Source organism: Dasypus novemcinctus, chromosome 11 (assembly GCF_030445035.2).
Source record: "Dasypus novemcinctus isolate mDasNov1 chromosome 11, mDasNov1.1.hap2, whole genome shotgun sequence".
Classification (NCBI taxonomy): Eukaryota; Metazoa; Chordata; class Mammalia; order Cingulata; family Dasypodidae; genus Dasypus; species Dasypus novemcinctus.
Window position 1 is genome coordinate 54,834,256 of NC_080683.1, and position 144,179 is coordinate 54,978,434.

Here is a 144,179-nt window from a genome sequence, read left to right on the forward strand (position 1 = left end):
TAGATAAGAATATAAAGATCAAGAGAAAATATCAAGGGAGAAAAGAAGTGTTATTTATTTCAAATGTTTGGTCCAGGGGATGGGGTGAATGGATGGTGCCAAGGGAATCAGAGGTCCCCACACAAGGAAAAGAACAGTAAATATGATTTCCAGACGTGCAGCAGAGGTATCTAGATAACACACACAAAATAAACACAATGCATATCAGTTAAAAACATGGACTCTGGAATTAGACTCCCCGGGTCCAAATTCTGACTGGATACTTAGAAGCTATACAACCTGGCATTACCTAAACACTGTATCTCAGTTCCCTCATCTATAAAATAGAAAACAAAACAAAACTGTACCACCACCTGCAGTAGATTATAAAAATGGACACAGGCCTTACTCTTCCTTGTGTCCACACCCATTACTGCTCCTCCCATCAAAAGGTGGCATCTATTTCCCCTCCTTGTGAATACAGGTTGGCCTTATGGCTCAGTTTTGCCAACTCAGCTCACTATAAGTGACAGCATGTCTGTACTAAGCCCATGCCACAAGAATCCTTGCACTCTTCCACTCTCTCTCCTGTGACCCCTACATCCACCACGTGAACATGGCATCTCCAAAATGTTAACAGACTGCTGGATGATGTGTGATTAACATGGACCAAAACCAGTCATCCCAGTTGTCCCAGACGAGGCCCCAGGGAGATAAGAAAGCCCAGCTGAGATTAGTAAAACTGCTTACCTGACCTACATCTGACAGAAGAAACATTAGTAAGCCCAGCCTAGCCTCGCTGAGAGCAGCAGGACTTCCCAGCTAACCTGCAGACTCACGAATAATATGAATTATTATTTTAAACCACTAAGCTTTTACACAGCAAAAGCTACCTGATATACACAGTACAGCAAAGATATGAGCTCAAACATATAGTACCACTATGTAACTGCTATTGTTATTAAAAGAAATGATCTTTAAACTTGAACCACTTTGCCTAATGGCCTCTAAATCAAAGCCTGCTGGACTTCTTGCTGGTTTTGCCTACTGGTGATGGGCAGTGGCACGTGGCTGTGTACATGACATCTAGCAGTCAGCCTCACATCTTTGGTATCTCCTAACTTTCTGTGCAAGTGATTTGCATCATAACAGAAAGTTTGTCTAAACAACTCTAAATTCATTCATTAATCGGCTAGGTAAAAGGAAATTAAAATTGTATAAATTAAAGGATCAGGAAAGCTAAATATTTGATTACCAGTTTTACTCATCATTCTTTCCTATAGTCTATTAATTATCCTGACTCCCCTATTGACTACATATAAACCACTTTCCAAACTGAGCAATTCAGGAAATCTGAGAACTAACCTTGTGAATGAACTTTCTAAAACTCAGTAGTCCCATTGTGTTTTATTAAACGACATCATATTTAATAGCTCCCTCAGCTCTGTCATAATTAGCTTGTGTCTTAATACCAACCTGTATGTTCTTTTCAATACATTGTGATGCAGGGAAACTGTCTTATGCATGTACATGAGATGAACTATGAATATCCTGCCAAAATCATTTTTATGAATTTTAATGTCATTCTTATCTTTCCTTTATTAAGCTTGGTTTGGGGGAAATTGGTGCCTTTTACAGAAGATTCAAATGCCCTAAGGTAATTGTCACCCACATCTTTTTTTTTTTTTATGACATTGGTTGTTTTGGTTAATGTTTACTTTTCTGAGTATAAAAATTTATTAGAGAGAATATTTCTCTCTCTTTCATTCTCTCTCTCTCTCAAAGAATGTAAGTGAATTTGGCTGTTGATTCTTTCTACTCAATTTGTACACAAACTAAATATAAAAATGTTGCATCCAAATAAGGAAGCTTCAATTTAATTACAATGTTAATAAAAACAGATAAAGTTATTTTACTCATTTGTTAATTAATGCAATCAGTCATCATTTGAATGTACAGAGTAACAGCTGTTTTCCCTTCATATAAGATTCTATCATCCTCTTAAAATTTTGATATACTGCAGGTACACATTGGATATAAATTAAACATTTATTACACATAAAATGTTTAATGCCCAAATAACAATGTTTGGGGGTTTATAGAGTTAGCATGTAAAAATGGCCTTTTAAAACTAGCATCCCAAATAATTTTAGTAGTGGAAGACAATTTCTGCTTTCAACATTTTTGAAGAGCTAGTATCATGTTCCCCATTATCAGTCTTACAGTATTAACTAACTAACATGTCCTCACTTTGGAACCACATGTGATTATACCACATTGCGATGAATTCTTTCACCTATTGGTAAGGGAGTAAACTCATGTGAACATTCAGAGGTCAGCCTTTCATGGGTTAGTGAACAATTGGAAGGACATGGGCAAGGGTCTCTCCATATGTTCATAAGAAAAGTTAGTTTGTACTGAGCTGCTTACTTGTACTGAGGTCAAAAGTACCTAGTCACTTACACACAGCATGGTCCTTCATATTTACAGGGAATGAGCAATTCCTGGCACTTCTGAAACACTGCCACCTTCTTTTAAATCATTTTTAGAAAGCCATGGGAAAGTGAAGCTTCAACTGGCTATACAGATCCCACATTCAAGCAGAACCAATTCTTATAGTCTTCAAACAACTGATTCTAGAAGTGAACCAAGAAAGGCTTGAAAAGGACTTTCTTCCTCCTTGAATATTGGTCAGAGAATTGGATAAAAAAACATCAAACTTCATATATCCTAGACTTACAGCTAGAAGAGATTTTAATGGATAAAGCCCCTGTGTTTTATATTCTCCATAAAACAGCCAAATGACCCTGTTAAAACCTAACCCAGGTCATGTCACTACTTTACACAAAATCCTTACGTGTCCCCTTTTCTGACTCAGAGTAAAGCCAAGGTCTTTAAATGGCACACAAGGCCCTATGCTATCTGCTTCCCCAACCTCTGACCCCATCTTCCATTGCTCTGCTGCACTGACTTGCCTCCAGCCACATTGGACTCCTTGCCAAGACACACTCCTGCCCCACGACATTTGCACTTGCTGATCTCTCTACCTGGAATCTTCTTCCCTTTCATTTCCACATGGCTTGTACCCTTACCTCTTTTACATCTTTCCTCAAAAGTTGCCTTCTTAGTCAGGCCTTCCCCTAAACTATTCTTATTACCCTAATTAAAACTGAAAATCAAAACCCCACCCCCAGCATTTTCTAAACTCTTTCCATTATATCTTTTTGAATACCACTTATTCCTTCTAATATATAACATATTTATTTTATTTGGTGCTTGCCTCCCCCTATCAGAACACAGGTTCCATGTCTGACTTGTTAATTGCTATATCCCCAGATCCTGCAGCACTGCATGGCATATTGTAGTCTCCTTGTACATATTTTATTGTTCCAAAGGGAACAGAGCCTGATTGAACAACGAGCTTCACCAAATCATGAAGATGACCTATGGTAAACTCAGGTAAAATGACTTCTCCCTTCAGGATCATTTGGTATCCTTATTGCTTGTGCTTCACATAGCTGAGGAATGGAGGGAAGAGAAGGCTCCAACAAAGACTTGTATGGGGTACTGACCAATGAGTGTCTCCTTGTTATGACTTGTTGTGCCAATTGTTTTATTTGGCATCCTACACTAGATTATTTTTCTCTACATTTTTTTAATGTTACATTAAAAAAATATAAGAGGTCTCCATACCCCTCATCCCCTCCACCCCTCTCCTCCCACATCAACAACCTCTTTCATCATCATGGTGCATTCATTACATTTGGTGAATACATTTTGGAGCACTGCTGCACCACATGGATAATGGTTTACATTGTAGTTTACACTCTCCCCCAGTCCACCCAATGGGACATGGCAGGACATACAATGTCCAGCATCTGTCCCTGCAGTACCACCCAGAACAACTCCAAGTCCCAAAAAAATGCTCCCACATCACATCTTTTCCTCCCTCTCCCTACCCTCAGCAGTTACCATGGCCACTTTCTCCACACCAATGCCACAATTTCTTCCATTACTAATCACAATAGTTAAATAGTAGAATATCAGCAAGTCCACTCTAATCCATACTCTATTCCTCCATCCTGTGAACCCTAGGATGGTTATGTTCACTCCACCTCTATATTGAGAGGGGGCTTAGATTACACATGGATGTTGGATGCAATTCTCATTATCCACTCCCCTTTTTTTTAACTAGGTGCTCCTAGCTTGTTTCTTCTTTGCTGTGTTCCCTCTTCCTCGATTTCCTCTTTTCTGTGTGTACTAATTTTGGCTACCAATAATATCTCTTTTCCTTCTGCATTTTTCTATCTTATACCTTCTCTTGTTGCTCTTAATTTCCACCTGTCTTTGTTTAGTGCCAAACTTTTCTTTTTGTTTCTAACACTCCTGTTTTCTAGCTTTTATTAAATCTTTCTCTTTTTGACCTATCTTTTCTCTTTCCCTCTCTCCTCATCCCACTGGTCTTTTAATTCATAATGTGTTCTTCTTGATATTGTTTCCCATTTCATTGTAGGTTCTTCACTTTTTTATTCCTATATCTCTACCCTGATTGCACGAGTTTAATAATCATTCTCCTTGGCCTTATATGGCTCTTCTGCTTACTTTTACTAGAAATCTTACTTTTATACTTTTTTTTGTTACCTCCTTTCCTTTCCCTGGCACTAATCTTTTTCCTTCAAGGGAACTTAGACAATAACAAAGAAACAGAATAAGAAGAACAAAGTGTCAAAGAGAAAATGTAACACACAATCAAAAACATCAACTAAATAAAAAATGAGACTAGAGGGAGAAGCTAATCAACTAAGCAAACCCATCAAGAAAAAAGGATGACCAGACAGCAACAAAAAATTACAAACCATACCAATAATCAGGAAGACATGGCCCAGTTCAATGAACAAGCTAAAAACCAGGAAGAGGAGCAGAATATCGAACAAATAATCAAAGCTGTACAAACAAAAGTCATGGACCAGCTTAATGAAGGGAAGGAATAGATTAAGGATATTAAGAAAACATTCAAAAAACATATTGAAAAAGTTGTGAACATATGCAAAAAGATAATGGATATGATGGTGAGGAATGACACAATCCAAGAAATCCAAAATAAACTCTCAGCAAACAACAGCAGATTTTAAAAGGCAAAGAAAAGAATTAGTGATGTGGAAGATAGTATGTCTGACATCAAACAGCTAGTAGAATTGATAGATAAAAAGATAGAAAAAATCCAACAGGGACTTAGGGATCTGAATGACAATAAAAAATGCACAAACATGTTCATTATAGGCATCACAGAAGGAGAAGACAAGAGAAAGGGGACAGAAGCGGTATTGGAAGAAATAATGGCTGAAACTTCCCAAACCTATTGAGGGAGATGGATGTACATGTCTGGGAAGCACAGCACACCTCACACAGTATAATCCCAACAGGCCTACTCCAAGACATATACTCGTCAAATTATCCAATGCTCAAGCCAGAGAGAAAATACTGAAGGCAGAAAGAGAAAAGAGAATGATCACATACAAGGGAAGCTGAATAAGATTAAGTGCTCACTTCTCTACAGATTTAATACTATCCCAATAAAAATCAACACAGCTTTCTTAATGAACTGGAAAAACTAACTATGAAATTTATTTGGAAGGGAAAGAGGCCCTGAATAGCCAAAGACATATTGAAAAAGAAAAATGAAGTTGGAGGAATCACACTACCTGACTTTAAAACATACTACAAAGCTATAGTGGTCAAAAAGGCATGGTATTGGCACAAAGCTAAACATACTGACCAATGAAACCAAATTTAGAGTTCTGATATAGATCCTCACATCTCTCATATTTGACAAGACCACCAAGCCCACTCAACTGGGAAAGAATGGCCTCTTCAACAAATGGTGCCTGGAGAACTGGATATCCATATGCACAAGAATGAGAGAGGAATACCATCTTACACCTAATACAAAAATCAACTCAAGATGGATCAAAGATTTAAATAGAAGAGCCAAGACCATAAAGACCTAGGAAGACAATGCAGGGAAGCATCTAAAGGATCTTGTAATAGGAAATGGCTTCATGAACTTCACAATGAAAGGAAAAATAAATAAATGAAACCTCCTCAAAATTAAAACCTTTTACACCTCAATGGAGTTTATCAAGAAAGTGAAAAGACAGCCTACACAATGGGAGAAAATATTTGGTAACCATATATCTTATAGGAGCCTAATATCCAGCATATATAAAGAAATCCTATATCTCAAAAATAAAAAGACAAACAGAGACCAGCAAGATGGCACTTGAGTAAGGAGCTCCTAGAGTCAGCTTGTGCTACAGGGCAGTTAGTAAACAACCAGATGTCTCTGGACCCAGCTGAAGCACATGTTTGTGGGCTACAGGAGGCCAGAAGAACATCCTGCCACATCTTTGAAGGAATGGAAGGAAGAGATTGCCCATCTGTAGAGAAGACTTATAAGTAGAGCACTCCACGCCATGGAGGCCAGTGCCCATCCTCCACTGGACACACAAGCCACCTAGGGAGCTGTTCTGTGGCTGGAATTGAAAGCTCCACTTCCCAAAAAGGGAAGGAAGAGACACTTGGGCACCAATTTCAGCTACTGATGAGTAAATTCAGTGGGATAAAGTACAATCCTGAAAACAGTTAAAATTTGAGCCTCTCCAAGCCAGAAAGAGGCTGGTAGCTGCCATCTTAACTCTGCACCTGGCACAACAGGAAGCAGGGTGGACTGAAAATCACAGTGCTGGTGGGGACCAGCTTCTTTCCATCCAGGTCAGATTGCAAATCCAACCCAGGCCCAGTACTACCTCCAGCAGGGAGGAAGCTGTGGAATCCACACCAGCCTCTCCAGGAAATTACCGGCCAAACCACAGAAGCCAGTGATTATCCTACTCTGGTCACACAAGCCACTCTGGGACCTGTTCTGTGACTGGAGTTGGAAACTCCATTTCCCAAAAACAGGTGAGGAGAAGATGGTTAGCTGCCAGTTTCAGCTACTGATTGGTAGACTTAGTTGGCTAAGATATAACCCTGGGAATGGCTAGAGTGTGAATTGGCCCAAGTCAGAAGGACCCTGGTGGCCACCATTTTCATTCTGCCCCAGCTTGAGGGGAAGCCAGGCTGACCAAAAATCTCAGTGATGGTAGGAACTAGTTTCTCTCACCCAGATCAGCCTGCAGTCCCAGCCTAGGCATCAGCCTCACATCTGGCAAGCAGGAGTTTGGCAGACCCTGCACTAGCCTAGCCAGGTACTGCAGGTAACTCTGACTAGCACAGACTGAAAATTGGAAGTCTACTGGGGCAACTGCAGTCATCTTGGACCCACACTGCATAGGTTGCTGCCCACACCTGCAGCTCTATCCCTGTCCCAGGTAGGGGAGAAAGGGGTGTGGACCTTCATCAGTCTCTCTGGGCAACTGCATTCTAGGCCTTCACTTGGATTATTCCACACAGCTGTGACTGTATCTCTACCTCTGGCAAAGGAGAAAGTTGGAAGAAGCTTCATTGGTCCCTGGCACAATGAGGGCAGCCTGAGCCTCCACAGCTTATAGCACCAACTAGATGCTTGGCTCCTACTGCACAACCAGCAAAGGAAAAATGGCAGGAAGCCCTAAACTAAAGAGAAAAAATTGCACCCAGAAAAAGACTCTAGTATGCCAGATGCCAAGACACCAACAAAACATTACAATCCACACCAAGAAACAGGAAGATATGGTCCAGTTAAAGGAAGAAGATAAGTCTCCAGATGACATAAAGGAGTTCAGACAACTAATCATAGATGTTCAAACAAATCTCCTTAATAAATTCACTGAAATGGCTAAAGCGATTAAGGATATTAAGAAGACACTGGATGAACACAAAGAAGAATTTGAAAGCATACATAGAAAAATAGCAGACATAGGAATGAAAGGGGCAATAAATGAAATTTTAAAAACATTGGAATCATAAAATAGCAGATTTGACGAGGCAGGAGAAAGGATTGGTGAGCTTGAAGAAATGGCCTCTGAGAGTGAACATACAAAAGAAAGATGAAGAAAAGAATGGAAAAAATTGAACAAGGTCTCACAGAACTAAATGACAGAAAAAGGCATACAAACATACATGTCATGGGTGTCCCAGAAGGACTGTTCGAAAAGATAATGGTAGAAAATTTCCCAACCCTATTGAAGGACATAGATATCCAGGCCCAAGAAGCATAACGTACTCCCATCCAAAAAAAATCCTAATAGACCAACTGCAAGACACATACTCATCAAAATGTCAAATGCCAAAGACAAAGAGAGAATTCTGATAGCAGAAAGAAAAAAGTAAAGCATAACATATAATAAGGGATACCAAATAAGGTTAAGTGCTGACTTCTCACCAGAAACCATGGAGGCAAGAAGACAGTGGTCTGATGTATTTAAGATACTACAAGAGAAAAACTTCCAGCCAAGAATCTTATATCCAGCAAGACTGTCTTTCAAAAATGAGGGTGAGATTAGAATATTCTCAGATAAACAGAAACTGAGAGAATTTCTAAACAAGAGACCAGATTTTTAGGAAATAATAAAGGGTGTGCTAGATCCTGAAAAGAAAAGACAGGAAAGAGGGGCCTGGAAGAGAGTCTAGAAATGAAGATTATATCATAAAAGTCACTAAAAGTGTCGAAAGAGTGGTAAGGATAAAATATGACAGATAAAACTCAAATAGGAATAAACTTAACCAACAATGTAAAGCACTTGTATTCAGAAAACTGCAACTCAACGTTAAAAGAAATTTAAAAAGTCCTAAATAACTGGAAGAACATTCCATGCTCATGGATTGGAAGACTAAATATAATTAAGATGCCAAATCTATCACATTAATACACAGATTCAATGCAATCCTGATAAAAATTCAACCAGCATTAAAGAAAAAATTGAAAACACAATTAGCAAATTTATTTGGAAGGATAAGGAGTCCTGAATAGCCAGAAACATCATAAAAAGGAAAAGCAAACCCTCATTTCCAGACTTTAAATCATATTTCCTAGCTATAATGGTAAAAACAGCATGGTACTGGCCTAAAGACAGACACAGTAAACCAATGGAGCCAATTGATGGTTCAGAAACAGACCCTCACATATATGGTGAAGTGATTTTTGACTAGCCTGTCAAACTCACACAGCTCAGGCAGAACAATCCATTCTGAAAGAATTGGATATCCATAGCCTAAAGAAGAAAAAGGACCCCCATCTCACACCTTATTCAAAATTTAACTCGAAATGGATCAAAAACCTAAAAATAAAAGAACCACGAAACTTCTAGAGGAAATTATAGGAAAATATCTTCAAGACCTGGTGCTAGGTGGTGAGTTCTTAAAGGAGATAAGAGGACTGAGATGGACTACTGATATTTAATGTATGTAGAAGTTTTAATTAGCTTTACTGTAAAATTGTGGAAATGTATAGAGTGAATGGTAACACACAGTGAGTAACAGCTAGTTTATAAATGGGGATGTGACTGAAAATGGTAGTCTAGGTATGTAAATGCCAAACTGACAAAATGCTAGAGAATAATCCAGAAACTGAATAGCACAGTAAACCAAGAGGTGAGTGAGAATTGTGGTTGATGGTACAGATACAAGAGTATCCTCTGTGAGCTAGAGCAAATGTATATCACTACTGCAGGGTGTTGGAAATGTGTGGAAGCATGGGAAAAATATAGCTGGAGTGAACTTTGGACTGTGGTTAGTAGTAATAATATAATATTCTTGCATCAATGCAAAAGATGTACTGTGGTGATAATGAGGCAATTTGGATGATGTGAGCCAAATGTACACTATAGACATGGTAGCAATCAGATTACATTATCTTATCTGTAGCAAATGTTCCACCACAGTGTGATGTGTTGATAGAGTGATGTTGTTTGGGAATCCTGCATATGTGCATGATTGTTTTAAGTTTACAACTTCTGTCATAAAAAATATATTAAAAAAATAATAAGGTGGGTTGGGAGAAAAACACAACAAATGTAAGATAAGGACTATGATTAGTAGTAAGATTTTGACAATATTCTTTCATAATTTGTAACAAATGTCTCACAACAATGCAAGATATTGGTGGAGGGTTGATGTATGGGACCCCTGTATGATGTTATTCATGTTTGCTTTGTAATTTCAAACTTTCCCAATACACTTATTGTTCATGTATGTATGTTCATATATAAATGATATAAAGATAATAATAGGATTGGTTGGGGGAAAAATACTTTGGTTAGTAGTAATATTTTGACAATACTCTTTAATTATTAGTGAAAAAGGTTTAACAACAATACAAATTATTGGTGGTAGGGTGAGTTATGAGAGTCCTGTATGATGTTATACATATTTGTTTTATAAGTTCACAACTATTATTATAGATTTATTGTTTATATATGTTTATGTATAAGTGCTATACTTCAATAAATTAATTTTAAAAAATAAAATAAAAAGACAAACAACCAATTTTAAAAATGGGCATGAGATTTGAACAGACACGTCTCCAAAGAAGAAATACAAATGATTAAAAGCACATGAAAAATGTTCAACATCATTGGCTATTAGTGACATGCAAATAAAAACCACAGTGAGATACCATCTTTCACCCATTAGACTGGTGGCTGTTAAAAAAACAGAGGACTACAAGTGTTGGAGAGGATATGAAGGAATGGCAACCCTCATGCACTGCTGGTGGGAATGTAGAAGGATTCAGCCATTGTGGAGGACAGTTTGACAGTTCCTCAAAAAACTAACTATAGATTTGCCATATGGTCCAGCAATTCCACTGCTGGGTATATACCCAGAAGAACTGAAAACATGGACACAAACTAATATATGCACACCAATGTTCATAGTGGCATTATTCACTATTGCCAAAAGTTGGAATCAACCTAAATGCCCTTCAACAGCTGAATGGATAAACAAAATGTGGCATATACATACAGTGGAACACTACTCAGCTATAAGAAGGAATACAGTACTAACACATGGGATACCATGTGTAAATCTTGAGGACCTTATGTTGAGTGAAGCAAGTCAGGCTTGAAAGACAAATACTACATGAACTCTCTGATATGAATTAAGGAAATCAAGCTATCTCAGGGAGCTGGAGACTGGAAGATAGACTTACAGGAAATTGGGGGGTAGAGAGGAAGGTTGTGAGCCAATGCCCACATGGGTGAAACCTATGATAAATTAGTTGTGCAGTGAAGGGATAGACAAGGGTATATAGATACTACTGGGTTGGGCTTTGCAGCCTTGAGGGGGCTAGGTTGGGAGGATGGGTCAGATGGTCCATGGAACTGGGGAAGGTTTGGGGGGGAGCAGTGGAACATGGGAGATTGTCAGGTATGTAGCTGAAACTATAATGTTGATAAACTCTTTAGAAAATATAATAAGGAAGGGTTACTGGTTTAAGGTGTTTGATGGGGGACATCTGGCACAAGGTGCACCTGGGGCAGGCTTCTAGGGAGTGTGTGAGTGATCATCTTGTCATAGTGTGTTATATCAGTGGGTGGAGACCCTACAGTGAATGGGATGGTGTTGTACTGCCATCCTGGGGAGACCTGATGTTCTCAAACAGAGGAGAGGTGTCTCTTGAGAGCATGGGTGGCTCCCAATGGGGAAGGAAAGACTAGTGTGTCAATTCCTCAGCATTGTTGCAGGTATCTATGAATCTTGTCCTTCAAGCAGTGAAACTTGTGTATCACTGTGGGTCCCGAGGGAAGGGGGAAGAATAGAATAGAATGAAGAGGAGGTTATCTGGGGGGCGATGGAAGTGTTCTGCATGATCATGCAACAATGGATACAGACCATGTTAAATTTCACCACAAACTTATAAAAGTGTACAGTCTACAATATAAACCATAATGTAAACCATAATGTAACCATGGTTAGTAACTATACTTCAATATTTGTACATCAGTTGTAGCAAATGTAACATCCACATGTTATAAGATCATTGCAGGGGCAGGGGGAAAACGGGGAGGATGTTGGATATATGGGAGCCCCCTACATTCTATATGTGACTTTACTGTGACCTAAAACTTTTTTGAAGACATAAAAAAAAAAAATGATGTAAGATCCTGAGGAAGAAATGGAAGAGATTGCCTTGCAACTGTTCATACAGGGCAAAACCTATTTCAGTGATGAAAGATAAAACATTGAAAAACATTTTATGGTATTTTTTATTTTTTTAATACCCCAATTTATTTTTTACTATATTTTAGTTTTTAAAAATTATTATGTATTTTATTTCTAATGTTTAAACCTATCATTACTATTTCGTTTTCCTATTAATTGAATTTGGCAATATATAAGGCTTCATTTTTTAAGAAGTTTTGAAACACAGAGGGGGCTAACTATGGCAGGGGAGGAGCATTGGTGTGGGGTGTCATTGATGGGTGATGCATGCATGGGAGGGAGTTCTCCAGAACATGCATATAAAGTATATATATGTTTGGATGTTCGTTGGGTATTGACATAGTGGGTAGAGTGTCACATGACAACTGAAGGACTGTTGAGATCTCATCCTGGGGAGATCTGTGGCATTCCCCAATGGAACAGCAACAATCCCCAAGTGTAAAGGCAAAGACTAGTGAAGAAAGATGATCTGATGATGAGCCCTTGATAATGATGACTATGCATATGAGCCTGTGTGCTTGAAATCTCAATTTGGCCTAAAGCTGCAGGGTGCCTAAGAATTACTTCCTGAGATCCCCTAAACATAGGGGATCAAATGTGGCCAATCTCTAAGCCAAACTCAGCATATAAATGCATTACCTTCCCCCCAGTGTGGGACATGACTCCCAGAGATAAGCCTTCCTGTTACTGAGGGATTACTACCAAGCACCAGCTGATGATGCAACTAGAAATAGACTTTGAATAAAAGGGGGAAATGGTAAAGACAAATGAGTTTATCTGGCTAAGAGACTTCAAAATGAGTTGGGAGGTCATCAGAGGGGTTGCGCTTATGATGTCTGAACAGAATCTCAGAGACAGCCAAAGTAGACACAATCCTAGGTAATGGTGCTCCTGAGGGCTATGAAGACACCCAGGGCCCACGGTCAGGGCAGATGGCTCTGAAGTTCAGTGCCTTGTCAGTGGGCCCTACATTGGAATTTGTGCTCCTGAGTTTGGTGAAGTTGGACTCAGATGTGATTTCTCTATACATGCCTCTTCCATCACTTTTACTGAACATGTGGTTGATGCTTGGGTGTATGTCCAAGAGACTTTGAACTGTCCATGTGCCAGCTGGGCCCTGAGCCTCAGCAGAGTTGCAACAGCTACTTTCCAGTTTGGTGGACTTACCCAGGTCAGCTAACAAGGAGGTGAGGATGGTCAACCACCACACCAAGGAACCAAGACTGTCTACAACTGCAAGTAGGAGAATCCCATCCATCAGTCATGTGGGATCTAAGTCCCCTCTCGATTTAGAGGTGGAGCGGACATCACCATCCCAGGGTCCTCAGGATGGAGGAATAAATTATTGATTAGAGTGGACTTAATGGTATTCTACTATAGAATTACTTTGATTCTAGCAATGAAAGAAATTATATCTTTGATGTGGAGACAGTGGCCATGGGAATTGCTAAAGGCAGGGAGAGGGAAAAAGAGGTGTGATATGGGGACATTTTCCTGAATGCCCTGAAATGGAGTTGTTCTGAATGATATTGCACGGACAGATGCAGGATATTATATATTCTGCCATAACACACTGAATGGACTGGGATAGAGTGTAAACTACAAAGTAAACTATAATTCATGCTATGTAGCTGTGCTCTAAAATGTATTTATCAAATGCAATAAATGTACCACACCAATGAAAGAAGTTGTTGATGTGGGAGCAGTGGGGGGTGAGGGGAGTGGAGTATATAGGAGCCTCATATTTTTTAATGTAACATTTTGTGTGATTTATGTATCTTTAAAAAAATAGTAATAATAAAAATACACTTAAGACACTTTAACTGAATGTCTTTCTACCTCAGCTAGATAGAATATTCTTTCAAAGTCAGACTAAACATCTCTCATTGCCAAATCAATAATAACAAGATCACAACTAGAAACTCTCAAAAGTGAAACATAAACATAACATATTAAACTGATCTACAGAAAGAAGCAAGGTCTAAGACCTTTCCCATGTGTAACAATTTTACCAAAGAGACATTTGGTTTTAAGGTAAAGAAAATATATCTGCAGCAACAATATATATTACACTACCTAACGTAAGCACTGAAGTAACAGCCATCTTTGTTAAAATAGGAAGGAAGCTAATCAGCTATTGGAGAAAGCCCCAAAGAGAATGTTTACTAATGTAGTAATTAGGAAACATAAGCATGCAACAAATTCACTATAAAAAAAATTGTCTTTTATGGACTTAACCATGCAAATTACTTACAGAATATTTATAGGTAATATAACCATGTAAATAAGAAGGATTTTTTTATCAGAACACTGAAAAGTCATTAGCACAACTGAAAAAAGATTTTTTTTTAAAAAAAGAAAGAAAATTCACAGTGTTTAGGCCAGAAAGAAACATGCAAATAACCTCTATCTTCAGTGTCTTAAGGTAGTATCACATTAAAGTCATTCTTGGCAGAAAAAAATCAACTAGTAACCATGATAGCCTTGAAACTCCTTTGTAATTTTCAATTACAAATTTTTATTTTTAAGCACTAGTTTTTTCCCAAAACTGACCAAAATTAAGGTTCTGACTCAGTTAGATGAAGGCGAACAATAAGGTATCGTCCTGTTTAAGAGTTTAAAATAGAGAAACTCCATGTCTTGGCTTGGTCTGATAACAAAGCTCCCATGAACTACCCATTTTCAAAGCATTAGAATGCACTAAAATTATATCTAATGAACTTTAAACCTAACAGCAGAGGAGAGGGATGGAATAAAAACCATTATAAAAATTTCCATTACTTCAGTGTTCTAATTGTGTACAGAGAGGGTGAGTTTTCCCCAGCAGTTGAAGAGGGAGGATGTTCCCACCTGATGTTCTGGGAGAGTTTTGCTGCCCCAGGGTACAGAGAGGGTGGAGCACATTCCCCAAGGATTAGGGCAGTTAAGATCAGCACCCCACTGGTCTTAGAAGGGTGGACCTATCCCCCAAAGGTTAAGGAAGGTCAAGTGGTCAACTTTTTGCTCTGACAGGGTTGAACCTGTATGCCAAAGGTTAGGGAAGTCTAGGTGGTCAACTTATTGCTCTGAGAGGGTTAAGCCTATATACCAAAGGTTAGGGGGAACGTTGTCTTCACATCACTTTACTAAGGGAATTAAGACTCTAACCCAAAGATTGGGTAAGTTGTGGCAATCACCCCAACACTCTTAGTGGGAGAGTTCTGGAGCTTAGTTGACACCCAGATGCTTGATGAGGGTGGAACCAAGAAAATGGCCATTGGGAAAGCTGGTGGAAAGGGTGGGTTCCCATAAGGAACCAAGGATAAGAAACCATTATCTCAAGAATGACTCTCAGGCTGAAATCAAATGGAGGATGCCCTGCAGGTTTACTGAACTGTAGAGGACTTGTAACTCATGTTTCCCTCCAGTTTCTCCTTATTGTAATAAAAACATTTATCCTTTGTGTGTTCATTTGTGTATTGAAAGTAAATGAATTGTTTTGTAAGTTTCAGAGGTCTATAACAGACAAGACTTTGTCCCAAGACAAACTGCATTTGTTTAAATTGACTGTGATATGATTTAGTACTTGCATTGTAACTGATTTAAGGTTTGTTTTTGAGGGTTTTTTTTTTAATATTGTAATGTCTTTTCGGAATTCAGAGGGTGGGATGTAGCAGTTTGATATTATTGATGAATTCCAAAAAGAAATATTGGGTTATGTTTGTAAACTGATCTTTTCCTCTGTGCATATTAGATTATATTGGATTCAGAGGTTTGCTTGATTAAGTAATCGTGTAAACCTCTTGTGCCAGTAGGATGGTGAGTCCCCATCCACCAAATAGTGGGCATGGCAAAGCACAGAGTTGGGGGCTTTAATGTTGGAGTTTTGATGTTGGAGTTTGTTGCTGAAGATGGAGCCCTGGGAAGAGAGGAACCCAGGAAGCGTGAACCCTGTCAGATATTGGCAGCCATCTTGCTCCAACACATGAAAATAAACTTTGGTGAGGGAAGTAACTTATGTTTTATTGCATGGTATCTGTAAGCTCCTACCCCAATTAAATACCCTTTAAAAACTGATTTCTGGTATTTTGCATCATCATCCCTTTGGCTGACTAATACACAAGCAGAACATAGTCCTTTACCTATAAGAAAATCAAGCTCCACATAGAAAACTAATTAAACCAATATCTCCAAACTTTTTTTTGATCACATACACATTCTAAGTGTTTTTTCACTTATTCATTGATTTAGTCTAAGTATGATTGCACTAATGTATTATGCACAATATATACTTTTAAAAGGATGAGCTAAAAATAGAAATTATAATGTTTTCTCCCTGCCAGGATAGGAATATCATGCCCACCTAACTTTAAAGACTACTGAAATAAGTGTATGAACTGTTTAGATAATAGCTCTGAATTTGCAAGGAATAGATTAAAAGTGGCAAGGTTTGAGGGAGCATGTTATTTATGTAATTTTTAAAATACTTTAACAAACAGCAGAAGCTTTTAGAGTAGAAGGAGGTCTTAGAAACTTTAGCTAAGCAGTTTTCAACTCTGATGTCAACTATGCAAGGAATTTTTTACAGTATCAGTTAAATACAGCAACTCATAAAACCTCTCTCTTTTGAATAAGTTATTAGGTCCCAGACAGTCCCCTCAGTATGATCTACCCCAGTCTCTCAAATTCAGTGTTGCTTCCTGGAGGCAGAGTGTACAGCCTGGCGGTCATGATCCCTGCATTGCAGAGGCTATGCAGCATGATGGTTAAATCCTGGGCAGGGTGTCCACTGCTCCTCAAATGGCAGGCTGTGTGTGTCCTTGGGCAACAATTAAACTTCTTTAAACAACAATTTCCATATTTGCAAAATGGGGATAAGAATGTTATCTAATTCACAAGGTGATTGTAGGGTTAAATTAAGGTATTTAAAGCACTAAGACCAATGCCTAAATGAAAAGGAGTGCTCAGTAAATGTTAATGTTAGTTGTTGAGTTTTGTTATTATTGTTGTTACAGAAAGAATATTAAATTTTTTATTTATTAGCCAAAAATACATATTCTGCCTGTAAATGTCATTCTTTCCAACAAAGCAGACAACTAGACCAATACCAATCTTTTTTTTTTTGACCCCTTTATTTGTTTTTTTCCCCTTTATTAGAGAAGTTGTAGATATACAGAACTCATGCATAAAAGACAGGATTCCCATGTACCACCCCACTGCCAGCATGTTGCATTGGTGTGGAACAGGTGTTAATATTGACGATAGAACATTATTATAATTATACTATTAGTTAAAGTCCATGGTTCAGCTAAGGGTTCACTGTCTGGGGAGTGCAGTTCCATGGATTTCTTTTGAAATTTTATTCTGTTACTATGTATACAACCTAACTTTTCCCCTTTAAATCATATTTAGATATATGTTTCAGTGTTAAAAATCTTGTGCTACCTTCACCAGAATTCATTTAAAAACATTTTCATCATTCCAAATGGAAACCCTGAACATTTGAAGCCTTAACTTCTCATTCCCTATCCCCATCCCATCCCTTGGTAACCTATATTCTAGATTCTAATTCTATGAGTTTGCTTAGTCTAATTGTTTCAAATCAGTGAGATCATACAGTATTTGTCCTTTTGTGACTAGCTTAGTTCACTCAACATGATGTCTTCAAGGTTCATCCATGTTGTCACATGCATCAAGACTTCATTCCTTTTCATAGCTGAATAATATGCTACCATAAGTATATACCACATTTTGCTTATCCATTCATCTGTTGATAGACACTTGGATAGCTTCTATCTTGTTTCAATTGTGAATAACACTGCTATGAATATTGGTATGCAAATATCTGTTTGAGTTCCGCTTTCAGTTCTTCTGGGTATATATACCTAAGGAGGACTGACGGATCATATGGCACTTCTATTCTTGGCATCCTAAGGAACTGCCAAACTGTTTTCCATAGCAGCTGCACCATTTTACATTCCCAACAGCAATGAATGAGTATTCCTACTCTTGGAGTTTGAGCACTCTAGTTCTTACATTTAGGTCTTTGATCTGTTTTGAGTTGATTTTTGTACATCGTGTAAGGTAAGGTTCCTACTTTTTTTTTTTTTTTTTGCAAATGAAGATCCAGTTTTCCCAGTACCATTTCTTGAAGAGCCTATTCTTTCCCAATTGAGAGGTCTTTGCCCCATGTCAAAAATTAGTTGCCATAAGTGTGAAGGTTAATTTCTGAGCTTTCAATTAGATTCCATTGGTCTATATGACTGTCCTTGTGCCAGTGCCATGCTGTTTTAACTAATGTGACATTGTAATAAATTTTAAAGTCAAGAAGTATGAGAGTCCTCCAACTTCACTCTTCTTTTAGAAGATAGCTTTAGCTAGTCAGGGCCCCTTACCCTTCCATATAGATTTGATGATTGGCTTTTCCATTTTTACAAAGAAGTTTTTGGAATTTTGATTGGGATTGCACTGGATCAATAAATTGCTTTGGGTAAAATTGACATCATAGTGATAGTTAGTCTTCCAATTCATGGACACAGAATGCCCTTCCATTTATTTATGTCTTCTTTGATTTCTTTCAGCAATATTTTGTAGTTTTCTGTGTACAAGTCCTTTACATCCTTGGTTAGAATCTTTACTAGATATTTTATTCTTTCAGTTGCGATTGTGAATAAAATATTCCTCTTGATTTCCTTTTCTAACTGTTCATTGCTTATGTATAAAAACACTGATGATTTTTGTGCATTGATCTTGTACCTCACCACTTTCTTGAACTTCATTTACTGGTTCTAGTAGATTTGTTGTTGACTTTTTGGAACTTTTTATATATAGGATCATGTCATCAGTAAGTAGTGAAAATTTTACTTCTTCCTGTTCAATTTGGGTGACTTTTATTTCTTTTTCTTACCTATCGTTCTGGCAAAACTTCCAGTTCGATGTTGATTAACAGTGGTGACAGTGGGCATTTTTTTATCTTGTTCTGGTCTCAGAGGGGAAGCTTTTAGTCTTTCACCAATGAAGTAGGATGTTAGCTGTGAGTTTTTCTTATGCCCTTTATTGTGTTGTATTCCATTCCTAGTGTTCTAAATGTTTTTTGCTGTTGTTGTTGCTGTTGTTTGTTTTTATCAAGAAGGGGTGCTGGATTTTGTCAAATGCCTTTTCTGCATTAACTGAGATGAGCATGTGATTTTCCTCCTTCCTTCTGTTAATGTGGTATATTACATTAATTGTTTTTCTTAGTTGAACCAGCCTTGAATACCAGGGATAAATCCCACTTGATCATGGTGTATTTTCCTTTAAATATGCTATTGGATTCAGTTTGCTAGCATTTATTTAGGATTTTTGCATCTATATTCATAGGAGATATTTGTTTGTAGTTTTCCTTTCTTCTAGTATCTTTATCTGACTTTGGTATGAGGGTGATGTTGGCCTCATAGAATGAACTAGGGAGTGTTTCCTACTCTTCAATTTTTTGGAAGAGTTTGAGCAAAATTGGAGTTAAGTCTTCTTGGAATGTTTCATAGAATTCCCCTTGTCCTGGGCTTTTCTTTATTAAGAGGTTTTTTATTGCTGACTCAATCTCTTTACTAGTAATTTGTTTGTTGAGATCTTCTATGGCTTCTTGAGTCAATGTAGGTAATTTGTGTGTTTCTAAGAATTTGTCCTTTTCATCTGAGTCATCTAATGTATCGGTATAAAGTTGTTCTCTTAGGCTTTTTTTATTTCAGTGGGATTGATATTAATGCTTTCTTTCCTTTTTTATTTTAGTTGTTTGTATTCTAGCCCTTTTTAAATTTGTCAGTCTACCTAAAGGTTTGTTCTTTTCAAAGAACCGAACTTTTGATTGTGCTGATTCTCTAACGTTTCTTTGTTTTCTATTTCAATTATCTCTACTCTAATCTTTGTCATTTCCTTCTTTCTGCTTGCTATGGATTTAGTTTGATCTATTTTTTTTTTTTTTTTTTTTTTACTTGTTCTTCCAATTTTGATGTTAGAGCTCTGATTTGAAGTTTTCTTTTTTTGGCTGCACTTGCTCTTAGCCAAAGGGCTGAGAAGCAGTCTTTCTTCCTATTTAAATGTAAGCATTAAGAGCTACAAATTTCCCTTTCAGCACTGCCTTTACTGCATCTCATAAGTTTTAGTATGTTTATTTTCATTTTCATTTGCCTCAAGATATTTCATAATTTTTCTTCTGATTTCCTCTTTAACTCATTGGTTGTTTAAGTGTATATTGTTTAATTTCCATATATTTGTGAATTTTCCATTTCTCCCTCTGTTACTGATTTCTAGCTTCATTCTATTGTGGTTGTAGGAGATATACTGTATGATTTCAATATTTTTTAATTTATTGAGACTTGCTTTGTGACCTAACTTGCAGTCTATCCTGGAAAATTATCCATGTGCTCCAAAAACAATGTGTATTCTGTATTTGTTGTATAAAGTGTTCTGTATATGTCTGTAGGTCTAGTAGGTTTAGGAATATTCTTCAAGTCTTGTACTTCTTTATCCATCTTCTAACCAGATACTCTATCCATTATTGAGAGTGATGTGTTAAAGTCTCCTACTATTCATGTAGAACCATCAATTTCTTCCTATAAATCTGTCAGTATTTGCTTCATATATGTTGGAGCTCTGCTGTTAGTTACATATATATTTATAATTGTTGTATCTTCCTGTTGAATTGCCACCTGTATCATTATATAATGACCTGCTTTGCCCTCATAACTGTACTTGTCTTAAAGTCTATTTTATCTGATATTAGTATAGGCACCCCAGGTCTCTTGTTTACTATTTGCATGATATATTTTTTTCCATCTTTTCACCCTCAACCTACTTGTATCTTTGAATTTAAGTTGAGTTTAATACTGAGAGCATTTGGTTAGGTCACACTTTTTTATCCATTTTGCCAATTTCTGTCTTTTGCCTGGAGAGTTTAGTGCATTTACATTTAAAGTCACTACTGATAAAACAGGACTTTCTTCTGTCATTTTGCTATTTAACCTTTGTAAGTCTTATACCTTTTTGCCCCTTATTTCTGTTGTGCCTATCTTTATATTTTTAAAATTTTTTAAAAAATTTAATTGATAACGAAGAATGTCATTCATAATATCAACAAATTAAGATGTACATAAAATCATCCAATAAACTTAAGAAATGCAAAGAACTTTTATGAAAAATATATAAAATTTACTGCAAATATAAGTTTTGAATAAATAGAAAGAGCATATTCTATATCAGACTACTAAGTATCAGTAAGATGTTGCTGCATAACAAGCCACCCAGAAACTTAGTGGTTTAAAATAACCAGGGCTCATGATTGAGTTTGGTTGACACTTCAGGAGGACTCAGTTGTATGGTTGTGGTCTTGGCTGAGTTCTCTCTTGTGTCTGTAGTCAGCTGTGTGTTAACTAGGTGGTTCTGTTCTGTGGTTGGCTGGCTGCTGGCTGGGGGGCATAAACTGCCTTGCATGTACTTGTCCGGGCCTTGGTTGACATTAATGCCTTCAAGCAACTTTGAAATATTTCGTCTACCTTTATAGTTTTTCTCAGCCCACAGTTTAGTTTGATAACAGCTATTTGATGTTGCTCAAAGTGGAAGTCATATTGTTTTCTAGTGTTTAGAGAAAGACATTGTTTCTTTTTTATAAAAGATTTATTTTTATTTGTTTAATCCCCTCCTCCTTGTTTGCACTCACTCTCTGCTCTCTGTGTCCATTCACTGTGTGCTCTCTGTGTCTCCCATTGCTAGAATAACAATAAGTCTATAGTAGAATAATGGTAAGTCTACTCTAGTACATCATTTATTCCCCAATCCTGGGATGGTGTTGCCCACTCCACCTCTAATTGAGAGGGGATTTAGATCCCATGGGGCAGATGGATGGGACTATCCTGCTAGAAGTTGTAGACTCTCTCTGTTCCTTGTCCATCATCATCTCCTTGTTAGTTGTCCTGGGTGAGTCCAGTGAACTGGAGAGTAGGTATTGCAAGTCTGTTGAGATTCAAGGCCCAACTGGCACATGGAAAGCCCAAATATTTAAGTCTCTTGGATATAAACCTATCAACTCTAGTACTAACTATAGGTTCAGATAAGAAGGGGTAGAAGAGCCATGTGTAGGGAAACCACAACTGAGACCAACTCTGTCACATTCAGGAGCATAAATTCCAAGGTAGGGCCCACTTGCAGGGTGCCAAACTCCTGAGCTGTCAGTCCTGACTATAGTGTCTCGATGCCCCCAGCGCTCCCAGGAGCCCTGCTATATGAGGCAATATTTACTGTGGCAGTCAATGACACTCTGCTGAGATATGCATAAGCATAACCTCTAGAGTGACCTCCCGACTCACTTTGAAGTCTCTTAGCCATATAAACTCATTTGTCTTTACCCTTTCCCCCTTTTGGTCAAGGTCTTTTTCCAGTTGCATTGCTAGCTGGTGTTTGGTAGTAATCTCTTTGTACCAGGGAGGCTCATACCTGGGAGTCATATTCCATGCTGGGGAGGAAGGCAATGCATTTATAGGCTGAGTTTGGCTTATAGAGAGGACACATTTGAGCAACAAGGAGGCTCTCAGGGGGGTACAGTTAGGCACCCTACAATACTAGGCTAAATTTCAATTTTTAAAAAAGTGTTCATAAGTACAGTCATCAGTATCAAGGGTCTGTCAACGGTCCATCCTCTGTCACTAGGCACTACCCTGTAGTTGGGAATTCTTGTTCCATTAGAGAATGTGGCAGAGCTCCCCAGGATGGGAATTTTATATTCTTTTGGTTATTGTGTGGATCTCCAGCCACCATGACAATACCCCATGACCACTTGAACTCATTCATATTTCTTATATGTATGCCCCAAGTGAACCTCCTCCCATGCATTCTCTATCACTGAAACCCCTCACCAATGATCCTCCCCGCCACAGTTGTAACCATCCTATGAACTGGAACTTCTTCAAAAATGTAGCCAACAAAATAACCAAATAAAATTAATAATTGGAAGCAGATATGGCTCAAGTGATTGGGCCATATAGGAGGTGCAGTGTTCTATTCCTGGGTCCTCCTGGTGAAGGTAAGCTGGCCTGCATGGCAAGCTGGCATGAGTGGAGAGCTGGCCCACATGGGGTGCTGGTCCACACATGAGTTGCTGGAGCAGTAAGATAACACAATAAAAAGAGACACAGAGGAGAGACAATAAAGAGATGCAGCAGACCAGGGACCTGAGGTGGCACAAGAGATTGAGCTTCTTTCTCCCACTCTGGAATATACTAGGACCAGTTCCTGGTGCTGCCTAATGAGAATACAAGCAGACACAGAAGAACACACAGCGAATGGAAACAGAGAGCAGACAGCGAGCATAAAAAGCAATGGGGGTGGGGAATAGATAGATAAATAAATTAAATAAATAAATCTTTTAAAAATAAAAAATAAAATAAAATTAATAAGAAAATAATGCTAGTTTTAAAAATAACAAAATACAAAAAATTAAAAATTTTGAAATGATAGAAACATTTTAAAAATAAAATAAATTTGCATTATGTCTTTCAGCACTGTAAGATCTATCGTCTTATTTGTACAGTGACATTTTCTTCCATTTATTCCCCCATCACCTTATTTTTCTCATTTTATCTTCAAAGAAGATTTAGATCACAGAAAAGTCAGATAAAGAATATGGGGATTCCCATATACCCAACATTCTCCCCCTTTTCCTCTTTCCCTATTAATAACATTTTATATGTGGATGGTACATGTGTGACAACTGATGTACAAATATTGAAGCATTGCTACTAACCATGGTCAATGATTTCCATCACAGGTTACAATCTGGACCATACATTTTTATAAATTTTGATGAAATTTACTTTTAATATAAAGTGCTGTTCAATGAAGGTCTACTTATTTTAGGGAAAATATTTTTGTGTTAGTATCAGAATACCTATCTGTTGACAAATATTTCAAATTCTATTCTATGGAAATGTCACAGAGAAGAAGATGTCACTGAGCCCCATCCTTTAGCTCATCCCTCAATATTAATGATAAGAACCCAATTGCTCATTCTTCTCCTTCTATTTATGCCTGAGTTCCTCCTAATGTGAGTGACAATGGTGGGAGAGAGGAAGGAAGCAGAGGAAAGCCTCCTTTTCCTCCTATAAAATGTGTCCATTAGGCTCCCAAAGAACTTACAGATCTTAACCAACTCTTAACTGGAAATGATTTCAAGCACAGTAACACCATGGAAAATGTCTTGAAGTTTTAAAAATTACTTTTTAAATCCAAGAACCAGGTTCAATTTTTCCCACTCAAATTCAACCTTGTCCTTTTCACCTCATTTGACAAGAATCTAGGATTCTTTGCTGTTTTCTGAATGGTATTTCAAACTTGATGAACTCCTTCCTTTCTTTTTCCCTTTTCAGGAAGACTTGAAACTGCTCTATAATAGTGCTATAATACAAGTTAACCAAGAAGATCCTTCATGCAGGCCTTAAAATGATGAAGAAAATAAGAAACCTTATAAGAAACAAAGAAAAAAACCCAGTAATTCTTCTATGTTTTTTTATGCCTAAACAGAAACCATCCATCATAGTGAATGACATGTTCCATTCCATCTGTCCTTGTTGTCACAGTGTTGATTACTCTGCTCTAGAGCAGATGTCCCAGCTGCCCTCTTCATGTGCTTGGCCACAAAGCACTCCTCTCTCTACACCTCTCATGATAAAGCGGTATCCTCTTCTTTGGGGTTGGTGAAGAGGTACAGATCTTTGATCTCAATCTGGATGTCAGTGTCTTTGGAGTGCAGTCAGTTGTCCTGCTACATCAGGGTGGTGCACCCCCATGCCTCTCACCTGTTTGAACTGAGAACCTTACTTTGCAGGGAGTCCGAGTTCTGCCTGCTGAAGGTTCAGCACATCCTTTTAGCTTCTCTTCGGTGACTGCAGCTGGAACTTCTCTCCACCACAGGCCCTGGGAGCCTTCTCTGCATTGACCCTGGTCTTACTGTGAGCATGCTTCCTTCACCTGGAACAGGATTCTTGTCACTTTTTCCACTGTAGCATTATATCACCTTGCTTCTCTAAAATTGGCTAAAATGTTTTAAGTGAGACATAAAAAATACAGAATGTTGACTTGGCTTACTCTTGCTCTTTATTTTAATAAAAGCATCTTTTTCATATGGTTGAAACTAAAATGGATACTTTGAGGAATAAAGGAGGTGAAGGAATCCTTTCTGCCCCTCTTGCTAATGCTCTTTGCACCTTCTAGATGGAGGGTTGATGTAGAAGGCAGAAGGAGGGTGGGGAGGGCGAGCCTGCACGTTACGGGGGATGGAGCCTGCTGGATTGCAGTGTTCTCAGCCTTGCAGCTGCATGTGTGAGCCTGCAGGAAAAGCCTGCATCCTGAAGGACAGACTTTAGAGAAGCACATGCTGGGGTGGTGGAGGATGCAGCCAGTGAGTCTCCAGACCAGATCCACGAGGAAAATGCCATTTCTCCCAAAGTGAAGTGGATATCAAATGAAATGTTATTCCTGGCAAGTGGGAAGTTTATTTAGGATTTTTAAAAATTAAAATAGTTTTATTCATACACCATAAAATCCATCCAGAGTATAAAATCAATGACTTTCAGTATAATCTCAGAGTTGTACAGAGTCAGTTTAAATAAAAATCAAACTTCAGAAAGGTTGCAGATACAGGAGAGGTATCTTTTCCCCTGAACATTTGAGAGTTAAGTTGGGGACCAATGCCCCAACAGCTACAAATACCTTAGTACATATTTCCTGAACACCAGGACATTTGCTGGCATAACCCCAGATCAGCCACCCAAATCAAGAGATTAACATTGATGTGTTACCACCATCCAATCTTTATACCCCCCTGAGCACTTGCCATTTGCCCCAGGATGACCTTCCTCATCGGGGAGTCCAGTTTAGAAGCATGTGTTGCTTTTGTTCTCCTTGAGGCAGGGTGAGTTCCTCTGGCTCACTTGGCCCCATTGAAGGTTAATTACTTGCCAGGTGCTATGGAGCCTGTCTGTCCCAGGCTGTCACTGTGTGTCTCTCTGGCAGGACCATTGTAGGTTGGTGCTAGGTCCTCCTCACTGTGTCCTGCATGTGGTCAGGACTGCTGTCTTGATGGGTTCTGTGGAAGGCGAGGCTATCATGGTCAGTGATCCAGCTTGTCTGCCCGGCAGGCTTCTCCATGGGGAGGTCCCTCCTCTGGCCTTAACCCGTGCCTCAGCAGATCCCTCTCTATTGGCATCTTTATGTACATCAGCATAGACTCCTGGGATGCAATTTAGCTCCAGGGGTCATAGATCATTACTTAGTTGCTGCCCCCAATTTGGCCAGTGGAGCCCAATCAGCTGGCTTCTCTCTCCTTGGGGTGAGACCCTGACATTTTGGGAGCATTTCCTTCTTTATGCCAAAGGAAGATGTTCTAGAGGAGTGCTGCAGCCATGAGTAGCTCTGATGATGCACAGTGTTGGTGGAACTCAGAATTAGCCTCCAAAAACAGGGTGATAACTCTTTGGACTTATCTCTGGTCCCTGGTCATTCCTATAATAGGACCAGAATTCATTCCATATTTCACAAGTTGTTCCAGATCTTCATTACTGTACTCTATTACATCTAGATCACCTTTATCTTCTAATCTGGGTTTATCAGTTTTCTTTGTGGTTTCCCTGCCAACAGCCCTGTGACTTTGGCCCACAGTGGCTGCCCCAGAGCCGAGGAACAGGGTAGGCTCATACTCTTCCTCATTGGAGAAGCCTGGGGGCCCCTTGCTGCTGACACTGGCAGTGAATGGTGGCCAGTTATATGCCATGAGGTGCTGCAGGTAGAGATGCACCTACACATGTTTGCACTGCTCCCTGGCAGTAGCGTCACATTGTTGGCCATCAACTCACTCTTCAATTTCTCTTTCAATACCACCAAGGAGTCTTCCAGGAACTCCGGCATCTCTGCAGTGAATATCCTTCATACCTACTGTTCACAAGGATCTTGCTCTGCATACTTGCCTACCTTTACATTTATTTGACTTTTTTATCTGAATATATTTTTCATCTGTTTCCTTTTGACTTAACATGTTAAATACATAACATTCATATTTGGTTTGATACCAACTTAACTTCAATAACATACACACAATTCTTTTCCTATACCCCTCTGTTCCCTACCGTTTTTAATGTATTTGTTACCACTTATATCTTTATTTATGGTATGTGCAAAAACATAGATTTATCAGTACTTTTTATTTGTTTTTGTTTGTTTGTTTCATGTGTGTGTGTGAATTTTTTTAGGAGGTATTGGGATTGAACTCAGGACCTTGCACATATGAAGCACATGCACAACCACTGAGCTGCATCCACTCATTGTTTATGTTTGTCTTGTTTTTCTTTAGTTTTCTTTTTTTAATTATTACTTTTTATGCATTTGTATTTTAGCAACCTGTGGGAAGTAAAAAGTGGCATTATATACTGAAAAAATACTACAAATAATACTGGAATTTATAATTACCCAAATGGTTATGTTTACTGCAGGTCTTTATTTCTTTGTGCCACTTTGAACCACTGTTTAGTGTCCTTTCCTTTCAGTCTGAAGAACAACCTGTAGTCTGTTTGTATGATAAATATAGTGGTGATGAACTCCTTCAGCTTTTGTTTATCTGAGAATGTCTTAAGCTCTCCCTCATTTTTTGATAGAAAGTCACACTACATATAAAATTTTGGGCAGGCAGTTGCTTTCTTACATTCTTTTAAGTATTTCAACCCACTGCTTTCTTGCTTTCATGATTTCTGATGGGATATCATTCAGTCTAATTGGGACTCCCTTGTATGTAACACATACTTTTCTCTTGAAGCTTTCAGAACACTCTCCTTATCCTTTGCATTCGATAGTGTGATCGATATATGACAGGGTGTACTTTCTTCATGTTTATCTTGTTTAGTGTTCTCTGAGTTTCTTGGATGTGCATGTTCATGTCTTTCATTAAGTTTGGAAAGTTCTCTATCATTATTGCTTTGACTGTTCCTTCTGCCCTTTTCTGTCTTTCTTCTCCTTCTGTAACTCCCATAATGCATATATTGGTGCATCTGATGGTGTCCCAGAGGAGTCTTAGGCTATTTTCCCTTTTTAAAATTACTTTTTTCTTTCTGCTTCTCAGCCTGACTCATTTCAATCATCCTGTCTTTGAGTTCACCAATTCTCTCTTCTACCAGCTCCAATCTGCTCTTGAAACCCTCCTCCCAGGCAATTTTCATTTCAATTGTTGTGGTCTTCAACTCCAGTGGTTCTGCGCAGGTCCTTTTAAAATTCCTATGTCTTTACTAATACTCTCTTATTGTTCATTCATTGTTTTCTTTATTTTTTTTTCCAATTTTAAGTCTTTATAATGATCAATAATCATTGTTTTCTGATATCATTTAGTTCTTTATCTGTGTTTTCCTTCCTCTCCTTAAGCATTTTTAAGATCATTTTTTAAAGGCTTTGTTCAGTATACTCACATTTTCTTCTTCTTTGGAGAAGTCTTTGAGATTTTTATACTCTTCCTTTAGATATGCCATCATTTCCTGTTTATTTTTGTTGTATTTTTTTTATTGTACACTGAACTTTTTTTTTGAGGTACTAGGGCCAGGTATTGAACCCAGGACCTTGTATGTGGGAAGCTGGTGCTCAACCACTGAGCCATATCATTTCCCTCTATTGGTTTTATCATTTGCTTTGCTTGTTGTTTGGATTTGTTTTTACAGGAGGCACTGGGAACCAAATTTAGGACCTCCCATGTGGGAGGCAGGTGCTCAACTGCTTGAACCACATCTGCTTCCCACACTGTACATTTTAGTATTTTAAAATATTAACTCCAGGAGTTATTCCCTGAGATTTTTTTTCTTGATTTTGTAACCAGCTTATGATGAGACAGAGATTTTCTTGAGCTTCAGCCCTCCTTTCAGGACGATCTGCTCAAGGTGAATGCAGTGTACAAGTCTTTCCCTGTCCTTTGGGACTGTCTTATCTTGGGTTTTTGCTTGTTAATTGTTTTGGATGTCCCATATTTACAGTTTTGTTGTCCACTCTGTTTCCCAAGATATAGATCATCCTTTCCTGGGTATTTGAAGCCAGCAGGCCTTTACCCCAGATTGTCTGCCTCTATAGTTTTTTATATTCCTTTCATTGTCTCAGGCTGCTTCTGCCTGGAGGGCAAATTCCGGAAGAGAAGAACACCAGAAAGAACTTTCCCAAGTCAGTTTTTCCCAGTCAAAACAGGGCAGGAATTTGTAAAGGCTGACATACGTGGAAACAGCCTGGTTGCTAGTCCTATCATAGTCATTGTGCTTGAATGAGTCACTAAAACTTTCTGAGACTTACTTTTCTCCTCTACCTACCATGAAATGTTGATGTGGGAGTTTTAAATAATATTTTATGCGTAAAACTAGTTGTAAATTATAGAAGCAAGTATATGTATGAATAAGCCCCAGCCTGGGAATCAGAAGCCCTGGATTCTAGTCCCTTTTGTGCCACTGTGTGTTTTTGAGTAAACTTCTCTTGTGAAATAAAAGTACTGGATTAAAAACAACAACAACAACAAAACAGGACCAAGCAGAACCTATGACAAGGCAAAAGAGGGTGGTTTGGCAGTGGATGGGGGTGATGGTGTTGCAGGGATGTGAGTGGGGTCAATGGTGCTGGAGTGTGAGGGTGAGCAGGGTTGGAGGGGTGGGTTGGGCTATACATGGCACTGAGGGTAAGGCTAGAGAAAGAACAGGGCTAGAGAAAGACTCCAGGGATGTGTAAGACTTTGGTTGAAAATACAATTGTGGGAATGTTCTTTTGGCAACTATAACAGGGGAGGGTCACTGTGCAGGGTGTCAGTGGTAGGGGGATGTGTGGGGAAGGGTACACCTGTGACATGCTTCTGTGGAAAATGAATGTCTTCATCGTGACAGGGTATTATCTCAGTGGGTGGACCCACACAATAAAACAGGAAAATATTAAACTCCTATCCTGGGGAGTCCTCCTATGTTCTCAAGTAGAGAGGCAAAAATCTCTCAAGTACACAAGCAGTGCCAAGTGAAAGAAAACAGACCAATATGCCAAGCCCTCAATATTAATGCATGTAACTATACACCCTTTCTTGTAAGATGGAAACTTAGCCTAATAATTATTGCCTAAGAGTTACTTCCTGGAAACCTCCTTGATATGCAAATGTGACCTCTCTCTAAGCAAAGCTCAGCAAATAAACACAATACCTTCCTCGCCCCTCCCCCCACTCTGGCATGGAACATGACTCCCAGGGATGAGTCTCCTTGGCATCAAGGGATTAATAACAAGCACCAAACAACGATGCATGGGGGTGGGGCGGGGCAGGGAACTTTGACCAAAAGAGGGAAACATTATATACAGGAGCCTTTATGGCCAAGAGATTTCAAAATGAATTAGGTCAATCCAGAGATCACACTTAGGCAGATCTCACTAACTGTCATTGTAAACAAAGTCTCAAAAAGGGGTGCTCCTGAAGCTCTAGAGCAATCCAGACACATAGGTAAGGCACACAACCTCTTGCAATCAGCACCCTGTTGGTGGGCCTTACTTGGAATATCTTGACAACCTATTTCCCCAATGTAACAGAGTTGGATTCATTTATATTTTCCCTACACACAGCTTTTCTACCTCTTTTATTTGAGCCTATAATTAGCACTATACCCATTAAATATATGTCTCAGTGACTTAAATCTTCAGTCTGTTCATATGATGGTTGAGCCCTAAATCTGAGAAGAGTCAAGGCCAGCACCTACTTTCCAATTCATCAGACTCACCCAGAACAACTAAAAAATGATGGACAACCCCCATCCCACCCCCCCCAAAAAAGGGAGTATCTATAACTGCAAGCAAGACAGTTCCATCCATCTGCTCCATAAGACCTAACCCTCCTCTCAATTTGAGGCAGAGCAGACATCACCATTCCAAAATCCTCAAGGTTGAGGAATGAATGAACATAAGAGAAGGGGAAGCAACCATGAACAAAGTAAACTTGTTAATATTGTAGTAACAGGAGAACATGTAACATTGATATAAAGATAGTGGTTACCAGAGATTCTGAGGGGGTAGAAGAGAATAATATGTCGAACACTGGGCATTTTTAGGACATTGGAATTAAGTGCAAACCACAAATATAAACTATAGATCTTGGTTTGTAGTGATGCTTCAAAATTTATGCATCAGGGAAGCAGATTGACTCAACAGATAAAGCATCCACCTACCACATGAGAGGTCCAGGGTTCAAACCCAGGGCCTCCTGACCCATGTGGTGAGCTGGCCCATGCTCAGTGCTGATGCACACAAGGAGTGCCATGCCACGCAGGGGTGTCCCCCGCATAGTGGAGCCCCATGTGAAAAAAAGTGCAGCCTGTTCAGGAGTGACACCACACACATGGAGAGCTGACGCATCAACATGACACAACAAAAAGAGATACAGATTCCTGGTGCCACTGACAAGAATAAAAGCAGACACAGAAGAATACACAGTGAATGGACACAGAGAACAGATAACGGGGCGGGGGGGGGGGGTGTGCAAAATTAAATAAATAAATCTTATTAATTATAACAAATGTACCACACTATTATAAGATGTTATTAATACAGGAAGATATGGGAGGGAGGGCAGACTATATGGGAATACTTTTGCTATAACTTTTCTGAATCTAAAACTTCTTTAAAAATAAAGTTCACCATATAAAAATAAAAATAAAACCAGGGCCAGAGACCCACAAACGGAGCACAGATGAGCTCCAAGTGTCCAGGGGAGCAGGCAGGGCGAAAGGAGATCAGGAAGGGTGCCAAAATCTTCTCTGAGGGTTTCCTAGAGCTGAGCTTTCCTGGCCTGACCAGCAAATGCAGTCTTTCAACTATTGTTCTCCACTGCCCTGAGGAATCTTTAAGTCTCTATAGATGCTGCCCCTATCTGGGGAGGCTTGAAGCAATGTTGCTGCTTCCTTTGTCTGGGCAGGTTGAAACAAGGGCTGCCCTCAGATCCAGGCCCCAGCAATCTGAATTGGTTAATCAAAAGCCATGATTTATCTGCCTCTTCCTCCCACTCTTACCTTGATGCTGCACAGTGTTCTTCCGAACTCTGGAGTTTCAGAACAGTTGCTTCAGACTCTTCCTGCCTGTTTATTAGTTGTTTTGGTGGAAGGACTGAGTCCTGGAGCTCCCTGTTTCATCCTCTTCCCACCACCAATCCCATACTTATGCTCATATATCCCCAACCCTTCACTCTTCCACACTAACCCATCCTTAAATGCTTAATAAATGGAGCGACTGAGGTGTAGAGATGCTAATGACACACCCCAAATAACAAGGCTTATAAATAAAAATTCTAAAACTACATAACCAGATGTATAACAGGAATAACTGTATTTTGGAGTAAGAGATGTGGTTTGGCTACTCAGTAGCTCTATGATCCCAAGCAAGCTCATTTTCTCTTATCCAAAATGGAAGTCATATAGTGTCTTGTGTAGTGCAAATAAAAAATTCATGATATATGTTGATACAGAAACACAAGATAATAACATTTCTAGAAGTTTTTTCTTAATTTTAGGTATAATATTTAACATAAGATATAATATTAAATATTTAATATTCAATTTGATAATCCTAAGTTTTATCATAGCAACAATATTTTTCAAACAATGAGTGATGACACTTAATTTGTGGCATCAATTTAGTGGGTCATAGTCAGCATTTTATAAAACATTACATACGCAATAGTGTAAAAGTGTTTTCTCACTGGACAAAACCTTTGAAAACCACATACCACTGGTTCCCAAACTATATGCTCCAAAATCACCCACAGAGCTTGTTAGAATATAGATGTTCATGGAAAGCAGCCTCTGTGACAAGCTCTGCAGATTTTAATGCACGGAAAACAGAGACCTTATGCACAGCATCACTTCATGAGATGGACAATTGAGAAAGAGAGATACACATTCTTCATGGGTTTCTAACAAAGTGATAAGATTTGGCCAAAAAACTACATATTGAGAAGTACTTCAAAGATCTATTTGAAGAAGATGCCCTGAAAATTCCCAAGTACATGATTAGTCAGAAACCAAAAGGGGGCAGTAGTTACAGAGTCCCCAAATGCTTTCTATCCACTCTATAGAGAGCAGCAGTGTTGTTCAGTCTTGAGTAAAACAGTGAAATGAATCATTGGCCTACTTTCATTTTCTCATCTGCAACTTTCAGCCTGGAGATAAGTCATCAGGTATCTGCCATTCATCCACTCATCCCCTAAATGTTTATTGAGCACTTGCTAAACGTCAAGCCCTGTAATAGGCACTAGAAAGACAAGAGTGAGCAACTCACTCTTGCCTCTGCAACTATTTAGGCAGGATTGATTGCATGCCTTGTGGTAATATGTACATGGATTACCTGTAGTACTGATGCTTTGTTAGTATAGTCTGCAGGTTTAAAAACCTATTAAGGTTTTTTATAAAGCTTTTATAGCATTATCTCATTAGGTCTGTATAGCAATGTTTTAAGTCATTTTGAGTAGTTATTAGTCCCATTTTACAAGCTGAGGAAACAAAAATCAAAGGGGTTAACTTCCTCATCCAAGAGTAAATGAGTAAAAAGTTATGGGACTAGAATTCAAACCAGAAATCAGACTTGGTGTTCTTTCTACCATGCAGCCTTGCTGTGGCTGACACTTCCCATTCCCAGGGCTGACTCATGATGAATGGACATGAAGAGAAGAACTTAAAGCTCAGTGCATCAGACTTACACCAGTTCTGGTTTGTTCTCTGTATTGTTAACTCTCTGATCTCATTACAGGAAGCAGAAACACTCCAAGTATTTTAATCACAAAGGGTTTGAATGCAAAAAGGAGGTACTTACAAAGTCTTTGGAAGGGATGAATGAGGAGAAGTCAGAAGGCTCTGTTATATTCTTGGCTTTAAAATACAGCATCATAGCTGAAGTTCAGGGATTAAAAAACAAAAATCTACTGGTATCACCAATACTCAGGTCTGCCAGGCCTTGCTTGGAAGCACCACAGGGACAAAAAGAAGACCTCTGCTCTTCTGCCACATTTCATGGAAGTGCATTTTACTGGCAGAAACTGAAATCCAGACAGAAATCTAGCTGCAAGAGAGTCTAGAAAATGTAGTTCCTTGCCTTCCAAATCCTGAGACACAGAGGGGAACAGGAAAAGGTAGGAATAGATGTCATGTGCCATTCAACAACATTCAGCACTGTAATTTTCTTTCCCCAACATATTCTGTTACTACTATCTTCCCTAAATCTTCTATGCCCTCTCTAGCTCCAGTTTTCTCTTCTTAATCCCTCAGTGATCTCTTCCTTACCTTCAGTGACAAAATGCATTGTATACTGCCAATCTTGACTTTCTTTCTCTCTTTTTTAGTCAGCATCCCATACGTGCCAGATTAGCTCCACCTCTGGACTTGAACAAACCATCACCCTGTAACCACTAAGGGGCCAAATGATAGAACTGGAAATGAGGGAGAGGTAATTCCCCCTAATGGTGAGAGGTGCGAAATGATAGAAAACTAATTAAAAAAAAAACAAAACAGCAGAGAGAGTCCCCTTCCTTTCTCCTTATTACTTCAAGGTACAGTGTTTCCTTGCAAACATTCTGGAAAATTCCCCTCTACTATTTAAACAAGTCTGCCAAATAACCAGCTCTGTTGCTTCGTGGCACCCAATGATACAGGGAAACATTATATTGTAATGAATTACATCTTTTCCTTGCTTCACCATTCTGCGATTGAACCTGGCAAATAAAACATTGGAATCAAAATCATTGCCTCAGGCTTTTCCTTCTCTAGGGCTTAGTTTAAAAGACATGGACATTGCACTATCAGAGCCTTCAAAGCAGGGATGTTGAGGAAGGCTATGCTTCAGAATCACTTTGTAAAAATGATTGATGTTCTTGTTTCACTCAAGGCTGACCAAATAGAAACTGTAGGGATGGGGTCTGGGCATGCATGCATTTTCTCCATCTCCCATTTTCAGAACTGCATCAGCTAATATACACACAGAACTCAAATTCATTTCTACAGATACGATCTACACCTTCCCTCCACGATTCTGACTGATCTACCACATAACAAAGAATCTTGTTGACTTTGGGTTATTGAGGAAGTCAAGCAGAAGTCATAAATTAGGAGAAAATACCTGGGACATGTTTGGGGTGACATAGCTAAACAGGTGTGATAAAGCATATACCACAAAAAGACTAATGAGTGTTCTAGGAGTTACAGAAATGTATTCAGAATTTTGGAAGAGGTTAGCATGTCTCATTACCCTCGTTACCTTTTCTTTCAGTCATATCCTTTAAAATATTTTTTTATGTTTCAAAAGCAGCCAGCTGGTAGTATATATTGTCAGTAAGATGTGCCATAAACCAAGCGAATTGATCACTTTTTTAAAGATTAAGTGGCCCATTCTCTGTATTACTGCATAAAGAAAACAGCTTTGACAACACTGAAGTAGTTTATTGAATTTTGACTGCCAACTGAAAATTTAAATCATGTTCATTTTTCATGAAGTAATCCACTCACAATAGGCAATTTACACGATCTCATCCTGTAAGAAAAGCTCGGATGTTCTTCCTGAACCTCTTACCTGCTGTGCAGTTGGAATGCACCTGCCTTTTTAATAGATGGTTGATAAGAAAAAGGTTACTGAAGGACCTGGAGACCAATTTGCTTTGTGGCTCTCAGACAGAAATAGACTTTGTCTCTGTGGAATCTCTGAATGAGTTCTAAAGTCTTTTGTGTCTTGTGTATAAGCTCAGGCTCTCTAGGTCTCATTTTCTTTGCCTTAAAAGTAGGATAATCACAATACCCATTTTACCTAATCCTCAGAATTACTGTGATTACTGAATGGAAAATGTTTCTTTTCAATGTTTGCATCACATTGCTTTGAGCATGTATTACTATTATAATATACAATCCATAGAAAGCCTGCGACCAGGAGCCCTTGACCATGTCCACTCTTTTTCTTAGGGTTCCCACTACCTCATCTGGGCTGCTATTGCTTATCCTTCCTCCTGTTCTAGAACAACAAGAGATACAATGGCATTGATAATCCATAGCCAAGAATGGGAAGTGGGGAATGGAGGCGGGGAATTGGCATATATAGGAAATGTAGGATTTAAAAAACTCCTTTTGGTGTGGAAATGGGCCTTTACCCCCTCATAAATGTACAAAAAGCAGAGAGGAATAAAGCAAAGGATATGAAGTTCAAGACTTGCCCTGTAATCTTTTTGCTTCCACTTTCCAGCTGCACAGTCTAATCTCTCTTAGGTTCCATTTCCTACTCAGAAAAGTGGAGAAAATAGTAACCACCACCATTAAAAAAGATGGTGTATGCAAAGCCCTAGGAATCCTGACCCAGGAGAACTCAACAAATGCCAGGTTCCTTCCCCTAGGAGGAAGGTGGTCTAAAAAGATTACAGAGCACAGGGGGCAAAAAAGGACTTCTCCTACAGTAAGAATTCTGGCATGCACTTACCCCAGTAAAAGTAATATAAAGAGTAGCCCCTTTTTGGAAATGAGGAAAAAGTATCTCTTTCCATCCCCCTTTTTTATTAATAAGATTTGCTCAGGAGGTCCCTGAAACCTTAAGGTTATTCAGGAGCCCCAAATCTACCTTCTTTAAAATGTGAACTTTATATGAAATGCTCAATACTTTTGATGAACTATGTCATACTATACTTTTCTTGATCAATCTCCCTGTCTCTCTCTTCTCATGAAAATTGTCATGGGTTAAGTGTGTTGGGAATTTGGACAAGATTCAAAGAATCCACACTGATTTTAATATGTATGATTAGCAATAATTAGAATTTGAAACTAATTTGAAATGATATTTCACAGATTCTGTTTATCTATGAAGTCCAGCACCCTTATTGTACCAGATATGTAATTTATTCAGTAATTATTAAACAGCATTTAAAATCAGAATGCTGATATGACAGGTCCAGGGCCTGACACAGGGCAGCATTCTGAAAGTGGGACATTCCTGAAAATTCAACAACAAATGGCACAACAGGTATAAAGCCCCAGGGCAAGACTGTTTGTTCTGGCAGGCTTGACCAGCTAAGGAGACCCAAGGGAATGTTGATTGTCTTTTTGCAGAAAGGGCTGATGGACAGATTGCTCTTTAAACATTTACCTTCCTCAAATAGCAGTATGCATTTCCTGCCTCACAGCCCCCTGCATTTATTCCAAATATGATAGATGGACCTCAGTCTTTGTGCTCTTTTTCCTGAAAATTTTTCTCAGGGATCCCCAAGTTCTGAGTGTAGCAGATGATTAAAAGGAGGATGCAGTCACTGCCCAGGTCAACTGCAGACCTCAATTTAACAACCTGCCAAGCTTGGTTTGGAACAAAGAGAACAAATATGTGGGCTCAAGAAGATGTGCCTGCTCAGTTATTCTTGTCCCCAAGCACATGCCACCACTGAAGCTGCCCACGCAAGCTGGCCCACCATCTCTCTACTCCTTACGCTCCAAAACCAAGAAAAGGCAACAGTTCTTTGGTTTAAATACTACTGTCATGAGTATCCCCCTGAGACAATCTCTCCCCTGTTGTTTGGTGCTAACTTGATTCAGGACTGAAAATTTTCCATCTGGATTCTGCTCTGTGGTCTTTCGATGAGCAGACAATCTCAGAGATTCTCCTATTTTAACAGTGTTCCTGATTACTCATCATCCTTTCTACATCTTCTTTAATACTTCCTGTATTAGTCAGGGTTCTCAGAGAAACAAACCCAACAGGAGAAATATATATAATAGTAAGGCATATGTTATAGGAATTGGATCACATAGCCTTAAGAATTGGCAAGTCTGAATTCCGTAGGGCAGGCCACAAGTTGGAAACTGATGTAGATGAAATTGAATGCCCCAGGAGAAGGAGGCTGGGTGAAGAAGAGATAGAAATATTTTTGACTGCTGGAATCCTCAATTCTCAAGGTAAGACCCACAATTGATTATATGAGGACAGTTCTCTCATTGCTGAAGGCAATCTTCTCTATTCATTGTAGATGTAATCAATCCTAGATGCAATCAACTGACAAAATACGCTCACAGTAACAAAAAAAACAATGCTTGTTTTACCAAACAACTGGACACCATAACCTAGCTAAGTTTACACAGGAAATAAACCATTACACTTCCCCAATTGGATACTTCACCACATTTCTCTTCACAAAATGCATCTTATACCAAATAGAATGGATTCATTCGTTCATATCCTCATTGACACATTCACTCACTGACACTTAGGCACTTCCTCTGCGGCAGGCACCATTTCATACACTAAGGATAAAAAGCAGTAAGTATGACAGACAAATTCCTTGCCTTTCTGGAATTTCATTCTATGGTGATAAATAAACCATAAACAAAGAAATAAATAAATTTTAAATACAGCATCAGATAGTGACAAATGTAATTGTAACATACATTTTTAAATCAGACTAAGGACTTAGAGCAGGGGTTCTTAACCTTTTTTATTCCATGGACCTCTTTGCCAGTCAGGTGGAATGAATACTACAGTAATTTATTTATTGTATGCATTCATAAGTGAAAGGAATGCTAGATTTCAGTTAGAAGTCAGAGAAAATAAAGATATATATTGATTTGTTTTCAGTTCAAGCTTACAGACCCCCTGAAATCTTTCCAGGAACCCCTTTTGGGTCCATGGATCTCTGGTTAAGAACCCCTGGCTTAGAGAGTTCCTTGGTTAAAATGTTGGGGGGACTCTATTTTTAAGTAGGGGATTAGGGAAGATCTCTCTGAGAAAGTAACATTTCAGCCAAAGAATAATAATAATAAAAGTGAAGGAACAAGAGATGCAAGGATCTGGAGGAATACCTTTCCAGGGAGATGGAACAAATGCTCCAAAGTGGCAATGAGCTTAACCATTCTTATACTGATGTGGTAAAGTTCTTAATTTCATGTTACTTTGTGTTTTGTTTGTGTCTGTGTCACTTTTCAATTAAGCCTGCTAATGAAAAAAGACCAGGCTTGTGTAACTCTTTGTAAATTTGCACAGATTAATAAGCCAACTGAATGAGAAATTAGGCATTTATTAAATGTTTTGTTGTTGCTGAAGGCTGTGGAATTCCCCTATCCCATGTAATACAGGTGAGCACATAATCAGACTGACAAATACAAATCCTCCTATCCTGACTAAATACCCAGACTGACAACACAGCTGGCTTTACACAAATTAGGAGGCGGGCAAGGTCTGAGGGTGCATGGTGCCGTCGAGGCACTTGAGAAGGATTTCACAACCATGGAAACAGTAGCAAAGGCTAAATGGTAGTAACTTCCAGTTGACCAGCTGTGGTTACATAAGGAGCATGGATGGGGATTTTAATGTGCTGCAGCAAACAGAATTAGAGGGTAATAAAATTGCAAGGTACAGTCTAGTTAAATCCTAAAGATTTGTTTTGTAGCAGTTTTAAAAAGAGAATGCAGGTGTCCCGTGGCTCCAGGAGAATATGCGCTTCCCTCAGCAAAAATTGCAAACCTTCTACCCTTATCCTTTGCGGCAAAACAAGCAAATAGCCAGAAGCTGTCGGTATAAGGACTACCAGTGGGGAGCTCTGCATCTGAAAAGCTACCAAGAAGGCACATTTCAAGGGCTATTACCCTTATCCTGACTCTCTCCATTAGTCCACATAGCTCCTTACAGGCCCCATGCAGAGCTAATTCTCATGAGTAATTAAACCCAAGGTAGCTGAAAAAATATTTTTCACCAAGTTCTACTTGAAGTCGAATCCTTCTAAAGGGCAATGGATCAGACCTCTCACTTCTTTAGGTCTCTTAGAGCCTAGCACAAGGCGAAACCAATAAAAGGCGTTCAGCAAATATCTAATGAATGAGGCATGTTTCAAAGGGTTTGTCGTTATGGGTACTCTCTGTCAATGCAGTGTTTAACGATATCTAAAAGTTAAGTATTAACATGTTATAAAGCATTCTTTATTCAGTAGTAGGAAACTTTTTCAGACTTGTTTTGTAATTCTATCCCTTCTAGCTTTGCCGGGTAAAATACAAGACTCCCAGTTAAATTTGAACCTCAGATAAATACAGATATAGGTAATTTTTTGTCATGGGTACATCCCCAAATATTGCTTGGGGCATACTTATACTAAAAAAATATGCTTTTCTGAAATTTGAATTTAAAATTTAATTGGTAATTTTTTTTCTTACTAAATCTGGAAAACCTATTTCAGCTATTTGGCTTCAAACCTAATTGAATCTGTTTGTCTTCTTTTCTCTGATGAATGAACTCTAAACTACAAATATTTAATAGTTTTTTTTTTTAGCCACTCCCTATTAAAATGAAGAAAAACATAGAAATCATCATCTTCTTTTGTGTCAGCAAGGGTAAAGTGTAAAGTGGTATTGGTAATGTATGTTAACAAAGCAAGAATATGAGATCTGGGAGGATGGAGGTTAGATTCATGTAGATTGTATAGAGTTATAGCTGTAGGTAGAGTATCTTTTATGAAGTAGATGACTGAATATAGGCGGAATATGGTATGAACTACAAAGCTATTGTTTTCATGAGAGAAGGAAAAAGAAAAGAAAGGTAATAGTTTCAAGAGTGGATAACAGACAGAAAACAGAACAAAGGTATTAGAAATTAAGAGTTAGACACTGTGGATCAACGAATGGGAGGTGGGGGGTGGAATATAGGAGAGACAGTAGATGATAGTGGTTATCAAGATGCAGGGGAAGAGGGATAGTGTAGGTAGCCTAAATCAGTTCACATAGAAATGAGGCAGTGGAGGAAGAAATCATCATCTTCTTGACCTTCTTTGAAGAGTTATAGAGGAAGAAACTTTAGAGCATATATAATTCAAGATTAATGCGTAGAGTGGTATTATCCATAGAGACTAGGGAACCCATTATGTTGATTTTTGCTAAAAGAAGAAGAAATAAAAGAATGGGATTTTAGCCATTTTCTAATGATGCCACAAAATCTTGGTATTCTGATGAGTACACACTGTTCTAGAAAATCAATAGTTGCTTAAAGGGATCCTGAAGGAAACTTTCCACTATTAAGATTAGAAAACAGCCCTAAACTCATAAATTCTTGCAGTTTCAGGGTCCTCTGTGTCCCTAAGCATTAAAGCATGACCCTTGTCCTAACTTCATAAACTGCTGAGCTGAAATTTTTGCTTTCAAAAATTACTTAGGGGAAAAATTTTTTAAAGCAAAAATAAAAATTACTATGGGACTCTACTTTGTAAAACTATATTGTTTTTTTAACCTATTTCAAATGTCACTATTTTGGTGAGAAAGTAAATATAAGTACAGGTGGTACTGCACTTTAGGGAAGCCTGATATGCTAAACCATAAGCTGACAAATTATGGAGTGGTTATTTACATTAAATAATTTAATGCAACACTCCATTAAATATTAGGCTCTTAGTATTAAAAAAAAAAAAAAAAAGAAATCACTACACCCTCATACACAAAAAAATTCCTAAACAACTTTTCAGGGTTTTCTTTATACTTGGACATGGAAGTTTAGCCTCTGGCTCATTTTAGCACTTCGTTTTTATAAATATCTATACAATAATTTGTGGTTACACTTAGGATTCCTCTTTCTTAAACCTGTGAAGTATTATTTATTAAACAAATCAATTTCATTGATACATAGTAACAAAGCATACAATTCATCCAGTATGCAATCAATAATATTTGGCATAATTACACAGTTGTGTATTCATCAGTTCAATCATTATTAGAACATTTTTATTATTTCAAAAAATAATAAACAACAAAACAAGACAATTCTTCATGTCTCAATCTTTCTCTGTTTCCCCAGCAGCTATATATAGCAGAAAAACAGAGAGAGACTGAGAGGTAAAGAACTGTCTTGTTTGTATGTCTGAAATATTATTAATTTCTCTTACTATTCTACAGGAAAGCACTGCCTATAGAATTCAATTCTCCTAAACCTCTTCCTTTTCCCTAAAACTTGTAGGTAAGAGTGTCTCTAAAACTTTTAAATGAAACATATAAATCATTTCATTTTCATTCCTTCATATGATCTCTTAAAACATTAGAGTGCAGAAGACATTTGGAAATCTAATGTTTTCATTATTATTTTTTTCCAAATGGAGTCATTTCCCTAGAAATAGCAGGGAAGAGTAACTGGGTCTTCATTTTTTAAATAAACTCATTCAAGAATAGCATTAGATTTTCAGAAAAACTGTGAAGATTGTCCCAAGTTCCCAAGTACCCCACCACCCAGTTTCCCCTATTGCTAACATCTTACATTGGTATGGTTCATTGGCCACAACTAATGAACTGATATTAAAACATTAATATTAAATAAAGTCTATACTTTAGTCAGATAGTCTTAGATTTTACCTAATGTCCTTTTCTGTTTCAGGATTCCATCCAGGATATCACATTATATTTAGTTGTCATGTTTCCTTAGGCTTCTCTGGGCTATGAATTTCTCAGATTTTCCTTGTTTCTGATGCCACTGACAGTTTTGAATACTGGGCAGGTATTTCATAGGAGCTCCCTCAGTTTGCATGTGCCTGATGTTTTCTCATGACTAGACTGTAGGGATTTTGGGGAAGGAGCCCACAGAGGTAAATGCCCTTCTCATCAATGCCATCAGGATGACTTACCACTATTGATGTTGCCCTTCATCACCTGACTGAGGTGGTGTTTGACAGGTTTCTCCACTGTAGTGTTATTCTTTATTCTCCTCTCCTTGCTGTCATCTTTGGAAGGAAGTCACTGTACAGCCCTCACTTAGGTTTCACCTCCTTGAGGGCAGAGAGTCTACAAAAATCATTTGGAATTCTTCTGCACAGGAAATGTCTCTTCACCTCCATTTATGTATGCATTCAATCATTTATTTATATCAGTATAGACTTGTGGATATTTGTTTTAATATGCTGGGTTATAATTCCATGCTACTTTGTTGTTCAAATTGTCCCAGTTTTGACCATCAGGAGCTCTTTCAGTTGGCTCCTGTGTGACTTTGACATACACACATCACTGTGGATGTGGTTTTTTTTGTGCACTTCCTTGCTTTCCTGAACTACAAGATGCTCCAAATTCATCTTGTATATTTCCTGCCCCACCCCCATGTTCAGCCATGTCTCCTACATGCTGTGGTTCCTGTTATTGGAAAATGGCATCAGAAGCCAAGGTCTGGGCCCTTGGTGAAAGCAACTATCATTTTTAAATTATTTCTCTTCCCCTCTCCCTGCTTGAATATATTTGCCATTAGTCTAAAAGATGGCTATGTAGTTTATTTCAAACTTACTTCTGAGGAAGACATTAGAGTTCAATTGCAGATGCACATGATTTTAATAGTTTTTATTCTGCTACACACTTAGACTGAGTTTAATTTCATTATTTTTGCTTTCTTGGATGGCAACACCTTGTCTTTTCTTTCTCTTGTGCTTAGGGAATGAGGTTCCTAAGGAAAGGAAGCATGGGTTACCTCTCCCCAGTCTTAGCTGGGTGTAGCGTGGTAATGTGACTAGAAATGGAAGGGTCTAGAGGAGCTTAATATATACTGTATAAGAAGAATTACGTGATCACCACAGACATGTAAAGGGCTGGTCATAAAAGGATGAAGAGGTTGCAACAAAGGAAGATAAGAATGACACACAAACACCATTATCAAACCAAATAACCACCTTGTATTTTTATGAATTGATGTTGAGGAAAGCTGGCTTTTAATACCAGAAATATCTCTTTCATAAGTACTTTCAAGCATGCATCAGGACTCTAAATTGCTATAAAAGGCACAAGTACATCCTAGGCTTCCCAAATTCTCATACCACTATTGAGACTCTCCAAATTTACACAAAGCAAAATTTTAATTAATTTTATGAGTAATTAATGTATGACCTCTGGCAACTTTAAATAGGTGAGATGACATTAAATGCTGGCCAAGGGCGATTTCTTAGCACCCAGGGCACACAGTTAAGATCTTAGATCCTACCATTGTCCTTCTTCTCATTTACCCTCCCAATATCTGGTGTCCCAAATTTATTTTCCTCACCCCAACTTAAACACTCTAACACCACAGATCCTCAGACACACAAATGCACACACACATACATACATAACCACTAATGACTGGAGCATATCACTTGGGTTACTACTGAAAACTGAGGTCCACTCAGAGCCACAGAGCAGTGGAGTCTAGAACCATGAGTCTCTACCAATACTTGAAAACAGCTCTGATATCTGGGTCATTTAACACAACTAAGTTAATAAGCAAACAAGATTTTTTGGCGTCTATCACCTATATTCTTTTGGAGCTAACTGAGCCCGTCAGAGATGGGGTGGCTGAAAGGTGAATGTTTTAATTTATTGTGCTCAACTGGAAAGCTGCAGAAGGTTGGTCTTCTCCAAATGCTACCTTGAACTTTTTCTAACAGACGTTGATTAGGATTCAGAGGAAGCAGTCCTTAGCAAGCACAGACATGAAAGACAGCAGGCACAAATCAATAGAAAAAAATAACTTCTTTTATTTACAAAAAAAAAATCCAAATATTGGATGCTGTAAACAAAAATTCACAATCTGTTCTCTCTAGCACTGATTCAAACATGTCAGTTTTTTAAGAGTCTGTTTTCCATCAACTCCTTTTCTGCCTGTGACACAGCCTATAGTCATAATATACCAAAAGAGTGACCCAAAGTGCAACTTGCTGCAACAGGATGCCTCAGAACAGGCAATGGTTGTAGAGAGGTTGGAGGGAAAGACAGCCAGCGGGCACAGCCTCCTCCAGTCTGCAATACTTCACAGCAAGTCTCGCCAAGTTACCTTAACATCTTCAGACTTTGTATTTTTACCATTTACTTTGTTAGCAAGCCATTAATACAATAAAATATTACATAGACTTTTTTCTAGCACTGAAAAGGCTATGCTAAAAGAAATCTTTAGGAAAGATTATATTCAAATAGGTGCTATATATGAAATTAATTTTTTTGGTTTCATCTAACATACTTCATCTTCAACAATAACAGAAAAGCTTATTTTTGAACTGCTGACAGCTTTCAACATAATACATTTCATTTACAAAACAGTTCACAATATTCATTTAACAAGCATTGCAATGAAAGCAACTTTATGCACAGTAAAGCAACCAACAATAAACAAACAGAAAGGGGTGATAAAAACAGTATATGTTCACTTTTCATTTCCTTCTTGTCTTGGATTACAGATATTCCTTCCATCCTTCCATTTTTTGGAGCCATGTAAAAATAGTTCACCCAGTACCAAACAAAGTGAGCAGATACTTCATCCCATTTCTAGAATTGAAAAGTCCTTCTTGATGTACGCAATTCTTGAGGCAGCTGGATATACTGCAAATGAAGTAAACTTTTTAAAAGGGCACTGTCACAGGTTAAGTGTACTCTGACATGACAGACTGGACAGGTGAGAAGAGCCTCCAGAAGATAAAATTTCTTCCCATTTTAAAGTAACAGCACAGTAGGCCAGATAAACACAAAAGCAAACAAATCACAGGCACTAACCAGGAGTTGAGAGTGTCCTCTCTGACCTCTACACATGGCTCTCTCACCAGACATTCAAATATTTAGGCCACATATCCACAAAAAAAAAAAAGACATATATATGCTCCACTGTTTGTTCAACTACATATGCACAAGACTATAGTACGTACAAAAGAGAAATAAATTATATAAGTCTTAAAGTAAATGCTGAAAGTTACTCTGGAGTACAGCCTGTTCAATCCAAATGCCAGGTGCTGGCACTTGGAACTATGCTACCAACCCTGGAATAAGCAAGAAAAGAACATAAATATTTGAGAAAATGAATGAAAAATATATTTTAAAGTAAGACTCCTCCAAACAAAAATCTGTGGCATAAATTAACAGCAGGTTGTTTGCTATGGCAGAGCTCTAGAGACCTCCAGCCTCTTTTTTAGTGGACAACTAATTTATTAAGGTTAGGATGAGAAGGAAGAAACCAGATCACCACCTGCTCCTGTGTTCCTGGGCCTTTCCTTAGTTTTCTTTTGAAAAACTTCTAAACAGCTAAGAAAGCATTGTTTCTGACAGGTGAGCGTCAGGCTTAATTTGCAAATTGAAAGTTTCCTGGGAATTCACAATTTTTCAAGCCCAGGGCTGGAGTGAGGGAGACTGAGCCACCTGGGAGTAGGGAGAGCTCCCTAGGAAACAGTGAGTGGCAGTGCCATAGCTTTTACAGCGCTGACAGAATTCACAGGGAAGCTGTTATACAGGAAACCCATCATGAAGCTCCAAATTGAAAGAGGCACAAAAGGTAGTCCAGAAAGATGAACCTAGCATGATGTGATGCCCAATTAACAAACAAATCATACTGCCAGTAGGATAATGCTACTCTCCTTCCCCATCTCTCTTTGATAGTAAGGGTCAGGTTGGGCCTTTAGAGAAATTCGAGTAAGCAGTCATCTACTAGGATTGGGGGAGAGTGTGTGATTGCTCCACCATACAAAAGGAAGGTTTTTATAGGTAACTTTTCTTTTTAACAAGTGCATTTTCAGGGACCAGTGTCAAAGGAATTAAGCACTGGGAGAAGGTATTGTTTTAGGATTAGCTGTCACTTCACAAATACACATTTGTGCCCAGTTAGTTTCACAAAGGTACAACTGATCTCTTGGGAAAAAGAAAATAAAGTTGGACTTGTTTTAATGCAAAGTGATTTAAGTACAGTACTAAATACTTAAATGCAGTGTGATAACCAGATCAAAAATATTTCATATTGACATGAATTTATAAAATTTTATATATAATATATATTTAATATATAAATTTTAAGCAATTGTGCAAATACTCTTGAAAAAGGGTAATTTCACATTTACTAAATTCTAGTGGTCCTGGAATGCAGAAAGCATTCAATAAAAAACTCATTTAAATATTAACAAGTAGTGTTCAGATCATCAGACAAAAACTTTTTTAGCACTCAGGGATAGCCCATTATTGACCCATGATCCACTGGATTATACACCATAGAGGTAAGTATTTAAAAAAAAAAAAAAAGGGTTCAAACTGTCAAAACTGCAGTTCACTATATATAAAACACCCAGTGCTCTGTCAAACAAATATTCTCCCATTTGTGGAATTCTATGGCTCACAAAAAGAGGAAATAAAATCACTAAAAATGTATAATCTCAGCTCTTCCTATCAAATATATTATTTGTTTCCCTCCTTCATTTGCTTTATTTTTTTTGGATGTGGGTTTTAATTCATCACTGCAATATGCCCACGTCTCATGTCATCCTGTTGAAAACAAAAGCACAGTATTTAAACATTTCCTATTTGCTACATTATTTTAGAATACGGTCAATGTATTGTGTGTATATATACATATCATAAATACATATATATACACACACAATATACACACACACACACGTGTACCTATATCACACCAGTAATGTTAACTTTATACAAGTATTTGCCAAGAAAAAATAGGGCATTTCTTCCACCATTCACGAGCTTATGTGTTGTTCTATTTTCTTCGAGTCCCTGATAAAATAAAAATCATTAAACCATAAAATAATTTTCCCACTTCAAATTCTCAGAAGGCAACAGGCACTTTGATGTACACTGGTGTATAACAAATATAGTAACTCTATATATCCTATTAAATCTCTTCTACTTGGGTATTTTTATCAAATCTTTGGTCCTTGAGCACACTTTCTTTGCTACAGCTGATTTTGCCTGCATTTTCCATTTTAAAAATGCGAGCTATGCACGCAGCTGGAAATAGTGGATTTTGTTATCATATGTTCTGCTGTTTGTTATGAGAACTGCACCAGCCTACTACACTGTTCATTCATAGCAAGCTGTTTCTGTTAGCGCAATAGGATCGTTCCACAGAAAGCACTTGCTACAAGCCCCAGTTAGTGATCCCAAATGTTGGAGATCCCCTTCTCCCTGTATTGTTATTCTCTGAACTCCTGAACTGATAAATTGGAGAACTTTTTTTTTTTCCTGTGTTTCCCTTTTGTAAATTCCATCTTAAAAGAAAACTCCCAATTTTCTTTTCCTATGGCAAAGCTATGGGAGCAAGTACTGCAAACCCATATTGTCATCAAGCACTTTTTTTCCTTGTTATCTTAAAGGAGAACTTGGTTGTTTTAAATGACAGTTCTCTTTTGTTCCAGGATAGAATCCAATTGGGTAGGAGGATGAAGTGGGAGGTTTGGGCAGGAGGGGTCATTGCTAGATCGTGCTCCCAGACTTATTAAAAGATCGACAATCTTTGCCAGGCTTAAAACCAGGAGCAGACCATCATTGCACAAAATACACCCTTAATCAGAGCTGGGTCACTCTTTTTTTTCCCCTATCTTGTCTGAAATAGCGTCCCCACAGGACATTTTTTAAATGATCCTTAATTGCAGGGTAGCCAAGTAGAGTATGTCTGTTGCTGGCATGTGAATACTGGCTGAACCTGTGCAATGTAGTAATTGCTAAAGTTGGCATCTGCTACATAGGGGGCCGGTTGGTAATAGCAAGTGACATTGGCCACGTTAGGGATGACATTTTGGTCAGCTAGCACCCGGATGGCCAGCATTGTGATAAGGTTTAAAGTCTGTCTTCTTTCATGTCCCATCAGGCACACCGTACTCTCATTCACCACTCCATGAAGGGTCATGAGATAGTCATACTTGCGGTCTTCCAAGCCCACGAAGTGGTTCTGCAAGTAGGACTCCAGTTTTCTCTGCTGCTCTCCAATGTCTGAGAAGTCGATGAAAAACCTGGAACACATATACCTCTGAAGGGTCTTGATCTCATCAGAGGCAGGCCTAAAGCCCCTCACTAAGAGGTTACAGTACTTAAGCAGGCCACCTCCTCTGATTTCCTCTGGGTTTCTGGTGGCAATGATCTTGTTACAAAGATGATCAAAGGCTTCATGGAAATCACCGTAGACACTCTCACCAATTATAGTAGGGTGAAATGTTTCAGTCATTGGGTTCTCTGAACATTCATAAAAGAGGAGAAGAGAGTCTAATTTGATTTGAAAAGAATCTACACTGAATTCAAACTGCCTCCGAAGGGAATCCACAAATTTCAGTTCCACATTTTTGCCACTGTTGTTTGACAGGGAGATAAGACTCCACCGGTCAGAGTCATTGCACACTTTAACCATTTTCTGCACATAAGCTTCCTACAATGTAAAAGATAAAACAAGAAGATGAGCATAACTGGAATAAATAAATACATCCTCCTCACAGCTGAGAATTATTTTGCTCTTTCCCTTTTGTTATGTCAAGTTTCAGCAAAGCTCTACCTACAGGCTTAAAATAGTCTTCTGAAAACAGAAAACAAACAAAATACATTTAACCAGTAGGTTTACTGTCTGGGAAAGAGTAGAAGTAATAAACAGTTTGAGGCTTTTGGCAGCTGGAGCACAGTACTAACAGGTTCTGTTGTCATGTCTGGTTTTTTAAAGGTTATTTTTTGAAAATGGTCTTTTAGGCACAATATTCACACACTGTTCAAAAGACATACGACATACGGTGAAAAGTTAGTCCCTAGCACCCAGTTTCTCAATCTCTGAGGCAACGACACTGTCAGCAGTATCTTGTGTGAGGTTTCAGGGATTCTCTGCAGTTACAAGCAAATACAAACTTAATTATGACATTCTGGGCAGCAATTTTTAGCAACTATACAAGACGCACCTTGAACCAAAGCAGGAAAATGCCATATCTTTCCTCCTTGAACCAAACCCAGGAACCACTAAATCGTAACCTACAGAGTCAGCTGAACGCAGCTGTGAAATGTATTCAAATTTTCCAATACAATAATAGACTCACTGGCTCAGGTCTGCTTCAGGCTATTTTCCCAAAGGCTAGATCATACAATGTCTCAAAATAATTATTTGCTTCACTTCATTCCTCTGCGTTATCAGAATCCACCCCAACAGGACACAAGCAAGGCAAGGCAAGCCAAGGGTTAAAACAGAACGAGGAGGAAGAGAAGGGAGGGCAGAGGAGGAAGCGGGAGAAGAGTTGCGGCGCTGAAACGTCAAGTCAACTAAAACACTCAACGTCGTCCACGCACCTCAATCTGCCCTTAAGAAATATATAAATAAAACAAACAAGCTCGCCCAAGCCCGTCACGGCCGTAGATGCTGGCGTCCAACGGAAGCCCCTCTAACCTCTGCCCACCGCTCTCCAGGCCCCGCCCGGCCCAGCTCACGACCCTCGCCCCTCTCCGGCTGCTTTACCTTAAGCGTGAGTGCTGTGATCTTCTCTTTATTCACCCCTTCGGGTAAGAAGTCCAACAGGCAGTCCAGCACGACGTCCTTCACAGTCTGAAACTCCTCTTCCCCACGCAGGTCGGCGCAGAAGATGAGGTCCAGGTCCTTGTAGCCCAGGCCGCTGTCCTGGTGCAGGACGTGGCTGGCGGCCGAGCCGTTGAGGCGCACGTCGCGGACGCCGATGCGCTTCTCGGCCAGGCGTCGCCGCACCACCTTCACGATCAGGCTCGGCTGTAGCTCGAGCGTGGGGAAGTTGCCGCGCCCGTGGATCGGGATGGTCTCGCTCAGGATGCCGTCCAGCCGCTGCACTTGCTCCCAGTTCAGCACGTTGCAGTGCGCCGTGGGGCTTTCGCAATAGTCCAAGCAGTGCTCCCCGAAGCCGCCGCCGCCGAAGTCGTCGCCCAGCGGGATGTAGGGGTCCCCGGCCAGCTCGTCCTCGGCCATGGCAAAATACCCTTCGCCCTCCGCCATGAAGTGCCCGTCGAACGCCACTTGGCCCTGCTCAGTCCTGAGAGAGAGAAGAGCTGTGAGCCCTCGCGGCGACAGAGAGCAGGGGTCAGCGAAGGAAAGAGCGCGCCCCCTCCCCAGATAGAACCCTGGCCCGGGGACTCTTCCCAGACCTTTCCCCTCGCAAGGTCCCCACCACCCCAGCGTCGCGCGCCACGCCCCGCAGAGCAGCCCCGCACCAAAAGTATCTCTGATGCATCTGGAAAGCGCAAGCGAGAGTCCCGTCTGTGTCACCTGAAGGCGGCCGCCCCTTCCAGGAGCGCAGCGCGCGGAACCGCGAGGCGGCAACACTTCCAGGAGCTGTGAGTGCGCTCCCGGCCGCGGCGAGCGACTCGGTCCCTTCCAGACCCCCGCCGGCTGCGCTAGCGACTCCCGCCCCCTTTACCCCGCCCTGCTCCCGCTGCTGCCGCCCAGCTGCGGTGATATTGGAGGTGCGGCTCCTACTGCCGCCGCCGGGGTATACGCTTCTGTCTCTGGAGCTTTAGCAGTTGTGCGGGGAAAATGTCTTCAGTACTTTTTTTATATCGGGTTTCTCCGAGCTTCCGGGGCCCAGACGCTGCGCGCTCGCCACACCCTCCTCATCTGCATAGGGCGCCGCCCCCGCCCGCCGGCCTCCCCGCGTAGCAAACCCGCGGGTGCCTCTGCGCGGTGCGCTCGATGACCCCCCCGCCCCGAGCGCCAGGTCCGTTCCGTTCTGTGCGTCTGCATATTTGATTAAGTATGGTCGCCTACGCCTACACCCCCCTCCCCCCTCCACGAGAAGACACACTTAAAGATGCCTCATGAGTAAGTAGCCATCAAAAACCAGATCACGACTAAAATCGCGCAAGTGCAGAAACTTCCGAAAACTAAAAATCTCGTCGATAAAGCGCCTTATTATATCCTAATGACGCGGTTCCGGAGGATTCCCCACGACCTCACTTTTACACAGTACGCCTATCTGTGGCTAGACCGTTTACTCCATTAATAAAGCTTCGGTGCGGGCTAATACCTCCGAAAACCCATTTCCGCGCAAGAGGGAACAGACGGGCTTCCGGATAACCGGGTTTCGATTTTCGAAATTCAGGAAGTGCGGAGGGGCGCGAAGGAGACGCGGGGGCGGTGCCGTGAGACCTGGGTGCGCCCGGCCCCTGCGCACGGGCTGCTCGGGGCCGCCGGGAGCGCGGCGCGAGCCAGTGCGCGTCACCGAGCGCAAGCCCCACCGAGTCGGACGGCCCGGCAGGCGGGCGGCCAATCGCTGAGAATGGGGCGGTCCCGGAGCGCGGCGCGGGGAGCGTGCCCCGGGCGAGCGCGCCACCGCAGTGCCTGGGAAAAGGCGGCTGCGCGAGACTGCTCGCGCTGTGGCGCGCGCGTCCTCTCGGAGAGAACCAAAGGCGGGGAAGGTTGTTTGTCGCAACTCGCGAAGGTTTTCGTTTTTCAAGTACTAGACTAATAAGCGTTTTCCCCGCAGCTTCGGCAGCTTCGGCAGAGGTAAAGGAGTGTCATAGTTATCCCCATGCGCACTCGCTCCACCTTCTTGGCTTGAAAGTACCACCCCCACATACTTTCTCCCGGACTTCCATTCTGGTTGCTCTGACTCCTTGCAAACTAACCCATACTTGCGGGAGACTGAGGTGAAGGCAAATGAGAAAGCGCCTCTTTCCCAAGGCCCGGAGGACCCTCAGACTCCTGGCCCGGGTGCAGGAACAGCCCGTCCAGTGCCCCCTGGGAGCCCCGACGCTGCGCGGCCCCTGGGGATGGGCGTTGAGGGCAGTCCCCCGCGGAGCATCCAGCGGCGTTGCGACGTCGCCCCCTGCCGGTACCCTGAGGAGCTCCGTCCCAAAGCCAGAGACCTGTGGCAGAGGCGATCCTTCTCGCTCACCACCAGGCCGAGCTCGGGCCGAAGTGAAGGAACCGCAGGACAGCAGCACAATTCTCACAGGCCGGTCGCCCTCCCCCACCCCCGACAGCACACGCGTGTATTCGTCCCCCTCTCCCATCCGTATTCGAATCCATCCACCCGCTGCAAGTGCTCAAACAAAAGATATTTTGATTGCCTATTATGTGCCAGGCAACAAGCTATGTGCTGAAGACTGTCAGGCATAAGTACATAATTATGGTTCAACTGTACTTTCGTTATGAGAGAAGCATGTTCCAGCACAGAGGGTGGTCGGCGAACTAGAATGGGGCCTGGGGGAGAAGATTATAAGAGGTGTCATCTGAACTGGAACTTGGAAGAATAGACTTCCTTTCAAAAGTTGGGGAAGGAAAGGGAGGGTATAATCATCAAAGGAAAGACATAGTAGAATTAAAGAATGTTTGAGAAAGTAGAATTAAAGAAATATATATATATATATATATATATATATATATATATATATATATATATATAAAAGTAGAATTAAAGAAAATGTTTGAGGGAAACACTCATGGTAAAAAAAAATGAGGTTGGTAGTGCATTTATGTAAAGTTTGTGGGGGGTTCAGGAACTTATCCAGCACCTCTGGGCAGCACTCTGCTTAGCTCTTACTTATAATATCCCATTAATCCTCAAGAAGAAGGTATTACTAGATATAGACATTTGGAAACACAGGAATGCAGATATTAAGAGACTTGCTCAAAAGTGGTGGGGTCAGGCCTTGAACACGCTCCATTTGGCTGTGAAAATCATTCAGTCATCATGGCGAGACATGGGATGTCTGCTTACCAATACTTTCTAACTAGAAGGGAAAACAAGTTCAAATGGCAAATATATATATAGATTTTTAATTTTGAAGAGAATTTCTGTTAAAAATGTTTCCTTCATCTAAAATTTGTTGTGATGGCAAATACACACCATTGTGATTATATCAAAAGCCATTGATTATACGTTTTTGATAGATCGTATGGTATATGAATGTATCTCAGTAAAACTGCTTAATGAATAAGTGCAAGAATAGCCAGAAATAGCATCTATGTACAGCAGGGGAGGCATAGATTGAGAGGTGAAGAATTTTCTTGTTTGTTTTTTGTTTTTTATTATAGAAATAATGTAAATGCTCTAATAATAACTGAAATGATGAATGCACAACTATGTGATTTTATCAAATACAATTGCTTGTACACTTTGGATGAGTTGTATGCTTTATGAATGTGTATCAATAAAACTGATTTGCTTAAAAAAATGTTTCATTCAAAAGCCAATATGAATTTTGTTCCTTCTGAAAACAAGCCCAGAGAGGTAAATCATATATTCGATATACTCCACTAAAGAAAATCAAGGGTTTAGCTCCACTGTCATACTCTCATTTAATGTCCAAAGATGGAGGACATTGAGAAGTGGAAGCAGAATGTGAGGCTGGACAAGCCTTCATAGAGGGTCTGTGCATCATATATCCTATGCGGGGTTAAAGAAGAGGAGTCTCAAAAACAGTAAGGCAAGATCCTTTCCTTGGAGCTCATAGTTTTTCATGGCTGATACTTCACTACCCTTTAACAAAGCATCACTCACTCCCTAACCAGGTTCTCTGCTTTCAGCAACCTTTCAAGTGTCCCATATCCAGACTCTACCACCTTCTGCACTGGGATATCTGGGATAATCCACTTTTTAGCATTGTCTTGGTAGGCAATTTAACCTTTGACTGGATTAATACATACATGATGCAACGTGACCACTAGTTATATATTGTTGAGTGAAAGTATTTTTCATTTTCCCTCTTCAAACCGAGCTAATATTTACTTTAAAGGGGAAAAATATTCAACCATACATGAAATTGCAAATTTTATAATAGCAAACATTAATTTATTTTCTCTCTAGGTAATCAAAACAATTATCAAATGAGAAAATCAATACTTTCCAAACCATTCACACCAAGACATTTTTCAATACAGTTACTCTTAGACTAAATTTATTTTCAGATTTGCTATAGGATAGGATAGGTTTTTTCTTTTTTAATTTTTTGCATTTAGATTCTGAAGCTATTGGGTAAGTAATTTCTTTTTCACCATGTAAAAGAAAAAAAACCTATGTCAATATCATGCTATGAGCCCATAAGACCATCAAAAAATTGGAATATGGAAAGTCTAAATCCATATTGTTTTCTGAGTGAACAAAAAGAATCATTAGCTGAAGGTTTTCAAGGAAGCATTTACATATGATTTTGAGAAAGAAACACAATTAGTTAATCTTGAGTGAAAAGTTTCAGTAATAATCTGGACCTAGCAAAATGAGAAATTTTGGCCTTCATAGTAGGAGCCATTAGTCAGGCAGCGTGCTCAATATTTTATATACATTACTTCTTTTAAGTTTTTTCCAAGATCCAGATGCAGAAAATAAAGTACAGAAAGGTTAAGTAATTTAAGAAGTGTCAGTGCCCTGGTTCATCTTCAATCTTGTGACTTCTTCCCTACTGTTCTTTACATGATATACTTCTCATTCTCCCTGTCTTCTTATATGTTCTTCAAGCTTACTGTAACTGGCCCTGCTCATTCCTTCTTTCCACATTCTGGAAGTTCAGGTTGGGCCAAATACTGGGGATTAAGGCTATCATCCTGATACCACCGTTGAGGGCCAGAAGACACAGAGATCTAACTGGGCTGATAGGAATTTCTTTCCCTATCCATGAATGATCTCCTTGGCTGTGGTAGCTGACCTGCTAGCAGCATTACCGATAGTTTTCAAGAAACATCACACACACTGAAACACGTTTTGATGTGTGAAGACTGTCCACGCTCACTTAGCAGTGGTGCTACCTTTCCCTTTTTGCTTTGTCTGCTTCCTTAATTCTCAAAAATGTTTTGAGAAGATGGGAAGCAAACGTGAAATTATTCCCCTGAATTATTTCGGGGAAGAGAGGGAAGAGGAGCTCTGAAAACTGTTGTGAGGCCTCCTACTTCCTTTCCCACATTTATCTGGCCTGTCCTCCCGTCACACTCTTGTCTCACTCTTGGCCTTTGCACAGCAGCTCTCTCCACTCTCTCAATTGATTTTCCATCTCTGCCACTTCTGTTCTTTGATCCTTTCTATAAAAAGAGACATTTGCTGTAGAAGTTCTATGCAGTGCTGAGCAATGAAAAGGTAAGGAATTTCTCTCTCACTCCACTCCCCCTCTTCACACTCCCATATTTATTTGCAGCCCTTGAAGGGCAAATCCCAGTAATTCCTGGAGCCAGTGGGACCCACAGCCCTGAGGAACCAAGAACCTTTTTGCAAACTCATATACTCAGGTTTCTACAGGGCAGAGTGAACCAGAGACCTGCCTGCTATATAATCAGTGCAGATAGAGCCACAACTAATCAAAGCGATTCATGTAAAAATTAAAAATCACTTGGGAAACTAAATTACCTATTTTCACAGGGAAATGGTGCTTATGAAATGACTTTTCTCATGTTTCTTCAGGGAAATATCAAATGTTTATTCAGGGCCTATCAAGGCCAAAAATATTCTAAGTCATTTAACTTCTAGGTAAATTTGGAAATAAATCCTAACTTCTCATTATTTGCATGATTGTTAATAATCAACTGAGGTTAACTTGTTATTATTGAAGTATATCACTGATATGTAAACATATATAAACAATAAGTATATAGGAATAGACGTGAACTTACAAAACAAACATGTAACATCATACAGGACTCTCATACGTCTCCCTACCACCAATACCTTGCATTGTTGTAAAATATTTTTAACTAATGATTATGGAGTATCCTCAAAATATTACCACTAACCAAAGTATTTCCCCCCAACCATCCCTATTATTATGGCATTTATACACTAACATATACTACACTAACATACACTAACATGGCATTTATAACAAACAATAAGTATATAGTAAAAGTTGTGAAATTACAAAGCAAACATGAATGACATCATACAGGGGTCCCATACATCAATGCACCACCAATGCCTTGCATTGTTGTAAGACATTTTTTACAAATTATGGAAGAATTTCATCAAACATCTTACTACTAACTATACTATAGTCCTTATCTTACATTTGGTGTGTTTTCCCCCCAACCCACCCTATTATTATTTTTTAAATATATTTTTATGACAGAAGCTGTAAACTTACAAAACAATCAGGCGCGTGTGCAGAATTCACATGCAAGAGCCGTCTAGCAACACATCACACTGTGGAACATTTGTTACAGATTACAAGATAATATCATCAGACTATTACCAGGTCCATAGCATACATTTGGCACTTTTTCCAGCACAATACACATTTGGCATAGATGCATGGCTGTTACATTATTACTCTAACCACAGTCAATAGGTCACTCCAGTTGTATTTTTCCCATTCTTCACATTCCCACTACCTGCAATACTGATGTACATCTGCTCTAGCTCATAAATGACACTCTTTCATCTGTACCATCAACCACAATTCGTATCTACCTCTGGGTTTACGGTGCTATTCAGTCCCTACATTATTCTCTAGCTTTCTTTCAATTGGCATTTACATCCCTAGACTACCCTTTTCAGCTACATTCCCATTTATAAACCAGCTATTAATCACTATGTGTTACTATCAACTCTATACATTTCCACACTTTTACAGTAAAGTTAATTAAAACTTCTACATTCATTAAACATCAGTAGTCCATCTCAGTCCTCGTTATTTCCTTTAAGAATCCACCACCTCCCAACAGGTCTTGAAGATATTTTCCTACATTTTCTTCTAGACGCTTTATGGTTCTTGCTTTTATATTTCGGTTTTTGGTCCATTTCGAGTTCATTTTTTTTTCTGGCTGCATCATCATCTTTTTGGTGCATCACTTCACCTTACAGGGGCCTTGCACCTCCCTGCTCTGCACGGGGGCTTGTGCCTCACCATGCAGGTCTGGGACACTGTTTTTCTTTTATTTTTTTTACCAGGAGGTCCCAGGGATTGAACCTGGGTCCTCCATATGGTAAACAGGAGCTCAATTGCATGAACCAAAGCTGCTTCCCTGAGTTAATTTTTGTATAAGGTGTAAGATAGGGGTCCTCTTTCCTTCTTTGGGCTATGGACATCCATTTCTCTCAGCACCAGTGGTTGAATGGACTGTTTATCCTCAGCTGAGTGAGTTTGACACGCTTGTCAAAAATTGCTTGACACTAGATGTGAGGGTCTGCTTCTGAACCATCAATTCAGTTACATTGTTCTATGTGTCTTTATGCCAGTACCATGCTGTTTTTACCACTGTAGCTAGGTAATATGATTTAAAGTCCAGAAGTGAGACTCCTCCAACTTTGCTTTTCCTTTTAAAGATGTTTCTGGCTATTCAGGACCCTTTACCCTTCCAAATAAATTTGATAATTATGTTTTCCATTTATTAAAAAAATGCTGGTAGAATTTTTGTCAGGATCGCATTGAATCTGTATATCAATCTGAGTAGAATTGACAACTTAATGACATTAAATCTTCCAATCCATGAGCATGGAATGTTCTTCCAATTACTTAGGTCTTTTAAAATTTCTTTTAAAAATGAGTTGTAGTTTTCTGAATAAAAGTTTACGTCATTAGTTAAGTTTATTCCTAAATATTGGGGTTTTATCTGTCATATTTTATTTTCACCACTCTTTTGACACTTTTGTTTACTTTTATTGATAACATCTTCATTTCTAGACTCTCTTCCAGGCCTCTCTCTCCTCTTTTCTTTTCAGGCTGTAGCACACCATTTAGTATTTCCTGTGAAACCAGTCTCTTGATTACAACTCTCTCAGGTTCTGTTTATCTGTGAAAACTTTAAACTCACCCTTATTTTTGAAAGACAATCTTGCAAGATATAAGATGCGTCTCTGGAAGTTTTCCTCTTGTAGTAGTATCTTAAATATATCATACCACTGTTCTTGCCTACATGGTTTCTGATGAGAAATCAGCCCTTAATCTTATTGGGTATCCTTTACATGTTATGTATTGCTTTTCTCTTGCTGCTCTCAGAATTCTCTTTGTCTTTAGCATTTGACATTCTGATTAATTTGTGTCTCAGAGTTGATTTATTTGGATTTATTGAAATGGAAGTACATCGTAATTCTTGGACACAGATATCTATGCCCTTCAGTAGGGTTGGGAAATTTTCTAGCATTATTTCTTCAAATATTACTTCTGCCTCTTTTCCCTTCTCTTCTCCTTCTGGGACACACATGACACATGTGTTTTCATGTTTCTTGCTATTGTTTAGTTCCCTGAGAACTTTCTCAATTTTTCCATTCTTCGTTTGTTCTTTTGTATGTTCACTTTCAGAGGCCATTTTTTCAAGTTCACCAATTCTTTCTTCTGTTTCCTCAAATCTGCTATTTTATGATTCCAGTGTATTTTTAATTTCATTTATTGTGCTTTTCATTCCCATAAGATCTGCTATTTTTCTATGTATGCTTTCAAATTTTTCTTTATGCTCATCCAATATCTTCTTAATCTTCTTAATCTTTTTAGCCATCTCATTGAATTTATTAAGGAGATTGTTTGAATATCTATGATTAGTTGTCTCAACTCTTTTATGTCATCTGGAGGCTTATCTTGTTCCTTTAACTGGGCCATATACTCTTGTTTTTTGGCGTGGATTGTAGTATTTTGTTGGTGCCTTGGCATCTAGATGTATTTATTCAGGTGCAATTTCTCTCTTTAGTTTAGGGATTTCTTGCCCTTTTTCCCTAGTTGATTGTGTAGTAGGAAACAAGGATATAGTTGTTGCTGTAAGCTGTGGAGGCTTAAGCTGCCCCCATTGCCCCAGGAACCAATGAAACTTCTCCCAACTTTCTCCTTTGCCAGGGATAGGGACAGAGCCACAGTTGTATGTAATAATCCAAGTCGTGCAGACCTAGACTATAGTTTCCCAGAGAAACTGATGAAGCTTCATACCCCTTTCTCCCCTACCTGGGACAGAGATGGAGCTGCAGGTGTGAGCTGCAATCTATGCCGTGTCGGTTCAAAATCACTGCAGATGCCCCGACGAACTTCTGACTATTCAGACTGTGCCAGCCAAATGTACCTGCAGGTACCTGGAGAGGCTGGTGTAGGGTCCGCCAGCTTTCTCCCTGCTAGAGGTGGGGCTGAAGCCTAAGCTAGGGCTGCAGGCTGAACTTGGTGAAAGAAGCTGGTCCCCACCAGCACTGTGATGTTCAGTCAGTTCAGCTTCCCATCTTGCTGGGGGAAGAGTTAAAATGGTGGCTACTGGCCTCTTTCTGACTTGGACAGGGTCAAACTTTAGCTGTTCCCCTGTTCATACTTTAGCCAGTCAAACTGACGAATCAGTAGTTGAAGTCTGTGGCCAACTATCCCTTTCCCGGTTTCTGGGAAATGGAGCTTACAATTCCAGCCACAGAAAAGCTCTTGAGATGGCTTGTGCCACCAGTGGAGGATAAACATCGGCCTCCAGACCATGGGTTGCTCTGCTTATAAGTCTTCTCTGCAGAAGGGCATTCTCTTCCTTCTATTCTTTCATGGATGTTGCAGGGTTCTCGTCTGGTCTCCTGGAGACCCCAAACAGGTGCTTTAGATAGCTCTGGGTGAATACTAACTTCCCTGTAATACAAACTGTCTCTAAGAGCTCTTTACCACCATCTTGGTGGTTGTCTCTTGAGGTTAACTTTCATAGTTTTAAAACTTTCAACCCTCTTTCTCCTATATGTTATCATTTTACCTTCACTTCTATCCTGACCTTTCCCCAAACTTATATAGCTAGTTAAGGAAGAGTTGAAGTTAGACTCAGTTCCCTCAATCACAGGCCAGCACCCCTTTCTTTTGACAAAACTATTTAATTCAGATCTTTGTGAATGGATTTAAGTGATCACTAACAAATAACTAAGCTTGAAGGAATCTTCTACCTCCACAAAACATCATTTGTGTGGACTACAGTAGCTCAGCTATGAGCACTAATAAAGCATGGCTACTCTACTGTTGACCATCTTGTAACGTGTAGTTTCTTAAGAAGTTTTTAAAAGATATTTATTTTAAGTAAACTCCATTTATAGTCACAGATCAATGAATGAAACAATTATTTAATGATCACTTAATCTGCATTAAATGATCACTTGATCACTTAATGCTCACTTAAGTGAGCTTGAGAAATTTAATATGCAAGCAATAAATATAATTGTACAGGCCTACATGTTCAGTTTTAAAACAAAACTCTATGTAGCTTCTCCTTTAATAAAGTTCTCCATTAGAAAGAGTAGTCAGTTTTTTCTTGTGCTATTATCAGTGCTGATTGTGCCAGAAGCTCTTCCTGTTTTGACATCTCAATGAAACGCTTGCTGTTTCATTCAGTGTTGCAAGTCCCATGTCTTCCTTACTCCAAGCAAAAGGGACATTAAAAGTTACATTCATTTGACAAATGTATACTAGAAATACATGTATTTCCACAACTTACTAAATATGTATAAGTAATAGACATATTTTCCCCAAAGTAATATTTTCACTAAGATAGTTTTCCCTCTTTAAGTTTGTACTAAAGTAGTTTTGCCTCTACACGTTTGTACTGGAAGGATGTTTAGCTTCTCAGAAAGTGCTGATGTTTGGTTGTGAAGTTTGTAAAATGTTGAGAAAGGTACAAAGGGGGAATATAATAAATGATTCCTCTTTCCTATTATTTGGCCAAAAATGTTCACGTACCCTATGGAAAAATAAGACAATCTTCTATGGGTTTACATTTCAGCCCCTTCTTAACCTTGAACACAGGTTGACACATTTGTTAGCCATTGATAACTGGTCTCTTTTATACGAACTTCGAACATTTCAAAGAGATATTAAAAATAGTAAATATCCATTATCACTCTATTTTTAGTTAACACCATTTTGATATACAAAATTCAAAAATTACATAGCTGTTATGTGAATTTGTGGCAGCTGCAGAAGGCATATTTGCTTGTATGCATAAACCATTCATTGGTTAAATAGTGCATATTTGTTTGAGGAAATTTTTTTAAGCTTTATTTCTACCATTACCTTGTTTTTAATGTCTTTTTCCATTTAATTATCTTCCCTTACCTCAAAATTATCTGCTGCCAAGGAAAGAAAGAAAGTATATTGTACAGTTAATATTATCTTGCTGTTTGGGAGAAATCACTATGGAATATAGTAGGCAATCAAAACACGTTATCTTGGAAAGTTTGAGAAACTGAACAGATTATATTCAATCAAAAGATTTTTTTCTTGAAGCTACGAGAATGATGAACCTTTTTAAAAGGCAATTAAAAAAAAAACTGTACAAGCAAAACTCTGGGAAGCAAGTCTGATCATGTTGAAAACCCTGGGATACTTACATTAAACATGGAAGGGAAAACTTGTTCTTGATTCTCTACAGGATGTGACATTAATTAGTTTGATTTTATTCTAGTAACGTTATGGGATAAAAGAGATTCAAGTTACACTTTCTAATAAAAGTAATGACTTTAAGATGCTAGTGAATTAGTATTAATTGAGAAGGTATAGGAGAGAAAAAAAGCTATAAAAATTACAGACATTTGAACCATAGATGCCACTGACTGGAGGAAATTTCTAATAAGCCACTACAGGGGTATCAGAGAGTGAAAAAGAACTTGAATTGACACGTGATTGAAAAGGCCGAGTATTCACAGTTTAGATATTTCTAACAGGCAATGGACTATCCTCCAGGTTTTTAAATTTGTAATCACTCAAGGAAGGAAGTAATTGTTTAGCATAAAAGGAATGGCACTTTTTTCTTAGCATCACACCAAGATATTAGAAGGGGGGAGAAATTATGGCACTTGGGATTCTTTGCTCCACAATCTCTGCCTGATTTCCATTAAAATTCTGAAGAAATTCAGTTTTTCTTTACTGGCATAAATTCAGCAACCTCCCACTCCATCTGCTTGGAGTTCTTTGTGAGAAGTATATGGGTGTCCACACATTGTCCAGGAAGGGATGATTTTGTTGTGTGTTCAAAAACTAAACATTGCTCCCAAGCATTTGTGACTCACCTAGTATCTTGCAGTCCTACCACTGGAATGTCTTAGAAAACTGTGTTCTTCTGCAGGTTGCAGTGTTTGCTAAAGTGTCTAAGTACTAACACATGGGGCAGACACTTTGTACACTCCAGAGTGTGGAAAGATGTGAAAAGTAATCTATTCTAAACTCAGAGTAAGTAGCAAGTCTATATTTTTAACTCATTATTTTAAAAAATAAAATCAGTAATCATAGAAAGAAACATTAAGATTGGTAATTATATTACTTTAAATTTTATTATAGCATATTATATTTCAATTATATTTATGTAATACATTACAATACATTTTATTTTATATATCATGGCCTTCAACCAAGTGCTGGAGATGAGTAAGAAATATTTCTGACATCAAGGTAATTACCCTTTGCATTTTGGGTAGGTCATTATTTTGAGTCACACTTTTCTTCATGAATCAGGGAAATCAAATCTTCATGACTAATTCTTCATCCACTTTGTGTCTAAAATAGCAAACATTTGGATTAAAAAAGTAGAAAACAAATTATTCAGATGTTTTATCTACATGATATTAAACAGCCAGATGTCTGGTTAAACTTCATTTTCTTTAGTAGAATGAAATGGAAATTTCAGTTGTTTTTAAATTTAAAGACCAATTTGATCAAATCATTTACTCTGGAACTTGTATTATATATTTTGAATGTCCGTATTGATCAAATTAATCAGAGGTTTTATAAACCTCCCCTGCACTAAAATGTGTGTAGTCTGAGCCTTCAGCTCCCCTCAACTCCTAATGTATATGCCCACCCTCCCACACACATGCCCACTAAGCTGCAATATCAAGGGTCTCAGATATGGCCACAGTGGAAAGTGAGAGTGTGTGTGTGTGCACAGATTGTGCTTATGTCTCCCCTCATTTTTTTCCCCCTGGATTATTTGTTCCTTTACACATACCCTTTTTTCATTCCCTAGTAGTTCATAGAGATAAAATGACTGTTGAATCAAAGTAGTGCCATTAGCCTCTCTCATAGTCACCTTTTGTAAATCCTTTGGTCTGGCCACTATGATTACCTGAAAATCACCTGGCAAAAAATCTAGTTAAAATAGCCTCAATATGTTCTGTGCATCTCTAGTGAAAAGTTTCTCTTAGGAAGATAACATTTTCACTTGAAATATAATCAACTTAAAACTTTTAGTAAATATCCTCAATGCTATTATGCAGTAAAGTTTTCAATTTTATAACCATTTAATGATTCATTTTTCTGAAGCCCCAGTTACATATGATTAATGGGATTTTATTGCAGGTTTCACTTTTCTCTCTTGTTTATCTTTCAATGTTTCTGGATATAATTCAGAATCTTCTGTCAGTTATGTTTTTTTTAATCAAGTGATATATGAAGATTAATCAACTTTAGATTTCAAAATATGTTCTAACCCATGGGATGTAAAATTTAAAATATGTACTATTTACTTTTATGAAGATGTACAGTAATAAGCATGTATACATTTTGATTAAAACTTGTGTAGTTTTTATATTCTAAGGACCTTCAAGTATAGAGATCGTGTATACAAAATCCTATATCATGGTATATAACCTGGAAATACTAATATGTTTAGGAGGACAAAGTGAGAGTGTATTTTAAATCTGTTAGTTTTCCAAAATCTAAGATGTGTGGTGTTTATCTATATACCATATAAAATTCTACTTCTTCCTTCAGTCCCTTTCACAAAAGCCTCCCTAATGATAACACTTCATATCATCTAGTGGCCATTGTCAAGTTATAGCAGAAATAACATATGGAGCATTCAGTTCAACACTTGCAAGCTGTGGCAGTTTGATATTGTTTATGAATTCCAAAAATAGACATTGGATTATGTTTATAAACTGGTCTGTCCCTCTGGGCATATTAGATTATATTGCATTCAGAGGTTGCACTTTTACCTGACTATATAATGATTAAGCCTTTGATTGGGCCACATCAGTAGGACTTTGAGTCCCCACTCCCTTGGTGGGTGGGGACTCAGAAAAACTGCATGGCAGAAAAGGGAGTTTGGGGTTTTGATCCTGGAGCCAAGGAAGTAAACATGCAGGAGAAGCAGATACGTGAAGAAAGAGTGAAGGTTCGGTTAGGCATGGCAGATGCCCAGGTAGAAAGATGAACCTAAGAGTTTACAGCTGACCTTGTAGAGAAAGGAGAGCAGCTGAGCCCAGAGAGAACTGAGCCCCAGGAGAGAGACGAGACTTATCCCAGCCTACAGCTGATATTGGAAGAAACTGGGACCATGATATTGGAAGAAGAGGAAGAGGAAGCCTGAACTCTTACAGATGTTGACAGCTATCTAGCCCCAACATGTGGCAACAGACTGGTGAGGGAAGTGACTTAGACTTTATGGCCTGGTAACTGTAAGCTTCTACCCCAAACAAATACCCTTTTTAAAAGCCAACAGATTTCTGGTATTTTGCATCAGCACCCCTTTGGCTGACTAATACATAAGCCCACAGAAATATCACCATAGTCTTTCACTTAAAATCAAAATGATTTAAGGGTTTTCCACACCTAGTTGAAAGCACTGACCATAAAGAGTGGTTTTATAAAATTGAAATATGTTATTCTTCCAAAGCCTGTGGACAAATTCAGTGTCTCCCTGAAGAGCCTTTTGGTCTTCTCAGATGCAAGAATCACCAGTTCTAAGTCTCTTGCTTTGAATTTTTATCCAGCCACAAATGTCTCCCTTCATCTTTGGCCCTAATCCAATTCTCTTTCATTTGGGGCCCATGCCACTTTGTCTTTCCTCATTGTTGGCCAATAAATGTTCACAATATATTTTACTATATTTAATTGCACTAGAAAATTGAAGTTTGATTACAATCAAGTAGAACATATCAAGTATAATATCATTATAGCATAGGTGAGTCCAGCATCTGTGTTTCTGTGTTAGATTACATTATCCAAGCATATGAAACAGTTAGGTTTCTGACTTGGCCATCCCTCAGGCAGTGACTTACTATTTCTTGCCAGTTGAAGTTTGTATCTGTATTGGTGTTTTATATTTTTTCATTTTGGTTTTTGGTTTTGGTTGTTATCATTATTGCTCTCGCTGTCAGTAGACCATCCTCACAATTTCATGAATACTGCTGAACTCCCATGGGTTTCTTATAGTTCTTATCTGTTCCACTGTTGCACAATAAGATAATTCTTTAAAAAATAAGAAGAAAGAAGAAAAAAAGGTGCTATTGCAGAACCTCACAAACTAAGATCAGTTAGAATTTATGTAATAGTTCAAACCCTAGCCCAAAACAGCCAATCTGTTTTGTGTTTAATTGTGTTTAATAAATTTAAATAGGAGCTCTTGACCCTAGGAAGAAACTGTGACATGCTACAGATCAGCTGTGCATTTTCCCTCAACCTATGGGAAACCACAGGTTAAGCCAAATCTTTCTCATGGTTAATTGCTTGGAAAAGTCTAGGTCTAACATGAAAACAGTAGAGTGCATTATTCTAAATTTAAGTCATGAGGTTAAAGGTTGGATGCAGGAACCCTGGGGATGAATATTTTTCCCTTGTTCTTGAAGATTTTTCCTGTAAGAACTTGTAATTTGTAGCAATTAGTCCCCTTAAAAGCCACAACACTTCATTTGATGTGACCGTAGTAAATTTCCTCTGAAGTTAAGATGATAAACATGTTTAAAAAATAAGAAAACCATATCTCCATCAAGGAATTAGAGGAGACAGGAAAGATAGGGGCTGCTGGAATTCAAGTCAGGGCCCCAGGGAAATTCTCCCTTGGTACCCAAATGAGAAGGGATAAATGCAAGATTGTAACAGAGGGTTGGTCTAGGAAAGAAGACTGGGAAGTATTGAATGAATAGATACATGTAAATATGCCTTAAAGCATACTTGGCTCTTTGTAAGCTCTCAATGTTTGCTAGCTGTCCTGTAGGACCTAGAGTGAAACCTAAGGGAGTGGAGGCTGGCAAAGGCAAAAGGAGAGGCCAGGAACTAGGTAGCACTTCTCCTAGCCATCAATTCCCTGGGGATTCAATTTATGATGACTCTCTCAGGGCACCATCCTTGAGGATTGAGCAATCCCACCTGAACTCCAAAGCAGAGACATATTGTGTTCCCATTCCCCATTTGGGTGTTGGCAAGGAGTGATACCATGTGAAAATATCTGCTTAAAGGTCTGGAACTCCTGGGGTTAGAAATAAGGAACTTTAGTCCCTATGACAAAGCAGTTTGTAGTGTCCCTTCCACTGGACTGCACAGGAAGCTGGCTTTTCAGCTGTGTGCAAAGCCAGGAAGATATCTGTGATCTCCAGGCAGTATCTCCAAAGCTAGAAGAAGGAATGGTTGAAGAATGGAAATGTCTTTCTTATTGAACCACCACATAAAATTCTCAAAGTAAATTTGGAGCCAAGACAAGATCTTTTAAAGAGAATCCCCAGCTGCTAGCAACTGGCCACACCAGCAGCTTCTGACTTTCCCCTGAGCACTGCCTTTCTGTAGGGTTCTGTCTCTTTGATTACCTCCATTCCACCTAATTTTTGGACCTGACCATGTGTGCTCTTTCTTTAAATTGTTGGCCTATGTGTGACCAAACACTTCCTTGCCTTGGTTCTTCTTAGCCAAGTAGAGGAGACAGGTAGAATTTTCAACATTAACTTTATGAAGTGCTAAAGGAAAATGAAAATGCAATAATTACACCCCAGACACATTGTATAAAGTCACATTTCCAAAGTTCATGTTCATGATGCTAGGACAAAACATGGTCCAGCCTCAAATAACAGCATGATTTCCGACGCATGCTGCCTCCTGTGGGTCTTCCTCCTACCACCCCACCTTGCCTATTACTTAGTCAAATTTTTCCAGTTGCTGTATTTTTTCCCTCATCTTTCTGAGTGTGACACGTATTCAGACAATGGGCCGAGAAGAGATAATAAGGCATGACCTATTTAAGTGAGGGTGGTCAAGAAAGGCTTCTCTGTGGAGAAAACAATTAAGCCAAGAACTAAAGATGGGCAGCAGTCAGCCATGAAAAGTTGGGGAAAGATGAACAACTTGTATCCAGGCAGGCAAGAATCTGTTGTCCTGGAGGAACTGAAGCAAGATCTGGGGCCAGGGCATATTGAGTAAGGGTAAGATAGCATAAGATTAGGCTAGAGGGTCAAAGGCTGGAACATGTTAAGTCATGGTGAGGAGTTTGGATTTTACAATAAGTACTGAAAGATTTGAGCAGAGGATGCTTTATTTTTTGAGATTCTATTTCAGCCATATGGAATAGAGAATAGAAGAATGAAGAAATAGAAGGGAGATCACTTAGTAGGTTGCTGCAGATATCTGGGCAAGAGATGACACTTATTTAGGGCACTGTTTTTCAAATTGTGGGTCACAACCCTTTAGGGTCATACAATCAATTTAATGGTGTTGACCAACAATATCAGGAAATACGTTAATGTGAAATAAGAAATAAGAGTCCACAGCATCATTTCATGGCATTTGTTTCCAGTATTATGCATATACGTACATATATGTAAGTACTGGTTTGTGCTGTGAAGTGGATTTCTTACTGTGCATAGTGGTCTAAAAGCCACTGGCCTAGACAAAGAGGATGGCAGTGAAGACAGAAAAGAGGGATCCATCAACATAAAGATGCCTTCAAATACATGGGAATTCAAGACATCACCTAAGATGTAAAGAGAGAAAAAACAGCTCTGTAAATACAGGAATGTATTTACACCCCACCTATCCTTTAAAAATTATTTAAAATGATGTATGCATAGCAAAAATAGAATAATACTACACCCTTAATATAGACAAATATTCAGATAGCCTCCTTTAAAAATTATTTAAAATGATGTATGCATAGCAAAAATAGAATAATACTACACCATTAATATAGACAAATATTCAGATAGCCAACCATTTATCTGAAGGGGCCACATAGAAAGAATTAACCTGATGGTCATCTCACCAGCTGAACATTCTCTCACCTCCTGGCTAGGCAATAGTTTTCTGGAGCACTGATAAATCTCTAGTAGAGTTTTTAAGCAAGTCCAGGATGTCTTCAAAGAAGTTGCATGCCCAAGAGAAAATATTAAAATCCTATGTCTAGTCAGTCTTCATTCCTTCTCAGAGATAATGTCCTTTGGTCTTCCAAGGTTCCAGTTCTAACATTGTTGAACTTCTTCACGGTGCAGTCTTATCTCTGCTCAGTTTAATAGCAGTTCAATCCCCTGGCATCAATCCCCTGGGGGTTCAAAGACACTACTATACAACTAACTGTTAAAAAGATTTGCATCAATGCCATAATGAGTACAATAAAAATGCATAGCGCACTGGACTGCTATGTTTATATTTTATTTTGTCTAATATAGGTTACAGTGACCTCTCTTAGAGAAGGTTGTCCTGTCATTGTTCAGGCCCCTAATGGGTCTTTCTAGTCACATGTCCTGGAGCAGATTGGATTTAAACTATTATTTTAGATAAATTTCTAACCTGATGAGAAAGTGAATTTATAGTAAATCAACACTGAAATCAGAAACTTGCCTTGTAGAGAAAGTGCATGTCATGGGCAATTAGCAGATGCAGAAATCCTTTAATTATAAAGCATGTCCTTACCTGAGGAACTTTATGCTGTGCTGAGGAGAGGCTGAATCTAATAATAAGCATTTTCACTTTACACACGCATACATACACACACCCACAATTTATGAACATGTTAAGACCTATGTGTTCAAACAACCCATTTACAAAATTGCTAGATGGGACCAGTATCAGCTCCTTATTCCCTCTGGCTTTTGAAGAAAGCTAGCTTGTTATTTCACCATCTTTCTTCTTCTTCCTGGGGTCCCTTGTATCAATTCTAACATGCTTTTGGCCCCTCCTCCTATTATCAGGCTTGGCTTTGTGGTAGGTGATGACCAAAGACTGTAGATGTATTTTAATAGTAGCCTCTTAAAGATCTCACAGCTGAAGGAATGAGTCTCTAATTGCAGAAAACTAAATTCCAGTGAAACCTATTCTGGTTTGCTACTTGAGATGCTATCCCCAGTTCTTCTCAAATCAGACCACCCAGGCAATTGCCTATGCTGCCTGTTCATACATTTTGATAAAGCAACCCAGAGAACCTCTTCTGACCCAAATAGCTATGCTGCCAACTCTACTGTAGAGTTATCCTTATGCCACATGAATCACAGAATTTCAGCAAGTAAGGAGCTGAAGACAAGGATCACATTACAATCGTCAATCTGTTTCATCATTCTCAAACTCACAATGTTGGACATTTCTGCAGAATTTCAGTTTGGTTTTTATTATTCACTGAGGAAGTCTGGTGCAAAGAATAGCTTCCTCCTAGCATAGATAAGACCAACAGACAACAACTTTTTGGGTAAAGTAGGATTAATTATCAGGAAGCTGTTGATAATTCATTGCTGATCTGTAAAAACCTAGGAAGAATGAGGTCAGCTAAACTAACAGAACTATTTAAAGTTTGGGTCATATAAGACGTCATTAAGGATCACGTTATTTCAGCAAAGAAAATATTGTACAGAGTGCACCTCTTAAAAGAAAACTTTTTTTTTTTTCCTCCTGGAAGGCTTCCAAACCACACCATTGCAAAACATAAACATTTCAAACCATTGAATACTGATACTTAACTGTCTCGTTCTAGTTGAATTGAAAGCCCTTTCCCTCTTGCTAATTGATTTTTGCTGAAATTCAAGTATCACCTGGTCTTTAATCTCAATTATGTTCCTTCTGCTGCGTGAACACACTATCATTGCCTGGGCTTAAGTTTTTACATTCTGTATAACATAGCATGCCCTCCACATTGCTCTGTATGATTAGAAAAAGTAATAATCAGCATTTTACTAGAGTTGGGGTAAACAATGAAGGGCAGGGCTGGCCCCAGGCATGTTTGTGAAACACTTGAAGTTTTTTAAGTCCTTGCCTCCTAATTTGTCATTTAGCTTTTTAGTGCTCTAATTTCTATGAATTCTTGTTCAGCCACTTGCCTGTGATCTGCGACTCCTCTAAGCTTCAGCTTCCTCCTCTGCAAGGAGAATTAACTGAGACCTATACATTCAAGTGCATACCATGTTGCCTGACATGCGATGTATGTTTGGAAATTGTTAGGTCATTGTTGTACTCATCGACATCCCGGAAGCCTCAGGGAAGAAGGGAGACCTGGTATTGATTTACTAGGAAATTGCTAGAGGGAACATTTGCTTTTAATAAGTTCATTCTTGAAGACTGAGAAACTTGCCAAACCCAAAGGAATGTACCTCTAATTCTGATATTTCAGGCCCCCATGAGGGTTGGGGAAGAGATTCCGTGGCTGGTTTGAAAGAAACTTCACTCCTTCACCTTGATGACAGCTACCTGTTCATTAGGCTGATCTTGCCAAGAAAAAATTAAAATAAAAAGATAGTGTGAGTCAGCCTTCGGGCAGCATGAGGCCCTGGCTGCTCACACTATAACTACATTGCCCAGCGCAGCAGCAAAACCACTCCTGAGGCAGCCCCATAAAGCCCACAGCTCAGAATTCTTTGACCTCTCTCCTGCCACCAACCATTCACTGAAGGGTCTGATTAGTTAGCTCAATCTTTTTTTTTTTTTTCCATATATGATTTTTTTTTATTGACTTTGTAATAATATTACATAAAAAATATATATATATGAGGTCCCATTCAATCCCATCCCCCCACCCCACCTCTCCCCCTGCCAGCAACACTCACTCCCATCATCATGACACATCCATTGCATTTGGTAAGTACATCTTTGGGCACCTCTGCACCTCATGGTCAGTGGTCCACATCATGGCCCATACTCTCCCCCATTCCATCCAGTGGGCCCTGTGAGGATTTACAATGTCCAGTGATTGCCCCTGAAGCACCATCCAGGGCAGCTCCATGTCCCAAAGACGCCTCCACCTCTCATCTCTTCCTGTATTTCCCCATACCCATCAGCCACCCTGTCGACTTTTCCCAATCCAATGCCACCTCTTCTATGTGGACATTGGATTGGTTGTGTCCATTGCACCTCTATGTCAAGAGGAGGCTCAGATTCCACATGGATGCTGGATGCAATCCTCCCACTTTCAGTTGTAATCACTCTAGGCTCCATGGTGTGGTGGTTGTCCTTCTTCAACTCCATCTTAGCTGAGTGTGGTAAGTCCAGTAAATCAGATTGTAGGTGCTAGAGTCTGTTGAGGCTCAGGACCTGGCTATCACATTGTCAGTCCAGAGATTCAAATCCCCTAAATATATCTTAAACTCCAACACTAACTGCACCTCCAGCACATTAGCATAAAAGTCTTATGGAGAGAGATCCCATCTGAGTCCAGATTCATCATACATAAACACCATTTCCAAAGAGGGGCCCTCTGACCTAGTAGTTAACCCCATCGGCCATGCCCATAACTCCCATGGGTCTCTTTAGCCCTCAAAGGAACCAATATCTGGGGGTTGTATCTGCTTTATCTGTCTCTCAGACTCTTCTCAGTTGTGCATAAGGGCAATCCTTCTGCCAGCCTCCAGACTCTTTTTTAGAGACTCGTAGCCATATAAACTCATTTCTCCTTTCCATTTCCCCCTTACATTAGGTCAAACAGCATTTTAAAGTCATGTTATTTTATGTAGACAGGGATATTCTGCTGATCCGCATTGAACCTTCCATATGAGGTCATTTTCCAGTTGCATCATCAGTTGGTAGTTGATAGTGGTCCCTCGGTGCCAGGGAGGCTCATCCCCGGGTGTCGTGTCCCACGCTGGGGGGAAGGCATTGCATTTACATGCTGAGTTTGGCTTCGAGACTGGCCACATTTGAGTAACATGAAGGCTGACAGGAGGAAATTCCCAGGCACAATGCTGCTCTAGGCCTTGTTCTTATTTTAGGCTTATCAGCTCACAAGCATAGTCATTAGCGTCAGGGGCTCCCTGTTGAACCCTCACTCCCTCCCGGTCCCCGCCGCTGCACCTGGGAGACTGTCGCTGCTCCCCTAGGGACCACAACAGGATTAGCTCAATCTTAAAAGCCATAGTGGCAAGGACAGACATAGGGTTTGTGGGGCCTGAAGTTTATACAATTATGGGGACCCTTTTAAAGAGAAAAAATGCAAAACAATAAATAATAGGTTCAAACATGAATATATATTTAGAATAAGAAACCATTAAAAACTATACACTTAAAAAGCTGACAAATACCACAAACATCCAAAATCCAGAAAAATAGTCATCTATGGTTATCCATTAGTTTTCCTAACACATACCTATAGTGCTTTTCCCCTGCTTTTTTGGTTGTATACTCATTGCTTCCTTATGCATTTCCTAGTAGGAGAGAACTTCTGAGTTAACAAGACATTGAAAACCAAAACGTTTGCTAACCGTTTTACATGCATTGTAATTTGAAGAACTTGTTGCAATTGAGCTTCTGGCTCTGAACAAGTCAAACCTTTTTTCTCCTCTACTACCCTGATACTTCTGGCATCCTAAGAGACGCTAATATTGCCTTACAACCTCTGGCTCTGCAACTTCATTTCATGACCCTAGGTAAGCAGGCAGCTGGAGTATTTCTGGAAGGATTTCTACACAAGGACAGGTAGCGATCACTTAGGTATACCTGGAAGTGACTGAAAACCACATATGTGTATCCCACTAAACCCAAACTAAACATATCCTTGATTCAGTTTCCCATCAGTCAAACACTGACATTGTCCACAGCCACTCCAAAGTCACTCCATATGAAGGGACATGGATGCAGAAGAAGTAGGAATGGAAAGAGACAGCAGTCTTAACTGACAGTGGTTTAAATGTTTTACTTTAGCAAATTTTACAAAAGCATATGCCCAAGCAAATTGGAATCCCTGTAGATTTAAACTTCATTAGTTACACAGAAAATCTGACTCTGTACAGAGGTGTGGCCCATGTAGGATGTTGAGGATGAGGGAGGAAGTCCTGTCTTACCACACTTAGGAAAGACTTCTTTTATGCAGAAGCATTTGGTAACCTATAAAGACTTACACTATAAAGATTTATTATATATGTAGTAAAAATGATGTCAATATGCTTACTAAACTCCCTTTTACCCAAGTATGAGACAATCTCAGAGAAAAAAATCATGATGCTTGCCTGCTTGAGGAAAGGAGAAGGAAACAGAGTTTGCCTGTTCCCTAGCTGTGAAGAACCTGTGTTCTCTCCTGATTCCTCCCTTAACCCTGCCCCAGGTCACCTGAAGAAGCAATTTAGATTTGTGATTAAGAAATTTTTTTTTCTAACTCAATTACTTTAATCCAAACTCAGCTCTGCCACTAACAAGCTGTATAAGTTTGGACAAATTACTTAGCCTCTCTAAGCCTCCATTTTCTCATCTGTAAATGGCAAAAATAAGACTTTCCTTGCAGAATTGTGAAGAGGAGTAAATGAGATAGTACATGTATACTGACACCAAGTAGACAATTAAGATACGGAAGATATTATCATTATCCACATTCTAAGCCATAACTATAAGGAAGGAACCAAAGTGTGGAATATCAAACAGTTCTGGGTCCGAGGTCTCCAGATGTACAAACACGACATGGGAAGTCAAACTCAGTAAATGCAGGGATACTTTTGGTTTCGGCTTTTCCATGTTGCCCTGGGGCCCAGTAGCAGCAATTCTGTGAAAGTGGCCATGGCAAGGTGAGACCTGCAGCACTCTATGAAGAGAGTTTGTCAATAAACAGGCATCTTCTAAAAGGCAACAATAATTCATATCTGGCTTGAATCTTTGCTTTGATGTACGTTCTGAATCTGAAATTGCACGAGCTTTAGGAAGTGTTCCAACCTCAGAGAATTCAATATTTGAACAAGAATAGCAAATCCCCATTGGTGTCTGCACAGAACTGGCACTGAGCACCCAGCATGTAGTGGGCCTTCTACCAAGGGTCTTTGAATTCAACTCAAGTGATGTGTCTTCAGGCATGACCTAGCCTCTGAGTAGCTGGAGGCATAAGGTGAGAGGCAGCACAGCCTTGTCTTCTGCTGGTTGAAGCCAGACTTCTCTAGGCCCAAATCCCACCTCCGGCACTTAACATCTTTACAACCCTGGGCAAACTACTTAAAATTCTCTGCCTTGTTTTCCTCATCTCTAAAGTGAGGATAATAAAGTATTTACCTTGCTTGTTTGGTTGTAGTGAGTATTAAAATGAGGATTAAATGAGTTAACATTTCTGGTGGGCTTTATTTATTTATTTATTTTTAATTAATAAATTTATTTTGTGTGTGTGTGTGTGTATATGTGTGAGATGGGCCTGGCACATTGTCACTGCTTGGTAATGGTTAGCTGTGATGTTAAATGGGAATTCCAGGTGGAGGCAATTGGTTAAGTGGATCTGGTACTCAGAAAAGGGATTTTAGATTTCCTAGTTTCATTATTTTCCTTTGTCCATTGTAGCAAATTGCCACAAAGTTGGCAGTTACAACAGCAGAAATTTTTTATTCTCTCATAGTTCTGGATGCCAGAAGTTTGAAATTGAGATTACTGAACCAAAATTATGGTGTAAGCAGGCCTGTATTCCTCCAGGCAATCTAGGAGAAAATCCATTCCTTGCCTCTTCCAGCTTCTAGCAGCTGCAGCATTCTTGACTTGTGGTGGCATCACTCTGATCTCTGCTTCCATCTTCAGGGTGCCTTCTCCTGTGTGTGTTTCTCTCTGGCTCCTGGCATGCTACATGCGATGGCACGTAGGGCCCACTCCACTCATGCAGGATAACCTTCCCATCTCAAGACCATTAACTTAATCACATCTGCAAAGACCCTTTTTCCAAGTAAGGTAATATTTATAGGGATTAGGACCTGATATCTTTGGGGCCATTATTCAGCCTACTACACTAGGGTTATACGATGCTACAAGACATGAGTGGAGTTACAAGAAGGAATGAGGACCAAATACAGAGCTCTAAAAATCATAAACATTTATCAGAAAAGCAAAGGAAAAGGGGACACCACAGAGAAATAAGGAGCAGCAACTAGAGAATTAGAAGGCAAACAGGAGAGGGGGTTTTCACAGACTCCAAGCACATGGTGAGTTTTACAAAGAACATGCCAAAAACACTTCAGAAAATCAAGGGGAGGGTTGGGAAGGAGTCATTTGTTCCCACAATTGAGAAGGATATTGGCAAATTTAGCCAAGGTGAATTTATTGGTGTGAAGGGAGCAAGCCAAAATGAGGTGGGTTAAGGATGAAGTCACTTTGCACTGTCATAAACTTTATGTAGGCAAAGATGAAGGGGGAACATGGTGCAAACACCTATCATGACAAGCCACTCCTCCTCCTCACCAGTACTTTTTTTGGGTTCCTAACAATGAAAGTTTATCAAAGGCCCCAGATTTGCCAGGGTGGACACCATCCCTGATTAGAAGGGGAAGGCATTGCCTCCTTCCCATGGAAATATATTTGCTCTCCAGCTCCCGACAGGAGTCATTAAAAAAGGTTTACTCATCCTTCTTATAATTACTCAACCCTCTCCATCGCATATTCTAAACATTTTTAAGAGGACTCTAAATTTTAAAGTAAATAGTTTAAACTATTATTTTTCTAATATGTAAACATTATTTAGTCATTCAACAAGTGAAGTGCTAGACATGATATTAGGGATAAAAAGATAATATTAGTACTTAACATTTTAGTGCCTCAAATATGCCAGCATCAATCTGTGTTTAATATAAGAACATATTTCAATTATTTTATGAGAGAGGAGGTACAATTTTATTGTCCCTATTTTATAGGAGAGGAAACTGAGGTATTAGGATAAGGAAATGTGACATGTTTAGGAAGTGGTGAAGAAGGATTAATAGCAATCAGACTCTGAGAATAGCCTGTGAACCACTATGACATTCATTTTTTCAGCATCTGCAAGACAAAATCTCTAACACAATTTTTTTAGGCAGAAGCCTACAAATAAGTGTTATTTATTTCATAGTGACTTAACAAAAACCAGGTTTTGACTTTAAGAAAATCTCATACTTCTACAAATCCTTATTCATTATTTAGAACATATTTACTAAGTATCTACTATGTACTAGATACTGTTCCAGAAAATAGACTTTCAAAAATTTAAAAAATGGAAAAAAGTCCTTGCCATGTTCAATGATCTGGTTCCATCTCTGAATTTCATGCAATAATCAACACTACTACCGGAGTCCTTGAGTCAGCTCTCCACTCAGTCTATAAGAGAACAGCAATGAATTATTGGAAGACTTACTTTTTATTATAGATACTACCACTACCGAGTAGTGAAATCATCCATCTGAGGGGAAATTATGGTATTCTGAAGCTTGGGTGAAAAATTGTAGAGGAAAAAAATGGGAAAGCTTGCATTGAATTTTTTTTTCCTGTAGCTCACTGATCTTTCGAGCCTCTAAATAATAATCCTGGTTCAGGAATGCACTATCTTCATGACATTGGACAACTCATTCAACATTTCTGGGTTTGTTTCATGAGGATTCTATCACATGACATCTAAGATGACTTCTAGTTGGGCTTTCTGTGATTCTAAATGACAAATACCAGGGGCATGAGAGAACCTTCTGAGGTGCTGGTAGTGTTCTATATCTTGATCCTGTTGGTGGTTCCGCATGTATACAATTTCATCCAGCTGTGCTCATAAGATTTGACATTTTACTATTTCTAAGTTCTTCCTTAATTTAAAAAAGTAAGAAATAAAAAATAAAATGTGAAAAAAAAGGGAACCGCGGAGCTCCCCCACACCCACAAACAGGAATCTAGAGAAACCTCCAAACCCCAAGGACTCAGAATTAGGGAGACCCAAAGTTCTGTGACCTTTTCTCTTTCATACTCTGTGACATCCCCAGCCATGGGAATGCATAATTGTAACTCATTTGCCCTTTATTCCTATTGTGTCAGTTCCAAAAGGAAACCCAGGACTACCTGGTTATCCCTTATCCCCAGGTACAGTTGCCAAACAAAATACAGGATGTCTGGTTAAATTTAACTGGACATCCTGTATTTTTATTTGCCATATCTGGCAACCTTAGCCCCATTCTCTCAATCCCATAGGGGAAAAGGCCACCATGTAAAAGAAGCCTTCCCTGAACATCCAGCCTATTTTAAATTGCAGTCCCTCCTCCCACAACACACCCTACCTCACTCCTGCATTAATTTCCCCAGAGGAACAATCATCTTCTGACATACATTTTATTTGATTATATTTTTTGTTTTTCTCTGCTCTCCCCTCTTCCTACCAGAATGAAAGCCCCAACCAGATCATAGATATTTATACACATTGTTCATGCTATATCCCTAATGACTACAACAATGCCTGGCCCCTGCTAAATGTTTAGTAAATATTTGTGAAAGAATTTGTTAAATTAAGGTTCTCTACATTGGATGGCAAAATAATATTGGCATTTTGATAAACATCAGGGGTAAATTGAATAATGACTAGCCCTACAAATAGCTGATATTTATTGAGCACGTAATATGTACCAGGCAATATGCTAAGCAGTTAATGTGAATTAATTCACTCAATGCTCACAGAAAACCCAATGAGGAAGGAACTATTATTGCTTCCATTTTACAGCTGATGAAAGTGATACTGAGAAAATAAAGTTACTTGCTCCAAATCAAACAGGATAGCATTAGGATTCAAACCCAATGGCCCAACTCTGGAGTTGGAATTATTTACCTGAGTTCTTTCCTTGAAAAGAATGCTTCTATCTAGTGACAGTGAAAATATTTTTTAAAAGGGGTTAAAATGCTAATATAAATTACTAACGATTTTGAATGAGTAAACGACTGACCCAGGCCAAAGAATGGTGTTTAATATATCCTTATATGTTAAATAGAACCTGGATGTGACCAAACTAAGAAATTTTATGGAACAGACAAATTAATACGTTACATTAATATAGCATTGAGGTGTGTGTGAGGGATGGATAACTGGTCACAGCTGCTCATCTGTTTTTGTTCACCCTGAAACTCAGAATGTTGATTTTGGTAGGCACCAACATATGGCTGGCTAAGATACCATAAACACACTTAGAATATATTTGTAAAATTTATTTTTTATTTATTTTTAGAAGATACATAGATCACATAAAATGTTATATTAAAAAAAATAGGGGATTCCCATATGCCCCACTTCCCACACCCCCTACTTTTCCTACATCAACAACTTCTTTCATTAGTGTGGTATGTTCATTGCAATTAATGAACACAATTTGGAGCACTGCTACACAGCATGGATTATAGTTTACATTGTAATTTACACTCCCTCCTAGTCCATTTGGTAGGTTATGGTAGGATATATAATGTCCACATCTGTCCTTTTAGAATATTTCTTAACTAAGGATTTATGAAGGTGGCAATGGGATTCTTAGGTAACAACTGAAGCTGTCTTCAACTCTGGAATGAGAACTATATTATTATTGACAATTCATTTGAATATAAACATATACAATTATGGGTGGGTTCTGATTTAAGTTTCTAGTTCTTCCTTCCTAAAGAACAGGCAATGCTCTTTACCACTAACAGGAAGGGAATCTCCTCCCTTCTCCCATGGAGAAAGCTCTTTTTTCTCTTCCATATTGGCTGTTCTTAGCTCACACTGCTGTACTGGGTGCCTTTTCTCATAGTAGGGTGCTTGACATCATTTGTATAGTGCTCTCAATCTCTGCTAAAACAATGGTTCCAAGTTTATTTTAAGGATGCCCTATTATTTGCTTTCTGCAGAGGTTTCACCTCTCTCCAGTATATTCAGCCAAATGCAGACAGCTTCATATCTGTTAGCCAGGTAGGATGATTTATTTGTTGCCTGGTTCTGCACCTCATTCTTAACCTGGCTTTGGTTCTCTCTGTTGGCTATTTCCTATAACCAGTTGCCTCCTCTTACATGGTTCTAAGTGATGCCTTTTAGCATAGTCGCTTACTGTTGTTCTCCAAGATGTAAATTTATGCACTGTACCAGTACCAGGACCCTAATAACAAACCATGGGCAGCAGTAACCAAAGGATGTTACTGGTTGACCATTACTCGCTCTTGGATAGACAATACTTTCATTAGTCATCTCCCATTCACCCAACTCAGGAATCAGCAAACTAAGGCGAGGAGCTAGGAATGGTTTTTACAGATGAACATTTGCAGTCAATTTGATGATGGGGAACACTAATGGTGAGCCTCAATTAAGTAGTGTCATAACAACCACAACAAAAGTCCATTCTTCTCATTAATTGACTTGTATCAACAAAAACTGTAGTCAATTCTAATATTTTATCTTGAATTTCATAAGTAAAACTTTGTGGAAATTAGTTTTCTCTTTTGTTACATAAGTGCATAGTACACTGATTTGACCTATTGGCAGAGGAAGTCTCCAATATTTACTATCTGGCCCTTAACAGAAAGCTTGCTGATCCTTATCTAATCTTTGATGTTGGGGCAAAATGACTTAGAAAGGTCAATTGGTAATTATTTTTAAAAAGGAGCAATTGTAGTTTCACCAACTTTAACTTTATTTATATGTAAGTTATGTATGCTATTTTGTGTTGTCCTTTAAAAACATTCATATTTATTTCCTATACAATTTGGGAGAGTGTGTTATTATTGTTTTTCATTTTTTAAAGATGCTCACGTTTTTTTTTCTTCTCAAGTCCTGTTGTCACAATTGACTGTTATTAAAGTACTCTATTTTGGAATCTTATTTTTGGTAAGTGCCAAATTACATGTACTGTCAGTATATAAAGATAATTCAGATTATCTAAAAATATGTCTCAATAAACACATAATCTAGAAAGTCTTTTTGTTCAGGATCATCTTTTCCCTGTTCATACGAAGAAGGATGTTAATAATTTTTTTTTAAATTGCCAATTGACTCCCATCTCATTTGTGGGAGGGAATATTTCAAACAAAAAAGAACCTGCTGTAGAAAACTAGTATGAATGTTTACTCATACACCGAAGGAACCCCTTTAGCTGAACCCCACCCCCCCCAAATGTGAGGCATCCTAATAGAACTGTAAAAATATGGTTGTGAATTGCTCCATATTAAACTTTATTTTTTTACCTCTTCCTGTTTTTTCCAGGTAAACCTTGAATCACAAGAGAGGAAGAGTGCAATTCGTAGGAGTGGTTACATCCCTGAAACTTTAAGACCATCGTTGGATTTAGCCAAGTTAAATTTATGGAGTAAATAAGTTCAGTCTGGACCTGAGGCTGTTTATTCATTATTCACTAATCCACTCGGCACACTTTCCTGAGCATGCTGTGGGGATGAAGACAACAGTTCCTGCTTCAAAGGAACTCATAGTTACTTATTCCTGTTTCACCAAGGTTAGCCCAAGGAGAAACTACAAGGGGGAAAATAGAGTCAGTTATCTCACTTTACCTATAATTGACTTCATCTTTTTAAAGTTACCAATATCACTGACCCCTTAGAAGCCAAAAATATGAAGCAGAGCCCTGCCATTCCAGCCTCAGCTTCTTTCCAGAACCTAGAACTTCTTCCTGGCCCTCCTTGTAGGTCAAATCTCCAGGCCATCCTCATAGCACCTGAAGCCAAGATTCCTCTTTTCCTCCCCTATTTTCACCTCTGGTCTATCTCATTCTTTCAGAAGTAGATTATTTTAAAAAGTCAACTAAAACTTTAGAAACTGGAGGAATTTCTTAGGCTTCCAGATGAAAATAATAGCTAACATTTATTGATTCTATACTTATTTGGGCCAGGTATGGTTCTACACATCTTAGAGGACTTAGTTAATTTCCCTCTCATAGTAACCGAATGAAGCAGGTACTCCTATTGTTTCACATTTTGAAGATGAGGAAATAGGCACAGAAAGTTTCAATATTGCCCAAGTACCTTCTGCTGAGAAGTGGAAGGGCCAGCATCGGAAGTCAGGCAGCGTGACTTCCTCTACTCTCTACTGTGATAGATTTTAGCAGTTGATCAGCCAGAGTCAGTCTTCCAAAGTTGGTCTAATCCCTAAACAAGGACTACTCTGAAGAGGAGAGTTTTGAGCTGACAGTGAGGGGAAGGGCAGACTTCTCTAGTAGAAAGAAATTTTTTTAGTAAAAGGAACATCCTACAATGGTCGATGATGAACTTTAAGGCTTTGAAGGAAAAGTTTCCATTCACAAGAGTGGAGTGTTTCTTGAAAAGTTACATGAAGAGTGTTTTAGGCTTTAGTGGTTCTCCTGGTTCACCTTGTTACTGTGGGAGGCTCTGATGACCCTCCCAATGGGGTCCTCCGGGGTGCTTTTTGCACAGCAGTAACAGGATGAACCCAAAGCTAGGCTGTGGCCAGGATAAGAGGTATCAAGTTCAGGCAGGACTTGTGACCCATCCATTCCAGTCAAAAGCCAAGCTCTTCAGAGGAATCCATTCTCTTGTCACATTAGGAAAAAGGCTGAGCCAGACAGCAGCACAAAAATTAAGGCCAATTATCAAGGGTTTTCTTTGCTGCAAAGTCCTTCAAATGTGGGGCATGTCACATCAGACCAGATCCTTGAGAATGAATATATGGATAAATTAAAACTGCCAAATGAGGTTTTTGGTCTCAGCTTTTGAATGTATGCCTTCTTCCAGAAGCTGTATAGAATGTGTCAAAAGATGCCTTCACTTGTGAGCTCATACTAGATAAATCAGGGCAGATGGGTTGTGAGAACATCCTATAGCTCTATTTTCTGGCATCCCCTTCTCACTCACTTTGACAAGGGGGGCTCTGGGGCCCATGGCTTAGATTCTGGATAAACAGATAACTTGGCCCTCCAGTAGGACTCAGAGAGTATTCAGGCCCCTGGAACAATAAAAATCCATAACACATTCCTCCCCACCCCACCCCACCCAACAATATAACAAGGACAGGAACAAGATGGATATGATTACTGCCACTGAATGTCAATCATTCTTATTTCACTAGAAGAGCCTTAACTTCAAGTCCAGGTAGCATAATCCTTAAGTGTTTTTCAGAAAGATTTGCTTCTGTGTGCATTTTGTTTTCCAGATTGCAGTCATTCTTCCTAAATTAAGCAACTAGGAGAATATTTAAAATAGATTTCCCAGAATATCAGATGAGGCAAGAACCTCCCCGAATTTCCGTATTTTTTTTTGGTGAAAATGTGTTCCATGTCCCAATGTATGGTATACAATAATCCACCAGGCTGCCCAAAGCCATTTCTTCTACATTCTCCTTTAGGATGGAGCTTGATCATCTAATGGTTGGACTAAGCTCCAGGTAGGGGGACCAGATGAAGGGTAATGAATACTGGCCAGACTTACAGAAATGGAAGGAGAGTTGTGAGGCCAAGATTTCAGAGACCCCTGGAAGTATTTTATTTCTTTTCCTTCCCTCTCATTTTTTTACTGTGGAAAGAGTAAAAGATTTGGAGTTTGGGTTGAAAATCTAAGCTTTGTCATTTTCCCCTTGCAGGAAACTTCTTCATATGTACAATGGAGTTGAAATTCAGAGTTTATTTGTAAGGATTACATGTGGGAATATTTGCAAAGTGCTGAGAATAATATCTTGATGCATTAAAAACAGTTAACAGAGCCATTTCTATCTCACCTGTTCAGATGATACTAGAAACCCCTTTGTGGAAAAAAGCCTTTCAGCCAGAGATAAAAGTGATTAAATTTCAAGTTGATGTATTAATAGAGTCTACAACAGATTTTGATGAGAATGGAGCTCAGGTCCAACAGAAAAGGCCGTAGGTGGTAAATTCATAACTTGATGCTTTAAATTTCACCAGCCTTCTTCATGTAACTCAGTGGAGGATATCAGAGGAGAATTCAGTTAGTTTAGTTAATTCTACCTGAAGAAATAAACACTCAAGTCAGGCTTTTCTTTCATTTTTCTTTCTGTATTTTATGAGATTGTAAGAATAACATATAAATGTAGTATTTTAAAATATATTAGTCCTCCTAAAGATTTACATTGTCTCGGTAAATAGTAAATGACCAAAAGGAAAATAAAAAAGGAAGAAAAAGTTAAGACAAATGAATAAAATTTCCAATATTTTTTCAGCTTATACCCTTGACAAGCACTGTTCTTAATTCAGCCCATCTGACAATACTATGATGTTAGATACTCTTACTGTCTTTATTATACAGGAAAGTAAATGGACTTGCCCAAAGTCACAAGGCATTCTGAATCCAAAGCATACACTCATTGCTATACTACACTAACCTTCTAGTCTTTAGTGCCAAGATATTGACTAATCAAATAAGTGCCCAAAGTCACAAAGCTAATGCATAATAGGCTGTGGATTGGAGCCAAGGCATTCTGATTCCAAAGCATACACTCATTGCTATACTACACTAATCAGGAGAGAACACAGGACTTTTTATTTAATTTAAAAGTTGTCCTTTCGTAATCAATTAATCTTAGATTTGGGTGGTTACTGCACAACCTGAAAGTGGAATTTGGCTATTGTCTAATCTACTCATAATCATGATTTTTGAGCTCAAAAATATAGGACTCATCTAATCAAGACCCTCATTTTACTAATAATGAAACTAAGACTAAGGTCATACAGTTAGTTAGTGGCAGTACTAGTACTAAAATTTGAGTTTCCAGTCTTCCAGTAAAGGGCTTTTCTCCTCTTTCTAGTTATTTTCAGTACACTAACAAGACTGACTATGTGCACAGCATTTTGTTAAACCATTGACCTATATAATCCTATTTGCTCTTCCCAATAATCCTATCGGGTATTTTCATACCCATTTTACACACGTGGAAACTGATATGGCCCAGGTCTGAGGTTTACCTCACCTAAACCACCTCCTACTTACCAGACATATTAGGTATTTTAAATAAATTGAGACTGTGGGACTTTTGTTTAGCTTGGATTATGGTTATTTCATTTAGCTCTCATTCAGTTCACTAGTTAGTAGCTTATCTCTCCGGAAGACTAAAAGGAGAGCTTTAGTTTTCTAATTGACCTGTTGGTTTTGCTCATTTACATAAGAGTAAGGAATGAAGCAAAAGGCTTCACAAGCCAAAGAGAGAGGCTCTTCTAGGTGAAAATCCTGTAGAAAGACACTGAAACTTATTTTTAATTTTACGATTTGGTTCAAAAGCCCTTATTATTCAGAAAGTAACGGTTAGGATCACATCTAAACATCCTCTCTCTGCGTAATAAAACCAAGCCCATATCTGTGTACTTTTTAAAACATGTAAATCCAGCCATTGTTCAAGTTGCTGTGTGAGGAGGAATAACATGCTAACCTGAATTTAGAGACACTACAGAAAGCTGTTAACAATGGCAAATAATACAGGTTTGTGATTTTCTGTTTTTGGATGTGTTCACATTCTCTCGACTCCCAATGCCTAGTAAAGTTAAGTGCCTGTGATAGTTTTATGTGTCAACTTGTCTATAGTACCCAGATATTTATTCTAATCTAGGTGTTGCTGTGAAGGTATTTTGTAAGTTAGCATCAATAATCAGTTAAACAACGCATAGATTAAGGTGATTGATAATGTGGATGAATTTAATCCAGTCCTTTGGAAGTTCCTTAAGGGCAAAAACTGAGATTTCCCAGAGCGGTAATTCTGCCTCATTACTGCAGCCTCAGTGCTTACCTGAGTTTCCAGTTTACTGGCCTGCCCTACAGATTTTACACTTGCCAGTCCTCACCATCACATGAGCCATATCAATCTCTTGATATTATATGGATATATATGCCATTGGTTCTGTTTCTCTGGAGAACCCTGACTGATACACTGCACACCAATCATCTATTGGTAAGGCATATCAAAAGATGTTGCAGCAAAGTGCTTCCTTTTATAATCTGGGGGAATTAATAAATTAATAGTAAAATAAAAATCAGGGGAAGTGGACTTGGTCCAGTGGTTAGGGCATCTGTCTACCACATGGGAGGTCCGCTCAATTCAGTCTAGACACATTGTATTCAACAGAATAGGTCTAGATGATTCCAGCCTCCAATGGTCAAGTCCCCCAGCTGTGGAATCTTACCAGCAGAAGGATCAGGCAACATGGGGCTTTCTTATAGATCAGATCCACAGGATCCATATTTCAAACTGCTATACTTTGGGCTAATATGATAAGCACCAATAGTAACACAAACACAAATACCATTCAAAATATAAGTTATGAGGACTGATGTGTTTTTGCCTTCTGTTCAAGCTGAATTGTTTTAGAGAAAGGTAAAACAATAGCAATTTAGAGGTACTTGGCAAAGGTCATCAAGAGCATTTATTCCAATCTTTTAACCAGCGCAGAAGCCATGACTACATCATCCACCATGAATGGTCTACTCTACTTTGCTTGATCATTTCCAAGTTAAACCTCACAAGAAAATATATTTTATTTTTGAACATTTATTAAGCATTTCTTCAGTGTCAGAATAGCATTATTAGTTTTCCTCAATGCCTTAGAAAGTCTGCCAAACTTTTAAAGTCTCTCCGTCATCCATCAACTGCCCACATGTATGTCTTTTAATCAAAAGGAGTGAACTGAATCAAGACTTTAGATACTATTCTTTGTACCTGCTGATCTGGAACCCTGGATCAGGCTGTTCAGGGTAAAGGCTGAAGCAGAAGCAACAGGTAGACCCAAATCCACTTTAGGGGTTGGTACAAAGAGGCCATCTGCACAGCTTCCTGCTCCTTTCCAAACCTCCACTACAGTCAGAGCAAGTCAAACAATCAGAACAGAGGAAGAAAAGCCTTCTTGATTAGTGTAGATAGTGGCTCTTGAGACTGGGACTCAGACCCATGTGGGACAGTATGCAGTTAAGGGTCAGGAATTAAATATGGAGACAGCTTCCCTGATGACACATTGCAGGACCTCTAGTGACATGAGACAAAGGAAGTGGACTTACCATGCCATTTACCCCTTCTGAAAGAAGCCCACAGAGAAGCATGCTTTTCATTCTCACAGGCATTTTTCAGATATGAACTGGCAAAGCTACATCACCAATTCCTCCTTGCCTATCGGTCATATCTGCTTAGGAGAGACCTTATGGCTCAGCTAGTAGGACACATTCATTTTACCAGAGAGGACTGAGCTTCAGCAGGTTGTTTAAGATTCATAATAAATTAGCAACAGCATACACTATAATTTCCTATCTAATGAATTTCATCTATGCCCTACTGATTAAACAATTAGGAACGTAAGCAGCTGAGCAGGTCACACACAAACACACACACGCACTTGCACTCATGCAGACACACGTTAAATTGGAGTGTGAGAGGAAATGGGATCAACATCACGTATAATCTGAGTCACTGCAGTTTCTCTTCACAAATGGAAACTGGATAGACCAGTTTCGTATTTCTGCTTAAAAAAAAAAAATTAAAACGGCAATGAACTGACTAAAATTATTTAATGGATCCACTGTTATTATGCAGACCTGTCTCAGTTTCTTATTGTGTCCTAAAATTCCATCAACATCTACAGAAATATGGGACTTTGCACATCACTCTACTAACTGAAGGGGTTGGAAGAAGAATTAACAAAGAAGAATGGGAGTCAATCAGGGAAGGTTTTTTAGAAGAGGTAGATTTTTAAGGCATTAAGAGAAATACATTGCCGTAGAGAAAAGAAACAAGCAATATCCAAAACTATAGAAGTAGCAACAATCAAGTGGAATTAAGGAAATGGCAGCAGATGGACTCAGCCCCCAAACGGGCATAGATGGTTGGAAAACAGGTGGAGTGGGTTGTTGAAGGGAGGCTGTTGTCGCAATGTCCTGACAACATCCAGGTACTCTACTGTGAACGGTGCCACCTCTGCTGCTTCTTATACAGGGCAATGATGCCGGTGGTGGTGAAAATAATGTGGGAGCACTTTATACTTGTCGCATCTTCTGGGGCAATCCAAAGTCAGATGTATACCTCCCAAACATGTTGTTGCTTAAGACTAATTAATATGTGCTCCATTGTACAAAATGAGAGCACAAGTGCTCACACTTCACTGAGTTTTTAATTTAAATCATCCTATAAAATCAAAGCAAGCTTTTTATTTGAATTACCCTGTCAGTACAGGTGATATATGCCCTGTACTGAGCAAAATCCCAGATAAATCTTTTTATTTGACTGCCTCAACAATCCTAGGAGCTATTAATTACTCACGTCTCACAGATGAAGAAGCCGAGCCTTGAGAAGTTCGACCAATTGCCTGAGGTCACTCCACTGGTAGGTGTCAGTGCCAAGCTTAAACCTAGGGACTGATTCCAAGTCAAGTTCCTGTTCCACTGAACCATAACAGAGAATAATGGTGGCTGCCTCCTCCTAGGGCTGAGTGCCTGTGGGGCAAAATCTTCCTTGCTGAAGAGATTTCTGTTAAGGTGATAAAGACATACCCTAGCTGCTAGAAAGGGTTAAGTTTAGGTCAGAACCTCATTCTCCAGAAGGATACTTTTTAATCTGTTTGAGGGATCACATCGGAAAGTCTGCCTCAAGCACCTCAGCAGTGGATCAGATAATCCCTAAGGCTATATGCATGTTAGAACTTGGAATTTCTATGATTCTCCAGGTGAATTGGAAATGGCAACTTGAAGCATTGGTTTAATAGGACTTTACAGAGATTTTTGATTTTCACATTCTCTAGGGAAGATGAGTTATAGACAACCAAATGCTTGGATTTATGTTTGACATGACTTTTCTAGAATAATTAATCCCATTTTTGCACTTACTTGAGAAATTGCCCTGTTGACTATCTTTCTGAGGTAGAGAAATCATTAAATAGCTACTGCTGTTGTCATTTTAGTGCCTTAGTGTCATTTTTACTTTTAGTAAAGTGAAGATATTTTTTATTTTTAAGTATAAACTAGAACCATTTTTCCCCACTACTATGGCAATGCAATTTCCTTTTAGGTTTTACTTTATTTATTTTATGTGAAATGCTTTTGTTTACTCAGACACACAACCTTGTTCACTTTCCGAGATCTCTGATACATTTTTTTCTTGCCTTGTGGTTACTGCTATTTTATCTCTTTCAAAATTCACTAATAGCCTTTTTTTTTAAAGGAAATTTAAATATTTACTTAGCCTCCTGGTATTTCACAGCATGAGACAAGTTCTATTACTTTTCTAACCTGCTCAGATACCAAGGCCACTTTGTCATATAGCTTCCCTAGAGCAGGTTTTCCCCAGAACTTCATTTTACTTCATAGAATCAAATATGATTGCACAAATCTTTAGCAAGAAAAGGAAGTGGTGATTATATAACTTGTTAAAACAGGAATAAGTTGCTTTATGGGCAGCTTAAGAAAAAGTTTGTTGATGATGTTAACAAATCTGGCATATTGCCATTTTGATGGACATTATTACTAGATAGGCATAAGTGTGTTTATTCAGTCTCAGAAACTGAGATTCTCGAGTTTGATTCTGGAAGTAAACTCTCAGCAGGTGTGTCAATTTTAATTTTCTTCATTCTCAAGTCAATATTTTAAAGAAATTGAGAGACAGAGTTGGCCGTTAGATAGCAGCACTAGAGTTCTAAATCACATCCTCCACTTGGAGAAATCTGATGCTCTAAAGTCAATACTTTGAAACAATGCAGAGCTTGGCTCTTTAAGGTCCATAATATCCTCAATTTGTAAAGCATATTTTCGTTTACAAATTTTCTTTATTTGATACTAGCCACAACCTTAAGAAGTATGCAGAGAACATACACTATTAATCCTATTTTTTTTTGTTTTTTTTGTTTGTTTGTTGTTTTTAAAGATTTATTTATTTATTTATTTCTCTCCCCTTCCCTCGCCCTGCCCCAGTTGTCTGTTCTCTGTGTCTATTTGCTGCGTCTTCTTTGTCAGCTTCTGTTGTCAGTGGCATGGGAATCTGTGTTTCTTTTTGTTGCGTCATCTTGCTGTGTCAGCTCTCTGTGTGTGCGACGCCATTCCTGGGCAGGCTGTACTTTCTTTCGCGCTGGGCGGCTCTCCTTACGGGGCGCAATCCTTGCACGTGGGGCCCCCGTAGGCAGGGGACACCCCTGCATGGCAGGGCACTCCTTGCGCACATCAGCGCTGCACATGGGCCAGCTCCACATGGGTCAAGGAGGCCCAGGGTTTGAACCGCGGACCTCCCATGTGGTAGGCAGACGCCCTAACCACTGGGCCAAGTCCACCGCCTATTAATCCTATTTTAGAGCTGAAAGGAGTGAATATCTGAGGGTCTAAATGACTCGCCAAAGTCCGGGCAACTAATTTGAGAGAAAACCAGGTCTCCTATTCCAAGTCCATGTTATTTCTACGATTTGGGATAAAACATTTTAAAATTGCTCATATTAGATAATTGTTAAACTACGAATGATGGCAATTTCTTATGGTTCAAACTAATACGACTCAAGTCCTCTCTCAAATGGCCATCCTTCCATGAAAATTAGTTGTTGTTTTGGAGGGCAGCTGAAAAAGAAGGAAAAGAGGAAATACACTTGAAATTTATATAGTTGCTAATTAATTTGAAAATTGTTGGCTACCTTAATTTACAGTGCTTTTTTTCCTCCAACATAGCAGGTGTTCAATTAATTCATGTTATAATTATTGAAATGGAGATGTTAATATTTCTGTAGGTAAGGTCTGGATGGATATGAGCACTGGGTTTTACCTACACAATAATGGAGAAGGAAAGATTTTAATGGAGGCCCAACCCTAAGTTAATTTGACAACAACTTTATGACACAGCCATCCCTAAACATGATCATTTATCCAACCTTCAGAGAATCAGTAGGTCATAGCCACTTTCGAAATTATATAGGATACCATTCATTCATCACTTGAAAATAGAGTCAGTCTTAAAAGTGAATATGAGGAAGCAAAAGCATCAACTTCATGATCAAAATTCATTTTCAAAGCAGTCATGATATCCTAGAAAATTCCATAACTTAAGTACATATAGGACTTAAAAATGGGAGTGAGGAAGATATATCATCAACCTACATTACCAAATGAAATATTTGAACTAAATCTCCACTTTGCACCATGATCTTACTGAAGGTAATCACACCCCTCCCCGGGGAGATGGCTCCCTCATCTATTTGCTTGTTGTTCTTGCTCATTGTTGTTGTTTCCCCTGTCTTTCCCAATGGCTCCCTTATCTGTTTGCTTGTTGTCTGCTTGTCTTCTTTAGGAGGCACTGGGAACCGAACCTGGGACCGCCCATGTGGGAGGTGAGTGCCCAACTGTTTAAGTCACTTTTATTCTTTGCTTGGTTGTGTCATCTGCTCTTTGCATCTCCTGCTCATTGGAGCCATTGTGGCATCTGCTAGTTGCAGCATCTGCTGTTTTCAGTTACTGCTTGTTGAGGTGTCTGCTTGTTGCCATGTCTACAACTTCTGCTGGTTGCAGTGTCTGCTCATTGCAGTACCTTGCTGGCTAAGGCATCTACTCATTGCAGCATCTGCTCATTGCAGCATCTGCTCGCCTTCTTTAGGAGGCACCAGGAACTGAATCTGGGATTTCCCATGTGGGAGACAGGAGCCCAACTTCTCGAGCTGCAACTGTTCCTTACTCATTGTTTTTGCTCATTGTCTTTTTGTTGTTTGTTTGTTTCTTTTCATTAGGAGATACTGGGAATCTAACCTGGGACCTCCCATGTAGGAGGTGGGTGCTCAAATGCTCGAGCCACATCCACTCCCTGCTCTTTTTTTTAATTTGCTTTTGTTTTTGCTCATTGTCTACTCATTGTCTTGATCATTGTTTTTGCTCATCTGCTCATTGTTTTTTTTTGCTTGATGTCTGCTTGTTGTTTTTTCTCATTGTCTGCTCATTGTTTTTGCTCAGTCTGCTTGTTGTTTCCTCATTGTTTGTCTTCTTTAGGAGGAACTAGGAACTGAACCCAGGACCTCCCGTATGGGAGGCAGGCACTCAACTGCTTGGGCCACATCTGCTCCCCTTTTTATATTTGAGATTTTTGCATTCTTCTGTGCTCTATTTCTGATTGATTTTAAAAGAAATATCTGTAGTAATAAGAATTAAAAGTTATTAACTTAAAATTATTTGAAGAGAGAAGGTGTGATGATTTGAAGTTATATGGGCCCCAGAAAATCATGTTCTTAAAGCTAATCCATTCCTGTGTGTGCTGTAAATTGGGCCTTTTGATTAAGTTACTTCACAAAGGCATGGCCCAGGGTGGGTCTTAATCCTTTTATTGGAGTCCTTTATAAAAGAATGAAATTCAGATGAAGAGAGAGAGAAAGCCAGGGAAGCAAGAAGCTGAAGCAAGGAATCCCAGAAGAGAAGTGATAGACCAGCAGATGCTGCCTTCCCCTTTGCCATGTGACAGAGGAGTCCAGGATCACCAGCAGCCGGTCTTTGGGGAGAAAGCATCACCTGATGAGGCCTTGATTTAGACTTTTTTTCCTCAGCCTTGGACCTGTAAGCTTGTAAGCTAATAAATCCCCCTTGTAAAAGCCAACCTATTTTTGGCACATTGCTTTTTGCAGCCTAGCAGACTAAAACAGAAGGGGAACATGGGAAGAATCCTCATTCACTCAAGAAGTAGAGAACTCTTTACTGCTCAAGGCTGCTCCTTCCCAATAAGGTGGGAAAGATCTCATTACTTTCTGTTGCTTGAGACTCTCCTCAGCCAAATACCTTTTCCCTGGCCCAAATGTAATCTCCAACTTCAGAGAAAAGCTTTAATACAACTCTCCAGCCTGCATGGAGGAGCAGCAAAGCCATTCCTCTGTAATCAATTATTTAGTGTGTCATGCTCCCAGAACAGCAGGAGCCTGGCACCCTTCATTCTCTGTCAGAAAGATGCCTTTATTCGTCAACATGTTCCAGGAAGCTCCATACACCTGTCATCAATAAAGCACAGCTCAGTACGGCGGAAGCTGGTGATTCAATGATGTTTGTTCTGCTTCTTTCATTGCTATTTACAGAGGACCATTGTGCAATGAAAATGAAAGCCTAAAAACCTAGTTCTGCCAATACTGCATTGATGAAAACCATATCATTGATTCTTGTTGATTTACAATTCACCCAAAATTCTTACGTGTATCATCTCAATGGAAACTGTGTGATTTGGTGTTTTGGGGGACAAATTGTACCTTAAGGTCAGAATAGGCAGAACAGCACTATAGTTAAAAACTTTGGAGCAGATGGCCTGGGTTTCTATCCTGGCTTCCCAGCACACTAACTATGTGACCTTGGGCAAGTTCCTTAACAGCTGTGCCTCGAACTCCCCATCTATAAATGGAGATGAAAATAGTATCTATTTAATAGGGATTGTTTGAGAATTATCTGGGCCAATACATGATAAGCTCTTAAAACAGTCCATAGTATATGGAAAGTGCTCAAAATGTACCTGTCACTATAAACAGTCCCAGAGCCCAACCATCCCAGTAATATATTTGTCTTCGGAGAGGAAACACCTCCACTTAGCCACGCTACCTCTCCTGTGTGGTGGCCACACAAGTCACCTTGGGGAGCGGGTGTGGCTGCTTCCCACATGGGAGGTCCTGGGTTTGGTTCCCAGTGTCTCCTAAAAACAAAACAGAAAACCAAACACACAAGCAAACAGGTGAAAAAGTCAACTCAGGGGAGCCAGTGTGGCTCGGTGGTTGAAAGCCGGTTTCTCACATATGAGGTCCTGGGTTCCATCACAGCGCATTGTACTGAAAAAGCTCTGTTCTAGGAGCAAAAAGACTCCAATTTTAGTCCATCTTTGCTATTAACTTGCTGAGGACCTTGGGGAGGTTCCTCTACCTTTCTGACCCAGTTTTCAGAACTATAAAATTAAGGGAGTCTTCCAAAGGTCTCTTCCGCCTCACTATCCTACAAGCACTTGGGTTTTGAGGGATTAAAGGGAAAATGTGCATGATTGCATTACTGATTAATTCATTCAGTGAACATTTCTGTGTCAAAGATACAGCTGTGTGTACTGGCTGTGAATAGGGGCCTGGGCAGGACAGACAAGAAACTTACCCACCTGGAATTCAGATTCCAGAGAAGTAAATCCAACCTCAATAAGAGACTAACAAATAAACAAGAAAAGTGCTCTGAAAAAATTAACACAAGGAAAAGGATACGGAGGCAGGGATATGTATTTTTGGGTGCTCAGGAAAGGTCTCTTCAAGGAGATGTCATTTAGTTTGAAAGCTGAATGGGAAGAAGAAGCCAGCCACGTGATGACTCAGAGGAAGAGTATTTGTAGCAGAGTGCAAGAACTAATTCAGAGTATTTGGGAATAAGAGGAAGAAAAAGAACATGGGAGAGAGTGGACAGATGAGGCCCGAGAGGTAGAGCAGAGTTCTATAAACCTCATAGCCATGGTGAGGAGTTAAGGCTTTATTCTCAGTGTGATGCGAGCCATTGGGTGTCTTTAAACTGGGATGGATGGTGTGGCTTATTCTGCTTTGTGGTTTACAATGTGCATTTTAAAATGAGCAATGGTTCCAGAAACCTACACTGAGGGAGGCATATACAAAGTCTCCTGAATGAGAGCTGATTCAGTTTCTTTAGAAATTCAATGATTTTGAGTCTTTGTCTCAATTTAGCTCTTAACTGAGAAGGCATTTGTATAAAGTCATATAATTCACAATCACCTCCTTCTACTATCAGAAAATAAAAACTGGAAGTATTTTCTTACCCTAAGTTTGGAGACATGACAAGTAGCTGTGGGTTGCTTTAAGGATAATGTGTCATTTCATATTCAATTTTTAAAATGTTCTATATTCATATAGGAAATAGGGAGAAAACAAAAGAAATGTACCCTCATAGGCAAGGAGGGGACATAGAGTGGGCATCTGCAGTAGCATGTTGTTAAGAATATAAACTTGGGTGCCAAACTACCAAAGTTTTATATCCTGGCTATACCAGTTACTGGTTCAGCACTCCCTGAAGTTACTTAACCTCATCTGCAAAATGGAAATTATAATAATAATAACAACTCCTAACTCATAGGGTTATCATGAATATTGAATAAAATGATGCCCATATAAAATGCCTAGAATAGTACTTCATACTTATTACATACCCAGCCAATAATAACCACCACTCCCTTTTGGCTCTCCATCACCCAACTTGTCCACTCCATGCCCATTTTGAGGGATTCCATGGTGTTGTGTTTCCAAACACCCTGCCTTCCACTGTGGAAGCTGAGGGCCCTTTCTCCTTTCTCTTCTTACCCTCCAATGATAGTGAAATGCATTGGACCTAGTCTGGGCCAATCAGAGCTAAAAATGACAAAGATCATGGGGATACAGTTTATTTACAACCAAACTGTTTCTGCTAAATGAGAGATTTTGTCCTCTCCTCCATCACCACCAGCACTCCTCCTGCCTCAAGGCACTTAGGTACTTACAATATTTTCCAAGTTCAGTCCTCTAGCCTTTTGTTAATACTGTGAACACCCTAATACCCCCAAAAAACCATTGGCTTTAGAGAGTCAGAGGCAGGTTTGTTGACTCTTAAATAAGACATTCCTAATGGATACAGACTAGGACCTTCCTTCTGGCTCTTCCCAGCACCACCCTCTCCTCTGTTCTCCATTATATCTTCTAAGGTGGTTGAGTTGATGGATTGTAGCTAATAATTCCACCACAGATGCTCAGTCACGCTCAGTATGTAGTCCAGAATGCTGTGCAATAGAAGAACTTCCTTTTACCGAGGACACATTCACTTAATCCCTTCTCCTCCAAGAAGACATCTCAAAGATTGGCCCCGCCTAACTTTACACTCCCATTGCACATGATTAGGGCATTCTGGATTAAACTAACCATACTTTGTTTTGTATCAGAATTATTTGAGTATATACCTGTTTTCCTCTGCTTGCTACCACCTGGAAAACAGGAACTATAAATCACTCTTTTTTTTCTTGTTTGTTTGTTTTGTTTTAGGAGGTATGTTAGTTGCCAAAGGGGTACTGATGCAAAGTACCAGAAATTTGTTGCTTTTATAAAGCTTTTTTATTTGGGTTAAAAGCTTATAGTTACAAGGCCTTAAAAAGTCCAACTCAAGGTTGCTTTCTCACCAAAGTCAGTTGCCACGTGGTGAACCAAGATAGTCACTGATTTCTGCCTGGTCTCTCCTTCCTGGGCATCCTTTTCCTCTTGATGCTCCATGGACCCAGCTTCTACCCAGTCTAAGCTGTAAGCTGGCATAGCGCTTGCTCTAAGGCTTCCTATATCAGTCTCAGCTGCAAACTATCAGGCAAATGGCTCATCTCTTTCTGGGCCCCCAGGATCAAAAATGACAGTTCTCTTTTCCATGCATCTTCTTGAGCAAGTGTCCATTTATATAGTACCACGAAGGGGCTATCTTAACAGGTAATTTAATCAAAGACATCTCAGCTGGATCATATACAATCAAAAGGTATCACACCCAGAGGAATAGATTAGTTTACAAACATAATCTTTCTCTTTTTGGGATTCATAAATAATCTCAAACTGTCACAGGATATACCGGGGATTGAATCCAGGACCTCAAACATGGGAAGCAGGTACTCAACCACTGAGCTATGCCCACTCCCCTCACTTTAAAATTAATTTTTAATATACATCATTCCATTAATATGCTCTCTTTGAAAATTAAAACATAGTAGATAAGAGGTAAAACTCCTTTGATCATGATCTTCAGTCCTGGTCCTCTCCATTACCATCTCCATTCCCTAAAGTCAACTAGAGGGAAGCGGTTGTGGTTCAACTGATAGAGCATCCACCTACCATATGGAGGGTCCAGGGTTTGATACCCAGGGCCCCCTGGCCTGTGTGGTGAGCTGGCCCACACGCAGTGCTGTCACGCGCAAGGAGTACCATGCCACACAGGGGTGTTGTCCCCCCTGTAGGGGTACCCCATGTGCAAGGAGTGCACCCCACAAGGAGAGCCACCCCACACAAAAAAAGTGCAGCCTGCCCAGGAGTGGTGCCACACACAAGGGTAACTGACGCAGCAAGATGATGCAACAAAAAAAGAGACACAGTTTCCCAGTATTGCATGACAAGAATGCAAGCAGACACAGAAGAACACACAGTGAATGGACACAGACAGTAGACAAAGGAGGGGGGAGGGGGGAGGGGGAAGGGAGAGATAAATGAAATAAATCTTTAACAAATAAATAAATAAAGTTAACTAGAGTTATCAGATTGGTGCAGGGTCAGGAGGTATGGCTTGCCGGACTATCCACCACACAACCCAGCTCCAATGTGAACAGCACTTCCTGCAATTGGGCAGTGGGAGGCCCTAGTTTGGGAGGGGAGAGTATTCTTTCAGGGTTTTTTCTTTGCATTTGATGATTATGGAGAAAATATGCAGTGTGCGTTGTATGTTTTTACATAAAGTGACATAACAGATTTATTATTTTGCATAGTTTTACCTAACATTTTGTCTTGGAGATTGTAGCACTTTGATATTATTAATGAATTCCAAAGAGAAATATTGGATTATGTTTGTAAACTGATCTCCTCTGGGCATATTAGATTATATTGGATTCATAGGTTTACTTGATTAATTAATTATGTAAACCTCTTGTGCCAGTAGGGCATTGAGTTCCCACCCTTTGGTGAGTGGGAACTCACAGATAAAAGGGATGGCAAAGGACAGATTTGAGGGTTTTTGATGTTGGAGTTTTGATGTTGGTTGCAGTTTGATGCTGAAGGCTTAAGCTAGAGCCCTGGGAAGAGAGGAACCCTAAGCCTGGAAAGAAGCAAGCCCTGGGAAGAGAGGAATCCAGGAAGACTGAACCCTTGCAGACATTAGCAGCCATCTTGTTTATGAACTTATGCTTTATGGTCTGGTATCAGTAAGCTCCTACCTCAAATAATTACCTTTTATAAAAACCAACCAATTTCTGGTATTTTGCATCAGCACCCCTTTGGCTGACTAATACAGAGATATTTCTCCATATGAATCTATCTTATTCTTTATAAATGATAGATGATTTTCATTGTGCTATCCCCCAATTTGTTCTGCCAAACTCATATTGATAGGCATGTAAGTCATTTCTGAATTTTCACTATAATAAATAGCGTATCAGTGAACATTTTGGAACATGTCTCCTTGGGTTCAAGTAAACTTTTTAAGGTGGATAAGGTAAGAATTATGGGTATCTTATTAGTTTCGTGGTCCTCGGGCATTGCCTACCTCTTTAGCTAGCTGATTAGGGCTTTTTAGACTGATTTCTCAACAGCTAAAATGATTCCAATTCGCCCCACCTCTACTAGCTCCTGTTCTCCAAATGGAAATCCAGCTCAGAAACAAAGTGAGTTGAGAGCCACACTTCCTGTGCTGAGATCAGAGGCAGTTCCTTGGTTCTAGAGAAAGCTGAGATAGCTGCTTTTGATCTTCCCACCAGGAGACAAATCAGGTCCAATATTAGTCATGATTTTTAAAAGACCCTATTAAAACAGATAGAAACAAAATTTAAATTAGTCCCAAAGAGGTATGATTTCCATAGAAGCAATTAGAGCTGTTTTTTTTTAGCAGTAGCCAAACTTATCAGTGTCCCTTTTTCTGCAGCCCAAATGCCTTCCATTTGCAGATGAGAAAATTATTGTTGTTCCTATCATGAACCCTAAATGATATTTACATAATTCCCTTCAGCTGCTCAGCTTCTGCACACTTCATGCGACTTCATTCACTCACAGCAGAGGCACATTAATAGCAAATGCTGAGTGATAAATTATTTCTCACGGGAATGAAGTTAAGTTAACTGACCTCTATATGTCACGATCCAATGCATCACTCTGAATGAGGAAGCCGACCTGTGGAGGGGAAACCACAAAAAAAGACAAATCAATGCAAAGGTCTGTGATCCAAGCCCAAGGTCATTTTTAATGGAATACAAAGGCACTCAAGGATTTTAATTATTATACTGCAATCACATGTCACTGTGCCCTCAACTGTAATTAGAGCACAATAATATATATCCTAAGATGTTCACTTCGAGTAATATCTAAGACTGGGGGAAGAAGAGAAAAGGAATGATTTGTCAAATAAGTACTAAAATTAAAATTTTTAAAAATCACTGAAATGCAACATTGATGAAAGGAAACCATCCATTTTGTTTTTTCCATTATATTCTCTAATTTTACTTTGCTTGTCCCTCCTTCAGCTACCAATCACCAGACACAAAGCACCCTTTCCCTAAACAATGTTGGTATTACTGAGCTCATCACTGTGGAGTTTCAGACAGTTAGCAATTACAAGGCCACTCCTGCTTTCAAGGTTCTATAATTTGAGTGCAAGCTCCTTGATGGCAGGGATCATGACCTCATTGCTTGGGAGAGGCAGCAAGGGTGGTGTTGATGAGAGCTGGGTCCATCCATTAGGGTGTAGTCCTATGGGAGCAGGTGAGAAAGATGTAAGTGAAAAGGCCTCTTCATACTCTAGGCCCTGGTGGGTTTTTGGTCCTAACACTATGTGCATCCTTCAATAAACATCTTTTCTTAAAGTGACTTCAGTTAGTTTTTTCCCTTGAATTCCAAATTTCCCAAATTGAAAAATAGTGTCAAGATTTCTATTACAAGGAATAATCAAATATTCCTATTATAAGGAATAATCAAGTGAGTTTCTTTGACTGTGAGTTCCTCTCGTGAATATAGATTCTGTACACTAGCATGGAGCACATTTTCATCATTTTCACTTCAGGTTACTTATTTCTGTCCATATTTCTTAGGTTATACGTAACTGAGATTATAAAGGCAGAGTAGCACCCACAGTCAGATATTAGTCATACAGAATCTTCTTCCACTCGGCCTCTGTCTAGCAGGTAAGGCTACTCCTGACATACGTGACTTTCATCAAGGTTCTCATTGAACAGACGACAGAGTTCTCAGAAATCACATACACTGTTTCCTCATGGTATTTATGATTCTGCTCAAACTTGGAGAAATATGGATTAACTGGAACATTTTGGGAATATGGTTTTCTGAATCCTTTCTAAATTATACTTGTTTGTTGAAGGGGGAGAGGGAGGAAAAAAGGGTGGACACAATTCAGATTAAAGGAGCCCAGAGAAGAGAGGATATAAAACAGCTCACAATTAAGAGAGAAAGAAAATGTATGGAAACAGATGTGAGTTAAATGTTTCCTCTTAGGGGGAAAAATGAGGAAATAGGGCAAGAAAAAAAAAACAGGAAAATTTTCACTAAGTTTAAGGAGAAGCTATTGTAATTTTTACTTCTCTTTGCATAGCACTCAGCCAGAAAGCATTCAATAAGTAACTAATATTTTTCACTAAAAAGATAAATTACAAAATCAAAAATAGATTTTGTGTGATCTATGTATTTTTAAAAAAAAGGATAATAAAAAATAAAAATAAAATAAAAAAGATAATTTAATATGAAAAAGGAAATATTCCATAACATGGTACAGTATATGTGAAGCTGCAAAGCCTTGTATAAATGTTTTTTTAATAATTATGATTATTTTTAAAAATCATAAATAGAATGTTTCATATGGTTTTATCATATTAAATTTGGCAATCTTAAGAAAAATGGATTATTTCCTAAGAAAACATACCTGTCCAAAATGGTAAAATGAGCTCAAGAAGGGATAGGAAGTTCCAAGAAACAAATAACTATATAGGAAATGAAGAGACCTATCAAAGAAGTACTCTCCCCTGGTCCCAGGTACCCGGCCCAGTTGAATTTGTGAGTGAAGTCCCACTCCAATCCCCTACTATTCCCTAAACAAATAATCCCCATGCTACTTAAATGCTTTCAAAGAATAGAAAGTGAAGGAGAGCTTTAAGCATGTTTATATACAGTTAGCAAAACCCACTGTAGGGCAATCTCACATATGAATATAAATGCAAGAATAATTTTAAAAATATTAGCACAGTATGGTAAAATAAAACAGTAATATCTCATTATATATTTATTCTCTAAAAGTCAGGATGATTTGATAATATGGCATTCATTAATATAAATATGATTAATACATAATTTAATTATGCTATGCCTGGTACTTAACATTATTCTACATGTAATTGTCAGTGCATTTAAAGGAGAATATTTAAATAGAAAGTGTAAATATTGGAAAGTTGGATATAAAATTATCATCATTTGCATATAGGATGATTATTTTATGGTCCTAAAAAACCCGATAAAACAACTTAAATTATATATTAGAACTAATAAGAGTTATAAATTTAACACATTTTCCCACACTCTAATGATAATAAGATTGGAAAGAGTATGAAAAATTATCAGTTGATAATAACACCCAAAAAATGAAATAATCTTGGAATGAACTTAGCATGTAATATTATAATAGTTCTTTATTGAATGAGTCAAATACTTCCATATTGAAAAGAGGTTAATCATTTCCAAATAAATCTAAACATTTTGCTGATTGCAATGAGGTTCCCTATATCCCAATGTGACTTTTTGATACTTGATGAAGTAATGATGGTGGACTTAAAAAATATATTATAAAATGTATCATGAAACCAATATTTAATAGAATATAATGACATAAGTGCAAGAAAGAAAAAAGGAGAACAATGAAACAGAAGAATAAACTCAGAAACATGCTCAAATAAATATAAGAATTTGGCATATGATAAAGTACTGTTTCAAATCAGTGGAAAAGGCAAAATATTATATTAATAGTTTTAGGACCACTGGCTAAACTTTGAAAACAATAAAGTTAGTTTTTACCCCACCTATTTTCTTTCTTTGAACTAAATTCCATATGGCATAAAGATGCATTTAAAAAAAAAATTTTAAAACACACAAAAAACACTGGTGAATCATTACATAATCTTCACATGAGGAAAGTCTTTCTAAGTATAATAATCGGTGTAATAAACATAAAGGAAAGAAAAGTGTTAGATTTGTCTAACATATCTAACAGAAATGTGTGTAAGTCAAAAAGGACTTTTTAAAAGGTTAAAAGGCAAACCACATATTTCAAAAATTTTGCAATATATGTGACTATATTACTTTCTTTAATATGCATGAATATATGTATATACACAAAGCTATTTCAAATTAATACATAAAAAACAAAAAAATCCCAGTAGAAAAGTAGAAAAAAGACATAAAGAGAAAACTGACAAAGAAATACAAATATTCAGTAGAAAAGAAATCCTTATAAAAAATCAAAATGCAAGTTAAAACAAGATACCAGGGAAGCAGATGTTGCTAAAGTGATAGGGCTTCCACCTACCATATGGGGAGACTCAGGTTTGATCCCTGGGGCCTCCTGGTAAAAAAGAAGAGAAAGCATACCAGAGCAGCAAGCCAGTCCTGTGCGGTGAGCCAGTGCCCGCATGGCAAGCCAGTGCCCACGTGGTAAGAGGGCCCTCACAAGTGAGTCACGCAGTATGATGATGACCCAACAGAGAGACGATGGGGAGAGTCAAGGTGAAGTGCAATAGAAATCAGAAACTGAGATGGTGCAGCTAACAGGGAAACCTCGACATCAGAGGTCCCCAGGATTGAACCCTGGTGAATCCTAGAGGAGGAAAAATGAGAAGCAGGGCGTGGGGGAGGGATAGAGGTAGGGAGGGAAATAAATAAATAAATAAATAAATAAATAAATAAATAAATAAATAAATAAATAAATAAATAAATAAATCTTTAAAAAAAAAAACCCAGCAAGATACCAATTTTGGAATTCCAGATTGGCAAACTCAAAAAGAGTAAGATTCATGCCATTGAGAGATTAGAGAAATAGGCCTGCTCATGAAATTATTCTGGGAATGATTGGAAACTAGAATGACTTTTCTTGAGAATAAAATATGTACTTGAAGCATGTAAAAACTACATTTGTTCTGACCCGCCCATTCTAATTCTAGCAATTTAACTAAAATATATAATTCACAAACATGCTCAAACAAAGATGTTTATAATGGTTGAGAATTATCTATTTATTAAAATCTCACCTTTAAATATGCACTTACCACAGAACACAGCAATCATACTCTTGGGGGTTTGTCCTGGAGAAATAAATATTTACATTTACATTAAAACTTATACACAAATATTTATAGCACCTTTTTATTTGTAACAGACAAGAACTGAAAACAATTCCAATTCCTTCAACTGGAGAAGAAATGAATACATTATTGAATTGTGGCACATCAATTCAATAATTTACTACTCAAAAATTAAAAGGAATGAATTGTTGATACATGGAACAACTTGGATGGAATCTTAAGGGAATTATGCTGAGTGAAAAAAAAGCCAATAGCAAAGGTTATACACTATTTGTTTGATTCTATTTATGTAACATTCTTATTTTGTTTTGTTTTGTTTTTTGTTTTTTTTAATTTTTTTAAATATATCACTCATACATAAACATACACGAACAGTAAGTGTATAATAGCTGTGAACTTACAGAACAAACATATATAATATCAAACTTATATAACATCTCACCCTACCACCAATAACTTGCATTGCTTTTAAAATTTTTTAACTAATTAAAGAGCATTGTCAAAATATTACTACTAAACAAAGTATTTTTCCCCTAAACAATTCTATTATTATCTTTATCTTTATATCATTTATATATGAACATACATAAATAATTAAGTATATAGTACAAGTTGTGAACTTACAAAGCAAACATGCATAACATCATACAGGGGTCCCATACATCAACTCTCCACCAACACTTTGCATTGTCATGAGACATTTGTTAAAAATTATGAAAAAATATTGTCAAAATCTTACTACTAATCACAGTCCTTATCTCACATTTGGTATGTTTTCCCCCAACCCACCCTATTATTATTTTTTAAATACATATATTTTTTACGACAGAAGTTGTAAACTTATAAAATGACAGAAGAGTTGAGATGGAGAACAGATCGGTGATGCCAGGAGTTACAGTTGGGGAGAAGAGTATGACTTGTTAAGGGGTAACAGAGGGAGTTTCTTTGTGGTGATGGAACAATTCTATGTCATGATTATTATGATGGTTATTCAAATCTATATATGTAATAACATTTCATAGAACTACACACACACATAAATTAGTGTATGTAAAAACTGGTGAAATCCTAACAAGGTCTGCAGTTTAGTTGATGGTATTGAATCAGTGTCAATTTCCTGGTTTTGATAAAAATGTTCTATGGTTATATAAGATGTTATTGGGGAAAGCTCTGCATGAATACTACACAATAATTCTCTGTACTATTTTTGCAAACTCTTGTGAATCTAAAATAATTTTAAAGTAAAGGTCAAAAGAAAATCCTAGTTCACCATCAAGACCCTTTTCAAATGTTTTCACTTACTTGAAGCTTCTTTTCCTGCCACTAAGCCAATTTTCCCATTCTGATTCTGATTTGACTGTTCTCTCTTCTGCACTCCCTACATTCCTTTGAAGCACTTCAATCCTCTTGTAAGATACTTTTCATATTTTGTAGTTAGTGTGCTTTTGTTTTGTTATCTTACTAGAATTTAAGATTTTTGAGATCAGGGACTATACAATTTGCATATTAGTATATTTGCATATTTAACATTTGTAGTCAATATTAAAAACTCCAGCAGATTTTATATTCAATAGTTTGTTTAATTAACTCTATTTAATTAAAATTCCTCAAATACACCCCTTTTTAGAAGAGTAAAAGGTGTTAAAATATGCGCTCCACCACTCCTAATTTGTTTGATGTTGATGAATGTCTTTAACTACTCTGAGAGCATAAAGTGAAGATAAAAGTATTGAAATATACATAAAACATTTAGCATGCTATAAAATTCTCAATAACAGTATTTATTGTTTGAAACTGAAAATACTAAGATTCATTTTTGGTATGGAAAAAAACAAGAAGTGAGATTTTCCATGTGCAGTCCACACAAAATCTCTCTGGATTCTTTAACTATTGATATCAAAAAAAGTTTTGCTATGTAGGTTGAATTTTAATTATGAATACTAGTGTGTTTTTGCTATAACAGTTGCAAATATCAAAAGAAGAGAATCAAATTGCAAAGTTTCTAAATGCTGTGCTGTAATTTATTGATTTTTTTTCAGGCATGAGATTAAAAAAACATCCAGTTAGAAACATTCTGTTATATACAGCCTATTTAAGAGTTTCTTTTGAGGAAGTCAAGTAAGTAAAGTTCCCCAATGCTTCCTCAACCTATTAGTATATTGGGGAAGGTGTGAAAGTTTCAGGCAGCCATCTTCTCACATACTTAATTAAGAAATTGTCCCTCAGACTTTGTTAGTTTGATGACTAAAAGGAGAGACAATAACAGTTTCTTCTTTACAGTTAAAATTGAAGAAGTCATTTTTTCTCTCAGAAGGAAAAACAAAGGCAATTTTATATAACATTTCATATATCCATATATAAAGTTTATTAAGATTGGTGCTTTGAAATGTTTTTTTTAGCAAATTTTTATTGTCTTTTTTCTAAAGATACATAGATCACACAAAATGTTACATCAAAAAATATAAGAGGTTCCCATATATTCCACTCCTCACCCCCTTACTCTTCCCACATCAACAACCTCTTCCATCAATTCTCATCTGAAGCCCAGCCCAGAATTTCACAATTTCTTGACTTTCTGTAAACATTCAAAGCAATGAATACAAATCCTTTGCCTTTTTTCTGCTTGAAATTGAGTATAGAAAGCCGTATGAGTAGTTTTACTAGCACCAATAAAAGCCAAATGTCAAGTCTCTTATTTTTATCAAAACATTCTGTTCTCATCTTTCCTTTTATTTTGTTTTCCCCAGGAATTGCTGTATCTCAACATCATGTCTCCTTCAAGCATAATATATTCCTTGATTTTCTTTTCATATCTAAGTATATGGGGGAAATTTTGCTTCCTAATCTGGAAAATACACATATAAATAAAAATGTCCCAAGGTAAGACAGCCATAATGATGGTTTTAAACTATGCCTGAATTGTTCTGGCCCTTAAAAAGATGCTTTGAAGCTATAATAGTCAAAGCTTGGAGAGAATAAGCAATTAGAGTTTTCATTTTATCTGCTAGCAAAAGCAATGATGATAAAATTAGAAAAATTATATCTTGCCATTACAAATCACTTGTCAGATCAAATTTAGTACAAATCTTGTACTAAATACAAGAGTTCAGTAATAACATCGTGAGTGAGAAGACTAGACCTTCTAAAACAATAAAATGCACTTTCAAATCCTGTTTTACAGATGTTTTTCACCAAAGCACCTATTTCAGATTGTTAAGCATATTTGTGGTCAAATCTGTCAGAAGGCTTTTCAGCAGAGTTCATGTAAATTCATATAAGGAGCATCCCAAATAATTTGTTTCTCATTATATTCAACATTTTATGAGTGTGAATGGCAAAGAGTCATAATTTTATTTTGTTCCTTTCTTAAAGTTTGCATGGATGAAGCTGAGTTACTGTTTGTAACTTACTGGCAGGGCCAAATTCAGCCATGCTTTAAAGACTAGACCAGGACTATAAAGTTTAAGCAGTTTTCCTACAATCTATCTTCCTTTCATGCAGCATTCTGAGTTCCTTTTAAAGAAAATCACAAAATGAGTTGTGGACATTAATATCTGGATTCTTCCATTTGTCATTCTGGAGGTCTTGTTTCTTGATTCTGTTTTCTGTTGGACAGCAGAAACAGAGAGTTCTGAAACAACTGCCTTAGGGTCAGTGACCCATGAATTTGCCTTGGTTTTGCTAACTAATATTAAACACCGCTTGGGTGCTGAGAATGGGTTGAGTGCGTAGATAGGAAATCGAAAACCTTACCTTATGCGTCATATTATATACAGCCGTGGAGCAAAATAAGGACAATTGATTCTTACTTGATGACATGCATTTAATCATGCATGGATTGCTCAGAGCAGGTTTACTTTTCCATTATCCCATCATTGGCAGGGCAGGATGATTGTTCATTCAAGATACTTACATAATATGGTTGAAGAATTAGATATCAAGTTTTACGTGCAAAAGGATTTCTCACAACCTTTTTAATATAATAGTAAAAATGTAGGCGGAAGAAAACCACTGAAAACAATATATGCACTAGATATTCCCCAGTCCAGATATACTCTCCACCTACTTTCTTGCCAGGGTAGCTTATGTCTTTGGTCTGTATATCAATAGATTTTCTTGCATTGACATCTGATTGGGTTTGGCCAATGGCACGCAGCCACAGGAAATTTACAGGTAGGAGTAGCTGTGCCCTCTACTTATAACCAAATCTCCTATCTGGAGACCCTCTCTGACAGCTGTGGTTCTCTCCAGATTCTTGTAACCACTTTCTCCCCCTTGCCCCTTCAGTCAGGGTGCCGATGGCTCCCAGGTCCTTTAGCATCCCTTATCGGTGTACCTATCCCTGCCCACATACTTGTAAATCCTTCTTTCATTAACTTCTGTCAGTTTTGCCAGTTGGTATGTCACCTGTTCCTATCAGGACCATGACTGATACAGGAATGGTATGGGAATGATTCTAAATATTCTAATACACTTATATTATGGAATATTATGTAATCATTTAACATAAATTTTATAAATAACACCTAATCTCATAAGAAAATGCTCAGATGAGGAGAAAAAGGATTCACAATAATAGCAAGACAATGACCTCAAGGTAGAAAAAAAAATGTGGGAGTGTTTGTGTGTATAAGCAAAAAATTTCTTTTAAATTGGAAGGAAATATACTGAACTATTAAGAACTTATTTAATTGGTGATGTTTAGAAGAGTTTCAAACTTTTTATTTATACTTATTTTCCAAATTTATGATCTTATATTACTTTATGGTAAAATTTGAAAATAATTTCTTCTTTACATAAATATACATCTATCTGTATTTATATACACTTTTTTCTGACACTAGCATTATAGGTAAAGGATAAACCATGCCATTTTGTTTAAAGAAAGCTTCCTTAAGAAAATGGTTTCTTTTGGTTTCCAAGCACAAAACTTAGAAGATGAGTAAAAGGATATTAAATAACAATTTTACAGAAGAGATAGTATAGAATCCCATATAATTGGAATCTTTCAAAAGTTTAAATAGCAACTCTTACCAGAGTAGAATAATAATGATTACAACAATAACAATGAATCCTGTTATTTCTACATTCCTTGTAATGCAATGCTCCAATTTCATTTCCTAATAACCCAGGGAGGCTTTGTGTCCCTTCCAGGAAAAATTTTAGCACCATGAAACATCTAAATTATTGTCCTTTGAGACTCAGAATCTACTTGCATATGTCAGTTTTCAGGGTTGACTAAATGTGATTAATAAAATTACAGACTATGGATAACTGAGAATTGTTCAGAAAAGTCTTGAGCATATAAAGAGGAGCACTGTGAGAGCAATGGTTCTACTGTTTCATAGTCTAACCCATTATCAGTAAGAGGGATTACATTTATTATACACATTAAAAGAGTTAGTTATCAAATAATTAACCAGGAAGAAGTAGGGATCTGAAAAGAAATGAGAAAGTGAGAGAACAAATGATAAAATAAAAGCTAGTTATGGTGACCTAATTAATATCATGCTGATTCCTGCAATGGTTTTAACTATTGCATAATCAATGATCTATATGCCAACAGGTAGAATAGATGTTGTCTCCCAGTTTTTGTTTTGCTTTGATTTTTAAAAAAGATTCATTTTATTTATTTATTTCTCCCTAGCCCCTCATTATTTGCACTTGCTGTGTCTATTCATCTTCCTTGTTTATTTAGGAGGCACCAGGAACCAAACTAGGACCTCCACTGTGGGAGGAAAGTGCCTAATCTCTTGAGCCATTTCTGTTCCCTGCATTGTTGTGCCTCTCCTTATGTTTTTCTTCTTCTTTCTCTTGTTGTGTCAGCTTGCTGCACCTGTCCATCATGCCAGCTTGCTGTCTTCTTTAGGAAGCACCGGGAACTGAACCAGGGACCTCTCAATGGGAAGCAGGAGCCCAATCGTTTGATCCACATCCTCTTCCCAATGATATTTATTGTAATGTTTTATTTCAAGGTAAGTTTACTTCTGTTTTTTTAAGATTTAGTTTATTAATTTATTTCTCCCCACCCTACTGTTGCTTACATTTGTTGTGTGTGTTTGTTGTGTTCTGGTCTTCTCTTTTTAGGAGACACCGGGAACTGAACCAGGGTCCTCCCATGTGAGAGGGAGGTGTCTAATTGCCTGATCCACCTCTGCTCCCTGCTTATTTGCATCTCATTGTGTTTTCTTGCAGTCTCTTGGTTGCATCATCTCACTGAGCCAGCCCATCATGTCAGCTCACTCTCTTGCTCATTTTCTTTAGGAAGCACCTAGAACCTAACCCTGACCTCCTGTGTGTAGGCGGGAGCTCAGTTTCCTGAGCCACATCCTCTTCCCAGTTTATTGTAAGATACAATGAAACAGAATACTATACCTAAGGTAGCTAATAAGGGCAATATTGGAACAGAATAACTGACAGTTTCTCCAACTCATCAGTCACATGCACTTGTTCTATCTCTGGTTCAGATCTTTAAATTTTGTTTCAATAAAATAAATAGATATTCTTTGTAAAAAGTATAAAAGGGAAAAATTCGGATTAAAAAATAAAAGTTTCCCATTTCCCCACACCACTTCTCTGGAGTAACCAAATTAATAAATAGTTTGATGGGCATTGCTTCACATGTTTTATTTATGTAGGCATCTGTGTGTGTTTGTATGTGTGAGAGAGAGTGAGCTCCTTTAATTTAATAATGATAGACATCTTTGCTTATCAGAACGTATGAATCTATCTCAATTTCCTTGCCCCAGTAAACTTATTTACAGGCATACCTCAGAGATATGACAGATTCAGTTCCAGATCATTACAGTAAAGCCAATATCTCAATAAAGTGAGTCAGATAAATTTTTGGTTTCCAAGTGCATTAAAAAATTATGTCTACACTATACTGTAGTCTATATATGTGCAATAGCATTATGTCTTAAAAAGCAGTGCACATACCTTAAATAAAGTGTGACCTAGTACAAGGTCCTAGGTTCAATCTCTGGCACCACCTAAAAAAAAAAAGTGTGACCCAGAGGCAGGAAGTGAGCACATGCTGTTGGAAAAAGACTTGCTCAACACAGTGCTTCAAAATTTGTAAAAATGCATCATCTGCAAAGCGCAATAAAGTGAAGCATAATAAAATTACATTTGCTTATATCTATTTAATTGAGGTTGGGCCATAATCCCATTGCTGGAGGCTTTATGAAGAGGAAGAGAAGCCACATGGATGAGTAGAAACTGGAAGGCAATGGAACCCAGAAGAGAAAGGTGAGAACTTCATCATGTGATGGCAAAGCCAAGGACCCCCAGGGATTGAAGGCCAGCCAGAATGTGATCAATTCTAGGAGGAAGCAAGCCTGCTAGTCTCCGAAACCAGGATCCAATGAGTTCCTATTGTTAAACCAATCCATTTTATGGTACTTGTCTTAGCAGCTGGGAAATTTTACCCTCACAAATATAAAGCATTCTGGGGGTGACCCCACTTCCTAATATTGTCTCCTCATTGACTTTTCTCCTCATAATTATATCTCATCAAAATCACATCCAGGAGGAGTGGTGTAGCTCAAGTGGTTGATCACCAACTTCCCATGTACAAGGTCCAGGATTCAATCCCCAGGACTTCCTTAAAAAAAATCACATCCAGGGCTAGAGCAAACTCTTTGGTTAGAACTCCTAACCATCAAAAAGGTTATGAGACTCTGCATCTCTATCCCATTATACAAATAAAAATAGAAGCAAAAATTAACTACCAAATAAATACTATATTATTTTTTCTGTATTTGGTAAAATTTGTGATACTTTTCTGCTTATTAAAAGTTTTTACTTTATTGTGATTTGTTTTCTAATTTTAAATAAATGTCTACTTTTATATGGATATTATATATTTGTAATTTTGTGTTCTTTTCTTTAAAGAGGGCCCTGTTCGTTGTATAAACTTTAAGCTCCAATAAAACCTGGATATGTCTCTGATGAGATTTTTCCCCTAGCTAAATAATCAAAAGGATTATGTAGTATCATAATTCATCAAAATAATTAATAATAGCTAATTCCTTCTTAAAGATTGACTTATAAATTTTGCTTAATGAAGTAAAAAAAGTAACAGATTCAATAAATCTTGTTTATTTTATTTTATTTTCATTATTAAATTTTTTAGGAGTTATGAGGGATTGAACCCTCATACATGTGAAGCAGACACTCAACCACTGAGCTACACCCCCTACCCTCTATAAGTCTTTTTGAATTATCTATTTTGGGACATATTAAACCAATGATAATAGAAGTAAAAAAAATCCTATGTCCTTTGAAGTCTTCTAAAAAAAGGAAATCATGACAATTTTCCTGATCCTGTAAATGCCATTCAATCATTAAAAGGGATTAAAAATAAACATAAATACAATTTCCTACATTTTGTTCTTTATACAAAACCAAGTCTTTGACTTGAAATTACATTCTGAATTCCCTCTGTAAGCAAGAAATGCCTTAACAGTAGCTCAGAAACAACATTAATATCTTGGTGAAACATACTTCATCATCTACTGAGGGTCACATGGTACTTCAGTCTCTATATTTGCTGTCTCACCTCTGCTAATCTTCCCAAGCATCTCCACAGGACAAGAAAACGCTCATCTTTTCAAATACAGTTCTATCCAAATAGGAAATCAGTTCAGGATTTTTCTTGAAACATCAATATTCTTTGCAAAGCACCACATCTCACAGAGGATGCAAAGCCTAGTGAATCACACCATTCCAGCCTGAGGTATTCACCGTAACCTTCCAAATGCCGCTGCTGTGAGGAGGAGCCGTCACTAATTGTCATAGCAACAAATGTTTTCTGACCCGGTGGGGCAACAGCTTTCAGGCACTGTCTGACTGATACCTGGTAGATCCAATTATTTTTCCCAAAGGTCCATTGTTGAGATTCTCCTGACCCATGGCACTTCATGGGACTCTGACACTTTTTAAAATATCTTAAACAAGTTTTATAAATATTTCTGCATTTAATGAATATTTAATAAAAATAACAAACTTTCAGAAAAAGAAAAAAATGAGAAGCCCGTTGTCCACTTACAACTCTTGATCCTGCTCTGCTGTTCTATTCCAGTTCCAGTTTGAGTTCATGTTTTCTTCCTTGTGACTCAGTTCCTTTTTTAACACTTAATCCCACCATGGTAGGTTGAATTATGTACCCTATACCCTATGTTCTTTTTATTTATTTTTTTAGTAGGTACCAGAGATTGAACCTAGGATCTCGTACATGGGAAGCAGGTACTCAACCATTTGTGCCATATCCAGTCCTATGTTCTTAATCTTAATTCACATTGCTCTGGGTGTGAACGCATGTGTAATTAGCAACTTTTGAAGATGTTATGTTTACTTAAGGTGTGGTCCAAATGAATTAAGGTGGGCCTTAATCCATATAATGGGGGTCCTTTATGAGCAAAAGAAATTCAAATACACAAGAGAAGCCAGAAGCCAGAAGAGGAAACTGGAAGACCAGACACAAGGAGAAAGAGATCACCATGTGACAGAAGGCAGAATATAAACCAAGGCACTCCAAGGATTGTAGGAAGCCAGCACCAGAAATTTACAGACTCTGGGGATAAAACATGGTCCTGCTGAAGTCTTGATTTTGGATGTCTAGCCTCCATAACTGTGAGTTAATAATGCATATTGTTTAATCCAACCCACTGCATTTTATTTGTCATAGCAGCCTGGCAAACTATGACATCCAGTATCTGTTCTTCTATCTTATTTCTCCTTCTCATTCCTCACCTTTCATTCAACCACACTCTCCAAAGTACACATTTTCCTTCATCGTATTCCCTGTGAGTTCTCATTTCCTAGTTCTGAAAAACACCTTTCATTAACTTATAACTAAAATTTTACTACTACTTGACTTCCCTGAAACTATTTGCAGACTGTATCCTTATATGACTTCCCTACTCAAGCTCTCTACCATATTGCAAACCACTGAGAACTACCCCTCACCACCAGCCTCACTTAAATCTAGTCTCCAAGATTATTAGGTGACCTTGCCTGCATTCTGACCTGGCCTTGGGAAGAGCAGCAGGCCCTGCTAGAAACAGGGAGTACACAGGAAAGATCATTAGCTTCTCTCCTGCCTGACTTATTTCCATGAATATTAATGCTATCATCTGCTTTCTCAGACTCTTAACTCAGAGTCCAATTTGATGTTCCTTCTCTCTTGCTTCCCATATCCCATGCCAATTCTTTGTTTTTTCATTCAATTTCATATTCATTTCCATCACTTGGTTCAAACCTTTATTGCCAACAATGTAATAATGATCACAATTACTTTTATAATTTTCTCTTGTCTGGTTACTGTGCTATTTTGCCTTTATATTTCATATAATTGTCACCTAAAAAATTGATGAAAAATTATCATTTTTTTTTTAGGTTGAGAATTGAGAATTTGAGAGGTGAATAACTTGCCAAAGGTTATTCAACAAGTAAATGGGAGAGCCAGGTATCAAATTCTTGATACTCTGAAAAAGTATCCTAACTGCAACTCTTTAAGTCATTCTAATACTAAATTTATTGCTTAAATCAATTTTATATTTCTATGTATTAACTTCTTGATGACTTTCCTTTCCATTGCTTGCAGGATAAAGTTGAAACATTTTTACATTGATCCAAGAGCCAAATTCCTTGTGTACTTTGCTTAACTTTCACCTGTGGACTTTTTTTTTTTTTTTAATGTATTTAACCAGAATGCCAGTTTATTGTTTGGTTATGAAAATATAACACAATAATGATGATGATGATAATAATAATAATACTCTCTCAATACACAAATCTCCATTTGAGGCCAAGTTTGAATCCACAAGAGGAGTTAATATGATGATATTAATAGCTAGTGTTATCAATCTATAATACCTTTATATTCACAGATCCATTCTAGGGTTTTAGCTCCTATATTGCTGAACAACAGTTTTGATCAAAATATGCCTTTAAATTTTTTTTTTTTTTTTTTTTTTTACTTCAAGGACAATGTGGACCATCGAAGGGTTTAAGCAGGAGGCGGCAAGGTGGCAAGGTCAGATGTACATTTTGAATAGCTCACTGTGCCTGTTAAGTGAAGAGCAAACTGAGGGGCTGGGGGAGATGTTGATGAAACAATTAGGGACATCGGCAGCAATTTCAGTGGGACAATATGAGCTGCTTGAAGCCAGTGGCCATGGAAAACATGTTGATGGTTTCTATTAGCTCCTCCTCTACATGTTTGTTTGCTTTTTAACAAAACATTCTTATTGATATATAAATGATATATATTGATACTTGGTAATGTATCTTTTTTTTTAATTTTCAAAACAGTTTTATTTAGGTATGATTCACATGCCATTCATTTCATCCACTTATAGTGTCCAGTTGAATGGTTTTTAGTATGTTCACAGAATTTGTACATGTTATTTTTTTAAACTTTTTAAAAAGCAAATCAATTTTATTGGTAAATATTAATAAGGCATACAATTCATCCAAAGTGTACAATCAATGGCATTTGGTATAATCACATAGTTGTGCATTCATCACTTCAATCATTATTAGAGCATTTTCATTATTTCAATAATAATAATAAACAAAAAACAGATAAACAAGTAAACAAGAAAATTCTTCACCTCTCAGTCTCTCTCTGTTTCTCTTGTTGTACATACCTGCTATTTCTGGCTATTCTTGCATATTTATTTATTTATATGAATAGAATAAATATTTATAACTATTTATTGAGATATATTCACAGACCATATACATTATCAAAAGTGTACAGTCAATGGCTTTTAGTATAATCACAATGTTGTATAGTCATTACCACAAAAAACTTTAGAACAATTTCATTATTCCAAAAAGATAAACTCCATACCCCTTAACCATGCCTTTTTATTAGCTTTTCAATTATCATCTGGAAAGAAAACATCCTAGAATAATGTCATTAAAAATACTTCTGTTATATCATGGCCATTACTACATATCATAAAGCAGGTACAAAATATTTTACATTCACAGAGGAATGGTACAATATTGTCCTACATCTATAATACTAGAGGATGCACATAAAAAGCATTATTTAAGACTTGATTCTACTTTTCCAGCAGAAGGCCTAAGGACGGTGTGACACAGCTCTGGTGAAGAAATCCACGTTCTTAGATTCTCTTACTTCTTAGAAGTTCCCTTCTATGACCCTAGTTTACTGACTTGTCATGTCTCCCACCCATATACTCCATACCAAGCCCTGCTCTTTGAATCCACCAAGTCTTCTGCTCTCCTGAGAGCTCGTGGTGACCAGTTCCTTTCTGGCATCACTTCTTTCTCTTTCTAGGCTGCACACTGTGCCTTTCTAGGGTACTTTGTGAACACTCTCAAGGCCCTTACCACAGATTTTCTGTCTTCTCTGTCTCAAACTCTCCAACTTCACTGCCATCAATTGCCCATGCTCACCTTCAGTCCAACCTTACCAAACTCACCTTCATCCTTCCAAGCTTACACTATGAACTTCACACCACTCTTTGCCTAAAATGCCCTTTTGCCATTACCCACTCTCATTCAGCTGCTAGATCTCAGCAGAGACTTCCCCAAAACTTCATCTTCCTCCTCAGGCACCATCTCTGCCTCCATCTCTCTCCTAAACAATGTTAACCCTTCATTCACATTGCCAGTGAAGCCTTTCTTCTCCTTGCTAGATTTTGAGCCTCCTCAGGACATTGATTTCATTCTTACATGCACAATAGATTTGTGTTAAAACATAACCATCATTGAGAGAGGCAGTTATACTTTGGGAATTTAGACAAGCAAAATAATCTCTTTGTGTTTCAATTTCTTCACCTGTAAAGTAGGGATAAAAATAACTTAATACATATTTTCCAGAGCTAGTGCTAGGAATAAGTGAGACTGTAAATCTCAAGTGCTTAGAACAGTAGCTGGGATCTTGTGAGCACTAAATGGATGGGAGCTATTATTATCATGACTAGTCTGTCAGGTGTTTGGGGTTCTAGAGCCAGCTCATCTGATTATTAATGTTTTTAGAATTAACAAGCTAATTGTTAAAAATGCCCACCATGAAAAATTACATTTGTATAAACTAATAATAAAAATTATGTCTAGGGGAGTGGATGTAGCTCAGTGGTTAAGTGCCTGCTTCCCATGTACAAGGTCCTAGGTTCAATTCCTGGTACCTCCTTTAAAAGAAAAATTACATCTAAATTAAAGTTCATAAATACTCAAAGTTCATCATCTCCCAAATATTTTAATATATCATACTATTAATATGTGCCCTTGATTATTTACGTCTACTGTCAGCATGGTAGAAAATATATATAATGACTTGCCACTGCACATTTCTGCCCAAATCTGCATTCAGATATCTTGCACTGGCAGCTTGAAATTGATCATGGTGGGAGAGTTTTTACCATATATATTAGCTAACACTTACAAATCTGGGCTTGATTTATTGTTTTGATGACTGTCTAGACTAAAGAAGTGGTGGAGAAAAATGTTAAAAATGTAAATTAAACAACACTGTATTGTGCCTAATGCTGAAGGTGAAAGATGTTTTAGTTTAATGAGTAAAACTTTTGTGTAAAGTAACATATATTAGATATAACATATCAGATTTAATGACAACTTTATTGGGAAAATAGTTAGCAGATTACAATGTAGCATCATTTGTCAAATTCTGGTTGAATTGCAATATGGATTGACTATACATAAAGGAGGTCTGCAAAAATCAACAAAAGCATTTTGTGAGAACCAATTGAATTATATAGCATTTACAATGGAGTATTATATATTTTACTATTTATCAATCATGTGCTGTGCATCCTTTATATCTGTAAAAATTATAATGAACTTATGTATATATATGTTTATATATATATACACCCTTTTTTGTCTCTGAGAGCTTATTGTGAAACATTTACAGGACACAACCACCTTCAGATTTTCTTACTAACTAAAGAATAAAAGAGAGAAGAATTCTTTTACTAATGCTGGGATTCACATTCAAAAGAGAAGGTGGGAAGGAAAAATGGGTACCACCTTAGGTAAATCATGGAATCATTCAGATGAGAAAATATTTATAGTCTGTTAGTTGTTGCTTCATAGCAAACTACCCCAAACTCAGAAGCTTAAAGCAATGGGCACTTTTTGAAAAATAGCTCATGAGTCTATGGGTCAGCTAGGTAGTTTTACTCATTTGATCCAGGCTCTACTGGGCTGGTGAATGCATCTTCAGTCAGCTGTGTCCACTGAGGCCTGGCTTATCTAGAATGGCTTCATTCACATGCTCGCAATTGGCTGGCTATTGGCTGAGGTGATAAGAGTCTTCACCCATGAGCAGGCTAGCCCCATCTTATTCTCATGTATTTGGGCAGGATTAACATGAGGCCTCTTGAAGCCTAGGCTCAGAAATGGCCCAAGCTCACTTTCTTTTCATTCTGTTGGTAAATCACAAGTTCAGCACAGATTCAGGAGGTAGGGAAATACATTCCACCTCTCAGTGGGAGGAACTGTGATGTTACCTTGCAAAGGGCATGCATACAGAGAAGCATGAACATTGGGCTTATCAATCCACCACAAGTTCTTCTGCCATCTACCTAAAACACTCTCAGAATAGAACTGAAATTTTGTTTAGTTTGGTTATGAATGGAGTCAGACCAGCAGTAAAAAAATGAAAATTCAGGAAGTGGATGTGGCTCAACAGATAGAGCATCTGCCTACCATATAGGAGGTCCAAGGGTTTGATACCCAGGGCCTCCTGGATTGTGCGGTGAGCTGGCCCACACACAGTGCTGCTGCATGCAAGGAGTGCTGGCCCACGCAGGGATGCCCCCATGTAATGGTGCCCCCGTGCAAGGAGTAGCCCCTGCAAAAGGAGAGCCGCCTGTGTGAAACCACAGCCTGGCCAGGAGTGCTGCCACAGACACACAGAGCTGACACTGGAGGTTGACAAAACAAAAAGAAACACAGATCCCCAGTGCCACCTGATGAGAATACAAGTGGACACAGAAGAACACACAGTGAATGGACACAGATTGCAGATAACCAGAGGGGGATAAATAAATAAATAAATCTTAAAAAAAAAAAAAAGAAAATTCTCTTGGGGAACAGATATAGCTCAAGTAGTTGAGTCTCTGCTTCCCATATATGAGGTCTTGGGTTCAATTCCCAGTACCTCCTAAAAAAACAACAACTCCTCTTTGTCCTTGAATTATGGCCCTGCTCTTCAACCCTATTTTTTGAATATTAAATAGAGCTATCGTCTGTTGAATATTAAATAGACCTATAAGATAAAATAACTAGAATTTATAGCCATGGTTCCTCTTTTTTTTTTCCATTAAAAAAATTCCAGAAAATGCAAATAAGCAAGTAGAATCAGGTTATGGAGGTAAAATTAAAAAGAGATTTAGTAGAATTGAAGAATCAGAATAAAATTTAACATCTTAAACACCAAGAAAAGTATGTCTGAAAAGCTATGAATTTACAAAATGCTAATAGACTGATAGATACACATAATGAATTTGTGTAAAGGGTAAAAAGGGTAAAATAAGTAAGAAAAAAATAGACTGCTCTACTTCCAAAAAGAAAGCCTAAGTATCGAAAGAACTACATTATAACACTTTTTCTCTTTCCTGGATGTACTGACCAAAATTTATAATTTTATAAATTTACAAAAATACATATATACAGATTTTAATTTATAATTAAAATGTGCATAATTAATATGTGTGTATATGTGTATATATATGTGCACATTTTTTTGCCTGTCTGCTTCACTGACTCCTATATCTCTAGCACCCAACATAGTAAATAGTATCTGGCACAGTAAGTACTAAAATATGAATGCCCCAAAGAGTGAAATGACAATAATAGTCATAGAAAAATAAAAATCATATATGCATTTCACTAACATTTTTCTTTTCAGAATTGCTCCCTGCATGTTCCTTAAAGGGATGATAGTGGCAAGGAAGGCTCACTCTTAGATATTGAAAAATATTTGAGGATGGCCATGGTCCTTTGCTTTTGGAGATTATGAAGGAATTCCAGTGCATAAGATCCTTAATATTTATTCAAATGAATCAGCTTTGTCCCCTCAGCACCACTGTATTATCTGCATGAAGAATACCCATGATTCTGTTTATAACACTGCCATGTGCAGATGACATTTGCCAATTTGACTTCCAATCTCAGCAGCAATTAGGTTATTTACCCAATCATATAAAATAACCCTGCTCACTGACCATAAATACTTGATCTCATCTCACTCTCTAAAACAATTCTACAATGTAGCTATTATAGTCCCAATTTTACAAATGAGAAGTCTGAGACTCAGAGAGGTCAAATAAGTTGGTCCAGTTTACACAGATTACAAGTGGCAGAGGTGGAATTTGAACTCTGCTATGCCCGACTCTAAAGTTTTTGTTCTTTCCATCCAATAACAATATTATTTCATCTCATCTATCTTCCTTAATCAAAATGTGTCCATATTTTTATTTTTATTTTAATTGGGAAGACTCTATAATTTATTGGTGGCAATGCAGTAGAAAAGAACATTTTTTCCTAAGCATCTGTCTCCACTGATTGTGCTTCTCGTACTACCAGCCGAGTAGACCATATTTCAGCCCTCAAAATCAATGAAAATGAGCATTGCATTCTCACCATCCATGGTTCATGCTGCAGCAGAATTCAGCTTTATCATGATGAACGTGTGCTCCTTCCTCTGCTAGTGAAAATCCCGAGTCTCACTTTACCCCTGGTATCATTCACTGGATTCTGCTTGGCATTGATCCATGCTACACCCCCAGAGTCAAGTCATTTTCAAACTAAACCATTCTTTTATTTTATATTTCAAAGAAAACCATTCTTTTATTTATGCTTTCATGGAGGAAGGAGACTCAGTGAAAAGGAAACAGATACAGCCTGTAAATAAAGCATATTGTAGGATTGAGAGTGAAATACTTTTAGAGGAAGCTTGAAATTTTCCAAAGTAACAGTCATTTCAAAGTTTAAGCATGAGTACAGGTAGCCATCATACATCATATAAAAGAGAAAAATGCAACGATAAACAGATAAGGGAAAACCTTCAGAAACAGTGTGCAAACAGGGATGAGAAAAATAGCTCTCAGAGGATTAATATAATATCTCTTTTTGGAGGCAAGCACATGACATTTTAATTCCTCTTACTACTCCATTGGACTAACTTGTTTTCAAGATCTATTCTATCGCTAGCAATGTGTTCTCTAATTCAGTGCTTCTCAAACATGAATATAAATGAAAATCACCTGGGGATTTGTTATAATATGGATTCTGATCCAAGAGCTCTGAAATAGGGCCTGAAAATCAGCATTTTACATAAGCTTTCAGGGATATCCATGCTGCTGGTTTGGAAACTCACTTTTGTGTATGGTTCAGAAATACTATATTGTGGGGTTGGGGGTGGGAGTGGGGAGATGAGGAATAAGAAGACCTGGTAACCATAGAAAATGAAGTTAAAAAGATTATTCACTCTGCATTTTAAAAAATTCTCCCTACTTTGGTCTATGTGCAAAAACATTCTATCACAGCCTGATTTCCGAAAACTTTTAGGCTTGCCTTTTTAAAAAATAAACAATATCTATTCATTTTGCTGAGTTCTGGGATTTAAGACTGGTTAGTTCCTCAAATGTTAGTTGTTCGTATTAGAGTAAATGAAAATGAATCTAGATTTCTACTTGCAAGAGTTCAGTAAGATTCTTTTTTCTTTTATGGATGAATTTGTGAAGCTACAACAATAAAGATCAGTTTCATTCAGATTGCATGAATGCACATGTCATCTACATCAACATTATGGATTTTAAGGCAAAAATACACTCAACACAAGTTTGGAGTTTCTTTTTGACAAAGCAATAAGTTTTAGTCCAGCAATGGGCAATCCAGTCTAAGCAAATGCACAGATTTGCTCCTGCTCTTTTAGGAGCTTCAGACTAGGAAAAAAAAAAAAAATCACAGAATAAGAATGCCATTTGTAAAATAAAGCAATATCACCTTTATCTGTAAGAGAAAGATTTGGTTCTGGTCATTTCTCAGTTTAGAAAGCCAATGCACAAATAGGTTAGTCAACTTGTTCAAGATGTCTAGTCAGGGAAGTGGATGTGGCTCAAGTGATTGGCTTCTTTCTACCGTACACACACACACACACACACACACACCCCTACATGTTGACTCAAAAATTCCACTTTGGGAAATTGCTCATATAAAAATAAAAACACCAGTGTATAAGTATATATTTGCTAGTGTTTGTAGTGATCCAAAACTAGAACAACCATCAAGAATGGAATCACTGACTCAGTTTTGGTTCATCTATGGAACACTATGTTGCTGTTAGTTGAATAAGTTAAATCTGTATTGTTGGACATATACTCTTAACCACTGTCCTATAATGCATCTTGACAAAGCTTGTATTACAAAGAGTATTTTTATTTTTCAATAAACAACTAATAAAGTTAGTGTTAAAAGAGAAAAAAAAAAGATCTGGGTCTCCATGAAAGCTACTTTACCCTATTTTTTGTCAGCGTTTATGTCCTGATTCACTGGCATTCATAGTGAAGTTCATTTGGTTCTTCTACAGCTCTGTCATCCCGTTCGATGTTTGAGAAAACTGGTCTTCAGCCTCTCATCTCCATTCCCAACCTAACCCACTCCCACTTCCTTTCCTATCGCCATTCCCAGTCCCAACATCATTCAGTAACTCAGTCCAGAAGGAAAGAATAAGGAGAAAAAGAGAACTGTTCTATTCTGAAGGTCCTTGACCCACTTATAACCTAAGCAATTGTTCTGTCCTTTACAGCTAGGATGATTAAATAATTCATAGTCTAAAATAGACACATTTGAAAACAATCAGATTAACAATTAAACTGAGTTTATAGGCATACATTGGGACTGTCCTGGACACACTATAACATGGTCACCTCATTCAGTTACCTTTTATTCTTCACTCCCATGCTTTCATTTAAGAGTCAAGCTTACATTTAATTTAAAAAGGAAAGCAAGACCTAGAAATGATTAAATTATGCTATTCAAGAAGCTGTTAAAATGCTTTTATTTTACAACACATTGTTAAAATTCTGGGTATGTTAAATATCGAGAATAACCTAACGCATTTAACATCTCCCATGGACAAGTTTAACAACACAGAGGAATCGGTTGTTGTGTCGTCTTAAGCTATTTTATGGATTACACTTCTAAGATACCTTTCCATCTATTTCTCCACAACCTCAATCTTGGATCTTTTCAATAGTCTCCTAACTCCTAGTCTCTTACAATTCAACTGCAGCCCTAGTTATCTTCTGCAAATGTTGTCGTGATCCTGTAACTCCCCAGTTCAGAGCTTTTTAAGGGTAGCCCATAAAGAAAGTCCAAAATCTTTAACACAATTTACAAATCCCTGTGTCCTCTATAACCCCAGCTTATCACTGATTAAGCAATTCACTCTGTGAAATGATTATACCAAAAGAGAGAAGACAGACATGCTTAGGCCTTTCCATCAAGAGGTTTACAATCTTTGAATAGTTAAATACTGGAGTTATGATGAACTGTGGCTCTCCAAGAAGCTGCTTTGAGAATATAATTTTTTTGTTTTTTGTTTTGCTTAGCTTAGTGGTAATTGGGGAAGCAAATAGGAGGAACTGAGAGGGGACCGAAAGTGTTTTACTCTTAAAAAGTAGGGAGAGGAACTGAATCCTAGACTGTGGGAAGAGCTGAAAACTGGAGGGGAGTGGGAAACTGGTAAGTGAAGGAAGAAGGAAGACCATGGAGGAGAACTTTTCACACTGTTTAAAAATCTCTTTAAGGTTGTAACAACTCATTCGATTAGAGAAGGCTTATTATGTTTTGTGCCATTGATAAGGCCCCTCTGACTCAGTGTTACTCAATCCTGGCTGCTCATAAAGTCAGTAGCAGACCTTTTAAAACACTAACTTCCAGGACTCACCTCTAGATGTTCTGATTTAACTGGTCTCAGGTGGGGCTGAAAATTGTGTGGCTTAAAAGTCCTCAGGTGACTGCATTTGAATGCACTTGGCATGGGCTTTGTAAAGGTTGGAGGTTGGCTGTTGTTGATAGGATTACTCAATTAATAGATACCAAATTGTAAAGCAAGCCTGCTGCAAAGAGGAGAAAGGGCACAGTTGTGGATTCTGCTCTGGAGTGAGCTCAGTTCAGAGTATCTGAACTGAATCTGTATTTTTTTTTTTTTTAGGTATGGGGGCAGGAAGGGGTTTGGACCCAGGATCTCATATGTGGGAATCCGGACCTCAACCACTGAGCCTATTGGCTCCCCTGAGCTGAATCTTTTTTTTCAAAGATTTATTTTTTATTTATTTCTCCCCCTCTCCCCATTTCCCCATTCACCACCACCCCCACCCTGTTTTCTGCCCTCTATGTCCATTTGCTCTGTGTTCTTCTGTGTCTGCTTGTATTCTCATTAGGTGACTCCAGAAACCAATCCTGGGATCTTGTGGAGTGGGAGAGACATGATTACTCTCTTGCACCACCTCATCTCCCTGTTCTGCTATGACTTATTTTCTGTCCTCTGTGTCTCTTATTGCATCATCTTGCTGCACCAGCTCTCCATGTCAGCTGGCACTCCTGCATAGGGCAACTTTCCCATGCTGGGTGGCATTCCCATGCAGGGTGACACTCCTGCATGGGCCGACACTCTGCGTGGGCCAGCTCACCACATGGGCCAGCTTGCCCTCACCAGGAAGCCCTGGGCATCAAACCCTGGACCTCCTATATGGTAGATGGAAGCCCAGTTAGTTGAACCACATCCATTCCCCTAAACTGAATTTTGAAGTCCATGTCAAGCAAAGTAGGGGGATGGACAGCCCAGGAAGAGGAAAAACATACACAATGGCAAAAATGCAAGAAATAACATTCTGTGCAAGATATGTTTCATTTTTTTTATTGATTCAACAACCACATATTGCATATTTAATCTGCCTCACACTGTCCCAGTCATTGGGATCCTAAAGGTGACTGACAATGCATGGATGGCCCTGCTCTCAAGAAACTCACAGACCAAGGTAAAGTTTGGAGGATTGTTGGATTGGACAAAGTAGGGTTGTCTTCCCCACTAGGGTGCTTAAAAGAGTAGGTTGGTCAAGTGAAAATTTAAAGGCACCTTTAGGAGCAACCAGGGGAAAGGAATAGCTTCCTACAGTGAGGTTTTAGAGCATTAGGTAATCCAATCAAAGAGATAGGATGTCAGGAAAAAAAATTTTGAAAGTTCTAATATTATTAGGCCACAGAGGAGTAAAGAGAGCAATACATGTAGGGGTGTCATGTACTTCCTCTTAATCCATTGCAAAATATTCTTCAAAGTGAAATAGTTTTGTTATTATTGACTCTTCAAGGTGAATATTAGTGTATTGAGAGAAAAAATATTTTAATATCTGATAAATATGAATCCCCCAGAAACCTGTGGAATGTGTTTAATATTTAATGTACTGATTTATTCTGGTCTTCAGATGTGAAGTGACCCAGTTCCCTCAAGTTTTAGGAGTTGTCTCAAATCCTTTGTGGCAATACATATACAATCTTATCAATCTTGCAACTCTTCCCCAATAATTTTTCCCAGAATTTCCATTTTCCAAAGGAGATACGTGTATAAATCAAAAGCAGCTGACCTCCTTACAAAATAGCCATTATTTAAAAAAAAACATAAAACTACAGGTGCTAGAGGAGATGTGGAGAAATAGGAATACTCCTTCACTGTTGGTGGGAATGTAGAATGGTGCAGTTCTGTGGAAGACAGTTTGGTGGTTCTGCAGGAAGCTAAATATAGTACTGCCTTATGATCCAGCAATCCCACTACTAGGAATATATTCAGAAGAACTGAAAGCAAGGATGCAGACAGATATTTGCACACCAATTTTCATTGCAGTATTATTAACAATTGCTAAAAGACAGAAACAACCAAAGTGCCTGTCAATGGATAAATGAATAAACAAAATGTGGTATAAACATATGATGGAATACTACATAGCTATAAGAAGAAATGAACTGGAGAAGCACATAACAACATAGATGAACCTCATGGATATTATGTTGAGTGAAATAAGCCAGACACAAAAGGAAGAATATTGTATGATCTCACTGATACGAACTAAATATGATGAGTAAATTTGTGAAGTTACACTATAGAGTATGGGTCAGTAGGAGACAGAATGTGGGTTAAGAAGGGGCAGCTGATACTGAACGTATGCACAATGTTTAATGAGGTTGATTTTAAGTATATGGAAATGGGTAAAGTTGATGGCCGCACATTATAATGAGTATAACTAACATTGCTGATTTATAAATGTGATTGTGGCTGAAAGGGGTAGTCTAGGGAGATTAATGTTAACTGAAAGACAGCTAGAATATAATCTAGGGGCTGTATAGCATAATGATTTCAGTGGTAGGTGAGGATTGTGGTTAATCATAAAAATGCAAGAATATTCCTTTATTACAAGATGTTAAGAATATGGTGATACATGGGAAAAATACTACTAATGTAACTTGAAGATGATAATTAATGGTAATATTGTAATATTTTTGTAGCAAAGGCAAAGAAGGTCCTCTATCAATGCTACAGGTAAAAGAAGAATATGGGATTTAGTTTTATGAGATATGAATATGATCAAGCATTTTTGTTTTCATTTTCTTCATTAACAAGGAAACCTTGGTCATGCCAGTTAACCAATCTGTGCTCATTTATGTATCTTTCTGAACAAAGAGAAACAATTGAGTTTCTTTTAAAGATTAAATAAGATCAATGTACCTGGACAGAATTTTTTTAAAGTAATGTTTCCATAATTTTTTAAGCTGTCTTTTGCCTGTTATTTTATTTTTTGAAGTTGAAATAAATTTTACTTTAAATAAATAAGTAAGTAAATAAATAAATAGCTGACCTCTTTTAGGAAGAACCAGCACCAAGGACAAAGGACACCTTAGGCATTGAACCTGTCTCATAATGTAGTCAGAAAAGGGAAGGGAAATCAGAGACTCAAGAAAGTCCAAACACAACTGCAACACAAAATATGGTAGTACAGTTGTTCTTAAAATGGGGTCCCAGGACCAGATGTATCCGCATCACAGGGAACTTGATAAAAATGCAAATATTTAAGTCCTACACTCAGACCTACTGAATCAGAAGCTCTGAGGGTGGGACCCAGCAACCTGTGTTTTAATGAGAACTCCAGGTGATTTTGACACATGGATTATTGCTTTCCAATTTTTGCTGCTTATTGAATCCACCTAAGAACCTTAACAACAACAACAAAAAAATCTTTGTCTCACTCGTGGCAGAATAAATTGAGTACCTAGAATTCCTAAGAGTCAAGGCATGTGATTTTTAAAAGCTCCCTAGTGATTCAAATGTGTAGAAGTTGGCTGTTACAGGTGAAAGGACAAATAGGTGGGCATACGTCAGGGAGTCTGACCTCATGTTGCCATCAGGTAGGCAGCCACCAGCAACGAAGGAGAGTGTTATGATGTAGCAGGCACTCAGCCATGGGAGTGTGGCATAGGGTGGCATATTCAGCCAAGCCCTTCAACAAGAGTGGATGGGTTAAGGGGAATGGATTTAGTTTAAGTGGTTGAGCACCTCCTTCTCATGTATTGAGGTCCCAGGTTCAATCCCTAGGGCCTCCTAAAAACAAAACAAAAAGGGAAGTGGATTTGGCTCTACTGATAGAGCATCCACCTACCATATGGGAGGTCCAGGGTTCAAACCCAGGGCCTCCTGACCCATGTGGTGAGCTGGCCCACATGCAGTGCTGATGTGCACAAGGAGTGCCATGCCATGCAGGGGTCTCCCCAGTGTAGGGGAGCCCCATGCACAGGGAGTACAGCCCCACAAGGAGAGCCTCTCTGCATGAAAAAAAAAAAAAAAAAAAAGCACAGCCTGCCCAGGAATGACACTGCACACACAAGAGCTCACACAGCCAGATGACACAACAAAAAGAGCCACAGATTCCCAGTGCTGCTGACAAGAATACAAGCGCACAAAGAAGAACACACAGTGAATGAACACAGAGCACAGAGAGCAGACACGGGGGGGTGGGGGTGGGAGAGAAATAAATCGAAAAATTTTTTAAAAAAAGAACAAAACAAATAAACGAAAGAACCAACTCTCATTGGGGAGTGGATGTACCTCAGTGGTTGAGCACCTGCTTCCCACATATGAGGTCCTGGGTTCATTCCCTGTTACCTCCTTTAAAAAAAAAGAAAAAAAAATAGTGAATGGGTTGAAAATTCAGTTAATAGAATTGAGGTATGGCGAGGGCCAGTTCAAAAGAAAAATATCAGCCCCCTCCTCCCCATCAGAGTGGGTGGAAAAGACTAGAACCCAGCTGTGGTCCATGCACACAACACTTGACTCTGGGAGCATGGCTCCTGACCAGAGGCTCCTGTTCAGGAAGTTTCACCAGAGCCAGATAAGGAGCCCGGGAGCCAGCAGTGGAGGAAGTCAGAAGACTTTTGAGGTTTTTACAAGCCATTATACCTTTTAAAACCTCCCATACATCTCTTTATAGGATTCATGGAGCAAGAAGAGAAAATAAAGCAAATGGGCCTCCTCTGAATTAGAGCTGGAGTGGGCATCACCATCCCAGAATCCTCCAGATTGGGGAATGAACAATGGACTAGACTAGACTTACTGTTATTCTACTACAGACGTATTGTATAGACAGTGGTTACCGGAGGTTCTGAGGGGAGGAACAGGGGAAAATAGGTGTAATATGGGGGCATTGTGGGGACTTTGCAATTGTCCTGAATGGTTTTGCAATGACAGATACAGTTATATCTTGTCCTAACTTACAAACTTGTGTGGGAGGGAGTTTATACTATAATGTAACCTATAATCCACACGTAGCGGCAATGCTCCAAAATGTGCTCATCATTTGTAATAATTGTACCACATTAATGAAGAATGTTCCTAATGTGGGAAAGTGTGGGAGGGATTGGGAGTGGGGCATATGGGAATCCCCTACATTTTTAATGTATCATTTATGTACTCTAAGTATCTTTTTTTAAAAATGACAACAATAACAAAATCCACTGACCTGAAGATGTAGTGTGTGCATGGACTTCTAACGCTGCATGAAAAGCTATCCAATCCCTAGCGAGCTCCTAGACTTTATTTCAAGTGGACAATAGGGAATATCACAGGGTAAGTGATTAAACTTCTAACCCCCTTTGTCAAAGCAGATAATCTCTGCTTTGTTCTCCCTCACAGAGAGGAAGCCAGTCACGTTCAAATTATCACTATTAGCTGCATTTCCAACACCACAATTAAAGGACGGCTGCAAAGAAATAAGTGGGACCCAGGAAGAACACATTTTCTCTGAAAGAGCTTGTCTCCTTTCCCCCATCCACCCACCTGGCCCAGAGAAGGAAGAATTACAGGGTACCCAGCTGAGTGATGTTGTTATTGATTCTCTGCTAATCGGATTTTTCTTGAATCCAGCAACAGTCAAGTGTTTACAAGTCTTCTCTTTTCAAAACAATTCAAAAGTCATTCCCAGCAGAGAAGCTGGAAGCCAGAAAATCAATAATGCAGAATTGCAGCTAAGGATTGTCATCTACCCAGTAAGGAGGATAGTTATTTATAGAAAAACTGGCCACTCCAGTTTAGTGTGGTAATAACATAGTACAGCTAGTTCAAAGAGTGGCATGGTCCAACACAGCCTTGTATTATGCCCACTGTAAATGGTCTCTAAGAGGAAAAGCCTGTAATTTACAAAGCTTTGCCATGAATGGCAAAGCCCAGGTCATTGTAACAGATACTTTTTACCAGCTCTATTTGTGGAAAGGGCACGTAAAAAGGAAGGAAAAAGGTTAGTTTCAGGAAACCTAGAAGAGGAAAAAGAACCTAGTTTGGTTTTTCCTACATGAGACCAAAATTTTGCCCAAACTGAACCCTTGTTGGTTGGAGATTTTTTCATTACCAAGGCACAGAATTTTTAAAAAATAGAATATATTTGCTTTGTTCCCTAAAAAGTTATTTCCCCAAAGTTCTGCTTACGTTTTTTCTCTCTCTTCATGCTCCTTGAACTCTGGGGAAAGCTGTACTCTTTTCAATTGCATTTTTATAATAGCGTTTATCATTGGGTGGAAGTCTGGAAACAATGACTTAAAATGTTAAGCTATTTTCCAGGAAACTCCCTGGAGCCTGGATCTATTGGCCTTCTGTGATATACTCCATCTGTCTTTGTAGTAGCTACTGGAAGTAGAAGGTGCCGACTGTAGGTGTGGCTTCTCCAAAGCTGGTCTCTAAAGATACATACAGCAATCTCTTAGATTTATTTAAAAAGTAATCATCAAGTAAATAGCCTTTTAGGAATTAGGGAATAGTGGGTCTAAACTTTCATCTCTAAGTGTCTGAGCCACCATTGTCACTGTTAATTTCTACCAGCCAGCTGTGATACAGTATCAAGGACAACATTTGAACAGAGGTCTGCTGGTAAAGGTTTAAAACTGGCTACAAAAAATAGCCCAGTATGTAGTGTTTGCCAATTTCCATGGTATAAACACTCCCACTGTGGCTCATTTCAAGCTACCAATGTGAAGTATTGGAAACAGAGTTAGGAAAAGAAAGACCATTTTGTAATATTTCCAGAATATATATATAAATGAGGCAAATAACCTTCAGAGCATAGTTAAATGTAGTAACATAATTGGAAAGTGATGAGTTTTTAGTATTCATGACCTTTATTTTAAATATACTTTACGTAATGTAATTTTAAATAATTTAATTTTCATATGGCATGCTTATCATCCAGCTTGCAAAACTTCTGAAAATTTGACAATTGGTTTTCACAAGGCAGTAGAAGTCAGCTCCAGAACACCACTGGTCCACAGGGCAGAAGGCGAAGCCTGGGCTTATGAACTAAAGGAGAATGCTGGCCCACATCATCAAGCACTGGTTACTGGGAAGATCTGAGCTAGTAAGCAGGAAGGAGACTGACTGACGAGCACTTGCAGGGAACAAATTTTGAACCAAATCTATAGCTTCCTGCCTGTAGGGCAGAAGTCAACAAATAGTGGGATGAAGATAAGTTTTATTGGGGAGTTCTGGTGCCATGGGACCAGCCTGTGCATTTTGCATAGCAGAAATCTACTTGATCTGAGAGGAGCTGCTACCTTTGGGCAAGATTTATCACTGTACAAACCACTCCTCCATCATCTCTTTCCCATGACTTGCTTCATTCACACGCATTATCTCTGAAAGTCAGAGTGCTCCAGAACCAGCACTTCTCTAAATATGCCCTCCCAAGAAGGCTCATGAATTTAAGTAACATGTACATGCTGATGACTCCCACAGTTGTATCTCCAGTCTGAATTCCTTCCCAAAATGCCACATTCCCATATCTAGTTGCCTACTCAACATCTCTCTTAGGTGTTTAATAGGTATCCCAAACCTCACAGGTTCAGATCTGAACTGATTTCTTTTCCCCATCATGAACCTGTTCCTCCCACAATCTTCACCACCTCAGAAAATGACTGCTCCATCCTTCCAGCCTCCTGGCCAAAAATCATGGCCTCATCTTTGACTCATCTCTTTCCCTCTCTCCCACATCCTATCCATCATCAAATCTTGTCAGTTTTACCTTCAAAGCATATCCAGAATCTGACCTTTTTTACCACATCCTACAGAATTTCCCTAATTTCTTCCCCATGTATTGCAGTAGCCTCTTAACTGTTCTCCCACTTCAGTCCTCACCCGCATACAGACCATTCCCACTGCAGCCCATGTGATCCTTTTACAACTTAATTTGTCACATATTTTCTCTGCTAAAAAACATCAATGTCTTCCCATTTCATTTAGCGTAAAAGACAACATCCTCCAGCCTTTGCTTCTGCTGCATGCTTTTTCCCCAGATATACCCACAGCCCTTTCTCCAAACCCCTAGGCCTTTCTCACATGTCATCTCCTGACCTCCCTATTTAAAATTACAACCTCCATCAAAATTCCCTCTTTTTACTTTTGTCTCCACAGCACTTATCATCAGCTGAAATACTTTAAATTTTATATTTGTTTTCTCCCCATAAGAATTTAAACTTCTTGAGGACAGACATGTTTGTCTTTTGTTCACTGCCGTATCCCCAACACCTAGTAACCATGCCTAGCATAGAATAGGAACTCAATAAAATCTGTTGAAGGAATGAATATCCTGCCTGTAGGCACTGAAGCTACTGAAAACACAATTAGGCAGAGTGGTGCCATCAGAGAAGAGAAGGTAAAGAGAAGGGAGTTGAGGAGTGGTAAGAAAATAGAACCTTTCACTGGGGTAACCCAGAACCCATCTATTTACAAGGGCATGGTCAGGGTGATGGCAAGGGAAGGGCATGGAATTCTAGAAACTTACTAGTTCACTGAGTAGAATAGGTGAATATATGAAGAAAGGCTTTGGGCTGTCATAGAAAGAGCATTCCTTTTGAAGTTAAATAAATACTGTTTCTAACTGTTGTGATTTTCTTGCCTAACTGATTTAACCCCGCCAAACCTCTCCTGATTGTCTTTCCTCCAAATTTTCTTCTTCCTTTTATGCTGTCAGATTCTCTGGCATCTTTTACTCCCCCCAGACTCTTAAAGGCTATGTCTAGAAGCCTCTCTGTTACCCTTTTCTATTCTGACTCTAGCCTGACTGGACTACACTTTCCACCTCCATGTCCTTACTCCTGCTACTTCGTTTGCAAACAGATGATGCAAACCCAACTCTGCATCTTTTCGGATTGAATTGCCTTTGTGTTCTCATGGTCCTTTCTCATCTATTTCCCTCTAACTGCAAGATGTCATGAGAAAAGTGTAAGACTTATGGAGAGAGCTGAGTTCATGTAGAAACATGATTTCATTGCCAGGTTGACTTGAATACATCCTGTAACCTTTCTAAGCTTCAGATTCCTCATGTGAAAAATGAGCAGGCAGAAGGACATAGTGGTTCTAGAGGTAGACCTCTTATGGTCATATGCAGCTCTGCTCCTTATGTCTGGGTCAAATAGCAAATTAATCTCTCCAAGCCTAGATTTCTTTCTCTATAAAAGTAGTGATAAAAGGGAAGTAGAGGGAAACAGACTTGGCCCAGTGGTTAGGGCATCCACCTACCACATGAAAGGTCCGTGGTTCAAACTCGGGGCTTCCTTGACCTGTGTGGAGCTGGCCCATGCACAGTGCTGATGCGCACAAGGAGTGCCCTGCCATGCAGTGGTGTCCCCCGCATAGGAGAGCCCCATGTGCAAAGAGTGCACCCCGTAAGGAGAGCCGCCCAGCGCGAAAGAAAGTGCAGCCTGCCCAGGAATGGCACTGCACACATGGAGAGCTGACACAACAAGATGACGCAATCAAAAGAAACACAGATTCCCGTGGCACTGACAACAACAGAAGCAGACAAAGAAAACGCAGCAAATAGACACAGAGAACAGACAACTGGGGTGGGGGGGGGAGAAGGGGAGAGAAATAAATAAATAAATCTTTAAAAAAAAAAAGGGAAGTAGATGTGGCTCAAGCAGTTGGGTGCCCAGCTACCCCATGGAAGGTCCTGGGTTCAGTTCCCGGTGCCAAGTAAAGAAGATGAGCAAGACAGCAAGCTGACGCAGCGAGCTGATGCAACGAAATGATGCAATGAGATGACACAATGAAGAGACACCGCAAGGAAACACAATGAGACATAACAAGTGGGAGTGGTGATGGCTCAAGCCATTGGGTGCCTCCCTCCCACATGGGAGGTCCCGGGTTTGGTTTCCAGTACATCCTAAAAAGAAGACAAACATACAACAAACAGACAGAAAACAGACAGTGAGCTCAAACAATGAAGGGTGGTAGGGGAGATAAATAAATAAATACAAATAAATCTTTTTAAAAAAATGGGGATAAAAGTACCCATTCATAGAGTTGTTGTGAGGGTTGGTTAAGTTGTAATGCACTAAGTACACTATCTGGCACATGGTAAGCACTCAATCGAGGTTAGTTATTACCATTATTATTATGAGCCTATTGTAAAGATCCATAAGCTAAAGCACATGTGCTGGGCGTCTTCTGTTTACTCTTCCAGATACACTCCCCAACTTTCTACACCCTCCTCTGTGCTCCACCAGGCTGCCCTGGGTGCTTTCATCAAAGAACTCCTTTGTCCTCTGGTTTCTGGTTATGCCAGTGTAGTCACTTGCAGGAGATGGGCTCCCTTTCTAGGAAGGCTCCATGGGTCATCTTCTCTCTACTAAAGGCCATGGCTCCTATCAGATGGTCCTGTCCACCTGGCTCTCCACTCCCTAACTGGGGACCAGTAGCCACTCTCACCCCTTATTAATGACTTCTTCTATTATTAGCTCTGGGGTACTGCACTATCCTGGTTTTCCCTCACCCTGATTCTTGTAAATAGTACCTTTATTAAACTCCATTCAGTCTGAGCATTCTATCTGCTTCTTATCTAAAACCCAATTGATTTAGTGTGCATGAGAGTGCTTTGTGAAATTACAACATTTATGTCTTTAGCCTACATGTTTATTCATCCCCTTGATCCTTAGCACAGCACCAAGTACTTGCAAGAATTTAAAAATTCACTGACTGTCCTAGATAAAAAATAAAAATCCACTGCCTACCTAACATCTAGATATCCCCACAGAAACCTCCAGCATAACGTGTCTGCTACTGACTCATCATTTGCCACCTCATCAATTTGCTCCTCCTTCTGTATTTCTCAACCCTGATGTTTAGAGTATCAACACCATTCTGATTGTTCATGTGAAAACTTCAGAACATTTTAACTTCTTTCTAGGCCCTCATATCCATTCTGTGCAAGGGGAGCAAGAGAAAGGTAAAGATCAGGAAAGACAGACGGACTAGTCGGCATTACTCTGAGCTGCATTTTTATTCCTTCTCTACTACTACCTCCTTTGTGATGCTTTCTAGCACCTTCCACTTCTCACCATACCTCTACCATGGTTCTGGCCACAAATTGCTAATGTCTGATAAAAATTATACAATTCTATTTTCACCTAACAGGCCATAAAGGTAAAGATTTACCCACCAGGGCATAAAGATTTTTGAGGGAAAAGAATGTGTCTTACTCATCCTGAGCACTCAGCAGGGCTTGTAAACACATAGTAGATAGCCAGGAAATGCCGTTGAGTGAATAAATGTGTAAATGAATAAAGGAGAGATTTTTTGAAAGAACTGTTTTCTTTAAAAGATATGTTATTTTTCTTGTTTTTTTATGACTCAAGATTGGAAACAGGTCACTTCGTTTTAGAATGACACTGGTTCCACTTATTAAGTAATTGCTGGAGCTTTTATAAGAATTATTAGTATTTCTCATTACCATCAGTGGATAAAAACCATATCCAGGTATTAAGTGTCTCTGTGGAGTGAACACTTTAGAGCTAGCTGAGATCTGGGATTGCCCCTAGTGTTCCTCAAGACTATTTCTATGACCTCCCTTCCTTCCCTTCAGCTTCAGGGCTCTTTCCACTTTAAAGGTCTTTATAGTTTCATTTGTTTGTTTGAAATATAGTTTCTTTCCAGCTGTTAGTGCATTTAAACGACTATCACACTTCCTCCTAGAGATAATTGATGCTAATGAGACATGGAATAATCCGCTTGAATAACTGGTAGAGAAGTTTCAGTTTCTTTACGTAGAAAATAAAACTCCTGAACTTGATCATGTGTGAAAAGAAAGTCAGCCATTTCAACGAAAGGAACAGATTAAAAAACAAAACAAAACAAAACTATCCTTTTGTCACTAAACTTTTCAAACTGAGAGGGAGATTGGACCAAGGCAGCATGATTGAGATCCATTTTTATTATTCTCTTAGTCCTGCCCTAATGGGTTCATGAGAATCGACTACATGAACAAACAATAGTTCTTATGAATGAGTTTATTGGTTCATTCATAAAACATATGGCAGGCTGCTTCTGCCAGAAGTATTTGGGCAAAGGAAAGCAAGAATAAATAAATGATATGATGCAAAAGCAATATTTTGAAAAAGACCAGGAAGCCTAACTAATTAGGGTTTATTGATCTGGAAAGGAGGAAATACCCAGGTCTCCTCTAGGCACATGTGTTCTTTCATCAAAGAACACTAATTGGAGATGAACAGTATGTTTTCATTAAAACTCAATGGCTACTGGCCCTAATTCTCACATCCTTTTATATGTTATCACAGTTTTGCGCCATAAAATTTATGCTGCAAAATTAAGGAATGCTTTACACAGTCATCATTTTGGTCAGGATAGATAGGTCTATGCTGTGCTAACAAAGAATCCAAAAATCACAGTGTTTGAACATAACAAAAGTTTATTTCTGCCTCACACAAAGTCTACTGTCAGTCCAAGTGGCTCTTTGGTCTTGTTTTACTTCCATTTCAACATGTACTTCCAAGATGGTCAATCATTTTACCAGAGAAGAAGGTGCTGGAAGGTTGTCCACCAACAATTATATACTCCAGCCAGGAATGCCACTTAGTACCTGATGTACAAAAAGGAACTCAGAACCTTTTCCATTACATAGAAGTATTAAAAAGCTGCAATGTCTTTAATTCCAGAATCCAGTCCACAGTCAAGCCTTTCCTTGGGTTGTGTCTTCTATCCTGGAGATTGCTACATTTTTAAGAAAAGATCATAGTGGGTAAGAGGGTTGTGGTGGTTTGGAGCTATACATCCCAGAAAACCATGTTCTTAAACTCAGTCCATTCCTGTGGGTGTGGGCTCATTGTAAATAGGACCTTTTGAGGAGGTTACTTCAGTTAAGGTGTGGCCCAGCTGAATCAGCATGGGTCTTAATCCAATTGCCAAAGGCCTTATAGGGAAAGTCACTGAGAGAGAGAACTGTCAGAGGGAGCAGTAGCAGAAGCTGAAAGTCAACAGAACCCAGAAGAGAAGGGAGAGGATAGGAAAGGCCACCATGTGTATTGTGAAAGACCAAGGATCACTGGCAGCCAACCCCAGAACACCAGTCTTCTGGAAGAAAGTGTAGCATTGATGACACCTTGATTTGGTGAATTCATTGCTTTTAGGAAGAGCTATAGATATTTATGGGAAAAAGTCCACTATATGAAAACTTCCTAAAATCTAGAAGTTTTTAAAGTGACTGCTCAAATCCACCAGGGGAATTACTAGGTTATGATAGCTTTTGCCTTCAAAATGTATTTCTTAAATAATAATACTTGAAATTTGAAGTTATTTCTTGATGCATGGGCTGCAGACTGGATGTTGTGTTAGTGGGCATGAAAACAATCTCATTGTACATCTCCATCAGTACTCTTGGGTGACTAGAAGCATTATCAGTGAGCAGCAAAATTTCAAAAGGAATCTTTTTTTCTGAGGAGTAGGTTTCAACAGTAGGTTTAAAATACTCCTTTATAAACAGATATGTCATCATCCAGGCTTTGTTGTTCCACTTATAGTGCACTGGCAGAATAGATTTAGCATAATGCTTAAAGGCCCTAGCATTTTCACAAGAGTAAATGAACATTGGTTTTAACTTAAAGTCGGCAGCCGCATTTGCCCCAACAGGAGAGTCAGCCTGTCCTTTGAACTTGGAAGCCAGGCATTGACTTCTCTCTAACTATGAAAGTTCAAGTTGGCTTCTTCTTCCAAGATAAGGCTGTTCCATCTACATTGAAAATCTGTTTAGTGTAGTGACCTTCATCAACTTTCTTAACTAGAACCTCTGATAACTTGCTGCAGCTTCTACATAAACACTTGTTGCTTTACCTTGCGCTTCTGTGTTATAGGAATGGCTTCTTTCCTTAAACCTCATAAACCAACCAGCTAGCTTCAAGTTTTCTTCTGCAGTTTCCTCACCTCTCTCATACTTCTTAAATTTGAAGAGAGTTAGGGCCTCTCTCAGGATTAAGCTTTGGCTTAAAGGAACATTGTGGCCATTTTGATCTTCTATCCAGACCACTAAAACATTCCATATCAGCAATAAGATAATTTTGATTTCTTATCATTTGTGCATTTACTGCTGTGGCTCTTTTAATTTCCTTCAAGAACTTTAACTTTACATTTACAACTTGGCTAACTGTTTGGCACAAGAGGTCCACTTTCAGTCTATTTCCGCTTTCATCATGCCTTCCTCACTAAACTTAGTCATTTCCTTTCACTTGAAACATTAGAGGCCATTGTAGGATTATTAATTGGCCCAACTTCAATATTGTTGTGTGTCTGAGGCTAGGGAGGGCCAAGGAGGAAAAGAGAGATGTGGAAATGGCTGGTAGGTAGTGCAGTCACAAAACAGACAACATTTATTAAGTTTATCGTCTTATATGAGTGTGGTGCCCCAAAACAATTATAATTGCAATATCAAAGATCACTGAACACAGATCACCATACCAGATACAATAATAATGAAAAATTTTGAAATATTGTGAGAATTACCAAAATGTGATGCAGAGACATTAAGTGAGCATACACTGTTGGAAAAATGGTGCCGATAGACTTGCTGGATACAGGGTTGCCACAAATCTTCAATTTGCAAAAAACACAATATCCACGAAGCACCATTAAGTGAAGCACAAGGAAATGATGATGTATGCCTGTACATGAAATTAAAACTGACTGAATTTAAAGGAGAAATATATAATTCAAGTATAATGGCTAAAGACTTAAATACAGCACTTTTAATAATGAAAAGAACAATGAGACAGAAGATCATCAATGAAAGAAAAGACTTAAACAATATTATAAATCAACTAGACTAAATAGACATATATAGAACACTCCATTTGACCATAGAAAAAATACACATTCTTTTCAAGTGCACACAAAAATGTTAGACTACAAAACAAGGTCCAATAAATTAAAAATAATTAAAGTAATACAAAGTGTGTTCACTGACCATGGTGTAATGGAATTAGAAATCATCAACAGAAGGAAATATTTGGGAAATTTACAAGTATGGAGATTTAAATAGAACACACGTAAATAACTAAGGACTCAAAGAAGAAATCACTAGGGAAATTAGAAAATATGTTGAAATGAATGAAAAAGAAAACAAAACATACTGAAACTTATTGATGCAGCCAAAGCAGTCCTTAGAGGAACTTTATAGTTTAAAAAAACTATGCTAAAAAGAATATCTCAAACCAATAACCTAACATTGCACCAGAACACATGGGCAAAAAAGAAGCAAACTAAACCCAAGAAATCAGAAGAAGAAAATAATAAAGTTTAGAGCAGAAATAAATGAAACAGAGTGAAAGACAATAGAGAAATTTCAACAAAACCCAAATTTAGTTCTTCAGAAAGATCAAGAAAACTGACAGATGAGGAAAAACAAACAAAAAAACAAGAGAAGATTCAAATCACAAAAATAAAGAATAAAAAGGGAAAAAGGAGCATTATTTTCAAACTTACAGAAAATGTACCATAAAGAACTACTGTAAAGAAGTGTATAATGATGAATTAGATGACCTAGATATAATGAACAAATCTCTAGGAAGTCACAAACTATTGAGACTATTGAGACTGACTAAAGAAGAATTAGAACTTCCTCAAATAAAACACTTCTGCACCTCAAAGGACTTTGGGAAGAGGGTAAAAAGACAGTTTCCTCAAGGGAGAAATATTTGGAAATCACACATCAGATAAGGGCCTAATATCCGTGATACATAAAGAGATCCTGCAACTCAACAATGAAAAGAGAAGTGACCTGATTAAAAAATGGGAAAAAGACTTGAATAGACATTTTTCTAAAGAAGAAATATGGATGATGGAAAAAACACATGAAAAAATGTTCAACATCACTGAATATTAAGGAAATGCAAATCAAAGCTATATTGATATATCATTTCACACCTACTAGAATGGCCACTATTAACAAAATAGAAAACTACAAGTGTTGGAGAGGATGTGGAGAGATCAAGACATTTATTCACTGTTGGTGGGAATGTAGAATTGTGGAAATAGAATGTAGAATGTAGAACTGTGGAAATCTGTTTGGTGGTTCCTAAGGAAGTTAGATATAGATCTACCATGTGACCTGGCAATACCACTACTAGGTATATACCCAGAAGAACTGAGAGTAGTGACATGAACAGATACCTGCAAACCGATGTTCCTAGCGACATTATTTACAATTGTCAAAAGATAGAAACAACTCAGTTGTCCATCAACTGATGAATGGATAAACAAACTGTGGAATATACATATAATGGAATATTTTTCAGCTGTAAGAAGAAATGAAGTCATGAAGAATATGACAATGTGAATGAACCTGGAGGATATTATGTTAAATGAAGCAAGCCAGGCACAAAAGGACAAATGTTGTATCATTTTATTATTATGAACTAAATATAATGATCAAACTCATAGAATTAATAGCTAGAATAGAGTCACCAGAGGAAAGAATGTGGTTAGAATGGAAAGCTGAGATTTAATCTGTGATTAAAAATTGTTTATAAACGTTTGTAAATGAATAGAGATGGTGAGTGTGGTTAGAATTGAAAGCTGAGATGTAATCTGTGATTAAAAGTTATTTGTAAATGCTTGGAAATGAATAGAAATGGTGAAAGCACAGCATAGTATTTGTAATTAGTAGTGCGAACATATGGGTATGATAGTGTTTTTTTCTTTTTTTTTTTTAGAGTAATGAAAATTCTTTAATATTGATTGAAGCAATAAAGGTACAACTTGGTGATTAAACAAAATGCCATTGATCATACACTTTAGATAAATTATAACATTCATGAACAACAACAAAAATAATAGGGTGGGTAGGGGGAAAATACGCCAAATGTGAGACATGGAATATAATTAGTACTAAAACTTTAATGATGCTCTTTCATAATTTGTTACAAATTTTTCACAACAATGTAAGGTATTTGTGGTGGGGTGATGTATGGGAGCCCTGTATGATGTTACACATGTTCTTTTGTAAGTTCACAATTTACACTATACACTTATTATTTTCTTTATTTTTAAAATATTTTTTACTTTAATTTTACACTTATTCATGTATGTTCATGTATGAATGATATACTTCAATACATTGATTTTAAAATGAAAAAAAAGAAACAGAATATCTAAATAGATGTATAACAAGTAAGAAGATTGAATTAGTAGTTAAAAACACTTCTTACAAAGAAAAGCCCAGGACCAGATAGCTTCACTGAAGATTTCTACTGAACATTTAAAGAATTAACATGAATCCTTCACAAATTCTTCCAAAATTAGAAAAGGAGTGTTTTAATTTTCTAGACTGCGCAAACATATGTCATGTAATGAGTTGACTTAGATAATGGGAATTTATTAGCTTATGATTTTAGGCTAAAAAAAACAAGTCCAAATTAAGGCATCACCAGGGTGATGCTTTCTCCCTGAAGACTAACAGTTCTGGGACTGGCTGGCAGTGATTCTTGGTTCCTCTCTTACATGACAAAGCACATGGTGGCATCTTCTTGTCTCTTCCTTTCTTTCTGGGTTCCATTGTTCGTCCAGCCTCTTGCTTCTGGTCACTTATTCTCTCTCTGTCTGAATTTCACTTCAGTAATAGGATCAAGATACATCCTGATTGAGCTGGGCCACACCTTCTTATCTGAAGTAACCTCATTGCACAAACAACAAACAGACACAATGAGCAGGTACAGTGAGCAGACAACAAGGAGAATCAATGAGCAGACACAATGAGCAGACACAGCAATCAGACAACAAGTGGAAACAATGAACAGACAGACAAGGTAGCCATTCTGGGGCACTGGGGTGAGGGAAGGTTCTACTTAAACAGGTCCATACCACAGGAAATGGATTAAATTTAAGAACATGATTTTCTGGGATACAAACAGTTTCAAGCTACCACAGGAGTAATACCCAGTATTAATATGATAAAAGACTGAAACCAGATGATAATCTCAAAGGGTACAGAAAAAGCATTTGACAAAATTTGACACCCTTTCATGATATAAACACACAACAAACTAGGACTGTAAAGGAACTTCCTCAACTTGATAAAGGGCACCTATGAAAAACCCAGAGCTAAAAGCATACTTAATGGTGAAAGACTGAAAGATTTCCCCTTAAGATACAGAACAAGACAAGACAATGATACTGGTTCTTGCCACTTCTTCCCAACATTGAATATGAGGTTCTTACTTGGGCAATTAGGCAAGAAAAGGAAACAAAAGCTTTCTAGATTTGAAAGGAAGAAGCAAAACTATTTACCTTTCCAGATGACATTATCTTGTTTAGAGAAAATTCAAAGAAATTACATGTAAAAAAATAAAAATAAACAAAGAGCTAATAAATGAGGTCAGCAAGTTTATAGGTTATAAGAGCACTATACAAAAGTCAATTGTATTTCCACACACTAACAAGGAATAATCTGAAAATGAAATGAAATTAAGATAGTGTGGTAATGACATAGGATAGATGTATAGATCAATGGAACAGAATTTAGATTCCAGAAACTGTTACATTTATAATAAACTAGTTTAGATGAGAATGCCAAGATTATGGAATAGGGGAAAAGAATGATCTTTTTGACAATTTTTGCTGGTATAACTAGATATCTATATGCTAAAGAATAGAACTAAATCCCTACCTCACATCATATACAAAAATTACATGAACACTCTAAAACTCTTAAAAGAAACTGCAGACATAAATCTTTATGACCTTGGATTAGGCAATGATTTATTAGATATGACTCCAAAACACAAGCAACAAAAGGAAAAAAAAATTGATAAATTGGATTTCATCAAAAATAAAAACTTTTGTACTTCAAAAGACAAAATCAACCTATAGAATGGGAGAAAACATTTGTAAATCATATATCCAATAAGAGACTTGTATCGAGAATATATAAAGAACTCTTACAACTCAATAATAAAAAGACAAAGTACCTAATTAAAATAGGGGGAAATAATCTGAGTAGATCTTTCTCCAAAGAAGATATACAAATAGCCAATAAGTGTATGAAAAGAGGTTCAACATCATTAGTTATCAGAAAGTGTGTATCAAACCACAATGTTATACAACTTCATAAACACTAAGATGGCTAGAATAAAAGAGACAGAAACTAACAAATATTGGGAAAGATGTGGAGAAAGTGGAACCCTCATAAACTGCTGGTGGAGATGTAAATGGTATAGCCATCATAGAAAGCAGTTTGATAGTTCCTCAAAACTTAAACATAGAGTTACCCAGCAATTCCAATCCTAGATATTTACTCAAAAGAATAAAAAGCATATGTGCACACAAAAACTTGTTCATAAATGTTTATAGCAGCATTATTCATAATTGTGAAAAAGTGGAAATAACTGAAATGTTCATCAAATGATGAAAGCATAAACAAATATTATATATCCATGTAGTGGACTATTATTCAGGCATAAAAAGGAATGAAGTACAGATACATAATACAGCGTTATGAACTTTGAAACATGCTAAGTGAAAGAAGCCAGACAGAAAAGATCACATATTGAATTTATATGAAGTGTCCAGAATAAGCAACGCCACAGAGACGCAAAACAGCTTAGTGGTTGTCAGGAGCTAGAGGCTAAAAGGAATGGGGAATGACCGCTAATGGGGTTGGGTTTCCTTTTTGGTGTGATGGAAATGTTTTAAAATTACACAGAGGTGATCGTTGCATAACCTTGTGGATATCCTAAAATCCACTGAATTTTATGCTTTAGAAGGGTGAGTTTTATGGTACATAAATTATGAGTTTTATGGTATATAAATTATATCTCAGTGAAGAAAAACTGAAGAAAGGGCTAATAAAGAATATTAAAGCCATTAACCATAGGCTCTGAAGGCAAGCACCACTAATATTTTTGATATTCTGTTCTAGTCATGCCCCAATCCTACATATATATATTTTCCTCCTATTTTCATTATATTGTGTTTTGTTTTGTTTTTTAATTTTTTTTAATATGGAAAAAATTTAAAGAAATACTCTAAGGAACTCTTTTTTTCCTGAAAAAGTTGACTAATCTTGTGGCAATAGTTCAGTTCATTCTCATCCACTGCTTGGACAAATGCAAGAAAATGCTTTCTAGGGGCAAAGTTTTAAGCCGAAAATGATTTTGAAGAATAGTGAATTGAATGTTAAACTTTATTAAGTGCCAAGAAATTGTATGAAAATGGTTCAAGGTGATATTTTGTAAAGCGTTTTCTTACCCCCTAAAAATATCCCTTTCTTTTATAATATCCCTCTTTTGAATGTAGGTCTATAGGATGGCTTTGCAAAGTGATTCAGTCAAACTCCGCATGCTGGCTAAAGATTAACCAGCTGCCCTGATTATTTGCAAGCTAATGTTGTGGTGGAATATTTCATGTTGAATGATAAAAACCTAGGATACCGCACATTAACTCTGGTACAATATGTATTCTAAATGTCCCTATTTGAGGAGGAAAGTTCAGTACATTTTAAGCGTTTTTTTTTCCTGTTTGCATTTCACTCAGAGATTAAAACAACACACCATGTTTTTCTAACTGCATGAATGGCTCCCATGTCCTAATTTAGCAATAAAAGTTAGAAATTGATTAAGATCCAAATTACAATATCAAAGTACTGTATATATAAGAGATTCTTGAGGTAAAATATGGCTCTTTGTGAAATAGATCCTATTTAGAGTTATATTAAAGTATTTCAGAAGATGGCTTAGGTTAAATATATTATATATATGATAGCCACTAGTAAGCATTCATATAACACTTTGTTTTCTAGGCACTTAACATTAATTAATTGGATATCAGTTGTAACCTTTTTTTTTTTAGCACATATGAAACGTGTGGTAATTTTTTTTTTTAAGATTTTTTTCTCTCCCCTCCCTTCCCCCCCCCCCCCCGTTGTCTGCTCTCTGTATCCATTTGCTGCATGTTCTTCTGTGACAGCTTCTATCCTTATCAGTGGCACCAGGAATCTGTGTTTCTTTTTGTTGTGTCATCTTGCTGTATCAGCTCTCTGTGTATGCAGAGCCACTCCTGGGCAGGCTGCACAATACTTATTTTTTTGTTTGTTTTTTTTTTTAACACTTTTTAAATTAAAGTTAATAGATAGATCATAAAGAACATTACATTAGAAAAGGCAGTTGAGATGCTCATGGCTAAATTAGCTCAGATCTACCCAGGAACTAAATGAGAGAACTTATTTGGAAGACCTGGTTTGTTTAACTCTCAGGCCTGTTTCTAATGTTACTGGGTCATAACAGAGCTTATAAAAACTAATTTTATGTGAGGCAACTAGTTAGGAGAAAATATGACCTTTTAAACTGTATCACCATTTTCCAAAAAGAAGCCGCAGCCAGCCTCTTAATTCATGCGACCTTTGGAAGTCATAAAAATCACTTCACAGGGAAAGTTGATTTAGACTTGACTGGGGACTGTTCCTTTTGACCCAGAGTGGGTAAGAACCAGCCACCCATAGCACAGCCTGGGAACATCAAATTCCACTGAGCACAGGGAGAAATATGCAGCCTGAGGAAGACTCATCTGAGCTCTGCAACAGACTGCTAAAGACAGACATGGTTATTCTGGCTAAAGGTTTAATCTTTATCTCTTGATTGCAAACCAAAGAAAAATTTTAGACATGCCAACTGCCTAGAGAGGAATGTTTCAGAGATGTTAACAAATAAAAGCTGCTGTACATGGA

The 144,179-nt window shown here is 38.3% G+C and overlaps 1 protein-coding gene and 1 long non-coding RNA gene across 3 annotated transcripts; both read right to left on the reverse strand.

The window, feature by feature from the left end:
- Window positions 1-44,593: 44,593 nt before the first annotated feature.
- Window positions 44,594-51,419, reverse strand: TENT5A (terminal nucleotidyltransferase 5A). Of its 2 annotated transcripts, none has more exons than XM_023592527.3 (3): window positions 51,048-51,419; window positions 50,329-50,869; window positions 44,594-49,266 (listed from the first exon to the last, which is right to left on the reverse strand). In XM_023592527.3, the coding sequence occupies exons 1-3, from the start codon at window positions 51,065-51,067 to the stop codon at window positions 48,490-48,492; spliced, it is 1,338 nt and encodes a 445-aa protein (XP_023448295.1). In that variant the 5' UTR covers window positions 51,068-51,419; the 3' UTR covers window positions 44,594-48,489. The 2 variants fall into 2 exon arrangements, with proteins under 2 accessions (XP_023448295.1, XP_004471366.1); XM_004471309.5 differs by having other exon boundaries at window positions 51,103-51,418.
- An 11,575-nt stretch (window positions 51,420-62,994) lies between these two features.
- Window positions 62,995-106,377, reverse strand: LOC139439957 (uncharacterized). The gene is made up of 4 exons (XR_011650018.1): window positions 106,327-106,377; window positions 102,538-102,573; window positions 98,343-98,389; window positions 62,995-63,236 (listed from the first exon to the last, which is right to left on the reverse strand). It is a non-coding gene; the product is annotated as an uncharacterized lncRNA (long non-coding RNA).
- Window positions 106,378-144,179: the final 37,802 nt, after the last annotated feature.

What these genes read in the sequence shown, in the direction of transcription:
- TENT5A (XM_023592527.3), bottom strand. Translation starts at nt 51,067, where the DNA reads ATGCATCAGAGATACTTTTG. An exon ending in ATGCATCAGAGATACTTTTG is followed by an intron (nt 50,870 to 51,047) that starts GTGCGGGGCTGC and finishes TCTCTCTCTCAG; the next exon opens with GACTGAGCAGGGCCAAGTGG. An exon ending in TCACAGCACTCACGCTTAAG is followed by an intron (nt 49,267 to 50,328) that starts GTAAAGCAGCCG and finishes TTTACATTGTAG; the next exon opens with GAAGCTTATGTGCAGAAAAT.